Source organism: Apteryx mantelli, chromosome 1 (genome assembly GCF_036417845.1).
Source record: "Apteryx mantelli isolate bAptMan1 chromosome 1, bAptMan1.hap1, whole genome shotgun sequence".
Classification (NCBI taxonomy): Eukaryota; Metazoa; Chordata; class Aves; order Apterygiformes; family Apterygidae; genus Apteryx; species Apteryx mantelli.
Window position 1 is genome coordinate 195,327,345 of NC_089978.1, and position 121,331 is coordinate 195,448,675.

Here is a 121,331-nt window from a genome sequence, read left to right on the forward strand (position 1 = left end):
AAAAGGAGGCATCTCACGGCAGTATCCAGCATGCCATGTTACCTATCACCAGGATCTAGGCCATGGAAGCAGGGAGCATGTTCGAGTTTCTGAGTCTGGGTACATACTCTGGTCATACCCAAATCCTCCTAGGGCAAGATCTGAGTCCCAGCTCAGTGCACACTGGTTTCCGTTGAAACCCAGCTGAGCATCCTAGAGGCAATCATAATATGTTTTGATAAATAACCAGTATGAGTAAAGGGATCAGCAGTTATATGTAGACACAAGCTAAGTTAACGCAGAAGATACGGCAAGGAACAAGCTCATGTCATAAGACCTGCCTATTTCAGCAAGACTGTGGGACGCTTGGGTTAAAATTCCTGTTGCTGCCTGAGGGAATCTGGCCTGAGATTTCCCATCTCTAGTTGAATATGCTCATCACTAATGGTCAGCTATTTTGGGGCACGAAGGTGTGAGGTTTCCCATTATTTCTGTTCAAACTTTTCCACTTTGCATGGAATGAATATTCATTGGGCTCATGAGAGAATCAAAGTGTAAAAATATGCCTATAAGTGGGTTGTTAGGATGCTCAGCAGGGAAACTGGGTGCGAGGAAAGAAGGGATAGATAGGGTGAGTCTAGTCCTTGCTTCAATGAATTCTTACAATAAAAGCAAGAAAACATTCCTTAGAGCAGGAATACTCCCCCAGGTGAGTGCAGAAACCACTTGTTTTCACCTGCTTTTTGATGTGATCACTTCTTGTGTCACCAGAAGAACAACTTCAGCAGGAGAGCTTGAGCAGTGGATGGCTTCACACCTCCTCAGGCAAAGGGAGGGAGGACTGGGGGCCTCTGCTTCCTAAATCAGCGCTTTGCTCACTGGACTATCAGGTAGTGAATGTGCATAGGAAGAAAGGCTCTTTTCTTCCCACTGTGCAGGTTAAGGAAGTGATAAGGTTTAGGTGTGTCTAGAATTTCCCAGCTAAGCCATAGCAGAGCAGAGGTTTTGCTGATCTGTGTTTTGGACTGAGTTTTGCATGCTGGCACTGGCAGTGAGACAGAAGTTAAATGCTTGAGTCTGTTTGTGGCAGTAGCTCTCAGATGCAGTACTGAAAATGCTACATGGAAATTAGTAGTTGTGCATTTGATGCTGGATAATGTGAGGTAAATGTGGTCTGAAGCCACTTACAGAATGATGAGAACAACTCTCCTATAGCTGTGATAATCAAATTTCTCCTTCCGAAATACCCTTATATATGGGTCTAGGAGTAAAAATGATCCTGGCAGAAAAGTAATTAAATAGAACGACTGTAAAGTTCTGATAATAGTTTGTCCTAAATTCAGCAAAAAGCCCTTCATCTAGATGCACTAAAAATTAGATTAAATAACTGTTCACAAGAACTCTTCCATGAAAGTGTTTTTCCCTTTAGACTGTTGCTTTAATGACTGTGTAATTATTGGAATGAATGGAGCTTGATGGAACACTAGCATTTTTAACACAGATTTTATCAGGAAGTGACAGTGTCTTTTGTCTTATCATAACTTTTTATTTTGACCCTCTGATGCCTGACTATTGTATTAAATTTTCCATTTGTGGAGCGGGTGATAAATTCACCGCTGGTGAAAATGTATTGATTTAAGTCTGTTTATATTGACTTCCGCTGGCTTTCCTCAGGAATGCATTTGTCCCACAAAGCCTATTGCAAAATTATTTAGACAGAGGTTGACAGAGTTACACTGTACAGGTAAAGACATAAATTTCTATATGTTGCCCTGAAATGACCCTGCTATGAGGAAGGGTATTTGGACATGGCCTCTTCTATGGAAAAATTCTATAGAATTTAACAAGAGGGAACAACATTGTTTTAAGACTTAGCAACAAAAATATTTTATGGAATCACAGAATCACAGAATGGTTGAGGTTGGAAGGGACCTCTGGAGATCATCTAGTCCAACCCCCCTGCTCAAGCAGGGTCACCTAGAACACGTTGCACAGGATCACGTCCAGGCGCGTTTTGAATATCTCCAGAGAAGGAGACTCCACAACCTCTCTGGGCAACCTGTTCCAGTGCTCTGTCACCCTCACAGTGAAGGAAGTTTTTCCTCATGTTCAGATGGAACTGTCTGTGTTTCAGTTTGTGCCTGTTGCCTCGCGTCCTGTCGCTGGGCACCACTGAAAAGAGTCTGGTCCCATCCTCTCGACACCCTCCCTTCAGATACTTGTACACATTGATAAGATCTCCTCTCAGCCTTCTCTTCTCCAGGCTAAACAGGCCCAGCTCTCTCAGCCTTTCCTCATAAGAGAGATGTTCCAGTCCCCTAATCATCTTTGTAGCCCTACTCTGGACTTGCTGCAGTAGTGCCACATCCCTCTTGTACTGGGGAGCCCAGAACTGGACGCAGTACTCCAGAGGTGGCCTCACCAGGGCTGAGTAGAGGGGGAGGATCACCTCCCTCAACCTGCTGGCAACACTCTTCCTGATGCAGCCCAGGATACCATTGGCCTTCTCGGCCACAAGGGCACATTGCTGCCTCATGCTTAACTTGGTGTCCACCAGCACTCCCAGGTCCTTCTCTGCAGGAATCTGTATGCATTATCTATTACATCATCTGGAATGATTTAAAAATAATAAAGAAAACATTATATTCCTAAATGATTTTAGTTCTACTTGGGAACCACATAGTATCCACAAAAATGACTGGACAATTCATACACACTGAAAGCAGTGACAGCCCCACTAAAGAGAAGGACCTGTTTCCTCTGAATCTGGCCCATTAGATTTGGAAATAGAGCAAGGTTTCAACTAAGGAACATCATGGGTGTATGTGCCATTTCAGTTCAGTAACAGTTCATTTCAGATCTTCTGGCTGCCACAGAACAGCAGGTTTATGTTTGTAGCTGGTTGTATTACATGTAGCTGGTTTTGGACTGCAGCTTCATTTGCAAGCATTTTATATGTATTTTTTAAAGAATGCCCAGATTTCCAAGGAATTGAATGCAACCAGCAAGCAGAGGAAAAGCAGCAGCAGCCACTGACTTCATCATAATGAGTTTTGCTGTCTGATTAAGCTTTATTAATAGAGATTGGATGTGCCAGCTTAATAACCTCTTCTTTACATTGCAGATCGATAAATTAGAGGCAGCCTGGCTCTTTAAGAAATGTTGCTAGATTCAGACCATTGTTTTGATACCTTTAATTTATCTACAGAACTTTTATGCCATTCATCTTCCATGACATGCACCTTGTAGCCAATGGTGACATGCTGATTTACCCTAGCTGTGGATCTGGAGCTGTGTAGGAAGAATTTAAGGTTATATTTTTCCAGGGCACTTAAGAAAAATATCTGGTGCTTGGTATGCTCTCATATTCCAAAAGACATTTTTCTGAGTGCCCAGGGAGAAAACATCTCTATCAAGAATTATTTAAGAACAGCCAGGGAGAGGGGTTTCCATCAGGAGAGGGAGAGCACCCCAACCTTCCAGTTTGCTGGCAAAACCTCAGGAGCCCTCTAGGATAGCCTCCAGCACAGCATTAGTATAGTCTGTAAACTGCAACTGCAGTATTAAGAAATATTTCTTCTGTTCCTGCTTACAGATCCTGATCCCCTCTACTGACTGCTAAACATGAACTTTCCCTCTTTATGGATGCCCATGTGTTCCAGATAGGAATGAGAATTCATATTTGTCTACACTGTAAAAAGGATGTACTTAATTCACAGTGGGAAGTTATTGTCCTAAAAACACAAAATCACAGATCTGGAAAGGCCTACAAGTAGGCCCCTGTCTAGCCCCTGCACTGGGGCAGATTCACATATACCTAGATCTAACAGGTGTTAACACCTGTTAACACCAGGTCCTTAAACATATTGAATAAAGCAGATTCAACGATATCCTTGAGAGCTAAATCCAGTACTTCAGCACCCAAAATATTCCATCTTAAAAAGTTTGTACTAATATTGCAACTAAATAGTCTTTGCTGTAAATTGCACTAATTTCTTCTTGTCCTTCCTCACTGATCTTAGAGAACAACTGATCACTCTTTTTAGAATGATCTTTTTTGCATATTAGAAGGCTTATCCTGTGTTCTTTTAATTTTCTCTTCTCTAGCCTAAAGGATCGAGTTTTCTAAACCCTTTAGCATTCTTTTCACTCTCCTCTGGATTTTCTCCAAGTCATCTTTTTTACAGTGTGGTGTCTAAAAGTGGACACAGGAGTTTGAGAACCAGTTTGCACCCAAGTAGAGCAGAATAACTGCCTCCCAGGGCTTGCGTACCATATTCCTGTGAATGTATCTTCAACTAAGACACCCTTTTCTGTAACAATATCATGTTGTTGACTCATAGTCAGTTTGTGATTCACTACAACCCCCAGATCCTTTTCTGTGTAGTCGCACATGTTATATTAGTCTTTTTGCACTTGTCTTTGTTGAATTTCATCTGTTCTTAATTTTAGACGATGTCTGACTTTTCAAACTCATTTTGATTTCCAATACCTGATCCAGTCACCAAAGTAAGTGCCACTTCTCCTTTCATTTTGTCTGCAGATTTTCTAGGTGTAGTAATTGAATTTCATCCTTCAAATCATTAATAGAAATACTGAGTAGAAATGAGACTCCCTTTGAGCTGCCCTTCTGGTTTAACAGTGAATCACTGATAATTCTTCTTGGCACTCACTCAATAATAACTACACATAGAGCAGGGGCTTCAGCATTTATCCTTTACCCAAGTGTCATCAATGGTTGTGGTAGCTCCTAGCTCTTATCCAGAGCAATGAGATTTATCTAAACATTAAAATCTACCATCCATTTTCCCAACATCCACTTTTCCAGAAAAGTTATACAATGGGATGGAGTACAGAAGAGGGAGCCAGACTCTTCTCTGTGGTGCCTAGTAGCAGGATGAGAGGCAATAGGCACAAATTGAAATACAGTAAATTTCACTTAAACATAAGAAAAAACTTTCTTACTGTGAGGGTGGTCAAACATTGGAACATCTTGCCCAGAGAGGTTGTCAAGACTCTATCCTTAGAGATACACAAAAGCCACAAGATACAATTCTGAGCAACCTGCTCTAGTTAAACCTGCTCTGAGCAGGGTGGTTGGACTAGAGACCTCCTGAGATCTCTTCCAACCTTGACTCTGTAGTTCTGTGATTTTATGAATTTATGAGTCAATTTTATTTATCTCACACCTTTTTGCTTTTTGAGTTCTTTGAATTCAGAGAGTGTGTTCTGCAAGCATTTTTGACTTTTTAGAATACTAATTTTAAATAGCCTGGAGTGATAGTCTGATCCACAGTCACTCTATTGAAAAAATCTGAAGGTCAGTCTGGGAGTTAGATTATACATTTTGCCAGTCTCTGCAATACTGTGAATGACATATAATATTTCAAACAGCATTTGAAACTCTGTAATTGACTCCTCTAGAGACTGAGTACACATCCTTTTAACCCTAACTCAAAGTCCTTCTCCCAAAGTTTGGGCACTGGTATCCGACAGTTTCCTTGTTCGAGCTTCCCTCTTACCACCATTCCACCTTTATAAAGCAGCATGTTATTTCTAAGGAAGCTGGAGCCCAGTGCCAACAGTATTAATGAAGATCTACATTCATCCTCATGACTCATATGACCCAGGGTAGGCCTTTACAGTCAAATGGGAGTACTGGCAAGTACTACTTGTGACCTGGACTCTGTCCCCTGTGTTCCCAGAACCTCATAGTCACTTTATTATTGCCCACATGGATGAGTAACATGAATAGCATGAGTCACAGTCAGGGACTGGATATGCCTCAACAGTATTTCCACTGTGCCTGAAGTTTTGGATTAGTCAAGAAGCCCATGTCCTGGAAGAAAGGGTCAGACTGGCAGATGGGTGTCTCTGGCCTGATTAGAAGAGATTTCTCTAATCATGATCATCCACTGAGAAGTTTGTCATTGGTGGAGCACAACAAATTACAGGATTGTACCTTACTGAAGAACTGGGCCAAAATGTATTTGTCTTGAAATAGAAACTTTTCAACATTTATCCCTCCTCAAAGATGTTTACTTTCCTTCCCTACTGAAGTCAATGGGGAACTTCCAGCTTCTAACTTCAATAGGCACAGGACTTGCCTTTTAAATGAACCCAAAGCATTTAGAGGCTATTGACTGGGAAACTGATGGACTAGACAAAATATTTTCAACTAGTTTTGTAAATTGATTTTGATACTTGGCAGAAATTTTAAAAGTATTCTTTCTTCTTTTTAGTCTCCCACTTATCAGATTGTTTTTCAGCATTCTTCCACTTTTAGATCAGAGTTTCTTGTTGCACAGCCTGTAAAACCTACCTAATTATAATGGAGATTTTTAAATTATCTGTTCAGACAGGTAACTAAAATAGGATATAAGTGCATGTTCCTGAACATCAGTGCAATAGCAGAGTAGGAAAAAACCAGCATTTAATACAACTCCCTATGTACATTTCTCTTACTTCTATAGCTGAAATTCACATGATGTCCACTATGATGTAACCCTGTAATAGTGCCTCTTCTTTTTATCATACACACGTCTTATGAATACCATTGTTTTCTCACTTATTGGTAAGCATGCCTAACCATTTCCTTAACTAGTTTAATGGGGCTTCTCTGTTAAATCTTTCCTTGGGATTTAGATATTCTCGGGTGCATTTCTTCTATTGACAGAACTTCACATTTCTTCATCCCAAATGAATGCTCTTCTTCAGAAGGTCATTTTATATAAAGACATCAGCGCTTCTGTCCTACAGGTCATATAGAGGGGAAGACCTCATTTTCAAGTCTTGCCAAAGCATAGGTATGAGACAGAAACCAAACAGCTGAATATGAATTGTTTCTGCAGAAAAGTAAGAAGTGAGAGCTGACATTAGATCAGCTCCAACTGATCCTGCCTGAGCAGGGAGTTGCACTAGACAATCTCCAGAGGCGCCTTCCAACCCAACTACTTTGTGATTACCACTGAGGTGCCAAGGGACTGTAGACACCTAACACAATTCAGGAGGGTTTTGGGAAACACCAATGATACATGATTTAGGCACCTTGCAGGGTAGTTGGATAACTAAGTCCTCCTGTGAATCTGGCCTTTTGTTCGTGGAATTTTATCATATTAATCGACACTAAGCTAAATGGGAAAATTGTGAGGTAGTAACCATACAGTATTTCAACCTACTGCTGTTTGTTTCTTCTAAGAATTCATCTTGATTTTATGATCTAATCCCTCTAAAACCTCTATGTCTCCTTATCAAAGGTTATTGAAATGTTGGTTTTAGCAAACATTGACCGCCTAGAGCTTTTTAAAATAGCAGCATGACCCTCTAGCCTCTAGCAAGGCTAATTCACATGATTTCTGTCTGACTTGAGGGCATATATATACACATTTCTAATTAGTCTCATCCACAGGGCTAGTTTACTAGAAGCTAGAAAATCCAAACCTGCAAGGCAAACACAAAAGTATATACACTTTTCCTCCTTCCTCTGACACAGCTTACTGTGAACTGTGGAGATAGATGAGTACAATCCACAGTTGTGTGTAGACTAGTAAGAGGAAAATGGAATAAAACTGTAAAAAGTAATTCCTGGAATTATTTTTCTGCTATGATGCTTCTATCTTATTGCAATAAACTTTATGGATAGCTCCCTACCATTTCCAAGAAGACCAAGCAATATTGCACATTTATTACAGCAAGTCATGATTTCCATTAACCATGTCAGTTTGAATGCTCATACACTAATGGTTTCTTAGTTGGAAGTTATATTGGGCCAAAGTGTTTGCACATTTCAAAGCCAAATCTACTGTTACAGAATTGAAGACACATCCCCATTACAACATAGCACTTAGCTATTTAAGGAATGAAGAGTTTTAAAAGCTCCCCAAGGTTAAATACAGCATCCTGTGTGCAAGCCGAGTTGCTATGGTGACATCGCTTCATACTTGCATCACTCACTTGTTTAATATAGGCCTATGGCCTTCTATTTTCTAATTGCTGATGAACGATCAAACTGTCTTAGATTAATTGTACAAAGGTGACGTGAATCATATTTCAAAACACAAAACCAAATGGAATACAATTAAACCTGAGGAAAACATATCACCATAAACAAAAATCCAAAAATGGATTTTAGGTTAAAGCAGCACCTTCTAATTTGAAGCAACATTGCTATAACCTTGGTAGCTACAAAATATATTTTAGAAGGTAAAGCTGGAATTAGAAGTTACAATTACAAAAGCAAGCCATTAAATGTCAGGAAATTATACTGTTGTCATTAAAATATATTGCCATTAAAGAACTCTACCATCAGAAACTCTGGACATATCTAAGGTTGTGATCTCATTCCTTTGTACTGTCTTAGCCTCCCACTCACGGTGAGATTAGCCTCACTACCTACTGCTTGGAAACTAATAAAATCTGTCCCATCTGATATGTAAATATCAGATTAAATTACTAAAAAATTACTAATATTTTAGTAATTTTTTTTATTTACTTGCACATTATTTGTTTATATCTTTATTTACAATTCAAAAAGTATGATGCTGTTTCAGAAAACTTTCCAAGCAAGTGTCATATAATACCTAGTCTATAGCTCTGATAATGATCTTGTCAGGTGACAATTGATTTCAGGCACTAAATAAATACACAGCTTCTCGATAGGGATCTTGACAGGGATCACAGCTCTTTTCACAGATGTGGCTTTGGTTTTGTTTCACTTCTAGCTAGAAATAATCAAAACATATGCGAAAAGTTAAAATTTTGTAAAACTGTCAGGACTTCTGTTTTAGGGAAACCACTGTGATATTTCTGTGGCGCTGAGGAGACAGAATGCTTTCAGGCAGCTAGCACGATTAAATAGTCCTAGTGCATCATAAGAGACAAAATATAGCTAGAGCAGACACTTCTCAAAGGTTTTTTATCCATAGGAAAAAAAGGCTCTGATTATACCTTTTTTTACAAGCTCCAAAACATGTTGGAAGTGAAAGCTTCTCTGCTTCCTCTTCTCAGTATTTGGGCTTTTCCCTTAAGACTCTGTGTTGCTCAGCATCTTTTGCTACCCAGGGATTTCTGGTCAGATGCAGGCTGAAACAGAACCTCTGAGACACATATTTCTCTTTCTGTCATTTGATGAAAATTCCTTCTGGAGCAACTCATTTTTTTGTCTTTTGTCTGATATTTAATCTATGTTACAGCTCCCTCACTGTAAGCATGTGGAGCCATTTTGGGTATGACTTCAGATTTCACCTGCTCAGGTGTATCCAGGTGTATGTATACTGTTTATTTGTAGCAACAAGCTTAACATGTTAAATACTTTCCAAACACTTAATAATTACCTTTCTTCTGAGGAACTCAGAATTTAAGCCCAAAACAGTAAATGAAGGTCCTTGGAAGAAGAATAAAGATAGATAATTTATACAAATATTGTGACGGCTCTACTAAGCTATCTGTAGTGAAAAGGGGCCTTAAATGTGGATGGGGTCAACATATTATTGTCCCAAAGATCCTGTTCATTATCTTTGCTGGGATTAGTAAACTGAGGATCACTTTGTTCTTTATTTTAAAGTTTCTGTAGCTAATGCCTATGAAAGAATATCTTAATACTATCTACTGTTGTGCTATTAAAAAAAGTCTCTAACACATTTGAAATGTGACATTCCTATGCAGTAAGTGGGGAATAGATAGACTGAGATATCTGATTCACAATAGATTGAGAGAGAGACATATTTTGGGGAAAGGAAATCTTTAAAATATTGCAGACCTCAGCTTTCACAAGGGCATCTAGTTTCATCCTTTAATGCATGTCCCTCTGCAGACCTGAGGATTTTGCAGTTTAGGGACTAACATGAAATATTTTCTTTGAAATATATAAGTATATAGCTCCTAAACAAAAATTTAATAGGGAATTATGATTTGAGATAGGAAGAAACTATGACTGTTAAATTTTTAAGCTGTTGTCTTCAGTGTCTGATACTTACATGTCATATGCTGCAATCTAATTGCCAGACTTTCAAAAGCTTGATTTGTAACCTTGGTTGCAAATATCCTGTAGCAGTAAATTGCAAGGGGGCTGTAAGACAGGTGAGGCTAAATACCAAAGAACTGTGGCAGGCAGTGAATGGGCTATTTGCTGGGCAGGGTAATGAGCATGTGTATATAAAGGTGGTAGTATCACTGTGCCCTTTAAAGACAAAGTTTGGGGATTAGGCATCCCAAACCAATTGATTATCAACTCTTCTGGTCCCAAGAAAGAGCTAGTAATGAGATGCAGCTCCAATACCGTGTCTGTATACATGTTTACAGTAACTATAAGGTGCCCTGTACAGAAAGGCTTCACACTGAATTCTACAAATTGCCAGGAGGAAAGAGCATTTTACTTCTCACTACAGTAATGATTTGCTAATACTTTAGTCAAGCCATGGTAAACAAGCCATGTTTACCCCTGAGAAAGGAGATGACTGTAAAGGGGATATTAACATTTCCATACAAGGGAAGGCAGTCAATGAGTATCAACCTTTGCCTTGAATACATTTAGGATCAATAGTCAGGAAGGAGGTAGAAATCTCAACGGAAATCCCTGTTCCCTCTCCATACACACACCCCGGGTGACCTCAAGGAAGGGATTAAATAGAAATGCATTCATACTTCCCCAACTGATCAGTCCTCTCCCATCTCCCATGAATACAACCTGCCGGCAGACAGACCATGTGTGCACAGGCTGAGCCCCTGACCATCTGGAGCAGGTAATTGTTAGTGCCTCCGGCTTGCTAGCTGGATAACTTCCAAATTTGAGCCTGAGATCAGTTGATGGTTTTCTTTAATTTTTGTCAGCATGTCAGCATTAAACCTTTATTATTGTGTCATTGGGGGATTTACAAATGAGTACTTTTGTCTGCTTTAAATTAACCAGCTTGGATTACAGATTTAGGATAGCTGGGTAAAATTAAAATATACCAACTGTATAACGATGTAGTACTCATTAAAATTAGTGTCCTGGACAATACTCAGAGAAATCCAAAAATTTTGCTCCAAAATGTTCAAAAAGTACCAAGGGTTCCTCTGCCAACATGTTTTGAAAGTTGGAAATTGAAAAGTGTATTCCCATGACCAGCATTACCCATATAAGTTTCCTGTTGTACAGCAGCTTCCTGGGGAGACAACTGGAGCCCTGAGGGTCCAGCAGCATGTCAGAAAGTAACACGCTTACGGGGTTCGTAGGGAGACTGGTGGGATGCGCTAAAGGTCTGTTGTAGAGATACTCAACCTCTGACACTTTGATGGAGATTAAAGTTAGAGATATGAAGCACCTGAATTCAGTTAATATTAGGCTCCTGCTCTGAATTTTCACCTGATGGAACTGACCTCTATCTGTTGACTATATAAAGAGTAGCAAGAAAATATCCTATTTTAGTAGACTTAGTTACCAGCTCAACTCTAGTACAAGTCAAGACTGAGACTAAAATGAATGTGGTGATTTGAGTGCCATTCCAGCAGAGGGTCTTTGCATTAAGAAGCACTGCAGAATTGTTATTGTTTTTGAGAATAAATTCGTGACGGCTGGCTCTGTCCTTTTTAAGGGTGGTCCTTCTACACCTGCCTGGAGTAGATGGCAAAGGAACAATACAGGGCAGCTTGAGTAGTTGCTGCCAGTGCTGTACCTGTCTGATAGAAAATACAGGATGACAGTCTCTGGGGTTGTCAGCTTGGTAACTTTCAGAAGCACTTCAGTCACTGACAAAAATTCTAATAAAATATAATTCTTGAGGTTAATGTCAAAAATCCTGTGTCATGGTGAACAGAGCCAGTGCTAAAATCAGACTCCCTACTGCCTTCCAATGTAAAAATAGTTTAGACTGAGTATACTACAGAAGACAAAGCACCCTAACAGATTTTTAGAGTTAATGAGGCAATTACTAGATGCTAAAGATGGATTTCCAAAACTGTATTTAAAGGATAAGTTATGGGATGGATGCGCACCTGTTCTGTATTTTCTGTATCACAGCAACTATTTTAAAAAATCTCTGGCACCTTGCTCATGTTCACTTAAGTTCCTTCTCACTCTAATGAATTAGACACATACACCTTAAAACAAAAAATTAACATGCCATTTGATGCAACTTAAATGTTTAGAAATTAAGTGATCACAAATATATTGCATTATTATTTTATAGTGGGCACTGTATTATCATGGACTCTCAAAGGTCAAGAATTTCCCATGCTTTATAACTTCTTATTAGCAAAAGCTTAAATAAACGTGGACCCTTCCACCCTAGTTATGTTGGGGAAACCCTGACATCCTTCACTGACTCAAATGCAACTAGAAGCATATTTGAAGAATACAATGAGGACAGCAGCACTTTGAAGACATCCTCCTCTACTGGGAGATAGTCCTTGCTCCAAATACTTCCTCTTCAGATAAACCAGGCAGTGGAAAAAGAGAATAACTGTTTACACAGAGATTTGCTAAGGTCACTGAGAAATGCTGGTGAAGACCTGGTGACAAGACTTCATTAATTGTTGCACTGTCCTACCTCTTTGATTATAAGTTTTTGCTGAGAAATGCCTACTCTAAATTGAATTATGAGTTAATTAGCTTTCAGAAGGCTGACTCAGAAGGTTCAGAAGCTGTAGCCCACCAATTTGAAATAGAGCTCTTAGACTTGATATTAATTGTAATACAAAGAGAAAAAACAGACTCTTTTAACTCTCTTTTTTGAAAGAACAGTCAGTTACAAATTGAGACGTGTGCAAATATCAAGGAACTAGTTTCCAAAGCAACAGTAACTAAGAGAAACCAGTTGTGATTTTGTTAGCTGTTTGACAATAGGGGTAATAAATGCAGGCATAAAATACCCTATCCAAATGCATAGGAGGATTGCCACGATTGATAATTAACTATTTTGTATTATGGAGGGTAGTGCAGGAATATCATTAGTGTAAGAAAATGTAAAGAACATCATGCAAAATACTTGTCAGTTGAAGCAAGTGTTACAAAAAGATAATGTACGCTTTACCACATAGCAGATGTAAATGGTGAATGTGGGGACTGATTATATTTTAGTATTGACAGTACTATCTTAGTAATGAAGTGTAAAGAACTTATTACCTGATTGAGACAAGAGTAGCCAAAAAGAAAATTAAAAGCTGGAAGCAGATGTCCCAAGCATTACTTGTGAAGAAGAGCTCTCACTGGAACTCAGAGGACTGACACCTTGGATACAGACAAACTTCTGCTGGAACCTGAACTTGTATCTTCAGCATATAGGCAAATGTTTAAGAATCCATGGACCTTTTTTTAGAATTCAGAGCAGAGCAATATATTCAATCAGAATGGGCTTTTTATGCTTTTAACACCTTGATAAAAATAATGTTATTAAAATAGCCTTTTTGCAGAAAATTTGAGCTTAATTCTTTAAGGTCTGCTTTGCACAGTCATCTTGATTTTCTTATGAAAGATAAAAATTTGAAAGATAAAACATTTTCTCTGAACCCCCAAACTTCTCTGTCTGGAAATGCAAGCAGGTGTTCTGCAAGAGTTGTGGTTTCATTATATCCCTGTCTCCATCATCTTCTTGGGTTGTCCCTTGGTGCATGTCCCTTGCTGCACTATAGTCAGGGACTCCAGTGACACACCTAGGAATTTGGTAAGAGGTGGATCATCAGATATGGGGTAAATGGGCAAATTGGACCAAAAGAGAATGAACTATGACTTCTCAAATATAAGCTGTGGTAGTAATTCCAAATACTTTTTTTGCCATATAATTTTTTACAAAAATTTTCAATGAAAGCTTTTACAGAATGTATGTGTGTGTGTGTATGCATAGGTCCTGTTTTTCAGCTTTTCTAGAAAGATACATGTTTTTACTGAATTAGCTATAATGATCATCATTAGTTACTACTATCCTATGAAGGCCACCTAATCTACTGGGCACACATCTATTTAAGTATGTATACTTAACAGTGGTTGTGGAAACTGCTATACAGAATACTTCAAAATCACAGAAACTAAAAAAACACCTTGTCGTGGTCCGCAGGAGTGACGGGAAAGAATCGTACGCATTCACAGAATGCAGGTTCAATTCCAACTTTATTCGGCAATTTGCCCATCTTATATATGTTTGTGCAGTCGTACACTTTGCTAGGCCAATCACCATGCAGATTATGTCACAGGTAGCCAATCATGGCACCGATCACGCACGCAGCGGTCATGCCTTGTACCTTGCTACTTATTTAGCAAAGCTACCTTACCCTTAACCTTGGTTCCCACTGGCTTCTGCTAGTTTATCTGTACTTTCTCAGGATGTATCATTCCCAGCTGCACCAGTGTCCTTGGTAAAACTACTTCAAAGCACATAGCAGCAGCTACAGCCTGAGGCCTAAGGCTTCAGCAAATTTAGCTACTTATGCTAAGCAAGTTGTGCTAAGCAATTAATCCTAAACAGTGTTAGTTCCATGCTCTATATCTCATATAGATTATTGTTCTGAAGCACCGCAAGGGCCCCAACACCACCTTTCCAAAATCACTCTGGAAATTCCAGCAGCTACAGAACCTGGCCTTATAACTGTGGTTGTACCCTGCCTACCACAGATCTAACTCCTTCTTAGGAAAATATTAGCTGTGCCATTATCCATCAAATAAATGACTGTGGCCAGCAGAAGTCTACCAAAACAATGGGCTTATCTGTGTTTTTTGTTAGCTTGTAAGAGCTGTCCGATCTCAAAAATCACTATGATCTGACCGGGCACCTCAGTTACCACCTGCAGGATGTCATTACTAAGTAACTAAGGGTCTTGCAGAGTTTCACAAACAGGCGCAGGAGTCTCTCGTTTGGGATCCCTCTTCCCCCACTGTGGAAGATAAAGATACTGTTCCTCTCTGCAGTCCTGGTGCCTCTGCTAGCTCCACTGTTCCTGGATTAGCTCTGTGACCGAGAGCAAGAGAAGAGCTGATTGGGAAAAATGTCTCCATGGCCTGCTTGTTAGTAAAGAAAGTGTTTGACTTTTCGCCTCAGCCTGAACAGCCCATCAGGATGGTTTCCCAAATGTCAGGGGGTATCACTTAGATAGGAACAGGAGCTCATGCAACCTCCCTGTGAGCCTTTGTAGCTATTTCCGTGCTATGCCAGAGCTGGCTGGCCCTCAAAGGCTCAGTCCCAGTGCTCTTCGGAGATCTGGGTCATGCAGAGGAGGAACAGTCCTCACAGGCAGATTTATGGCCAAAAACATGTGGCCTTTTGTAGGAAGGATGTCGTCCTGGTGTCAGTCACCTGATTGCACCTTGGAGCAGAGAGCTTGCATGAGGCCACCAGGCCCAGCTCAGTTTACAGGGCAGGCAGGAGCTGAGCCCAGAGACCCGTCAGGCACCAGAAGACTCTGAGAGCTTTTGGGCCTCACACCACAGGCAGGAGATTTAAAGGGTGCTGGTGCAGGGGACAGGCGTGACTTGCAGGCCTGCCCTGCCATGCAAGAAGAGCTCAAAGTTTTGGGACATTTCATCAGAGTGAAGCCTCCAAAACTTGCATGGAAACTCAAATGTTCCTCTCCATGGAAATCCTAAGTAAAATATGTAAGAGCCCTCTGCTCTGGAACAGTTACCAGGACCTGCCCACCCCTGGGAAGTGCACACTTGAACTTGCTGGGAAGTGCCAGGGGGATGGATGTTTTCCTCCAAGCATAAGAGTTGGCTCCTCCTAATCCTGGTTCTTAAAGCAATCCTGAGGCTCAACCATATGGAAACATGGCAAATTTTGACCCCTGACAGGCTGGATAAGCTTAGATTCAACAGCCAATATACTGGGGCCTTTACCCTTCATTCAATAGGATCAATAGACTTTTATTTTTCCAAGGCTTAATGCTCAATGCTTGCAGCAGGAAACCCCTTTAACATATCTAATGAAGAGTGTTTAGGAAACTGTAAAGCAAAGAATAAACTATTGTATTATATGTAACAAAAAGTGCTATCACAGCTATGTGCACTTGTGGGACAGAATTAAAGGCAAGTGTTTCAGAGTTGAGGCCACAGTGATTTTGTAACTGAAATTTTATCCACAGCATTCTGTAAACAATAAGCCAAATATAAAAACCTTATTTCAAACACAGCTTATTATTTCCTTTGAAGTTTTGTGTGAGTAATGTTTAGAATAAAAAATGATCTGTCAATTTAGGATTTTTCCGACCATTTGTATACAATTTTCTTTTCAAAATAAACACAGAAAAGGAAACAAAGGTTTCATGATGAGAACAAACTGAAATACAAGAACTTCTGTGGGAGCCTGAAATAGCAGCAGGATTCAGATCACATGCGTCCCAGGACTCCTTTTTCCTGTGGAGTCCTTGCATTCAAGGCCTGACCAGGACCAGTGTAGCTTCATTTATGGTATCTGACAAGCTCAAAGTCTCTGGCTATAGAACAGCATTAGGCCTTTTATAAAGCATTCTTTGAAGCTCTAGGGACCAATAAAGCAGTATCAGGAATCAAATTCAACTCTTCTACATTTGCTCAGTACTCCATATATATTATCAAAGTGGAGCTAAAATTTATGTGTGTGTATATATGTAGGCAGGGACATGTATAAATATGTAGAGAGAGAGAGAATTGGTAAGACCAGCTGTTTACACTGGGGAAGCTCAGACAATTTCAGAAGTCCATGTGATGTAATACTTGTTTCTTCTTGCTTTACAAAACTGATTGACAACATATATCATTTTTATTAATTACACTCACATTTAGGAGTTATTTTAGCATGTTTGCTTAAATTAAATAGCTTTTTTCTTTTTTTCTTTTTATTTTTTTGTATTTGTGGAAGAGAATGGATTTTTTAGGCTTGTTTCAGCACCACTAGAGTCAATAAATTCTCATCAACGTCTCCAGCACTGAAGCCCTAAAATTCAAATAGCTCACAGCTGTCATGTTGCCCTCTAGCGGTATTCTTTAGAGCCACCACTGAATAAAAACCACATGGACTGGAATATTTTAAATTCAAGAAAAAAACATAAATTGCCTTATCTTACACCTGGTGAAGGAAATAGAGATACAAAATGCCCAACTATTCCAACATCTTCCCCTAGCAGAACACGCAAGATACAGCTATTATGAAACCTCTGAAAATTCCACAGGAAGGTTTTCAGTTGAAGGTCAAGCAATTCATTTTTTTTGGTAATCAATACCCTGATTTTTTTTCTGCTCCTTCTCCAGCATTTCAATGTCCCTGATCACTGGTAAGAATATGGTAGTAATACATTGATATTTTATTTCCCTTACAGGAGCTATGATGTCAGACTTGTCAATCAGTTTTCCTCATACAGGGGCTGTGATGTCAGACTTGTTTGCTCATGGAGTATCACTCAGTTTTGCAGAGACTGGGTGCAAAGGTTAAAAACCATCATGACTGCGGGAATTTATGCCTGTGATTTTCTGCAGATGTCTCTTTGGCTTGTTCACGGGATGCAGAGAAAGGATGTGGAGTTTCAAAACTTCCAGTGGAGCCAAGATGACACATGTCAGTCTCATGCTCCTACAGGGAAGAAGGCCAGATATCTGCCAAAGCACTGCCAGGCAGGTTGTGCTGGAACTGCTTGCAGCATAAAGAGCCGCTGCATTGGTCTCATCTGTTTTGTATAGAGCTTCCATAGTACACCAAGTGCTTCTTATCTTGCAAAATATTTTGCTATCTACTGGCACTGTGCTGTAAGTCAAAACAAAAGGGTGAGGCTGGGGAGCAAGTCAAAGAAAAGTTGTTCTTCATAGGTACTGGCAGAAAAGTCACTGAAAATTAAGGGTACAATCCCATAGCAATTTAAGGCTTAAATCTCTTTTCCTAGCCTTACCCATGTTTCTGCCCGATTTCACACTGGACTAGCACCATCATGGGAGGTTTGGAGAGCTTAGCTAGCTGAAAAGCAACCCAACACAAGAGAAAGTGATTTGTTTCCAGCCCCATCAACTCCCCTTTGCAGTTCACCAGGATGTAGTGCAAGTCATACCTGTATCATGAGGGAAGAGAGCTTCCCAGCGAGCCAGGACTTCGATCAGCTTCCTTTGCAAAGGAGCCAACTGAGAAATCTGCCCAAGATTTGGGGCAGAAAGAAGAGAGCACTATAGCATTGTTGTACAGGACCTCTGGGTGGGTCATCCAAGCCTTTTATGTATCCTAGAGATTCTTGGAGAATTGCCTAATCTCTCAAAGTCAAACCCCACTTTCCTTGTACAATAGTTTATGGACAATTCTGTTCAGGAGGCAATTTGGGATGTAACCTCCCCTGCTTTTCCACATTGACATCATTGACTCTCATCTTAGTGATTTTTCAAGAAGGCTTTCCTTTGTAATGTTGCAAAAGAGGTTCTACTTCACTCTGGAGAAGTTACCAAATAATGATAAATATTGCTTTCCAAATTTTCCACTGGGCCTAAGCCTAAAGTCCTTAGCTGATGTTTAATCATTCTTGACTCTGGCAAGCATCCTTTTGTTTTGAGGGCACAAGTGTTAAGTTTTCTACCAGTAAGGACATTTATCATTTCACTGAGGATTTTGCTGAGCTACGTCTTCTTTGATCATGCAAAACAAAGCAAAAAACATTACTAGAGATGATCCTAAGCCACAAAATCTTGATCTAGAAGTAAGATGAATTTTGAATACATATTTTGGCTCATTCTGCTGTGGAGATGGTCTGGCTAAGAAATCATAACTTGCAAAATGCATAAATGCAAAGCAGCTTTGAAATATACTGATGCCTACATCAAGGCTTGGATTCAGGCTCATTTCCAGCTCTTCACTGTCTGATCATAATTTACCTGAGTTGAGCTGACTGTTCACTTCCTCCTTAGTGACCCCAACACTGATGTCAGCATTGACTTGCATACTAAAATTCACATTCTCTTTCTCTAAATGCAGAATGGTATTTTTTTAATATATAAAAAAATTCTAAATGCAGGCTTTCAGAGAAATGTTCAAACTGTTCAAACTTTAGATAAAGCACCTAGTCTTCCTCATTTCCCTTTATAGTCTGTTGACATAGGTTATTTTGAAGGTTACTCAGATCAAATACCTTTGACTCTTGGACTCAACCTTTGGAAGAGGCTAAGGTTCTGTTGACTATATGTGGAGCTGGGTGAGATAAGCCTTCTCATAAAGCACCTTAATCAGATGCTCTTTTTACCAAGAAGTAGCTCTAAAGATACTAAACAAAACAAAACAAAAACCCTCAATGCATTGGTCAGTACTTTAATTTCCCCAATTGTCTATAAAGGCCTGCTGAAATAAATAAGTCCCTCAGTCATTGGATTTTCAGCCTGAATCTTTATTGTGATTATTATCATAAAGATACTGTATGAACCTAGAGATGAGTAAGTATAATTCTGGTACTGGGACACCTATTCTGTCCTGACCATATTCAGAAAATTCCCACTGATGCTGGAGATTTACACGCAGCGTAGACTGGAGAGCAAAACCTTCATTTAATGGAGAAATAAGCAAACAGTTATTTGGTTAGTTTAACTGTACAAAGATTAATAAAAGCATTTTACTTCAGAAGATGGGAAATAACTCAGATTTTATCAAAGCATCTGCCAAGCTACTAAATCAATAGATGATTTATTGAATGGGAAACTTAACCACTGTGCTTCTGTCCTTGGCTCAGGAAATAAAACCTTTGATATAATATTTGATCAAAGAGAAAATATTCTAATAAATTCCAGCGAACTTTCTATTTTCTACCTAACTCAACAGGTGTTCACCTTGGAATACAAGATTAAAGCCTATGCTTTCAGAATTAAAATCTGTAAGACTACACTTTTCAAAACAGTCTAGTGAACTAGGATATTTCCATTTTTACACTGAACTCAAGATAGTTAAATGATTTTTAGAGTGTACTAAGCATGCAGGCATAATGTTTCAAGGCCAGCATCTTAAATCTAGAGTCACTTAAAATCTTTTTAAAATTTTGCCTGTACTGCATTTGAAGTAGATTTCTGTTAGAGGCAATGCCAGTTTATGCAGTTTGTGTGTGTGTGTGCGTGTGTGTGCATGTGTGTGCGTGTGTGTGTGCGTGTGTGTGTGTGTTCACATATGTATATACATATATATATATAAACAATTCCTTTGGTTGCAAGACAGATGAATTGTGAATGGGTTCAGGTCCACCTTTCATTTCTAAGTTGTGGTAGGTAGGATAGTCAGAACATTTTCAAAGTCCTGTCCAAATATCATTCCAGCAGTGAAGGAGGAACTAGTTAGATAAATGGAGAAAAACAGCCCCCACCATAAGCATTTTACTCCTAGCACTATGGCCACTGACTTGTTCACAAGTCAAGAGTTCCTTGTCCATACTTTGATATAACCTATGAGGCACTAACACAAATTATGCTAAGAGATAGGAAGCTATTCTGCAGTTTATGGGATAAGAAATATTCTTGGAGAAACAAATGTGGACATAATTTTATAATTGCAAAGAAAGAGAGGGAAAAATGTATAAAGTGTAGAAATACTGGGCTTAACATGGGAGACGCAAAAAGGAGATCTACAAAAGGTTATGGTTATGCAGAATTGACTTCAGGAGGTACCTTAGTGATGGATGTGTCTTGTAAAAGCTCTGCAATGAGCTGAATTTCACTGAAAGTTGTTCACTCATTTGCTTTTACCTGTACTGATTCTGTATTTCCAGTACGACCCTGGTGAAGTCAGTGGGTCACATGGGACTCAAAGCACGATCTAACAGATAAAACTTAGGAGATATCCCTGGTTAGAAGAGAAGCAGCTAGTTATTCAGTTTATGGGAGACCAGACTTCTCACTGGACTTTGAATTAAAGGTGAAAGCCTACACAAGAAGGAACTAATTGACATGCTTGATTTGAGCTGTAGGACAGAAAGGGCAGCAGACCATTTTATTTACCATCTAGCCTTTGGCTTTGTTTAAAGCTGAGAAGACACCACTAGTCAGGCTTTTAAGTCCCAGCCTGGGAGGAGGAGAGATATTTAGCCTTTGGCAAATTAAAGTCTTTTGGAACCTCTGTTTCAATTTTGTGGACTGTATTTCTGTAAGCAGAGCAAGCTACTATATAGCACAGAAATATAGGACAAGTGATTTCAATGCACCAGATACGTGGAGAGTGGGTATCATATCATCTGCATATGTTATAACAGTTCATTAAATGCAGTAAACTGCCTGCTAAATTTGCATAGTGGAAAGAGGGCATTTCATTTTTTCCTCTCTGTTTGAGAGAGACAAAGAATGCTGAATATATCTCAGCAGTCAGCATCTTAAAAGGTTTCCGTTCACTAAGGGGGAAGTACCTGGTAACACTCCAGTGGGGCCAGGCTCTCACCCTGTGCTCATCAGCTGCCTTAGGGCTCCTAATAGCTGAGATTGAAACACGGATTCCTAGACTAGAAGAAAATTTCCTCCAAGATTTTATGCAGTAAATCTTCACTGCTACATTGACTCTACATATGCTAAACATTTGTAGGGTCACGTAAGTGTAAAAGAAAGTATCAGGACAGACACCATTGTGGCTATGAAAGGAATGTTTTAATTCAATTGTCAAGTGGCAGGATTTCATTGTCAAGCAGCATCATACAAGAAAGCTTTGCCATCTACCTTGGGTGATCCTCAGGTGTCCGTCATTTAATATTTAAACTATGTTATGCAACTGACAGACATTTATATTTCCACTAAAAGTTACTTGTTCCACAAGAATCCTTAAGAGATGTGTTTTCTCTTCAACCTATTTACAGTATATAATTATTTTAAAACAAAAAGAATGTTAGTGCCTTTGCACATCCCCTTTTGACAGTAGTCACCTTGGATTATAGTAGAAATTACTCAGTTTGAAAGGGATGTGTTATTTTTATTGACTCATATTTATATGCCCCAAAATACCATTTGGTGTGGGTGGCGGGGGAGCCTCCACCAACAGGCTGATTTGTTCTGTTACTACATGTTCTTTGAGATTATCAACAGACCGAAAAAACTGAATCTGCCATATGTCTATACTCAGCCATCCTCCATTTCGTTGAATGTTTAATTCCTATTTTGCAGAGCTCTGGCTTTTACCCTCCTGAATCATGCTGAATAGAAACTTAGTACTCAGGTAAATTCAATGAACTAAAGCTAAGCAAGACCATTCAGATCATTCATCTGAACTTCTGCACCTCATGTAATTCTTCCTAGTCAAACCCAATCAATTTGTGGTAGAAGCAGACTATATATTTTAGGACAATATCCATCTTTTTGGTCAGCTGCAGAGAGCCTGAGAGTGTGGGGCAGAGTATCAAGCATTTTTCTGAAGAAAGAAAATGGAAATTGGTAGCAGATGTAGCTATACAATCTTACCAATTGAAAATGGCACTTTTTGGAATGATGAGATAAATTAGAGTTTTTGCAGCAGTGTATAGGTTTTGGAATATATCCTTAGACACTGGATAACTTCATGTCCTCTATGTCTCTTGTTTCCTCTCTCTTGCAGTCTCATGAAGACATAACTATTTCTAAAGAGTAAAGGAGATAACGAGTCCAAGGATAGTGTTGCATACAGCTGAGGGCAACTGACACCCAACAGTCAGGTCAGCAGCTACTTGCAAGAATGTTTTAGTCCCTATAGTAAGGGCAAGTAGCTTTTCTGGCTTACCATATTACCTCAAAGTACAAATACAGGTGTGACTTTATTATCAACAACTGCAGGATACATCATATTAATGCTGCTTACTACCAAATAAGCAAAGCTACAGCCAAGTAAGATTTGACCAGCTCTTAAACATTGCCATGGTGGGAAGTCTGAGATCTGGCATTATTTCTCAGGCTCTGGTGCCGTTCTTTGTTGAATCACACAGAATCACAGAATCACTGAGGTTGGAAGGGACCTCTGGAGATCATCTAGTCCAACCCCCCTGCTCAAGCAGGGTCACCTAGAGCACATTGCACAGGATTGCATCCAGGCGCGTTTTGAATATCTCCAGAGAAGGAGACTCCACCACCTCTCGGGGCAACCTGATCCAGTGCTCTGTCACCCTCACAGTGAAAAAGTTTTTCCTCATGTTCAGATGGAAGTGTCTGTGTTTCAGTTTGTGCCCATTGCCTCGCGTCCTGTCGCTCGGCACCACTGAAAAGAGTCTGGCCCCATCCTCTCGACACCCTCCCTTCAGATACTTGTACACATTGATAAGATCCCCTCTCAGCCTTCTCTTCTCCAGGCTAAACAGGCCCAGCTCTCTCAGCCTTTCCTCATAAGAGAGATGCTCCAGTCCCCTCATCATCTTTGTGGCCCTTCGCTGGACTTGCTGCAGTAGTGCCACATCCCTCTTGTACTGGGGAGCCCAGAACTGGACGCAGTACTCCAGATGTGGCCTCACCAGGGCTGAGTAGAGGGGGAGAATCACCTCCCTCGACCTGCTGGCAACACTCTTTCTGATGCAGCCCAGGATACCATTGGCCTTCTCGGCCACAAGGGCACATTGCTGCCTCATACTTAACTTGGTGTCCACCAGCACTCCCAGGTAAGGGAGTTAGGTCAAAAGAGTTAGGTCAAAACTGTTTTCTCCATTGTTTTTTTTTCTCTCTTTCCTTGTACCCCATCAGTGACTACATGCTATGCAGGACTATTTCTTCTACCAAATCAGGGACTTTATCATAATCTGCCATAGACAAGTGATGTCCTTTGCATTCCCTGCTACTTGCTGTAGTCTTCAGAACAGCCTCAATCTAGTTTATATTATCACTAGACTATTTTCAAGGCAAGTAATATACTCTTTTTTACAAGAGCAGCTTTTCACTGGTTCCACACTTGCTAACTTCCTTGGCCTTCAGAACTCTCTGGGTAACATTCCTAGGCCTGAGCCTATAAAGTGCTGGTGTAATTCACAATGTGCTGCAAAGGCTTTTACGAATCTCTACCTGCAATAACAGACATGTGGGCTGCATCTTGGTTTGGGGCATGGTTTATGTGTGCAGTGGCTACTATTTAACTGTATGAGGCTTGCCTTTAATTTTCTCCTCGCTCACCGTACAAAAGCGAGCCAAATGGAAGATAAAAAGTGACTTCATACCAGCCCCCTGGACATTGCTTCCTCCCTGCTATATCTGGCAAAGCAGCTGCCCAGCAAGGAGCTGGGGGAATCAGGGAGTAGGGGAAGAGAGAGGGAGGCATGTCAGTGTACACATAAAGCACAGGAACTAGGGGCCAGTAGGAAGGCCCAACAACACCTGAAGTACAGGGAACTTGTGCGAGGAGGGCTACAGTTGAAAAGAGCTGGTCAGGCAATGATAGGTATAAGGAGGTGAAAGTTGGATACAGGATTTTGGTGTGAAAAAGATCTTCCACATTCCTAGAGTGACTGGAGCAAAGGAATTTTTGAGGGAAAGGGGGGATAGGAGTCATTTTGGCAGAGAGGTGGAAGATACAGAATGAAGTTTTGGTGCAGGCCAAGGCATATGTCAGTGCAAACCATTATAGCAAAGAAGTATGGGTGAGCACAATCTAAGGAAATCTGGGAACTGCTAGTTTAGTGAACTGACCGCAGAATAAGACTGGAAAATATCTGAGCTCTAATCCCGTCTTAAATACTGATTCAATGTATTGCCTTTGGCAAGGAATTGGATAAACTGGATTAATTACGTCTGTGTACCTATTTCAAAGAGCTGCTGTAAGGATTAATTAGTTATTATTTGTAGATGACTTTGAAGATGTAAATGTAGAACTGTATAATTAAGTGAAATTATTAGACATAAGGTTATGTGACTTTGATGTTTTCCTATAAAGCATAAATTAATATCATGCCATCTATTTCCCTTTTATTCTCAGGCATATATGTAATGATGGATAAGGAATTAAGGTGCCTGTAAAACATTCCTACACAATGGTTGCATGAATGAAATCAATCTTATAAATAAGGCAATACTGAAACTATAAAGATTAAAACCATAAAAATTAGGCTTACATATTGAGCTTCTTATTGATATTCAAAGATTTAGGGAATCTGAGGTAGGCCATTGTTGTTTTAAAAGATTGTTTTATCTATAGAAATTGAGTCTTAGGTTGCCTTTCAACCCTTAGGAATTGTGGCTATATCCTGATCTTCACTGCAGAAGTATAACTCCACTACAAAGAATGGATTTACTGATTTACCCATTATAAAGATTAGAATCTAATACTTGAGCTGTGTCTGCTAGGGTGACATGCTAGCCAACATACACATATGTCAGTGACTTCTCTGGGGCAAGCTCAGGAGAGAGTACATGTGAAGGTTTGGTAAGATGGATTTTATCCAGCTCATACTAAAAGAAAGGGGGTGATATTCTTGCTGGCTCACAGCTTCAGAAAGCATAAACTGCCAGAGACACACTAAATCAAGTGGCACTACACAAATTTATGTCATCATCTCAGGCCAAGCTGGTTAATGTCAATGCTAGAGTCATCTTTGAAGGTAAGTTTTTTTGGTTCTGTGCACTTACCCACATGAGTGAAACTGAGATGCTGATGTTCTGCTATGGATTTTCACCATGGTACAGTACAGAGTAACTTTGTACCTGTGGTAGCAACAGTTTTTGGTGATAATAAAGAAAGCAGTATTTGTCATCATAAATGCCCCTGAAAAGCCTGATGGAAATCTGCTGTGGAAAGTTGCTATGTACTACCCTTGTTATCAAAGATTTGAATACTCATTTTTAATGGAATTCTATTGAATGTGTCTGAAAGGACACAACAGCCCCACCAGCACACAGTTTGCTTCTTGGTAAGTGCTGCTTAGCATTCAAACAATTACAACAGCATAAATGAAATTTTAGTTTTAATCAGTTGTTTTCCAAACAGCTTCTGCGCACTGAATTATTGCACAGGGTGTCTGTGTATGTTGCAGAGGGGATCTTAGACTCCTTCAGGGTCCAATCATTTCACTAATTTCTCATAACTCCTAAGATCTGTACCACCCTCCGCTAGGACCCATCTGCTGGCAAGAAATGGCACCTAGGGCACTATATTTCTCACTTAAAGTTTCTGAACAGAAACAAAGGTTAGCAAAATGACTGAACAGAAAAAAAGATGACTATGCTTGTATTTACCTATCTTTAGATCACATTCAGAAAGCTTCCTATATTCTATTAAGCTGTCAAACCAATTGCTAAACCACAGAGCTTCAACCCTTACGCAAGTCCGTCACCTCCTGTAGAAGGAAACCTGCAGCTGACCTCAGCTGGTGAAAGCAGGCATCCTTTAGCACTCAGCTTGGATTCATCCTCCCCTCTCTGGGCTCTTTCGCCTCGTCTTCCTCCTACCGCCCTCACCCCCAGAAGAATTATTGCTTATTAATTTATTCAGGACACAACGTCAATATTCACTCCCCAAAACTCTTCCCTGCTTTCACCACCCAGGGACAGCCTGTACCCCTGCCAAGGGCAGCTCCAGGCATTCCTCTCTTGACTGGAAGCAGCACCTGGCAATGAGGGCCCCAGGCTCAACTACATGTTCAGAAATCATTAGTCCACTGTGAAGCAAAATGTTCTCTCTTAATTAGTAAGGGGCTGTTCAAACCTCATCCTGAAGCCTTCCCATATATGGAAACTTGTATTATATATAAGCATATACATATGTTTATACACTTTGCCACCCCTTACACAAACATATCCTTGCGTTAGCGGCTCTTGTTTGATATTGGATGTGGCAGTAATTAATCATGTGGAAGTGATGAGGTTTGGTGTGACAGATCCCTAAAGCAATCTTTGAGGGATACTCTGACAGGCTGCTATTATTTGCTAGATATGTCAATAGTTAGTGAAGATTTCATACAATTCTTTATGAAGGGAATTTTCTTCAGTAGCATGTTGTAGAAATCAGTCAGCATTTCCTTTTCTCAGCCAGACTGCTTAGTTACAATTCATATGCCTGTTTTCCAAACCCCATGGATTACAGACATTCTGAGTCTAGAGGTTTACTGAATAAAAAACTACAGCAAGTGAACTAGATGCAGGAAGGAGGTCTGTTTTATAGAAAAGATGTGGTGCGCAAATGCCTGCTTAACAAAATGCAATGCTCAAGGGTTAAAGTACTGTGCAGTGATGGATGACAGCGTGATTACATGTACAATAACATAGCAACTCAGAAGAACTTTGAATTGTCAGAGTCTGTTTGGGTGAGATGGAAAATGTTTGCCAGAAGGTTTTTGTAACTACCTGTTCTTTCTTGAAATACTGTGGTATCTTTAATTTCTATCTGAATTACACAAATAGAAAGAAGAAAGCTTGCAGTTTAATCACATACAAAGGACTGTAGCTCTCATAGTTCAGCATAGACACATTATTACACTGCTCTAAATTATCTTTGCATGAAAACTTGACCAACTAAAACGTATCTGAATAGTCTGAAAAATCTTAGAAAAGTAACAGAACTTTTTTTTCTTCTCTCTGGAAACCTTCCTGCAGTTATCAAGAAATGCTGATGGGGCGCTGAGTATTCCAGACACAAAGGATCTGGTTTTCCATTACCTTGTGTTTGCTTAAAGTGAGTACAAATGGCTGTAAAAAGTGGGCAAACTGAAATTCTCTATTTACTTGCACACCATGTGCAATCTCTGCATCCCACTCTCTACACCATCATTATAAATACATATAGATATATATATAATAATGTATATATATAAATGTAGAGTGCAGAAAGATGGCTCTATGGAGGCTGAGAAAAGAGGAGAGCTGAACTGAAGCACTCTGATTTTGTAGAATCAGCATCAGACCTACCCATAGATGTGAATTGCCAAGATAAATGCAAAGAATCAGCTGGCCTGGACCCCCATCCCTCTGGTAGCCAACTCCTCCAGTTGTTTCACTCCCAGACTCCAGCTGCTGGCACTTAGCCCTCCAGACACAGCCCTGCACACACAAGGGAGAGCTCCGCACCCAGGAAAAGAGTTAAAAATCAAGTTTAATGAGAAAATGGGACAGATGGCACTGATCAGGTGCAGGGCACAGCCAGGCAAGCATACTGACCAGCAGCCTGCTTATATGCAACCAGCCCCTGCTATCCCCTTATCCCTCTATTTTCCCATGCTTGTTCCTCTCCAAACCACCCTGATCCCCTCTGTGTCCCTGCCTTTGGTTCCTCTCTTCAACTCCCCATAATAAGCTTTGTGCAGTCCCAAAACGCTCTTCCCCAGCATCCAATCATGTGTCCCAATCCCCACACAGTAACCCCTATGTCTGTAAGGGGACCCGGAGCACCTCACCTGCTCGTTCCTGGCCACGGGTGTCCCCTGGCCCGTGGGGTTGGGGGCTCTCCTGGGATGGCTTGGGGAGCTGCCAGGTGGGGGTTTGGGTCTCTGACTGGGTTATTGGGGTTTCCCCACCCGCTGTCATTGTGCCTCTGGTCTCCTGCATGTGGAGATAAGCCTTTTACAGGCTGATCACTGTGGGCCAGGGTATTATTCGGGTTCCCCCACCAGCCATCGTTTCTCTGTGCTCCTTTGTGTGTAGGGGGGAGCTTTTTTTCACAAAATCTAAAAAAAATGTAGCCACTTCTCTCCTCCCTCTGCACTTGCAGTCTGCTCATGCTTTGCTGGCTGGAGTTGCAAAGGTGAAATTCAGACAGCTATGTCTTTATGGGGTGCCTCCCCTGCCTTGGTGATGGTGCTGGGTTGAAAGGATCTCATTGGGGCCCTCTTCTGCTTTCTGACATGTCAGTTCTGATCACAACAGCTCTACCCGGCTGCCTCCACCTGTCTCCCAGCTCTGCCCATCACCTTTATACTATTGTCTGTACTCAGAGAGCAATCTACACAATATAAGCTTAGGAGAGTTTTTACCGCCAGCTTGCAGTTTTCACCACTGCTTACAGGTACCTCTTTCTTCCATCTGTCTCTCTCTCTCTTAGCTTTGTCCAGGTTCTCTCTTATTTTTCCAGTCCAGTCTTGAATTCTAGGAAAACAATTCAGGGGTGGTACCATTTTTTTATTTCAGAATTCAAGACCCCAAACTACCACAAAATCAAGGTGCAAATGATGCCCACTGAATCCAGTCAATTGCTCTTCATTCAGAATCCAATGCTGACAGAGAAAACTCTCCTCTACAGTGAGGGACTGTCTACCCGGAAGTCACAGGGAGCGCTGTGTTGCTCTTATTCACTAATGGTGCCAAAAGATGTGTCTCTATTCTGTAAGGCAAGGGCCTGTAAACTTTTAGAGCTGAGGACCCAAACTGTTTCCCGTATTAGAGGTTAATATATGAGTCAGCAAGAAAAGAAATTTTACTTCTCAAACAGGCAAGCTGCTGCTCATCCCTGATGTGCAGTATTCTGTATCTGTGTAAGGCAGCAGCTCTTACTCCTCTCAAGTTCTGAATTCAGGGGACATTGCAACTCCAAGAACAGAAATGTCAGTGATCACCTAGCAGAAAACATCTTGTCTCTGTATAGCATAGAAGTCCCTAGATTCTGACAAAATTCAGCGGGAAACAGAAGCCCCTGTCTCTTACAGATTCCTCCTTCAGTACAGCATCATTTCTGCTATCCAAACGTTGCAACCATGTTCTCGGCTGCTGATCCCCTACTCCAGGGCCCTTATATCACAGGGCTTGCGTCTGACACATTGTGATAGACTGCTTTACATTCCTCAGTAACAATGTGCAAAAAAAAAGGTAAAGACCTGTATGAGGAAAAAATACACAACATGAAACAATACACCTGGGTTGCTACCCACCCACTCCCTAAATCTAATGCACTAGCATTGTTCAAAATCTGTTTATAAGAGTATTAGCTGGCATAACCTTGTTGCCAGCTTCCTTCATGCTCTTTTTCCTTCTGTGTTCAAACATCTGCCTTGGAATCGCTGCACTGTACAGAGGCCCCTTGCTGGACATCTAAACCCGGCGTAGCAATTGTACCCTTCAAAACGGAGGCTTTGTTCAGCTGGAACATTACTGATTAATCAGCAATTCAGCACAACAATGCTTTAAAGTAAAAAATTGACCTGCTTCAGAAAACCTGGCATTATACTTGGTATTGTGTGTTTCAATATATACACACAAGGTGCCATAATGAACAATTCTAAAGCTGAGCATTTTTTGGGAAAGATTTTAGCCTTGAGGTTGATGCATGTTTCAGGAATTCTTCCTACCTTGAAACAACTTGCAGCTAGATATATACATCCTCATCACAACGTCTCCTGTAAAAATAATATCTCTCCGTATAAAAGCAGTCCAGCAAAAAAAAAAAAAAATAGCCTACATTCAAGTGAGTGTCTAAATAAGTTTGCCAGCAGAGACTAGATATAAGTTACCATCTCCACTTCATCCAGTAACTGGAGATAATTTTGTGGCCCTCACCAAACATGTTTTCATAATACAATCATGTCATGGCTTAGCTTGTATTTCAAGATTTTCAGGGAGTCTTGAAATGCATTTCAGAAATCACTACAAGGCAAACTCTTTGAAAGGAATTTTCTTAATCAACAGCAACGTGCTGCTTTATCATACCAAATGCATTTAGATATTAACAACATGATAAAGTTTTATAAACAGGTCTCCATTATTCACAGTAGCTGCTATTCAAGTGATATTGTTCATTTTGTCTAAATAATCACCACTTTTAGACTCAAATTGGGGAGCAATATTATACAGCAGCTACAAAAGAAAGAGAAGAGACTATAGATATATATAGGCTTTCTAATTTAATTTTAATATCATACTTGCATTTCTAACACAATGGTAATGTTCCCTAGGCACAGATTAGAAATCAGATTCAAATTAACCTGGGTTTGTACATGGATATAATGAACATGGGGTATATTCTTTGCAAAATAATCATAACACCCTCTTGCCAAAAAATAGCAACACTTTTTTCTGCTATTTCCTCTATTCCACAGCCCCTTTTCCATGTGCAGAACAGATCACCTCCTGTTTAAATACCACAATCGTGACTACAAAATACCAGAGTCAGCCAATACTAAAAACACTTATGTGCTGTATATGTTCATAATAAAGAAAGAAAATATGAAGGCACTTGCAAAAACAGATTGTGCATATTACCTTGAGGGCAACAGAGACTTGCACAGTGACAGTCTTATCTTGATATTGTGCTTCAAATTGTAGTGGCCTGTTTTGCCTAGGAGACAGCTAACTTTGGCACCTGCCTCATCACTTATCTGGCAAAACAGAAGACAGACCACTTTTTGAAAGCTATACAAACACCCTAATATGTCATGTCAGTGCTGTCAGGAATGGCAACAAATATTATTTACATGATCTTCTTTCAGATGCATTTAACTTTTTTTTTTCTTTTTTTGTTTTGTTTTTAATTAAAAGACATGTGAGCAGGTCAGGTAGATGATAATGGTGCTTCACCTCACATCTGGTGCACTGAGGTTTGTACCCCTCTGTCTCCTTCCAAGGCTGACAGAGAATGAATGCGACTAGCAAAGTACTCGGCATCTCTGGAAAGGGGAAGGGAAGGGGCAACATGGAAAATGCCAATGCATTCCCTATATCAAATTACATGTCAAGGGGGAACCAAGGGAACTTTCCCCAAAGACCAAAAGTACGCTGCAAAATAAACTGTTAGAAATTGCCTAAAATATAGTTCAGAAATCTGAATTCAGTTTCTACTGGTGGTGCACAGCAGCCTTAGGCAAATCACTTTTCCTTGCTTCCTGTTTGTAAAATGGAGATATTAATACCCCCTTCCTTCTGCAGATTGTCTTGTCTATTCGCTGTGTAAATTCCTTGCAGCCAAGACTTTTTGTCTTTCTTACTGTGTGTAGGTACAGAGTTCAGCAAAATCAAGCGCTAATCTTGACTGATGCCTTTTGCTGTCATTGTTATACTAATATTTAAAATTAGTTAACTTCTATTTATAGTTCCACCATTGACTTTAAAAGGAATTCTGCTATTCCAGTGAATGTCTATGTGATTCAACTTACAGAGTCAGTAAATAATTACAATAATATTTACTAATCATTCTGGGTATTGTAATGCTTAATTAAGATGTACAGAACACTTCCCTACAATGAGGGAAGCATGAAAGTCCAGAACAATATTAATAGCAGTAGCAGCGTTACATTTGGAAATTTCATGCCTTCAAGACAGTTTCAATATTCAATGACATACATACTTTTGCCAATGACTATAAAGAGAGGGAGTACTTATGAATGACATTTCACTCACTCCTCTTGCTATTCAATTAGATGTGGTTGATATGCTAAGTGGTTTTCGGTAAGAATGTAAGGGACCAGCAGGAATAGCTTTCAACAGCATTAATCAATAATGCAATAGCGCAGTGGTTGATAATGAAAAGGCCGCAGTTACTAACAGTTAGCACTGTGCTCTATGAAACACTGCTTTTCTCTCATGTGAGATACTATGGAGTAATGGTAACCCTTCTACGCCAGAGCTAGCTAAGTGTGCAGTCCAATATAAGGACATTTTTCAAAACCTTTCACAATTTTCCTCACAACTAGCAGAGCACTACAGAACCACCAAATTGACTCATAGTTTCAGACACTAGATGTACCCATCCAAATACCCCTGAAATTTCAGGGCACGGGTTTATCTGTGCCATTCATCACTCCGCAGTGACAATTAGGCTTTGGACATACAATCATGTTAATCCAAGAACAGTTCTGTCTCAGTTTAAAAGGAAAAAAAAATGTGAACAGGGTGATTCTTGCTGTGAAGTACATCTGCCTCAAACAAAAAGCTATTCCACTGGGCACACCACTTCAGACAAGGAATGTATCTTGTCACAACTCAAAGCCCAGCTTTTCTGGTTTGCAGAGATGTTCCCCAATTTAGGCAATCATTGCAAACAGGTCAACTGAAAGGCTTTCTTCCTCTGCCAGTCATCCTTACCCCTACTGTTCCCTGTTGTCATGACCCCTCCTTCCTCTCCAGACACCCTTGTGCTGGCCACAGCCCAGAATCCAGAGTGTGGGATATACTGTTGTCTTGTTCATACCTAAGGCCTCTCTATCCCCCTTCCTTGCATGACAGCAAAGTTGCCAGCTCGGAAGCACTGAGCCCAGGACTGATGCCACATGTCTGCCTGTTTGAATCATAGGTTACTGCAACTGGGACATGCAAGTTCACTGAAGTCATTTCTTCTCCCGTTAAGCTGACTGACCAAAACTAACAGCTAAAAAGACTCATCACTGTAAGGAATCTCAAGTGCCAGCAGAACACTAACCAGAGGATGTGAAGATGGTACCTGAAAGGACCAAGGGAAGAGCTGGCACATACCCTGGTGGTGAATGAAGAAGCCAATCGCAATTACCAAGGAGATTCTGGGGTTTGAAAGGGAAAATATTCAGCTGGAGCAGTAGCTTGCAAAAGCCTAGGCTAGACATAATGACAAAACAGGCAGCACTCTTCAAGACTGTGAAGAAAGTAGAGCCCCTGCCTTCCTTGAGTGCCGCATCTCTCCACTGCTGTTGGTGCAACTCCCAGGAAGCTTTATCCTGAGTGTGGGCGCTCCTTTGTGGAGCTTGGCACTTTCTTTGCTTGGGCTTCAAGGTTTGCCTCTCACAGCATAGCCCACTGACAAACTAATGGCCATCCCCCCTGCCCTTTGGTTTTATGCCTATGATAAAACATAGTTCAGTGCCTGTTAATAGAAAGGCAGGTTCTCCTTTTCTTCCTCTTCTGTTGATCATTTTTCATTTACACGTAGGATTTCCCGTAACAGAAACAAGGATTTCAGCACCTGTTCTGTGCAGAATCAAAGCTGCAGTATATTCCTTCTCCGCTTCAAAAATTACTTTAATGCTCCTGGTGCCAAAAGACTCCCCTGTGGTACAATGAATAACCTAGTTCACAGAATAATGGTGCCATGTGAGTTACAAAGCAGATTCACATTGATTTTTTAGTGCAATCTACATTAAATCTGGCAGTAGGCAGCATGTAAGTCACCTCTGAACACAGCCCTTTGACCATGCACTATTCCTTTTACATAGTGATCATGTGGCACAGAGCAAATGAGACAAGAAATGGAAAGGGGTCAAATGGGCATCACTACAGAGAGTATTAAGATAAAGAACCTTAAATTGAAAACTGGAAGATCTAGTCATCTTAACAGAGGCTAACGATTAGGATCAGTGCTTTTACAAGATGAATTATACTTTGAAAAGTAGGGACTCTACCAGAACAAAAAGCCTGTTTCATGTGAGCAATTTAGCAAATGCAATTTCAACTATGACTGTAAAAAATGATGAACTTGACAAGCTAGTAAATGTCAGTTACTTGAAGTTTATTATTCATTTTAGGCAAAATACTGTTGTCTTACTACTCTGCTTACAGCAGATGAAAACGAAAACCTATTTGGTCTGTAATTCTGTATCTATAGGTACATGACCATTAGGATTGGCATTTTTCCCTCAAATATTTCATAACATCCCCCAACATTGTTATCTAAAACAATAATGGTACTGAACTTCTGCAGCTGTTTCCAGCTTCTTCCATTAAAAAAGAGGAAAACAGAAAACTTTGTTTTCCTGAAAACAGAAACATGCAATATTATTTTTTATGCTAACACATTAGGTAGGCATGCAAAATCATTAAGACTGCTACTGTATTGTGCATATGTTAGCAAAAATTGTTGGGAAAAATGTACACTTGCTCATATAAGGGAGCTCTGAGTAAAATTATTTTTTGCAATGTTTCCCATGAAAGCACCATTTGTTATCATAACAAACAAAATCTAGATCAGGTGTTTGCTAACTGAGTTTCTAAAGATAAAAAGCACTTTGGGACTACTCATGAGATAGGTTTGTTCCCAATGTATTGTAACTTATATTCAGTGTCTACTTGGAATTTTCAGATTGTTAACCTTCTATAAAATTTTCTAGTTGTTTCATCGCAACAGCCTGTCATTTGGTATAATAATATACTACCTGAAATACATCTCAGGCTAGATTGTGGCTAGTCATGCATCAGATAAACAAGATCTTTCTACTTTCCTCCAGTTATCAGACAAAATCTGTGTCCTTGCACTGCTGATATCGTATGCCTAGAAGTTTCTACAGACACACAGGAACAAATCAGAGGTAAACTGATATCTCTGTTTTTTCTGCAGATATAAGCAGGAATCAATGACATTTAGCCAGCCTGGGTATGTATAAACTAAAGAAGAGCTACAGGGCTAGGCTGTTTTTATGGAGTGACAATTTGGGAATGTACATAAAAAATCAGAGAGATTTAAAACTTTGAGTCCTAGAAAGTATAAGAAATGCTGTCAGAAGGATCAAGGAAATGAGATTTAAGGGATCTGGGGGTGTTTAGTTCTTTTCTGGAGTATTTATTGTCTGATTTCTCTTCTTCAAGATCTACCACTTCATTATTCCTGACCTTAGGTGCTATTTTTTTCTTGAGCAGCAACTGGGCGATGCAATTCTTCTGGAACAGATTGAAATAGATGTTGCCCAATTTTGTGAATTTTTTTTAAAGAAATTTCTTAAAGCTCCTGTTCCCGCAGTCAGGTGATTATACTAGAGCTTCGGCTTTCAAGGAAGCCTGAAGAGCAGTAGGTTTTGAACCTCTCTCCATCAGATTTGACAGGGAAACTATTAAAGCTTGACATAGCATGGCACTGGGTAGTGGACAGACCTTTCCTCTTGCAAGAACTCTGCAAAGCTGTTTCACCCTTTAGCATGGCTGGTTCTATAAAACCTGTCTACTTCTTAATAGCTAAGAAAAGCAAAGTCACCAGAGGCCAGCAGGTTTGGGGATAAACAATACACCATGACAGCAGCAACAGATCACTCACTCATTCATCCCAGCAGCTTTAGGCCAGATAACAAGTTTACACACAGGAACTGCTTACAAATACACTCTACAGCTACCCTTGCAGTTTTCCTTCCTGCCCTGGCAGACCATAAAGAAGCAGAAAAGTGTGCAGAGACACTCGAGGGCATGATTAGATGGTTATGTAGCCTGCAGAAAGCATAACATAGAGCAACCACCCACCACAATTTTAATGTATGGAGAATCAATTACAGAAATAAAAAACTGATTTTAATTATGGGAGTAAGTGTAATTATCAAATAGGCTGTATGCTAGAAAATGTAAGAGATAAGGAAAGGCTCTTTACAAAGCTGCTTTGTTTCTCCAGTTATTTGAGAGCTCTTTGGCCATTATACTCATATTCAGTTACTGATGGGCAGTGCTGCAGCAACTGAAGGGCAGAAATGAGCAAAAGGGTACCTAGCTGCAGGTTTCTGATTCTAAACCCAATGTTACATTGGCAATTATGGTCACCAGGAATATAATTTATCTGGCCTAAGATAAGTGTTAAACAGTGAAATGTCTGTGTCTGAGCTAGTCACCCTAGGCTCACTTTATAGTCAGTGGAGAGACACAGACATCTTCAGTGGAAAATGCATCTCATCCTATGGTAGAAAACTATTTTTCTCTGTAAAGAGGACTAGAGCAACATGCTCAGACTTAGATACTTTATTTCTAAAGTTAGACTCAAGGGATATTGACCAGCTAGAGAGAAATGATGTTCAAGCCTGCTTATTCACTTCACCTTAAATGTCACTGGATTTCTCTGCTGAAAGAAATCTTGTAATAGCAACAAGAAGCTAAGATTTCCCTCTGCTGGACAAGTAGTTTAACCACAGTTTCAGATTCTTTCTTGGTGGTGTAATAAACAGCCTAATAGATAGTTGATGCTTTCTCTGCATGTGGCTTATATTTTGGTTCCTGAAGTTAGGTACCCAGGCTTGGCCACGTTAGGTGCTTCACAACAGCTAGCACGCTCAACATAAAGGAACTGCTGAGAGCATAATTCCCACTTCCTCTGCTCAGGATCTCTCCACCTTGCCCTGAAGGCAGGCAGCTATGCCCTTCTTCTAAGTCTTATTTTTCAAGTCTTAGTCCTTCTTTTATAAAATAAGAAAAACAGGCCTTCTTTGTTTTTCAGGGACACTGCTAAAATAAAAAGATAAATTAGATTCGTAGGGGATCAGATATTGAGGTAATGTGGCCGTGAAAGTATTTAAGATTTTATCCTACATCCTTGTATCCTAATGATCTCACATTTTTGGTCTTTGAAAATTTTCATAGGGAAGAAAGAAAAGTATGAAAAGGAGAAACAAAATGTAACGCCACAAAAATTATCTTCAGCCTCTTAAATGTAATACATAATAATTACTTCCAATCCTGGTATAAGGTTCAGTGGCAGTTAAGTTTTTTATAATAAGAGCTTAAGAGGATGGGATTATGTAATGCTCAGCTGCAAAAGTATTTCATGTTCTCTAATATCTCTTGTCATGTTTTTGATAAGGCCTGAGACACCAGACAAATTCCTGAAAAACTGGCTTGGTGCAGTTACCTTCAGAGGTTCCAGGAGGTGTCCATCATTTTTCTCTGGCCAATTTGCCTTAAAAACCTTCATTTTGCTTCCTTTGAAGTAGCTGTGAAGGCTAATAAATGAAACAATCAGCATTTTTAAATATTGTCTGAAAATGATATACCCTAGGCTAATTTAAACAGGAGTTAGACACAGAGTTAAAATCTGCATCTCTTGCCAATCTGTCAGTAGAGTCTTCATTGAAACAAAAGGGAGTAGGACCAGTACTGGCTGGGAAGATCTGAACTCTAGGTAGCATTTGTTGTAGTAAGTTGAAAAACAGAATCACAGCGTACTTTTACAGTTGAAAGGCAAATACACAGAAATTATGGAATGCAGAACTGAGATGTTTTAGGCAGCCTTAATATGGCCTAGTTTGTATCTGCATCTTTTGCTACATTATCTGAGACTTTTTCTTTAGAGGACTCAATCAGTCAATAAGAACAAAGGATGAAACCTGATCTGTGTCTAGTTATTCAGTGTTTCTTTTGCAGAATTGGGAATGAAATGGATAATTTTGAATTTCAGTTTGTGTTTTAAACACCTGATCATTTTTTCTAGGTATCAAAAGATACAGTCTTTTAATATATGAAGACTTATGAAATTTACATGTGAAACCCCTGGACATCAAGATAACCACTTTCTTCAGAAAGTTAATTTCCTCATGTTTTTTCAAAATATTATTTGGGAGAGTTTTCTCCTACCAATGTCAATGCAGTGCTTCCAGGGAGTCTAATCTCCTGATGATATGCAGTTCTAATGTTACTTTAAATAACTTTATGAAGGCCATCACAATCACTATTCTTACTGGTAGACTGGAAAATAGTGACAGAGATGAAATTACTTTCTCAGTGTCATCCAAAAACTCATTGACAGAAGAGGGAAAGGAATTCCATATTCTGAGTCCCAAGTTACTATTCTGTCTACTGAATGTCATGAATTTACAACTAATATTTTTCTAGTCCAGAATTTATGCAACTTCATTTCACAATATGCTAGACTGAAAATAGTCCACTATTGTTTTTTCTGCTTTGAAATAACTTTTCTCATACAGCATTACACCTGAAAAGCTAGGCAGTCAGTACAATAAATAGCCAGTGAATACTGTCTACAGTCAAAAGCAGGCCGAAGAAAATACATTTTAAAGTGATATAATGAAGACTACTTGGGAGATGGTGCTGAAACAGGGGCATTTACCTTGTATTTCAAAAAGTTTGCTAAGTATACTATTTATACTCTGGGAACTGTAAGAGGTTATACCTGTGTAACATTTTGGATACCAAAACCCACCAACAGACTGCTGTATTATTAAATAGCATTAGAGGGATTCATTCATGACAACTTTTAATACATGAAAATGAAGAGGATGCCTGTATGTACAACATACCGCAAAATATTTCTGAAAGTCTGTTACACGCTAACAATGATTGTATTATCTACCACAGGGAAGAATGGCTAAAGCAAATGACAGGGAATCAGTTTTACAGCTTAAATTAGTTCTGTTACTGAACGTCTTAACTTAATTTTGCTGAGATATTTCCTCTAGGCAGGCTCCCAACATTCTTGCAAATTTTCTTCCAGTGTCATCAAGTCCAGCAGACTTCATATACTCCTCTACTTCACAGGACTTTTGAATAGGCTGAGGAAACAGCGTACAATTACTACGACTGACGAGGAAGCATGGAAGGCAGTTATAATCAGGGGGAAATCAGAAAAAATAATGTGCCAGCAGAAGAGAAAGGGAGGAATGCTAGTGAAAGATAAAGCTACACAAGAGTCAAATGGTATGAGTCCCTGAATATACTCGCTTACAGATTAAGGTGAAAAGAGATTACTAAAACTATAAAATCCAAAACCCTGCATAAAAATCACAGTTTACTTGATCTTTGCACACCTTTTTTAAAACATGTAAAATTTTGCTTGGATTGAGAAATCTGAACTACTGCATCTCTTCAAAGAAGTAGCACAATCTCCACTTAGGAGAGAGGTGGCCGAACAGGTCTGGGCTCGTACAGACAGCTTGGTGCCATGCCCATTCCACCATGGCATCTGGGTACAGCAACCCCCCCCTCCGCCAAGTCTCCCACCTCCGCCGCACCCAGGGATCCACCAGTTCCTCTGAAAGCACCTCTGGAGAGGGCTTCGCAGAGAGCCCTGCCACGGTAGCCCCGGACACCCACCCCCCGCCGCGCTGCGAGCCCCCCGCGGCAGGCAGCCAGCGCCGAGGGGAACAGGCCGCCTTCCCGCCCACGCCACAGCGGCAGCCTCAGGGAGCACGGGGGGGCGACGCTCCGTCACCCCCCTCCGTTTCGGGAGGGAAATCTGGCTCCCGCGTTAGCAAGAGAAATGCTGCTCCCGGGCAGTCAGCCCTCGAGCCGGGCACGGAAACGCCTCCCCCAGCCCAAGCCCCTCCACAGCCATGGCGGCGAGTGACAAGGCGGGAAGAGGCAGGGAAAGGAGCCACTGCACCTCCTACTCCCCTGCCCCCCCGCAGGCGCCCCTACGGATGGTGCCATGTGCCGTGAAGGGGGCGACGTAACCCCCCACGGCCCCCCGTCGCCGATACTTGGTACAGCTCACCCGCCCCCTCCCCGCCTCTCGGCACATGCGCAGCTACAGGGGCTCCGCGCGCCGAAGCGGAGCGAGCGCGGGAAGCAGTTGCGCCGTTTGAAATGTGGCCCGCCGCCGCGCCGCGCATGCGCAGCGACTCTGGCGGCCCCTCGGCACCTCCTCCTGTTCCTCTGCGGGCGTTGCGCGCCTGCGCGCGGGGCCGCGCGTCAGCGGCGCGCGCCGGAGGTGGGCGCCGCCAATCTCGCCGGCGCTGTCTCGCGGGAGGTGGCTGCGGGGGCCGGCGCGAGGGGAAGCGCGGGAGCCGCCGCCATGACCTCGGCGTTGGAGAATTACATCAACCGTATCCTTGTGCCGCGCGGAAACGTCGCGGGGCGGCCGGGCGGGAGGACGGGCCCTCCCTCGCCTTGCCGCCGGCGCGGGGCTGGGTGCTGGAGGCGCTGCGGGCGGCGGGCGCCTGCGGCGCGGCAGGGTGCGACCTGCGCGGCGTTGCCCGGCCCTGGGCAGGCACCTGGGGAAAGGCCGCGGCCCCTGGCCTCCGGGGGGCCGCTCCCTGGGCGGCTGCGTTGCTTCGGGCCTTCCCCGCCGGCTCGGTTTCTCTTTCCGTGGGGCCGGCTCGGAGGTTGGCAGGGACCGAGAGAACAGCGCTGCCTCTGGTGCTGCGGGCAGGGTCACCGCAACGCTGCGCGCTCGCACCTTGCCCATACTGCCGTGATGAGGCAGACGGACGCAACGGACCTGGGCTCTTAACATCTATTTAGCCGTCAGCTTTACACCATTCACTCAAAAGCTGTGAGCTGGTGGTCTTGGAACCCTTTTCTTGCTCGGTTTCGGTACTCGTAGCAACCTGTTGTTGTTTTCAGTTAATTTGCAGATACAGAGGTACTAACTTGTAATCGCTCAGTTCGATGAAGATGTAATCATTAAATTGGGGTAGTCGGAGCTTCAGAGTAAGGGGGGGTAGAAGGCCCGACTCGAGGTCCCCACTGCTAAGCTGTTTTTAAGGACACGGCTTGAAGTGGCAGTCCATCTTGTTTATAAAACAGTTTGTTATACACTCAACATCTGATAGTTTGCTGCTCTGCTTCGGGGCAGTACACTGAGTAACAGGAAGACAGGTGGAATTCTGATCTGTAGTGTGCTTTTAATGATGATCATGTTTGCTTATGACTCCATGTTCAGGCTAAAGTGAAACTTTGATGCTAATGGTGTAATAAAGAGAGCTTGTCTGTTGTCAAATGTTGCTATCAACAGTGATGCCTATCTTTTGTTCTTATAGGCTCTTCTAGTTCCTAATAAAGCTTACATTATGGCTGTTTCAGAAAGTTGTAGTGGTTCTGTTTCAGATGTCTCAGAACATTTCCTTAATGAACTGTCAGGTACTGTTGCAGTAATTACTTCCGATGGAAGAATGATTGTGGTGAGACTTGTACTTTTTCACATCTTGTTTTGCCCCCATAAAGACTCTTCCGTGGGAATAAAGAAATGCTAGGGCATAAACACTTAAATGTTCACACCCTTACAGACTTTCTTTTTTAAGCTTTATTTTGTGTAACATGATTTAAACAGGTACTGGTTGTTGCCTGTGAGCTGTGCCCTTTGATAAACTCATCCATGCAAACGCTTTCTTTTGACTCTTTGTGTAAACGGCCTCTTTTATAGGAATGCGTAAGCGAATGCATTTCTTGTTCACTTCAGCATTTTGGTTTCCATCTAAAGAACTGTCTTTATTCAGTAAGCTCTCTACCTTAACTTTCATGTTAAAAACATTTCTTCTATATGCTTACAGAAAAAACATAAGTTGATAACTGAGGACTTGTGGAATTCTGTTTAAATCTGAAAAGCTGAGGACTGAAAAACTGTGTATTAGACTGTGTAATATTTTATTTTTATTGCTTCTCTGTTCTTTATTTTTACATACTCTTTTTTCCCCCCTCTCTCTCTCTGATACCTTTTGTGTTTTGAATTTAACTTAATGATATGATCATTGCATGAGGATTATATATTTCTGTTCATCTGTACACAGTTTAGTGTGGCTTCTGAAAGGAGAAAACAGTAAGAAGTAAAGCTAGGATATTTGTATTTTTAGCAGAAATATGTTAGCTTTGGACAATTCTCTGTCTGGTTGGAGCCAGTCTGGGAAACTTCGGTTGTGATGCAGGATGCCTTTCTACCAAAAAGATTTAATTGAATTGGTATATATGAATTGTTGTTACACAGTAAGATGGTATAAATGGTTATTATTACTGTTTAAGTGATAGTATCTTGTGCAAATCTAAATTTCTTAATCTTTGTGGAATTTACCATTAGCAAATGATGATGTTATCATTTTTTCTAAACTCACATTGAAGTGGCACAGAAATTCTTTCTTTTGAGCTTTTCTGTGGAAAAAAGCTAATTCCTTTACAGAATCACCAATTAAAATTGTTCCTTAAAAATTATTTCAGTACTGCTGAATATAAAAATCTAATTTTTTTGTTCTTTGATTTTTTTTTTTTCATTTGCTTTCCTGAAATTTCCATACAAGAAAGGCTAAAATACCGTAGAAATAATAAAATTAACTCTCTGGAGAGCCATCATGGGCACAGAGGAAACTGTTTTTCTTCTAATACTAAAGATTACAGTAGCTGTTAGTATGAACACTCAGTAGTAAATATTAGACAGTCTTCTTAAATTGATTACTACTTTTAAAGTTTTGTTCTCCAGCTGTACATATTTAAGCCTAAAAACAAAACTGAAATAAAGCATCTGTTCTGTAGTACCTTAGTAGTGCCACTTTACTTTTTAAGATATCCTTGGGAGCAAAGATGATAAATTTAAAAGGTAATTGAAGCACTTAATTTTTGTGTGCTTTTTCAGGGAACTCTCAAAGGTTTTGATCAGACCATTAATTTGATTTTGGATGAAAGCCATGAACGAGTGTTCAGTTCTTCACAAGGAGTTGAACAGGTTGTACTGGGATTATACATTGTAAGAGGTGATAACGTGTAAGTATAGTATATTCATATTTAAACCAATTTAATTAGGAGTACAGTTTATATATACAATCATGTATCTGTATGCATCTTGATAACCCAAGACATCCTACTTCTTTGTACCTGCAGGTAGCACAGATAAAGCTATCAAAGCTCAAGCAAATGGATGAATCTGTGTTGCTGTTACAGAAGTGATAGCATTGTAATGTTAAGATATTGTTGATCTGGATTAACTGAGCTGTAAATTAACAAACTCATATACTGATAGCAATCTAGGAAGGGTCAGTATAAAGCTCAGAGCATTTTCCTTGCTTCAGTCATTGTACAGATGTTTTTTATCCCAATCTGTGAATAGGGGAATGTACAGATGGAACAGAAGATGGAAGAATGAAGAAATGATGAGATAGTATTTACATGCAACAAGTCAGCAATCTGGGTATACCAGGTTAACTTCTAATGTTTGGGGGGTTTTTTAGGCATAATAAGGGAGAGTTAAGATATTTGTGGAGATTACTTGGTAATCTGGAGAATGCTTGAAGGTGCTGGCTTGACAGTGTAGCAACTGGACAGTGGAAGCTGATGTAGTGGCTGATCAAGGGTGGGAGTTGATACTTGATATCAAATGCCATTACAGAATGAGGGTAAATGTTCATTGAAAGCAGAGAGAAGAGTAGCTGATGTGTCAAACAGAGATGGGAGGATTACAGGAGAAGTGGAAGGAGGGCCTGCTGAAATGGCCTGCTAGGAAGATGATTTTTGCAGCAGCATTCTGAAACGGATGGCAACAAAGTAAGATTATTTTTTATCAAAACCAGAAAAAAAGGATGTTGGAGCAATCAACATGTGAGCCTGGATAAGAATTTTGGTCTTCTAATTCTGATGGATATTTCTCAACAAAGATATGTCAAGACTTCCATTTTTATCAAAATATGTTTATCTAATGTGTTTGAGAAAAGGGGTAGATTGGAGCGCTTTTCTGGAGGAAACAGTAACTTCAAAAAAGGGGACTGAGAAAATAAAGAAGCTATTGAAAAATAAATTAAAAGGAACAGTTTAAGGAGTAAAATGTTTTCAGGGATTCCATTGTGTGTCAAAGACACATACTAAAAGCTTGTAGTGAAATATCATCAATCAAAAAATTCAAATGTGGCAAGTGTCAAGACTGTTAGCAGAAAACTACAGAATAGAAGGGTATGGTAGAAGAAAGGTTGGTCTTTCTACTTGTGTTCCCTCTGAGCTAGTTCCTAACATCCTGAACTAGCACGACTTCTATTACCTTAATTGTCTTTTTTTCTCTAAGGCAGCTCAAGTCCACTACTGTTTTATTCCAGATAGTCTTAGCATAGCATAGGTGAAATACTATGTGTTCTCCCTTGAAGGATAAATTAATAAAATTTTACTAGGCTGTGCTGAAGGAAATTAATTTTGTCTTGCCTCTCTTATTTCATAGGCAGTTACAAATTGCTACAGTTACACATTACTCTTGAAAAACTATGCTCTTGCTAAAAGATTTCCAGCTTTTGTTTCAAAGACTAGCCTAAAACAGTTTAGTAGTATTTGATTCTTATAACCTATATCAAAGAAAACACTATTACAACCATTAGACTGTACTTATAACCATCAGAATCTGAAGTTCAAATGACAGAGGTTTAAAATAAAATTTTGTTTTTTAAAAAAAGTCTCAACTAGCAAGTTAATTTTGGCTTCCCAGATTTGTACCAGGGGATTTCAACAATTGGTAATCTGTTCTTTTTTTTTATTATTATTATTATTTATTTATTTATTTATTACAGTGCTGTCATTGGTGAAATTGATGAAGAGACAGATTCAGCTCTTGACTTGGGGAATATTCGCGCAGAACCTTTGAACTCAGTTGTGCATTAAAGCAAAAATGCACAAGGACTCTGTAAATCTTTGGTTGTACAGACCTATTTAAACAGCGCGGACAGTTTTTACAAATTGTGTGTAACTTGTTTAGTCACCAGTTTTTTATTATGAATATATTATAATTTGACATGTAAATTAAAATTTCTACGTTTTACAAAGACTTTTTTCATTGGATTTACTTTGGGGTTTCATGCTATATAATTTCACTGTAAAATTAAAATATGTATTGGGAAATGCAGGCAATTTCAGTGATAGTCCTGATATTGTGTATATATACTTCATTCTTAAAGTAGAAATCTCATTCCTAAAGGTAAACCAATGTTTTGTATTAACACCAGTTATTTTGGGGCAGATTGAATAACAGTCAATTTAACAATCACTAACACTTTTTTTTTATGTAGGGTATTACTAGTAGTAGAGCTATTGAACAAACATAGTTCTGACTGTAAGTAGAAATTTGATTTTTGTGATTTCTAGGTAATGCAGAAAGTAAGAATGTTGCAAGCTTTCACAGTCAAATTAATGACATCCTCATGTAATTGGTTGTTTTTGTTGTTTATGAAACACTATTCTTTAGTCTCACAAACTGTATCAGAGTTGCAGAAATTCATAGTTTCTTGATGTCTGCAGAAAAAGTCTTTTGAGCAGGAAACAGATCATAAACCAAATATATGTGTTAAATCGAAGCCCGTTAAAGTCTAGAGTAACTCATTCTATATCTTCTCCCCTCAGCAATTGTGGTATTGCTCAAAATTTGGGCAAGATATGTAGAAAGTGAACAAATTGCTTATCTGCTAACGTGTAACCCTTTTCTTGCTAGAGTGTAGTTTAGAAGACGCAGAAGTATTTTAAATAGATAAAATATTTCTTTTGAATGAAATTTGCCTTAGTATTGAAAATAAGGATTACACATAACTGTAACAGACCTTCTCTATACATAGGCAACAGTCAAGTTAAGTGGAACAAACTCTGCACAGCATATTACATTTTAGACTACATCGTATTCACTGTCCACCAGAAATACTGATCTGGCAGTGAGAGGAAGTTGATCCTATTGTACAAAATTGTTTTTCATGCCCTTTCATGTGGCAGCAGGTTTTATCTTTTCTCTTCATATATAAATATGCTTTCCAAAAGATAAGATAGTTTAAAATGCCTGTTTATGGGTTTTTTAATTGATTTTAATATTAAATAGGTTTCAGAGCTTTTCCTTGCAAATTCACTGGCTGGAATCCAAATACATTGAGCTGAAGATGTTTGTTCTCCAGAAATCTGGCGCTCTCAAGTTCTTTTAACTTCCAGCTTGTTTTCAGAGATTGTTGGTGTGTATGTGAGGCCAAGCAAAACCTTTTTTTGTTGGTCTTGTGACCTAGTAAAGGAATGTCTTGTAGTTTTCTACCCCCGTTTCTCCAGGGAATGGCTGAACAGACATCAGATAAGACAAATGAGGATTCATCTGTAATTACTGAAAATCATTAAAGTCTAATGATTGTATAATTCCTTATATCAAAATAATTGATCAGATTAATGAAACTGATGGTCAACAAAATATGCTTTTGCTACTGAAACAATATCAGCACAAAAGAAAAGAAAATACAGAAAGTGAATTGTATCAATATAGGGCAAATGAAGCAAAATGCTCCCCCTCACACACACACCTCCACCCTCTTCCAGCATGCTATGTTCCTTTTCAGAGGACTTTTTACAGTAACTATAGAAATGTGGATGTGTCTTCCAGTAGCTGCATCTTCCCTGAAGAAAATAAAAGCTCCAACGATGAAGGTAGAAATCAAAGCTGGAAACAAAGTAGTATGCAGATTTTTGCCAAGAAAATTTCTTCCTAGCACTGAAAGCCTGACCTTATTGCCAGTAATGTCTTCCTTCCTCAAGCCTTACAGCATGTTCCAGGAACTCGCATTGAGTAAATGGGTTGAGACCATGCAGCCTTACATCAGTAACTGCCACCTAATGGCAGGAAGTTTCACTCCACTCCGATCTTGCCTGTGGGTTGTATTCTTGGATGGCAGAAGCAATGGACCAAATGTTTTTCATTTCTTGAGGGGACACAACTGTGTATAGAGGCCCAGGGCAGGCACCAGTGGTTTTGTCCACCAAAATGCCATTCATGATAATGGGTTTGGTTTGGGTTTTTTTCCCCTGTAGTCATCTTTTGTTTTATACTTCAGATTTTTCTTATCTTGAATTTGGTGAATATTTTTCCACATCAACAGCAGTGATGACTGATAGTGCACTGCATGGAAATGGGCGTGGAAATTATACAGGTGGAGAAAGTTAAGAACCAGGATTTAAAGTAGTGAAATCCATCAAAAAATAGAAGGAATCAGGATGGAAACCTGTTAAATATTGGCAAAGCTGGGTTTTACAGGAGTGCTGATCATAGGTTAAGTTCTATTTAACATAGATGCAGTTACTGTGCATGTCATATCAGGTATACTGAGAAATTATGAAAAACATTCTCTACTCAAAATGTTTTAAGGCACGTGAATGTCACATAGAAGGTTCCTATGCCCCCCAAAATACTTATTAATTACAGTTATTATTTTGGATTTTTGTGCTCAGATGGTTAGGAATTCTCACGTGTATGATTTCCAGCTTTAGCTCTGCTCATGATGCAGATGGCAATCTGTATGCAGATGAATGCTGTGATGCTGCTCCTGCAAGCTGCTGATGTTGTCTGGTAAGCATCTGCAGTATATTGCACTGATGGAACGTGCAGATGAGATAGTGTCTTCAGCTACAGAGAAGAGATCCTCAAGTCAGTCGCTCTGCTAACTAACTTGTTCAAAATTGTATTCCTATTAACAAGGATCAACAAAAATCATGCAGCTATAAAAACCCTAGGTATTTACAATTTATAGCATTTCCAATAAATAAAAAAATAGTTCTTACCACCTATGTAGCGTTTCATCTACAGGACTTCAGTTTGCAGTGAATTGCAGTGCTGAGCAGAAGCAAAGGCAGGAAGCAATTATGGCTAAGGAGCTGATGTTGATTGAAAACATGCGGTGCTGCAGTGGAAACTGCACAATAGGACTTCAGCTAGTTTGGAACTGGATTTCAAAAGCAGAGGACATTAAGATGTCAATAGGATTGGGGCCCACCTTTCTCCTAACAATCAGATCATTAGCAGTAAAAGCACGCAATGATTTCAATGATTAAACTACAAGTGCAAAATATGAGAAAGTGTTCACTTCATTAAGTGAATGGAAACAGCCATCTCACTTTCTGCCGTGTTTCTTATACTGCATGTCTTAAACTCATCCTGGATACAAGCATCAGGCATAATTGCAGCTAAAACTGAGGAAGTGCAAATGATCAAGGCCTCTGAAAAGGCAGACTTAAGATTCTTTTGTGTAATTATAATGGGATAAGATTGCACTCTGAAATTGCGCTCTTGATTTTCAAGACTGTTTCACAGTACAGTTCACAGCTCACATTCAATTAAAATTTTCAGGATCAGAGTGGAAACAGTCTCTGAGAAGAAACAGAACAATTAAAATATTTCATATAGTTAGCTATTATTATAATTTAAGTGATTGTTATTTGGGGGGGGTAGGTTCTAATTTAGCATCTTGCATAGTTTATAACATTGGTCCTGTCCTTATGACTTTTATGTTCTAACTTCTCATTCCACCACTTTTCAGCAGTCCAGCCAGTGCAGAAAGCAGTAGGAAAGACAGGCATCAATTTGGAGGGGGCACCATTTTATGAGTGGGTAAGAAAGACAGGTATGTTGCTATATAACCACATCACATATGTCAGTAGTTTGGGGTTTACTTCTGTTTGTTTTTTTCTGAGTATCAACAGCAAAGAGCAGCCAGAATATGACTTCCTAGCAGACACTTGCAGAATCACCCTTGGGTGAAAGGGAATTGCCAGACTATCCTACTGTTAATACTACTTTCTCAGCACACAGAGGTGTCCAGAGCAATGATGACCCCCAATCTTCACCTCCTGTTGAGCCTGGCTAGTTGAGTCTTACTAGTTTGCAGGACTGTCAATCCCTTCTCCTAGGAGTCTTTTCTAAATTAAAGATTAAGGGGTATAGAATCTATACCTTTCAATTCTACAGCCATTAGAAGAGAGGCAAGTGGGAAGAATAAGAAAATTTAGATTTTTGTGTTTACAATGTGAGGGATTGTGACATTGAAATATGTGCACAGTTGTATGACTGACAGATTAAAGGTGGCTGCAGGGACCAGTGGTTTGTCCTGTTGTAGTGATACCTCCCAGCACCTGCATTTTCTGCTGGCCTGCTTCTGACTGTCCTTTAAAAGAGATCTATGGTAATGATGATTTTCGTGGTCTTCTCTTAACTCGCTGTACTAAGAAAAAGGACATATTTGAAAGGCTCAGAAGAAATTGGGACTAGAGGATAACGTAGGGCTAGAGATTCAAAGCAAGAGGAAGTTAACCAAAAGCCTGGTCTGTCAGCCTCTGTTCAAGGCAGATGGTTCCTTCCAGGTTGAAAAATATGTCAAACTAATCATAGGCGAGGGTGGCTGTTTGGAGTACATGTGTGCTAGAAAGTCAGTTCATAAGCTCCAGAAGGATGCCACAGTAATCACTCTTGCTGCTGAGGAAGGTAATTTTTTCATATAAATGCATAATCTAAAATCATCAACCTCATTGTACTAGTAAGAGGGAAGTACATTTCACCATGGCAAATTTGGAGGAGTAAGATTCGACGGGCTGCTGCCTTAAATTCCAGTGTGGAGGAGGCTGAAGAGTTTTAGGAGACACCATAATTACAAGCGGATTAAGAGTCCTTTACACAGCTGTTTCTTTAAGCACTTTGCTTAATCTGTTTCAGAAGTTAAAAGATGTTAGTAAGCGAATGGCAACATTAAGTTAACAGACGCTAGACAGCCACAAGGAGTATACAATTACACCAGCCAAAGGTCATTGTGTCAGCTCTGTGAGGTTTTACAGGTGAAAGGTTTTACAGTGTTTTTCAGTTGTTTCACTCCCAGACACACAATCCCCTGGTTCCTCAGCCACTTCACCTACTTGCTGGCTGGCCCAGCCTGATGGTTGCTAGTGATCACACATCCCCTTGCTTGCCCCAGTTGCTGCCAACACACACACACACACACACACACACACACACACACACACACACACACACACACACACGGGCTGACTCCAGCTGCTGGCACTTAGCCCTCCAGACACAGCCCTGCACACACAAGGGAGAGCTCTGCACCCAGGAAAAGAGTTAAAAATCAAGTTTAATAAGAAAATGGGACAGATGGCACTGATCAGGTGCAGGGCACAGCCAGGCAAGCATACTGACCAGCAGCCTGCTTATATGCAACCAGCCCCTGCTATCCCCTTATCCCTCTATTTTCCCATGCTTGTTCCTCTCCAAACCACCCTGATCCCCTCTGTGTCCCTGCCTTTGGTTCCTCTCTTCAACTCCCCATAATAAGCTTTGTGCAGTCCCAAAACGCTCTTCCCCAGCATCCAATCATGTGTCCCAACCCCCACACAGTAACCCCTATGTCTGTAAGGGGACCCGGAGCACCTCCTCCACTGGCTCCTGGCTTCCTCCAAATAAAAGGAAGAACAAGGGCCTTAATGTGGCTGAAGAGGTGCTCTTTCCTCTTATAGAAGAGACTGCACCTAAACAGGAGACTTCTTGGCAATAAGAAATTGGATTTATGACAGGAATGCTTGGCTACTTGATGAGTTGGTGAAGCTGAGAACTGAAAGCCAATTCACTGTTGGGCCAGCATTATAATAAAACTATGCCTCACATCACCAGTGAGAAGAAGAGAGCCTTTTTTTTTTTTTCCTCCTCCTCCTCAATTCATCACTGGGCGACAGCAGTTTGCTTGTTTTTTCAGCTTCCTCGGAAGAGTGAGAGATTGGCCATGGCTAGGGACAGCACATGTGAGCTGCTGTGCCTACTGGCAGTGCAGGCACTGAAGTGCCTGCCCCATGTCCCTGCCCTCACACCAAGTTAAGCCAATTGCTGACTTTGAGCACTGAGGGCATTTCTTGCCCCAAATCAGAGGGCAGGGATCATCTGAGAAGCTTCTTACACTTCTCTGTAGTGTCAGATAAGCTCAGTTTCCCAGGACCTGTATTTCATAAACCCTTGCTACTTCTGTAACCTGGGCCACTGATGACGTTCCCGCTCTCTCCTGCTCGCTGTTGCAGCACGTGGTAGTTGTGATTCTCCCTTGTGATCACAGTTCTGTGGTTGGTTATTTGCTGTGGAGGAGCCTTTTGTGACTGTTTGCAGGCAGCGCAGCTACACTGCTGCGAGCCTTTATGAACCAGACCTGTCTTGTATGAACACCTCCACTTGTGAGTGGTTGGACTCTTGACAAAGTGGTCCTTTCCTATTCAGCATAGTAAAGCAAATGCTTTAAAGAAAACTACTGCTACAGGGAATATTTAATCAACACAAACCCATCATGTAGCCCACCTGCCCTACTTTGGGGGGAAATAGGACTGGACAAGCCATGCCAAAGCATTTCCAAGGACAAAATGACAAATGACAATGACAAATACAGTAGCTTTAAAAAGCTCCTTAAACACCTATTACCAAGTTATCTGTCTCATCTGTCAAAGCAATTGAGAGGCAAATGACTCAGGGCATAGAGCAGAGAGAGGCTGTAAAGAAGAAACCAACTCCTGCCTCAGGGAAGCCAGCACTTCAGCAGGAAATCAGACTGCAAAGAAGTGTGGTGACAGTAGTCTTCCTAGTAACACAAGTTGGGCAGAAGGGAAAGACTAATTTTATCAATCACCTCTGTTGCCTTTTCAGTGCTTCTCTGCTTGTGAAAAATATTTTTTTATAAAAGCAATTTCCCATTAAGAGACTGTCTGCTGGATATCAGCAGCATTTTACTACCAACAGCACAACTCCAGTAACAGAGGCAGAAGGTGGGCATCAAGCACTACTGTGGGGAGCCATCACCCTGGCTCTTCCTGCCCTGTGCTCACAGGCACAGAGCTGTCCCTTTCCTGCGTGAGGGCACTGCTGCTGAGAAGAGGGAAAGTGAGGGGATTTCTTGTTTCTCATATGCACTCTTTTCCCCAAGGAAAGCAGTGCTGGCACTAATAGGCCTTACTGGCCCTGAGCAGCCTCACCCAAGGCCTCCCCCAACCCTCTGCCCCTGGGCTCAGGAGCTCCACTGCAGCTCAGCCCTGGGTCTTCAGCCCCTGCCTGAGCTCTGGCATGGTGTACCCGCCTGCAGCTCTGTCTCAGCCATACCCATACCTGGCCACACATGGCCTTGATCCAGACCCTCTGATCCGTGAGGATCAGGGGGACTGGATTCTGGCTTGACCTCAGACCTGCCTCATCACAACAGACCTGCCTGGTGATCACTGGTCCTGATCCTGACCTAGATCTGTGGATCTGCCTTATCACTGCGAACTTGCCTGGTGATCTTGACTCTTCGTTAGATCTGGCCATGACAGCTGGAAAGAACTGATGAGTAGAATATCTTTCTTTGTTTCATTACAAAGGAGAATGCTGACAGTAAAAGACACTGCCAGTGCATAGGTAGACTGGCATACCATAAACAAGTAGATGTATGGTCTTAAAGACAAGAATATTTCCCAAAGTATGGAAAATGAAGCAGTTTCTTTTGTGGAAGAGAATTGTATGACGCAGTGAAAGCAGTATTATTCCACCCTGGTTTAACCTCTCAGGTCCGTGCTAAGCTACCTTAGAACTTCAGAAACGTTTGAAAAGTTCATCAAGTTCTTGGTTCCCTGTTCTGGAGGTGAAGTTGTGATGGATATGGAAGCAACGGGAACATACATTAGAGAAAGATGTCCCTGAACAAGCAGAGTTGAAGAGATGTGGTTCTGTGGTGGGACATAACTCACTTGTGTTTCTTTCACATGCTGCATTTGCTTGCGCAAGTCTCATGTCTTTCAGCATTGCACAAGAAAGGCATTCTTCATCTGACAGAGCCAAACCCCTTGTTCTGGAGTGCAAAGAACAAAGGCATTGGTGTACAGTAACAAACCAAAATTCCCTTCTTCACATGCAATCTGTCTGCATTGCTTGCATTGTATGAACAGAATTAAAAAAAATCTGTGTGTACCTACTACGTCCCAGTAATACGCAGTCAAGCACTAAGACACCAGGTAACTGATCCAGAGGCTTAGACAGAAATTATGAGACACACACACCTACATAGAGGATGGATTTCTGCTTTGTGGCACAGGATATGGCTCTTTTTCAGGAGTAAAGAGTGACCCCTTGTATTGCTGCATAACATGTTAACGGATAAACTTTCAGGGTAGCTGGGGCTGTTTCCAACAAGCAGCATGAAACAGCCACCCATTTTGACAGTGCACAAGGAACCCCTCCCTGCCCTCCAATCAACTTTGAAGTTAGTGAACTGACTAGATTTTCTTTCACCTGTTACCCTCATGGTAACAGTAATGAACTCCTGTTATGTCAGTTGCTAACACTGATTTTCAGTTCTGCTTGTCTAGCAGCCAATAACCTTCACCTGTCACTTACAACCAGCAGTGAAGAAGCATTTACCATTGCCTTTTTAAGCAAATTGAACTTCTTGTTTGTTTGGTTTTAGTAAAAGGTAGTTTATCTGTGGAGGAATGGTTAGGCCAAAAGGGCCATGATCTGTTAAAAGTGAGCAATCCTGCCTACGATTACATGGAATAAGGCTCAGCGTGTGGGCAAGCTGCTGTCCTTGAAGTCTCCTCTAAACGATGAAAACAGGAACATCGCCGGTGCCGACACCAATCCTGTCGCGGCACATCGCGCGTATACAGGGGGCCTTAACCAATAGTAGCATTGTCACTAACACAAGCAGTCGCCTGACACCAATCCTGTCGCGGCACATCGCGCGTATACAGGGGGCCTTAACCAATAGTAGCATTGTCACTAACACAAGCAGTCGCCCGACACCAATCCTGTCGCGGCACATCGCGCGTATACAGGGGGCCTTAACCAATAGTAGCATTGTTACTAACACAAGCTTCTGCTCATTGTCTATATATACTCTGTAAAAGCTTGAATAAAGGGAGAACGACCATACTCACATTGAGACTCATCGTTACTCCGGGCCCGTCCCCCCACTCCGACATTTATCTCCAAGTTCAGAGTAAGTGTGGCAATAGGTGCCACACAGAAAGCAAAGGTGAAAACAGACAAAGATGGTCAGTAGGCATATACGTAGACCAAATTTAAATTCTCTCCGCATAGCAACAGCAAAGCAGTTAGAGCTGCAGAGGTCTGCAATGAATCACAAGAGGCTGCCTGGACATCTCAGAAGTCGAGACTTACTTGGTGTACACACTAGTGCTATGGCAGCCCTGCTCAAATGACCCTTAATCACTCTTTCATGCAACTACTCTGCCAATGAATAACAGTAAGAAACTAGTCGTGTTTTGTGCCTAAAATACAATGCAACATTCCGAACAAAGCAAACCCTGGACAACTTTTTATACCATTTGCTCTTGAATGAAAAGGGACTGGCATAAGGAGATTCTTTTTATGAAACAGAATCCTATGTTCTCTACAACTGAATTTAAAAAGCTAGTAATCATCTTAAGGCTACTAACCCAAAAGTCTTTCTAACATACCTTAGTAAAGAAATTAAGAAATGAATTGCTTTCTCTTTGGAAATGAGAACGTGCCAAAAGTTGAATTTGTCTTTGCCATTTATGGTGCCAGGCAGAAAAATTTCTTCACCCCTTTCCCCTTAGCAGACCGCACATGGACCCCATACCCTTCCAGACCGGTGGGCTTTGCAACCATTCATGGCTACCAGAAGCTCTCCCCCTCCCTTCTGCCCAGACCCCAGGAAGCCTTGTTCTAAAAGGCAGCAGGAGTCAAGTGCCTCAGTGTTAGCAAGACCTGAACTCGAGGCGCCCGTCTCAACACACTCCTGCTTGCAGGCTCCACTGAGGAAAAGGACACAGTCTGCATTCTGGCCCTTGGCCTGCCTGCCAGGACAGGCTGAAGGAGCAGCTGTGAAGCCAGCTGAAGGCAGCAGAGGAGAGCTCTCACTTGGACGAGAGGCCTCTCTTCCCTCAGCCCTGGAGGTGTCTGCATAAGTGGGTTTTGGTCAGACCAAGGCGAGGGAGAGCAAGGGAGGCAGGGAGAAGGGCTAACTGCCTGCCCAGGAAGAAAGCCCGACTAAGCCTTCAAAGCCATGACTTTCACCACCCGTGCTGGTTAGGGCTGAACAGCTCCAATCCTGGGACAAAACGCAGCCGCTTCCCAAAAATGCAGCAACAGGCCAGACTCCTACCAGCGTTCCCCCTTTGGCAGCAGTCCGACAGGTACTACTCTGGGAGAGAGACAAGCAGAGGGAGTAAGAGGGTACAGTCATAAGTAGGGGAGGGGAGAAAGCAAAGAACAGGAACAGGATAAAACAAAAAACACAACAGAATTGCTAGAATACAAAATTTATTAACTACAAAGTTGGAACAGAATATTTTGAATTAAGTACAACAGTTTTGTGTAGATAATACTCTGTCCTCCTATAAAAAAGCAGCAGAGAGTGATGGCAGCGTTTGGTGCTTTTCCTCACTGCCTAGGAACTTAAGTCCTTGAATTGGTAGGTAAAACCAAATATCTTCAGTCTGCATTCAATTCAGTATAACCATTCTTAACTTTCTGAAATTAGTGCTTCCTCCGTTTTAGCATCTTCTTATCACTAACAACTTTTAGAGACATGAAATGGCAAATGCTGATCTTCAGTGCATAACTCCCTGAGTAAGTCAAACTGCCTATGTGTTTCTGATGCAAATGCCCCACAGCACTGCCCTTCACCAGGGTTACAGCCATCGCATCATCAGCCACTACAGCAGCAACAAAAAGCTTGGCTATCCTGTCACATAAATTTTGGAAAATATTGAGGAAACTGAGGGTTGATATATTAACCTTCCTTTTTCCTTTACAAAGTGTTTCCGGAGCAGCATAGATGTTGATCTAGCGACTGCAAATGTCTAAAGCCGCAGCATTATAGAATACAAAAATCAACATGGGATACTGAAACAAACATACCAAAAAGACCACACATCAATTTTCTTGGCACTGCTAAAAGCTAACAGTACTTTTTAACCTGCCAACAGTACTTTTTAACCTGAAGCCCAAAAAAGCGACAGCAATGTAAAATGCCCTATTCTCCAGCTTGAGCACTGGTGAAACTTGCAGTTAATCAACCTAAATATTCACTGCATCAGAATGGAAGTAGCAGGCATAAAGCAGATTAGATAATGTGCTAAGTATCAAAATAACACTAGAAACCTTAAATTCACATAAAATGAAAAGGATGAAGAAGGACAAAGGGAATGCTTTGGTTAAAGCACAGAACATGAATGGGGCAAGACAATGCATCTGCTCTAATAAGAGACGTTTCAGCAGTTCTGTCAAGCTCAGGAATCAAGATTAGTCAATCTGCTAGTCACGAAAACTAGATATGCTTCTTATTGTGAGTGCAAAATAAACAAACACTATATCCCTGCAATATTCTTTACAGACAAGTGCAGTGTGCTTGACATCCATTTACTACAGTTAGAGTTTCTATTCAAACTGCAATAAAGATTTTTCACATCTAAACTATCTAATGGAAAACCATTAACATGCTAAGTAAACCATATAATTTACACAGCCTTTCCCTAGTATTTGATCAAATCAAATAATTTTTGGTTAAAACATCACGGTACTCCTGTATTGCCCTGGAAAGTGGATCCTGGTCTGCATTTACATTTTTTGAAGATCCATCGGTAGATACCATGGGGAAAGCTCCAGCAGATCCAGTTTCAAGTTCAGCAGTGGCTGGGGAGAAAAAAAGAAGATACGATTCCATGCATTAGTTTTACAGTAGACTGTGCCAAATAAGTCACTGGAAAAAAGTGGGTAACTGCAAAGGGTGAAGAGCTGGAGAGAGATTTAAAAACATCCAAGGGAAACAAACAGTCAATAGGACAGGCACAAAGAAATAAATATGATTTTTCATGTTTGATTATTAGTCAACAATATTGCTAAAGCTAGTGAAAGAAATTCCAGAGGCTACACACAAAAAGCCTTCAGGAAACTCAAAAATGACTTCTGCTTACACCAGTGGTAGATTTAGTATCCCGCAGACCTCTTTACACTCAAGTTTCCATTTTCCTTAAAAGTTCACAGCAGTTCTTTTTTGGAATGCTACACTTTAAAACAGCTTCTGCATTTTCTGGGATAAAATCCAAAATAATCAGCCTTTGAAAAGGCAAATACTTTTGTACTGCAGTCAGGCCAAGACAAGCCTCCCAGCATACTATTAATATATCCTTCTCTGATGGGCGTCTATATAGCTTGCTCTATCAAAATGCTTCCTTCCATGAAAGCACACATTGAATGAAAGCAAAAACAACAACAACAACAACAACAACAACAACAAGCCATTTGCTGTCTTTCTCCAGCCACCATATTCAAAAAGCCATTTGCTGTCTTTTTCCAGCCACCATATTCACCCATATTCACACAAAGTCTCAAAACCAAATAAATAATATTATTCTTCCTGGGCATGTAATTACGTTCAAAATGCAAACAGATTCAATGCAACAGATTTGTGTCCGTCCAAACAAGTGGAAAGAGCAGCTATAAAGAAATGGCTGGCCACTTGCTGGCGGATTGACGACTACTGGAATAGAAGTAAACGCTCTCCGGGGCTACCTGCTTTGAAACAGACCCAGTCACTGCAAAGCCGTGACTCTGGAGGAACAATCATTATGAAAAGGTGGAATTATTCTATGGAAACCTGGCTTCATATTATAGAACCTGTATGTTTTGCTTATGCTGTATATTATAAGCAATCAAATCATTGTATGTTTTCTTAAAAGCTGCTAAATGATCTTTTTCTAAAAAGAGATATCTTTTGTTACTGATTTGTATTTTTCTGGCTGACCCCCAAAAGACTGCAATGTATAAACAACAAATGCAAGCAATAAATGAGACAGCATACATCAAGAACTAACACCAGAGAACGTATATGGCATGCTTTAGCGCTGAATGCAATCAACGTGTATAGGAGGAGAAGCGATTGAAGTATATAAAAATCTTAATGCAGGGCTTCTTTTGTGTTCAACATTTGTGCTTAACGATTAACTGTAGCGAAAAGCGACTTCAGCTTAAACCAAGTTTATCTCTGTGGGGAAGAGGGGCTGGTTTTCTTCCTGTTTGTTTGGTTTGGGGGGATTTTTTGTTTTGTTTTTAGGCAACTGCAAAATATTCTGGACAAATATTTTGGTAGCCAGGAAATTTCCACACAAAACTCTAAATTGAAAAACCTTTGAAATAAAATTGGAGCTAAAACTAAACTGGAAATAAAATTAAATTGGGACATATTCTAACAAATTACCTTGTTCAAGTTCTTTAGTGATTTTTTCATCCAGTTCCCGCCGTACCTAGAATTATATATAAAATATAGTTAATATTTCAATAGTTACATTTTTCTAATATTAGCTTCTAAAGCATTTTAAAACCCAGCCATAATATGTAATACAAATGGAAAACATCTAGGTTTGAGGTTTGAATTTTTTGATGAGAAACTCTTGGTCAGCTGGAGTGTAGCATTCTCATTGCTGAGCAACAATAAACCGTATCGCAAAATGATCTGTAACTCACCAGCTGGTTCATAACTGGACTTCTAAAACAATACAGAAAAACGTCACAGGGAATTTATAACAACGTACGGTTACGCTCTAGCCTTAAATACATGAGTAGAACGTCCATTTAGCTGAAACATGCATAAATGCCGTACACTGGGCCAACCTCAGCTGAGGCTACTTCTGCAGCTTTGTAAGAGAACAGTTGCAACAGCAGCTGCTGCAAGACCGACATATTCCACAGCACAGGAAAAAAAAAAAAAGCGACACATAGAAGTGACTGTCAAAACAGAGGGTATGCAACTTCCAGGCTTATGTAATTAGCAAACATTAGGGCCACGAAGATGATTAGGGGCTTGGAGCACCTGACCCGGGTGAGCTGAGATTGTTTAGCATGGAGAAGAAAAGGCTCTGGGGGGATCTTATAGTGTGCAAAGATGCCTGATGGGGCAGGTGGTAAAGACAACAGAGCCAGACCCTTCTCAGCAGTAACTGGTGAAAGAACAAAAGGAATGGGCACAAACTGAAACAGAGGAAATTCCATTTCAATATAACGGGGGCCCCAGGTGAGGCTGCTCAGGGCCCGTCAGTGCCCGGAGAGGTGCTGGCGTCTCCATCCTCGGAGATGCTCAAACGCCGGCTGGACACGGCCCTGAGCAACCTGCTCTGCGCGAGCCTGCTTTGACAGGGCCCTGGCCCAGAGCATCTCCCGAGGCCCCTTCCGACCTCGGCCCTTCTGCGACTCTGTCGTTTCAGTGCTGAATCCCGGCGGGAATCCTCATTCCTTTCAGCGACAGGTCAGCAGGCTCCTCTAGCAACACGCCGGCAACGAGAAGAACCAAAATACCCTTTACTGTACTCAACAGCAAACGCCCCAGGCCGGAGAGCGCCAGAGCCTCAGGAAGGGAAGCGCTCTGCAAACCCTCGCAGCAGCAGCGGTCACAGGCCGCTCCAGGCCCAAACAAGCGGGGCCTCAGTCCGGGAGAGTGGAGGCAAGGGCCCTCTCGCCAGGCAGCGCTGCAGCCAAATTCGCCCGCTCCTCAAGGCGAAGAACCGCTCGGGGATGCTCTGTCGCAATAGCCTCTGCCTTCACGGCTGCAGGAGGGGAGCCGGGAGCCGAAGGAACCAAGAGAAAACCGGGAGCCCCAGCCCCCCAAGCCTCCATTTACAAACAGGGGGGAGCAGCAACAAAAGCCTGGAAAGAAGCCTAACAGATAAAGGGAGAAATCGTTGACAGAAAGAAGCAGGAAAACATAATGCCCAGACCAAAAGATGACTCAAAAACAGGACCAATCCTAAGAGAAGCAGTAGCAGTTGAGGTGTTGGAAGAAACCACTTTCCCTGGTTTCTGGAACCTTCACAATGACCATATGGTCCACAGGGACCTCCCCAACCAGTGCAAATCAGTCAACAGAAGAAAAAGATTGTGTTTTCTTCTCACTCATGCTATTAACACCTTTGTGCTTTTCATCCAGGTCTGAGGAAAGAGGAGCGAGTGGGGAAAATAAAAGGTGAGTCACTAGTTGCTGGAAGATGAATCAAGAGTCAGGCAAGATACACGCTCTTGAGTACTGTAACTTGCCTCCATTGGTCCCCTTCCCCCTCACCCCTATGCAAAGGGCATCACAGCAGCTGACCATCCCGAACCTCCTGAGCAGTAAGGATGAGAACTGCAGATTCCAGAAATGCTTCTGCCAGATTCGTCACAGAGCTGGAAAACAGAACAGCGACCTCTGATATTTTCTGTACTGAGTTCTGCGCTGCCATACTGCTCATCTCACTGCTCCTCTCTGCAGGCAGCAACGCACTGGCTTTCGCCCTTGAAAGCGGTCACCTTTCAGCTAGTTCTTTTTCAGACAGTCGTGCCAACTTACTATTTACTCATGGGGGCTGCCCGAGGACAAAGTAATCTGGATCATCGTGTGAGACTCCATGAGATGATGCTCAGAGTCTAGTAACTCAATTCAGAACATTACTGGCATTTCAGGTATAACCGTTGTTACTGTCAAGAACTTTCTGAATGTCAGAACTGGTCAAGAGGGTAAAACAACCCATTTCTGTAGTTTAAAGACGTTCCGTTATAACAGGTGTGATCCATTTGTCAGGTGGATTAGCTACCCCAGAAGCCATAACATTGCAAACACATAATATGAGATGACTACAAGAGGCATGTTGCAACTACAGGTTGAACGATAGTCTATCAGGAAAACTGCTTCAGCCAGTGCTGTATTGAAGGATTCTTTTGGGCCATGGCAGAAAGTTTGCTACCACACAACATACACGGCTGACGATGTTTTACTTTGAACCATTTTCTGCCCAGTCAACTTGTGAAGCAAAAGTCAGACTACAGCAGTTTATTTGCCTGGAATACTGCAAGCCAATGCCAGTTAACTAAGCCATACTGAAGAACCAATGAGGTATGTGATGATTTGGAATCACCTTCTCCTTGTAACAGCAACTCACCTGTGAGAGAGCAAGCAAACACACTGCCCCAGCTCAGAGAGCACTGGCATTCATCATGATGCAGGGTGCAGAAACTCACACCAAAGAAAGGGAACCCTTGGAAACTGTTTCTGATATAGAAGTGATGCCTGCTGAAGCTAGCAGCGCATTCTCACACACCTTGGTACTGACAGTTGCTCAAACACAGGGCTAGACCAGGGACTTTAATCCCTGAAGTGCAACTGCCATGGGATTTAGGCGTCTAAGTCTGCAAAAATCACATCGAGCTCTGTGGAACCGATCGTGTACTTGCAAGTCCAGGGACACCAATGGTTTCACAAAGAAGCAGAGGCATCTCAGATTCTACTACAATGTGCGCTCAGGCTCTTGCCATCAGTCTCTTTACCCAGCTGAAAGGCTGTGCAGCCCCGGACTACAGGAAAGGACTCACAAATGCTGCTCCGGGGCCCAGTGTGGTCAGCATGCTCAACATATACATGGGCGTTACTGAGCTCAGCACAAACAACTGCAGTTGCAGACACTTTCACTTAAGGCCACTGCAAAGAGCTGGTGCTGCCCAGAGTCTGGGGAGAACGACCCGATCAGGACATTTGCCCAGAAGTCAAAGAAATGGTGTCAAGGCCCCTCCTTCAGCAGCCTTTGAGGGGTCTCAAAGCCATTCAGGCTTTTTCAGAAAAGTACCCTATACCCAAGAAGAACAGCAGCCACTTTCTAAAGGAAAGTAAGCAGCAAGACAGGTGCCAATACACAGCGCCTGAATCACAGATGCTCTGGTACATACTGAACAACAATCCCACCTTTGTACATAAGGACTGAACCGATGTACTCAAGTCCAGCAAATTTCACAACAGCTCTCTGGTCCTTTTACTGGCTGACAGGCACAGAGCCTCCCTTAGCATGCTGGCTGTTGTGAATCCCAAACCAAGGTGCCATGCCACCTCCTTGTCCTTTGCATATGTGTATTAGACACCTAACTATGACTTCTGCATTCAGCTCCTGCAAAGCGAGTGACAACACTTAGCACCATCAAGTAGGATTCCCTGGCTGGATTTGGACCCCAAACACATCGGCATGGCTTCATTTCGGTAAGCTATCAGTCTAGACATTGTTACAATGAGAACAAATGAGAACTTTCCAAAAGGAAGTTCTGAATCAATCAAGTTCATGAATGTTGTCATGATGTTAACAGCAGTTCTTGTGGTAAGAAGTAAAATATTGCTGATTCTAAAAACATGGAGCTTCCATTATCGAAGAGCTCTGTCTCACACAGGGCTCTCACAATGCAATGTCTTGTGACTATTCTCCAAATGGGAGGAAGAGAAGCCCTTAAGAGGCCACACATACAAAAATAAGAAAGAACATAGGCATATCAAAAAAAGGCAAAACTTTCAGTCCTTTTCTCTTAAGCTAGGACAGTGTTTTCCTAGAAGGAGGATGATTTTCCTTCTTTAACATCCCGCTCCATTTTCTGTGTCCTTCGCTTTCCTCCCTTGTCCTACCGCTCCTGTTCCCTCGTCCCGGCCTTCACCTTATTTCACTCTTGTAAAAGGTCCTTGCATTTTGCCTGCTTTCCACTGCTTGCATACAGAACAGCCCCTGCTGATGGGACAGTACTGGCTGCCTCCCAAATTCTTTCTGTAACGTGCATCCTCCTCTCTCATCTGAAACAAGCATTCACAGGGATCCAAAAAAATTCATCTCTGCAACTGCCACTGCTGCTCGTTACTTGCACTGCTTTGCCTGTTACCCGTTTGTTTGTTTGCTTGTTTGTTTGCTTGAAATCCAGCGCAGTACACAGACACCTTGTTTAAACAGAATCCTCGGTATGTGGGCAGTGCCACAGCACCGAGTCAGAATTAGAGCTACCCAAGTACTTCTCCTGTTCTGTCAACAACAGGATAAAGGGGGGATAAAACAGACGGCAGAGGAGAGCTTGTCCATGCCTCCATTCTATGCAAAGAAGGGAAGAGATCGTGGCATTTTGTGAAGAATTACGTACTTCCTTGTCCAACTATTGACACGTGGCTCCCAAATCTTATGATATGATGCTACCATTCTGTGAGGAACATACTATCGCATACACTGCTAGCTATGGAGCACACTTTGGCCAGAGGCATTGCCAAGGTTGCAGCATTGCTGCCAAATTAGAGCTGAAAGGAGTTTCCAAGGGGCAGTCAGTTTTACCTGTGCAACTACACAGTATTCATCCGTGAAAAGGAAGACCAAATGAATTAATAATATATAGCAGGAACTCCTAAAAAGAAACGTGTCCTAGGCATAGCACAAATCCTTCACGACAGTATAGAGTGAGAAGTTAAACAATTGCACTTATATCATTCTTCTTTTTTGAAGCATCCATTTGTTGATATTAACGTACTAGAACACCTTCCAGTGACGAAGGCACTAGAATGAGGATCAGTGAGGAAGGAAAATGTGCCTTAAAGACATCTGTTGGGCTTTTACACTCATCATAAAGTTATCAATTTAAAATAGGTTACCTACTTTTAATCTAGAGAATTTCTAATGACCTGTAATAAATATGTCGACTGGGAGCTTCCCATGCAACAGCATTCGTTATCACTTTTTCTCTTTTAAAAGAATACAGTTATAAAATCACTATGTAGATGCAAATAATTTTTGGTCTGTGAGCACTCTTGAATTTTGTACAACCCAGGTGACTAAAATACTTTGCCCCTACCCCACATACTTGTGTATTATCTGGATGACAAGCAGCTGTTTTAGCAGATTAGACTGCATGTCTTGGAACTAGAAATGGATGCTGATCTTCAGTTCAGAAGCGTAACCTTGCTTACTGATATTCTTTAGAAGTAGTTTAGAATCACATTTAAAGAAAAAAAAGAAAAAAGAAAAAAGCCTTACCTTAGCCACATAGGCTTCAACTCTATTTCTTGACGATAAAGCATTCCCAGTTGGGCTCACGAAGCTTCCTCCAAGACTAAGACTTCTATTCAGTGCCAAATTGCTGCCGAGATGTCCCAGCCGAGTTGAATACAGAACTGGGCTTGCAGTCAGACCTCCTCCACTGACAATGCTGCTTGCAATTAAAGATCTGCTTCTATGGCGCTCGTTAAGGAGTTTAGCATTGGCTTCTGCTAGTCTCTCATTAGCTCTGCGAAAAATTCAGAAGCGTGCATGAAATATTTTTGGTAATGCTTTCAGAAAGTTATTTTCCAGGTCTTAGACTATTATTAGACTTCTGAAAATGGAAGGGCTTACGAGGGTCCAAAAAGAGAACCTCATCTGATCTGGAGTTTTTGAAGAGCCTACTTCCAAGAAGTCAGACTACCTGTAGGGAGCAGCAAGAGTCACCAATACTTAGGGCTTTTCAGATCAGAGCTTCAAAACAATCAATGCCATCTATTTACATGACTTTTTCCTGAACAGTAGTCACTCTGGGCTATCCTCCACTTCCCAATGTAAACTCAAACCAAAGATGCGCTGCTAAAATGGAAGACAAAAAGATTCTTTTGCTCCACAGAATCAACTTCTGTTCTCCGAAGGGCCTCTTCTTATTCAAGCATTTATAGTTGGAGGACAACAGGACAGAACATGAATTTTTTCTTTTTCGCTGTATATAGAAGAAGAATAGGCTATTACAGATTGGCCGGAAGGCTGACTAGTAGAACACAGATAACTTCAGAAATCCTCTACAAAGGCATGATCAGTTGTGTTACTGCTGGAACACCAAAGAGAAAGGAAGACAGTCCTAAATACAGGGAAAGGTCTTAGCTTACTTTCTTCATAAATATGCCATCTTAGACTTACAACCAGCATACTGACCAGATGTAGAAGAGAGATTTTAGGAGGAAAATTCATGACAAAAAAGTAGTATCCTATTACTTGTTCAAAAAAAAAAAAAAAAAAAAAAGCGTAGACTTACTTACCTTTCTAGTTTATTTGCTAGGCACCTTCTAATTTTTACTTCTTCCAAATAGAGTTCTTTGTACTTTCCCACTTCTGCCTGTGTGGATTCTTTTTGAAAAATATTGTCTTGTTGTGTATTTTTTATTCTATCCAATTCTGATTCCAGATCTCTAATTCTGTGCTTTAGCTGGTTTCTCAATGAGGCATGATGACTGGCTCTTATTTGTTCTAATCTGTCCTGCGAGGCTGCCTGCGTCTGAAGCGGACAATACAATTTCAACAACCAGAAAGAAAAAGGGATCAATTTCACACAACCTATCTAAAGAGCACAGCCTTACTCAGAAGGCACAACCGTGCCTCCTCACTACCATCAACAATGAAGGAAGAGAGCAAACCATCACATTATTTCATTTGCAAAGTCTGAAAGAAACCTGCTCTTACCACTGTTATTAATCAAAGCTATTATTGAAAGAACACTATCCCTGTAGGACAGGGCATACACAAAATAATTCCTCACTGAAATTACAAGAGCCTCCCAAAAAAGGAAAGCAACTTCAGCGACTTCTTTTCTGAGCACTTTCCCCCGCAGAATGACAAAGTAGCACCCGTATGCCTGGCCACACAAATGCTGAGTTGAAATGGCCATTCAACAGCTTTCTGAAGACAAAAAGAGCCCAGGTCCCCATGCTCTCCTGTGCTACCTGTGATCTCCCTGGACTCAATTCTGCAGCCAAGGGGATAACACAAAATAATGCCAATTCCTCACAACAGACAGCCAAAACGAGAAGACAAGATGGTGATTCCCCCGGAGAACTGCAAAAAACGGAAATCTGCCTTTGGCAGGCCTTTGACTCAAGGACCTGCAGACGCCACTGGAAGGCAATCAAAGAGCATGCCCAGTCTTTCATACACACATATTGCACATGCACGCGCATGAAAGCATTTTTGTGCAACTGCTTTCCCTTCTCCCATTTTTCTTCAGGAAAGGCAGAAGTATAGCACTAACAGAGAGAACCAGATACCGAAGGTAAAATACTAAAAGGTGACAACAACAACAAAGTCACATAATGTAGACTACATTATGTGACTACATACTAAATGATAAATACATTTACCTGCAGAAACAGGTTAACTTCTTGTAGTTTTTGTCTTAACTCTTGCCCAGCTCTTTCTTCAATCTCTTTTTTATATCGTTCTATTTGGTTGTGATCCACTACATTAGTCTCTAAACGATGTTTGAGGTTAGACACCTCTTCTTTCAGCTGGCATTTGCTCTTCTCCAGCTTTTCCTGATTCCCGCGCACAGAAGACAACTCTTCTCCTAGATCCTGATTTCTTGCTTCTAGCTGCACGGATTTTTTAGACTCTATCTCCAGCTGTTGGGAAAGTTCACCAACCTGTGGTCAGAAAAAAACAAAACAAAACAAAAACCACAGACATCTCAAGTTACTCACTTCTGTGAAAATCCATGAAACGTCTCCATCGAGACTGGAGTTGTCATCTGCTGACTTGGTATTTAAACCAAAGGAAAGCACATCTTTTAAATGATTTCTGATAGCACTGCTCAGGTTCCCATCCTTTCTCAGTTCTGCAGCAACAGCTCACAAACCAACAAATACCTCGCCTAGACAGCACAGGCTAGCAGCATTTCACCCATGTGGACAGGCTGAAAAGTACCAGGGCTTTTCCTTAACGAGCTCCTCGTATGCTCACAGAAAATCAAATACACATATACCTAGCCACCTTCTCCTTTCATCGGGAACACCACATCATGTTTCAGGGGCTTCTTCATATGCTTGTCAGAGTCAGAGCTTCAATACAGAACTCGCAACAAACAGATACTCTTCTTTCCACTACGCTGAAAGCTTCATAATAGTGCTTCAGAAAGTACCTTTTCAAGTTGAGGAGGAAGGCATATTCCCTCTGGATCAAAGCGGTAGTTCGTTTTCAAGAATTTTTAGGAAGTACCAGATTTTCAATAGGCCCCAAAGATCAAGTAAAACTCTGTCTTCCTCTCCGCGGAAATGTACTTTTTCTATATATATTGAACATATACCCATCATGTCCTTGCCTTTTGTAAATAACAAACCAAACCAAACCAAACCTAAGCTAACCTAACCTAACCTGGAAATACAGCATAGCAAACACTTCAAAGAGCCACCAACAGCAGAAATTTTAGATTCATTCCTAAATTGCCTAAACATAATCCCCATCATTCAGAAGCAACTGTTCTAACAGCAAAGAAGCCACATAAATACTACTAGCCCTATTACTACAAATGCACCTCCGCAAAGGCACTTGACTCATTCTACAACAGTATCTTATAAAACTAACATCTCTAAAACACAGGGCTTTAACAACAAATCTGAACTTAAACAATTAGGGGGAAGGCAGATAAAGGTTACATGCTACTGAGCAAAAATGCATATATATTTATGAGAACAGGATAGCCAGAGCAACTTCAAAAGCACTTCTCGGAATTCCTCTTCCAGGTGCCTAGGACTCTGAAAGATGGGCTGAAACACGTACTAGTGAACAATAAGGTATGAAACTCCTGTGTCACATTGGTACCTCCTACCCTCAGAAGCAATGACAATTTAGAAGAGCAAAACGTGAACTGTCTCCTATCCAACTGATACAGGAGACAGGGCACAAGAAATGACCTTGAACAAAGCCAACTTCACACAGTTGTTAGATTTATGATGCTTTTATTTACCTTTCTTCCAGAGAAAGAATTCATCCCTCAGGCCTAGAAGGTGCTGCCAGGGCTCCAAACACAGGAGCTTGGCTGACTCCGTACAGGGCTGACTTACATAGTGCAGCTGTACTGGAAGAGCTGCGAGAGACCACAGCAGAGGCTCGGCCCCTCAGAGCTCAGGAGCTGCTCTGAAGTTAGGCTCTTGTCCTCGGTCTCTGCCTGAGCTACGCTGGGGCCAGGTCTGTGCCTGGCCATGTTGCTCTCGACCCTGACCCTGACATGGGGACTTGACTTCCTGGCCTGACTGCGGACCTGCACATCCCTACGCACCACCCTGGGACTCTTGGCTAACCCTGCTTACTGTCACCAGACCTGCTCTACTCTTCTTGCTCGGGTTCACAGGTTGCCCAGAAAGGTGGTGTAGTCTCCATCCTCGAAGATATTCAAAAGCTGTCTGCATGGGGTCGTGGGCAGTATGCTCTAGGTGGCCCTGCCTGAGCAGGGGAGCTGAACTAGATGATCTCCAGAGGTCCCTTCCAACCTCTACCGCTCTGTGATTCTGTCCTCTGGGACCGTGCCCCGGGCAAGGAGGCTGCGGCCCCCACCTGCCTTGCTGCAGCCCTTGGCTCCAGGTTCACCCTCCCTTTGCGCACCAGTCTGCCCTTTTTCTACCTTCACAGAGACTGCCCTGCACATGAAGGTGTCATTTTTACCCACAGTGATAACTACACAGGCATCCATCGTTATTTTCTACTACGGAAGATGAAATGTGAAGAAGAGAAGTCCGTTTTGAAATACAGCCAACAGATAATTAACAACACGGAAAGAAGCAAGGAAAAGAATAAAACAGTATAAAAAAAGAAAAAATAAGCTTACCTTTGTTCTTAATCTAGTGACTTCATTGACCATTTCAGAATACCTGTTCTTCATTTCTCCCTGGGAACCAAATTGGGACTCACTCTCTCGCATCTCCTGCACCTTCAGTTTCTTCATAGCTGTTTTCAGAAGCTTCTTGAACCTGCACAGCAAATTAGTAAGGAAAATAAGAAGCAAAAAGACAACTGGCCTCTTTCACATATGCTTATGTAAATAGCATGGACAGGGCTTACTTCATCTTTAATGTGCTTTATAGATCAGGAATTGCTAACAAAGAAAAAAGAGGGGGGAGAGGGGAGAGAGGGGGAAAATTTGGTCCCACAATGTCTTGGAAGGTTAAAATTTTACCTCAAAACAGAAATAAGGGACTTCTTCCTTCTCTCCTTCCCAGGCTGACGGCAGGCAGCCTGCATTTGCAATGACTTTTGCATCTATTTAAAACCATACACTCATATACAGAAGCCACTTGCAAAAATCCAACGCAAGGCTTGAATTTGTGAACAGTTAGGTACTCATAGTTTTAGGGTCAAGTTAAATAAAGCTCAACACCCAGCTTATCCAATATCTCTTGCAAGTGCTAAAAAGCTGTACCTGTTGCATTCTTTCTGCAGTTCAACGTTTCGTTTCATTGCTTGGTCCAGACGGACTTCTACTAGTCGTTTCAATTCTATCAGTGCTTTCACTTCCTTTCTTTCAGTCTCACACTTCCAAAAAATAGGAAAAAAAAATTGACACACACAACTCAGTAATGGTATCTATATGCAATATGTGCAGATAGCATCCTTCACAAAGAAGCTGTAGGGTTTCTCTATGCACTAGCCAAGGTCTGCAGAACTCCAGGGGACAGAATTACTACGTAAAATTCAGCACTTCAGTCTTCACATCAAACAGGCCAATACCCAGGGACAGAAATAGATGTCCTCCTCCCAAAATGAAGACCACCCTCTACTAGGAGCTCATGGGGGAAAGGTGGAAAAGACCCTGGAGAACTTTCCTGAGGGCCAGAAGAGGACAAGAGAGAATCCAAGGAAAGAACTAGGGGACTTCAGCCTTGCTCCGTATGCTAAACCGATAGCAGACAACACTGGGAGCTCTCCCCACAAGAGAACCACCCAGAGATTTCACAAAAATACCCAACTGCTTTTATTACTTTCCAGTATGACCTCCCAAATCACAAGTTAACAAGAGCCTGAACTGCGGGGTTAAAATGAAAACCTGAAACTGTAAGAACTCGACAAAAAAGTAACACTGTTCTCCTAGGTATTCGTTAGGTGCCTGGAGAATTTTCTAGGCTCACCTGTTCCAAGAGCTCAGCCTTTTCCCTTTCAAGCTGAGCAAGGCGATCTTCAAGTTGGGATCGTGATTTCAGTTCCTCTTCCCACGTACTGCGTGGATCTTTTGCTGTCACAGACAGCACATTCTGCTTTTGCATCTGTGAAAGCAACAGCACCAAAAGAGAAACCAAAGTAGCCGGAAACACAAGTTACTTCCTTTTCAGCCACACGTGACAATTCAAAGCATCAGTACTGACCTACTGTCAGACAAACTTCACTTAAGAAAAGAGAAATGCAGTATTTGGGCCTGAGAGACCTACCTTATTTGTCACTCCCAAATGCAATATAAAGCAGTAACTTAAACAGAAACATGGCTAAGGCTCTCCTCTACCACTTAATGGTTAAGGTTAACGTAGAGTGCAAAACACACCCAGGAAACATAACCAAGAACAACACTGGCAGCTGATGGAAAGAATGAACGCTCTGCATATGACAGGGTGAGTTTACAAATCAGGGGGATAAGATGACACACAGAGAAAATCTCCCTACGACATCTGATGGCCTGAAGAGGTTGGTGTAAGGGACGAGACCCAAACAACTGCACTGTGAGCCCGAACCTCGCCCCAAAAGAAGGTTCCTGAAATGGGAGAAAGCCCCAGAAAGTCATGGGGAGGGGCCTGGTGTCACTTCTCTTGACTGACTGGTGTCTCAATCACTCCTGGAACCGGGGCAAGGGAAGGTTCTGGAAGCCCAGCAACTGGGGCAATAAATAGCGGCATGCAGGAGCCTGGGGCGAGTGCTTTTCACCAAACACCCCTGTCGGCAGGTCCGATGCTGGATCCAGGACTGGTGATCTCCCTATCTCTTTATTTCTTTCTCTCTTTTTTCCTTCTCTTAAAGTTGTTAAGCAACGCAAAGCCTGCCTTGGTTTAGATATAATTGTGAGAGGGCCAATGCTTGTAGGATATTTGTTCCTTTAAGGTTGAGGTTCACACATGTCTCATAAAGCCCCATAGCTCGGGTAGAGATAATTGTGAGAGGGCCAACGTTTGCAGGATATTTGTTCCATTAAAGTTGATGCTTATGTAAGGACCTCGAGTGTTATCTCGCCTTAGTCCACACCAAAGGGGATTTGCGAATCTGAGTCACCCCCCCCCCCCTTTTTCGGAGGTGGGATGAGACAGTTGGTCTAGTCCTCCACCCGACCTTCTAAGTTTCTGCTAACACTTACATTCAAAGCTCCATCTTGTAAAGCCACAGGTTGGGCAGAACTGAGTATCTTGTCCATCTGAACATTTCCTCCAAAGATCCTCCAGCATTCATAATGATACATACTTGACTAAATGTGTATAAATTCTTCTAGTTCCCAGAAGGAATATCCTCCCCTTATCAGGGGGAGGAGAAAATATCCTCCCCTCATTCAGATCAGCAATCTTGTTCGTACTTGTACCCAAAGGGACAAAAGATTTCCATCATGGATGCATTTTAGTGAAACAAAGCTTGCTTATTCTATTCAAGTGTAAAGTATTGTCAGTTCATGAGATGCTTTGAGTAGCACTCTATAGTAAAAAGAATATGTCTAGATGTTCAGAAGGTTGTGAAAGCCTTAACAGACGCTTAGATTACAAATCCGTGGGACGAACGTTTTTCTCAATTACCCTTACAGAGTAGGTAAAATGCTGAGTCCAAGTTCATGAGAACAACTATGGTAAGGTTAGTAAATTAAAAACAAACAAAAGAAAAAAAAAAAACACTCTATGATGGAAATCTCCCAGTGGTACCTTCCCCTTGATGGAACACACAGGGGTATGCCACTGAAAGGGAAGGAAAAAAAAAGGAACTTAGAAAACAGCTCAGACTTCTCTTGGGCAGAAACAGTTTCTCCTCTCATGCAGATCCTTCTTCCTACTGTCCGCAAAACACCTTCGTTTTCCAACCATGGATTCTTGTGATGATACTTCAGGGTTCCAAAAAAAATGCTAGGTCATACACATACATGAAATGAGCTGTTTCCCAGCTGCCTGCCACCACACAGCATCACATCAAGTAATTATTCTTTACCTCAACACCCTGTGTGGCAGGACAGCACCATCACCTATTTACAGACGGAGAAAATAAGGTAATGTGGTCACACTGGCAAACTGTGACAAATCTGTGAAAACATGGATCTCCCAAGGCCGTTCTCCTCTCTTGGCTTTAAACAACAAATATCTCTCCTGTGCAAAACATGAATCATATACATGAAAGTAACCATGCTGATGAATGGAAGTATCTTCATATCACCAAACAGATGCAAAACTCAGTAGCAGGGGAATTAGGAAGTTTGTAGCCCTTTCCCTAAAACCAGGTTGCCTTGTCCTAAAACCGGGAGGCTATTCTTCAGTCTGTGTCCCACAGCCAACCTAAACTTTTCATAAATTACCTTCACACAAAAACTTCAAGGACTAAAAGAAGCAATTCACAGAAACCATTGACGTACCTGCTGATTTTGGTCTTCCTCCAAAGGCATGGGTGCTGTCCGCAAGCCAGTGATCAAGTCCTCCAGGCGATTATGAACCTACAGAAGCATTAAAAGAAGCAAAAAAGCCACAGTGACGCTTTCCAGACTGAACTTCACACCTCATTTAAGAAGTATGGCCAAAAAGAAATGTCACAAACATTTCTCCCTCTCCCTACTCCTATACTACCTACCCCCTCCCTGTTCCAGGGATCAGAACAGCCTTGGCTTGAGGCTACCCTAAAATTGTTAGCAATCATCGCCTCAGCCGTTCGCTTCAGGGAGAGAGAGAGAGAACCATGAGGAATACAAAGAGTTGTCAATGAACACAGACAGGAGTAGCTTCCCCATCCACGGGACATCTGAAAAGCACGCCATCTTCACCAAAGGGGAAGGATAAGCACTGTGGCTGCCTGCCTTCTTCTTTGGCCAGCTGCAGTATAGCCCAGAGTTACACTTGCACATCTCGTCATTTTCAACACCCCTTCAGCCCTAATTAACAAAAACTCTGGGGGGCTGTAAGACCAAGGACTCTTGTTCACTAGACGGAGCACAAAAATCACTTGCTTTATATAGGCTACAGGCAAAGCACCTCATTTAATCAAATTCTAACCACTGAATTAGAGATACCTGGAAATTCCAAGTCTTGCACAGAGTTCTGCAAAAGATACCACAGGGATTCCTCTTCACTATTTCATGAAAAATAACACCAAGATGCTAAAGGTAAAAGCAATTCTGCACAGCAAAAGCTGTGGGGAATATAATTCTTGTCACAGTTTGATGATGCCAGCTAGGACTCAGGGATGAAGCACCTGGTACCAACATACCCCCAGAATATTTCACAAGGTATCCTGAAGAAGGCCTTTAATGATACATGTTGCAACATGTGTCTGAAGCACTGCCTGATGTCTTAATCATGATGATTGGTATAGAACAGCAAATATTCAATCCAGTATACGAGTGTCAAACCCTTACCCTCAAACAGTGTTAAGTAAGAATCAGCATAGTACCTTGTGAAAACTGTCAGAATCAGAAAGCCTGGGAATGGACCAGCAGGATTTCAAGAGCAGCCAACCTTCTGCAGACTGCAGGAAATGAATTCCCCTAGGCTCCCCAGGAAGATCTCTTCTGAAAATTTCCCCACATACATACATAACTCAGCCCAGTAGCTCATGAAAAAGGATGGTTATGACTAGCTTACTGAGGCAGTGGCTTGCAGATCTTTCTGAAGAACTTCGATTCTATTGGTCTGTTGTTTAGCTGTGGCTTCTAATCTGGCATTTTCAATTTCAAGTCTTAAAAAGAAATACAGGTTTTGTTATGGAAATCCACAAGAGCACAAATACTGACATAAAAATATGCTTCATAATCTAAAACAAAAACACATTTTAACTTGCTGTGATGCAACAAGGTAATCCTGTTGTTCTTACATAATTCTAGAAAGCGAAACCTTGTCTCACTGTTATTTTCTTACCGTTGCACATGTTCTTCCAGTTGTTTTACAGTAGTATTAGTTCCCAAAGAGGCTTCCAGAAGGTCTTGCAGTTTCTGTGAAGAAGCTATTACTTCCCTCTCCTTATTTTCTAAGGCAGTCTTCAAATCATGAACACAACACTCAGACTGAATATGCTGTTTTTCCAATTCCTGCAACTGTAAAACCACACTAAAATTTCAGGGTAGTCATCTTAGTTTTTCTATAAATGGGTGAAATGTTGCTGAAAAAAAATCAAATACTGCACATACCTGTGCATACTCTCTAGCCAGAGAATTGTAATGATTTCCAAACGCATTCAAATCTATGCCTCTACTAGCAACTGAACAAAATCTGTGTTACTGCATCATCTTTTATACTGGTTTCTGCCATCCCTATTTTGTTTTCCTAAAACTTGTCCTAAGCACTGACAATGCCAATCCTACCCTTTCAATGAGTCATAACAATTAGTATCCAATTGTTCCTGACTCCAAGGAAAGTACTGGTTTAAAAGTTCATTCTTCTAATGTGACTTCACTACTCGGTAACAACAATAAAATTATGATGATTTATATTTCAGAACTCCCAGGCCTTCATGCAAACACTTATACAAACACTGCAAAAGCTGGTCCCTATCTCAGAAAGCTGCTTACAATTGACTGGCAACAAGGCAACTAAAGAAAGACAAATTTCAGCAGGCTCAATGAGGGAGAAAAGAGAGATATGCAGATTAAGTTACAAAAGAATTCAGAATTGACAGCAAATTACATGGCTGCAGAAGAAAAGTACAGAGAGCAAAAAACCCACAAACGCACCAGTCCAGCATTTCTGTTGTTTTTCAGAAATCAGATACCCTACTTCTCCAAACCAAGAAGAATAAAATAAACTGGTGTGTCTATATGTTAAAAAGCTGCCTTGCAAATACAGACCTTTGTCCAAGCAAAGAGACATTGTGATCTCATGTCAAAGACCTTTCCAACCACGGACACAAGTTTATAAATAACGCGAGTCATTTACATGTCATTACATTGATCCTGTCAAAATTATTTCTGGGTACTGGGAAAACATTACCTTGTCCTTTGAAATTTCCCATCTAGTTCTTTACACAAACACCTGTGCTTATGCAAGACAAGGGACAGTGTAAGAGGACAGAGGAGGTAAGGACACTGTAAGAGACAGAAACCAGAGGAAAAAGAAAAAAGGTTACTTCAGTTTCTCAGAAGAGAAACTGATAGGGAAATATATAATTGCCCACTGATAGGGGATATATAACTGGTACAGGAACAGAGAAAAGAAGTAATTTGTAAACAAAGCAACCAAGTCCAGAGAACTTTAAGAGCACAGGGTTTGTGGTATTTCATAGCAGAAACTTCCTCAAAAAAGAAACAAATTCTAATTTCATTTACATGTTACAATTAGCTGTTAGTACAGTTACCTTACCTGTATCCTTTGTTTTGATGACAGTGGTATGTGTAAACAAGAAACGGAAAGGAGAGGGGGGGAAAGGAGGATCATTTTCAAAAAAAACTTTGAAGCAAAATAGAATTTTGGTAGCTAACAATAAAATTCCTACATACTAAGTACTTAGCAATTACAGTTACAGGCTTTTCCTACCTTGCCTTTAACCCTGTCCAACTCCTTTTGCAACCGCAGTTTGTCTTCCTCCAGGTCACTGCGATAACGTGTGGTAACTTCCAGCGAAGCTTCTGACATTGACCGCTTTTTAAGAGCATCGGCAAGCTCCTGCTGCAGCTGTCTGACCATGCCCTAACAAAATAGTTACATGTGTATGAAGAAAAGGGTAGGGACATGGACTATGCTCTTCTTTTCACTCACTACATCAGTCTTCAGAGTGAACTCAAAGAGAAGCAATTCTGCCCACCACCAGTGCGCATCTGCACAGCTGATGACTGCCATCCATCTTTGCCCACTGAGGAGATCTAAACTACTGCCATCTCTTAACGAGGGTTGTGGTTTCCTAATACTTAAAAACGGCTAAGTATTATTCTTCTTGGAACAGCACATAAACACCTATTGCAAGCATGTATCTGTATCTACCTATCTAGCTGTTTTTAAGAAAATGCCAGAAATCTGCTCAGATGCAAGTGCTGTCATTTGACTGCAGACATTACTCTGATCATCAAAGCCAGGGCTTCACATGGGATCCTTCTCTATGCTATTCTTCCACTACACAAATACAAACCAATTAATACACGTATAGCTGAAAGGTCTTTCAAAATACACTAAGTCTTTATTGAGCCAGATCCTCTTACAGTCTTCTTAACTGAGCTCGTTCTGAAGTCAAATCATCTTTACGCTGACAATTAGGTTTACTAAAATTTGGGTAGCTCATCTGTTCCTGCCAGCTACAAAAGGAACCTATTATTTTAGTAGTAAGAATATAAAGCAATTCACAGGGTAAAATGACCAACAGCACTGCTAGAGTTCTCCCCCCCGCCACTTAAAAGTAACTGACAAATGAGAAATAAGGTGGTTCAAGTGCTGTCTTGCTCAGAGATCTGGATTTGTTATTAAGAGGCAAGTGTGATTTCAGATCACTAATAAAGTCACCAAGGGACACAACCTTACACCACAGTGTCCAAATACGAACGCAATTAGTTCCTGTTTTCCAGCAAGGAAAGGAAGATTAAACAAAGGGAACCCTTTGATTCCAGGAAGAGTAATGATTTAAGAGGATTATATATGTCCCTAGGAGTAGCATCCAAAATAACTAATATTTTTCTTCCCCTTCTCCCATCACCTGCAGCTTTTTCAGTTATCTACCTACTCCTCACTGCTACCCCCACCTTTATGCTCTTCCACCCATTCTCAAACTCTGGACAAAAATCTTTCTACCCGAGTGCAACCCTTGAATCATGCCTGTTTCAGACACACAAAATTAGGCTAGCACTCTGCAGAGGAGCACACTGCATACTTGTGCACTGTGTCAATTTGTAGAAAGATACTGCTACTGATTTCCTAAGCAGTCATTCTCTCTGGTTGCGTAGTCTTTCGGAGAGCCTCAGAGGAAGAAATATGACTGCATCATAAGAGGGAGAAGAAAAAGCTTAGGACAGTGTCCAAAACCAGCTTCCCGAGGAACTGTCAGCCCCCTTAGAGCCCTCAAAACACATACATAGATTAACACCTGGACAATACTAATGCTCTTCAGTTTCAATACCAACTTGCGGAGAAGTGATCCTTTCTCATTAGAAGACAAAATAACCCCCCTTTTTTCTTTGCTTGGGACTCTGCCATCAGTCTCTTGTGAGCTCTTCTCCTTCCCTTCCTTCGCTGGTCTCCACTCATCTACAGTCAACTTGCTCCATCTCCTCCTCTCAACCTTACTTTGCAACATTTCTCCTCAGCATTCTCCTCCCTCCTTCCCCCATCACTTCACTTGTCTGCATCTCCATTTCTCAACTCTTGCATATTGGATGGTTCTAATTTTTATGCCGCTCGTTTGTGTCACCAGTGCAACAGATGTCGAGAAAATATGACGACTCCCTACGGCACCAAAACGATTAAGTAGAAGAGATGAAAAAAATCCTAAAGAAGGATCACCATTTCTTGATCAAAGTTTAGACTTGGATACCTTTTTCTGTTCTCTGCTCAGATCTGCACATTGACATCCTGTTTGCCAAAATCTTCCACAATTCCAAGAGAAACACAACAAACCAGAACAAGCCCCCATGGTGTATGCCCACGCATGTAAACTTATACCTGCTGAACTTTAGAAATGTAAAATAATTTCAAGAGCTGACAAATGTTAAATCATTCTTTATAAGTGTGTCCTTTACCTCTCTTTCTACTTTGTCAGTCTCATATTTAAAGACTTGTTCTCTTAAATCAGTACATTTGGCATTTAATTCCTTGTTTCTCTCCTCCATCAGGTAAGCTTGTTTTTCAGTATCAGCTCTGAGTTTATTGAAAATATCATTAAATCTGTCCTGGACATCGCTCACTACTTTTTCTTTGATGATCCCCTTGTTCTGCATATCTTCTAGCTGCTGACGGAGTAAAAGGTTTTCACTTTGGAGCTGAGCCAGTCGTTCCTGCATAGATTCTTGCCTTGCAATATATTTGCTTACTTGATCTTTCTCAAGCTGTCGAGCATGATCACATTCCTTTGCCTGACATTGGGCTTGACTTAATTCTTTTTGTGTCATTTCTAAAAGCAATGTTTTTTCTCTAAGCGTCTCTTTCAATTGGTGAAGTTCATTTTCTAGACTACTAGCTTTGCTCTCAGCTTTACTCAGCTGCTGAGACAAGCTCTTGCTGGTTTCTCGCACATCAGAGAGGTCGTGATGGAGCTTGTCCTGCAAATGAAGCCACTCATCACGTTCTCTCTGAAATGTTCGCTCAACATCGCTTTTCAATGCCTGATGACGTTCAAGTTCCTGAACAGCAGAATTCAGGCGGGAGCGAAATGATTCAATCTCTGTCTCTAGTCTATCTTTGCTTTCTTTTGTCTGCTCCAGTTTGGAAGTCAGTACTGCTGATTCTGTCTTTAATAAGTTCAGCTGTCCGTTGTACTGAAGAACGGTTTGTGTTAAAGCTTCCTCGTTTAGTTTAAGCTCCTTTTTAAGATCTTCATTTTTTTCTTTCAAGGTCTCATTTTCCTCTAAATATTTTGTTTCTTCCTCCTGGCTCCTAAGTCTTACTTGATCAGCTTCTAGTCTTAGTACAGAAATTTCATCCTGTAGTAATTGATTTTTGTACAACAGATCCTTTTCTCTCTCATTGCTGTTGGATACCTAAGTGATAAAGAATATGAATAAATAGCCAGTTGGGAGATGAATCTACAAAAACACTTGAGCATCAAACTGCTTTTTAACATTTGCAATACTGAAGCATGACTTCATACAGTAGCTTAAGTATTACCAGAAATATCACTCTGATCTCTGAGCCCATGCATGTGTACAATGATTGCACACACTGGAAGTATAATACACCCTCAAAACCCAAATGAATGTCCCAAGTCTAAAATGTCTTTTTTTCCCCCCCTAAATCCAGCAACCAAATAATAAAGTTATTTTAAATATCTTAACCATAAAATTTTTAAAATGACAGTGCTAGGTTGTATATGCATGGTATATTGTCTATTACAGGCCTTTAAAATATTCCCTTATAGGTAAATTTAGTTGTGCTATGAAATCTGGTAAAACAGGACCAGAAAAGGTATTTTTTTTCTCTGACATTTAGCCGAATTGCACTAAATATTAATGCTACTTCTCTTCAAATACCTCCTTAACACTTTAGCCTTCTGTATTGCTAAAGGTTAGCTATACAACTCAATCAATCATCCCCGGAATGTAGTACTCTTATAAATTTCCTGTTTATTATATATGCAACTTTTTTTCTACATTAGCATAGTCATCCTGTTTTTATTGGTTAGTGTAGCATAGAACAAATAATTCTCTGAAGCACTGGATCTGCACAATAAATTCAGTTAACTCTTTGCAGGATTTGTTTAAAGAGAGTTTATGATCACTTTTTCTCCTCCAATTATTTTAATTCCTAGAGAGAACTTCATTCATTGGTGATACTCCTTCTAATTTTAATTTGTGGAGGTGGAAGAGATATATATATATATTTAAGTAATTTTGATGAGGATATAACTAATTCAAAAAGCAAGCAATGGGATCAGACGCTGCACTGTAACTAAAACATTAAGAGATACTGCCCAACAACTTCTTTCCTGGTCAATCTCAGGGTACCGATGTACCTGAGTGCTGCTAGAAACCTTGAAATTGATGATAACATGTCTATAAAATGAAAAAATAGCAGATGGCTTAATAAATTGGGTAAACAGTGTCTTCTTTTGTGTTGTTTTCCTACTTGCACATGCACTTCAGGTATATACCAGACTGATGCTGCACTCCAGAATTTTTAATAACATAAGGAAAAACAAACAAACAAAATGGTATTTACACAGTTAAATTACTTTGATAAACCATAAATGATCTGGCAAAAAGGACAAAAATTATTACCAGAAAGATTTATCAAGCTTTTAGAATGAATATGGTGAAATTAAATGAATTAGAAATTAAATTGCCTACCTCTGAACCTTTTACTATAGTTCTTGTTTCTTCTTCTATTTCCTTCTGTCTCCAAAGATGACTGTTCAAAATTCCTTCTTGTAGGGCTCTGGCACTCTTTTCTTGAGAAAGCTGTCTCTGTGTTTCATCACGCTCTTCTTCAACCTACCATAATATATTTGAAGTACTTAAATCTTGAGAAAAATCAGAGCTAGCAACATTTCCCCCATTTTATTCTTCTTTGTCTATGAAAGAACTCTTTCACATCTCTTTGCTTCTCCAAAGTTATAACAATCCATCTTGCAAATCTAGATTTAATATCCTTTTGAAAAAAACTATTTTGAATGGCAATTTGGAAGTTTTTTTTTTTTTTTTTTTTTTTAACTTGTGTCAATTTGGTGCAGGCCAAATCTTAGTTCTGAGATACTCACTGGGGGTTGTGTAGATCCAGGTGTTTGCCTGTTTAATTTCCTGGCTATTTATCGATACAAGACAAAGTAGGTTGCATATTTTGCACTCATGTGAACCCAAAAGCAGCAATATAGTTATCTAATGCCTCTTCCACAAACAAGGTCTCTCTTTCATTAAGCATATTGGAATACAATGTCAATTAAAAAGCAGAAAAACAGGAGACAAGAGTCTAACTCAATATTTAATATACCTGTTTCAAGAGCGTTCTCAGTGTTATTAACTCCATTTCTAAATTCCTTGAGTGTAACTCAAGTTGTTGTTTCTCCTCCACTTCTTTACAATAGTGATCCTCTTCCTTTCTTAGCTGTTCTCTGGTTTTCTCATATAGCATTTCTACTCTGAGCCTCTTCTCCTCTTCTTGTTTCAAAGTAAATCTGGAATTTAACAAAAATTAATTGAGGAACAAATTCAGACAAAGAAACCTCAATGCTATTTGTGTATCCGAGTAAAGCACTGATCCAAAAAAAGTGAATATTCCATGCTGAACTTGCAGAGACAACTTAAACAATAAAAATGTTATATCCTTTCAGTTTATTTTTACTGTAATTTTTTAAAAAGAATTTTAACTTCATTCAATTAGCGGTATCAGTTACACAAGACACAGATATAATCCATTAAGTTATGTACAAAATAAATCATGTACTCATAAATTTACATCGATAAATGTACAGAAGTAAACATAGTTCTATAAATGCACACTTCATTCAAAAGGAGATCATCTGTAGTTTGAATACAGGCACTACAGTATAGAACAAATCCTGTATTTGTGTTCAAAACAAAAGACCACAGCTTGAGATGGTGGATCATAAGGGGTAAAAGAAAGAATACTGCCTTCTTCTCCCACCCCCCACTAGAACTTCTCTGCAAGTATAAATACATAGAGACATGGCAATTTACTATAATTAAATGTGTGAGTTACTAGACTAAAGCATTGTAAACTTTTACTATGAAAAATCTACATTTTCTTAATATGTTGAGCATCTCCTGCATATTATGGATTCACAGTGATCTCAAGTAATACTAATAAAACAGCATACCACTTATCAAAGTATTTTTAAGAGAGCCTTCTGTAAAACTAAAATAAACTGCTACCATAGAAAAAGGAAGCAATCTGTATTTACTCAAGAATTAGGTCAGTGATCGAAAATAGGCTTAGAAACACATGGTGTTTAAGCTTAATAACATTAAAAACTGTAATTTTTTAAAACTCAGTGGATCTATACCTGGAAGAAACAATAGCAATTTAATGTTGAAGCAAATCTATAATGAAAACCTTAGGAAGATAACTTTTTTACTAACTGAAACAATCAGAAATAAGCAGTTATAATTTTTGTAAGTGTAGAGTTAATTCTGTTTTGACAAGTTGTTTAGAAAAAAATATATTACATTTTTTATTATTGATAGTTAGTTGGCAACTTTGAAATAACAGGGTGAGTCAAATCCAGGCCAAGCAAGTTAGAACCAAATCTAATTATTCCTTTAAACACAAATTGGGATCATAGGATAATTCAGGTAGGAAGGGACCTCAGGAGGCTCTAGACCCACCTTTTTCCCAAAGCAGGCTCAGCTCTGAGGTCAGACAAGGTTGCTCAGGGCTTTATCCTGTACAGTCTGGAAAGTCTCCAAGGACAGAAAAATGCACAATCTCCCTGGACAACCTGTTCCACTGCTTGACTGTCCTCATCATGAAAAAGTTTTTCCCTCATATTCAGTTGGAATTCCTGATGCTCAAGAAAGGACCTGGCTTAGTCTTCCTCATAACCTCCTTGTACTTACTGGCAGGCTGCTGCTGTTAGGTCCCATCAAAGCCACCTCTTCTCCAGGCTGACCAAGCCCAGCTCCCTCAGCCCCTCCTCACATGGCAGGCACTCCTGCCCCCAGCTAGCTTCAGGGCTCTCTGTTGAGCTCGCTCGCTGTTGAAAGATCAATCTCTCTCTAGCACTGGGGACCTAAAATTGGACTCCATCCTCTAGACACAGTCCAATGAGTGCCGAATAGGAGGAGGATAATCACTTCCCTCAGTCTACTGCCTGTGCTTCTCTTCATACAGCCCAGGTTCCTGCTGACCTTCTTAGCTGCCTGGGCACCCTGATGCCACTTTATGCTCAGCTTGTTCTCTGCCCAGACCCCTGGAGACCCCCAGACTCCCAGCAGAGCTGCTCCCCAGCCAGGCAGTCCCCAGCATGCATCATTGCAAGGGTCTCCTCCTTCCCAGGTACAGGACTTTACATTTGCCCTTGCTACATTTCATAAGGTGCCTGTTGGCCATTCTAGTCTAAAATGATGTAAATAGTGTTTAAAAACCTCATGCCATCTACATCAAGTTCAGGAGCAAGGGGAAATGGGCAATCCCAAATTTGACTTTCCTTCACAATCATTTCCAATTAAAAAAAAAAAAAGGAAAAAGAAAAAAGATCACTTTATTCTGAGTTTCATTCTGCAGAGAAGCCAGAATTCCTAATATTATACACTAACAAACTTTGCAAAGACAAGGAGACATTAAACATAAAATTCTTATACATCCTTATAAACCTCATTTTCCCATAGTCTGTTCTCTTCTCTTGCGTAAAAAAAACCCCCAAAAACAAAAAAACCCCCAAACCTAGATGATTTTACATGGTGCTAATGTCCAGGCAAATTGTTTTTCTGACCATTATGTCCTTTAAAGCATGACTGATTGAAAAAGAACAAACCTACAAGACTAGAAAGTTTTCATCCTCTCAACTATACCATCAGCATCCTCTGGAAATGAATAGCGAAAGGATAACATATGTTACGAGAATGCAAGATTACACACTTAAGGCTTTGGATATCATTTTTCCATTCCACTTCTTGATAAGCCAATATGGATTTCAAATCTTGAGTCTCTTCCACTATTAATTGTGACTCCTTCTTTTCACTTTCCAATTTTCTTACTTCTCTCCAGAGCGCTGTGTATCGATTTTTTTCACGTTCTATTATCTGCTCATATTCAAGAAGTATGTTTTGAATTTTCAACAGACTAGCAGAACCTATTTGGAGATTAAAAAAATAGAGAGAAAATTGCACATATGCACAAATACTTTCTAATGTGCAAGTTATTAATTTCATAATTTGCCAAAGTTTTAACATAGTTTATTAGAAATAATAAATGATGTTTATATGTATATAATGCTATGTGTATGCATGCAAGTATATTATGACAGTAGATTTTATATATATATTTTTAGTGAAGCCAATACTTTGCTAGTTGAGGGTTTGCCCCCTATTGAGGGGCATAAAGGGAAAAAGGAAGATATATCTTTCTAACTTTTGATGACTACATCAGAATGAGTTGAACTTGAGCAAGCTGAATGAGTTGAGCTGCAACTTACAAGCACGTACTACTCCAATTCTGACTAGAGAGAACCAATGGTAAATAATTAAGGTACGTCTGCTAACAGTACAAACACCTAAAGTTAGGTGAGATGAATTCCACATCAAGTGCAGGAGTCTGCATTTTCTGGGCACCTCTGATCATGAAAAAACATTACATCAAAATAGAAAACTAAAATACCTGGGATTGTATACAAAGAAATCATATGTTTAAAAACAAAAACAAAACTTGTAACAGGTGAAGACAAAGTGATTTGAAAACTTACCTGTATGATCTACACTCAGCTGTTCTATCAGCAACATCGCCTCTTTGTAGGCTGACGTTGGCAATTCAACATCCTCTGTAGTTGTGTCAGATGACTGAGTTAAATCAAGGTCAGTGACATCCATTTGTATGCTGATCTACAAACAATACAGTATTTTCTGGATACAACAGTATATAGATTATTACAAATGCAAGAATTATTTGTTCTTTCATTCACTGCCCATAGATCTGGCTCAAATATGATTAAGTTGCACACAAGCAGCAATTTGTGCATCTGGTGAACTGCTATACAAATGCTATTCCCATTTAAGTGTCTAAAAGCTGATATAAAATATTTAATAGAGAAAGTTATTTTACAGTACCTTGTTCCTTTCATTCCCTCTTTTTGCTGCAGGTCTAGAAAACAGAAATAGATTTTGGTATTAGAATGCTTATATTGCATTATGAATAATATTTAAAATTGCTCTAAAAACTTAATTTCATAAGTGAATTAAACTAAAATTTAGTAGAAGAATTTTGTTAGATATAGCTGAAGATTGAAAAAACCTTATCTGTACTATGTCTAGTGGAAGGATATTTTAATCACAAAATATTAAGCAAAAAGTTGAAATAAACATCACACTCTTTGGAAACTGCACTTTGCTCAAAATGATAGGAATCATGCAGCCACATAAACACCTACATCAATGAATTATCTGTATCGCTTGTTTTATACCAGAGCTTTAGCTCCGTTTTCAGCATTGAGAATCCTTGTCATACAAGTCAAAGCAGCATAATTTGGGGTTCTCTAGTCATGACAGTGTCACTGTCAGCTTGATGAATGACCAATGTAGCTTATTTAAGCAACCATTCCAATTATCTCTGTATGGAAGACCTACTGAGTTCACTGCTCCATTTGAGGTAGTTTCAGGCAAGCAAAACAGAGCGAGTTTAAAAAAACCTGACTCTTCAGGGAAACCTACTCTTCAGCAATAAATAACCGCCTTTAACCTGTGTTCACAAGCTCTAGCCTGTTTTTCCTTCTTGCCACTTCATGCATCTTACATGCTACATACAACACAGTGCTAAGTCAGAGATCCCTGAGCTAGTTCCAAGAAAACTGCTCTTTATATTGTACACACAGTGGATTATAGTGATACAAATGCAAGTTTCAACGAGTATGCAGCTATCTTAGAGCTGCATTATGAAGGGGCTAGTTAACCTTCTCTCTCTGTGTTGGCACAGGCATATGAGATGTAAAGAAAAGGAGAAAAAAAATTCAGAAGCCTATAATGAAAAACATTTGCATTTTCATGCATCTAGTGCATTTCCCCCCTTTTTAAATAGGGAATATATATATTTACACATGCACAAACATATATAAATGTATGTACATATATATACACATTCAGGTAATTTAGCAGTTGTGCACATCCAACCTTATCATTAACTTGACTAGCATGTTCAAAGCATCCTAAGCAAAAAGGAAGCATTCTGAAACACAAAGGGCATTGGATAATATTGCCACATGAAAGAACAAGTATCATTGTACACATTAGGTTTACAAAACTTTACCTTTAGTTTTCAGGTCAATTTTTATTATTAAGTAAGTTTTATTTCTAATATTCCTTCTATTCAGTACCTTTCTTCATCTTGGGATGTTTCGCTGAAAGTGCTATCATCCAATACTTGAAAATGAATCCCACTGGAAGAACTCATCTGCTGATTAGCCTTTTGCTTTGAAGTCTGTTTTTTACTCCCATTTTTTTTTGCACCTTTTGCATTCAGGGCAGATTTACTACATTAAACAGGAAGAAAAAAAACATCACCAGTTGAGTAATTTTAAATAACACATTTCTGTGCAACAGACATACTTCAGATGATGCTCAGAAACTACTTAGAAAAATGTCTGTGATAAAACACAGGCTTGACTCCAAGGATGCTGAAAGATATCCAGGTATTTAAACTCCTTCTTCTAGAAATAGGGGGGAAAGGTGGAATCTGATGTAGACTCAGGTAAGCTGGAACACATATCTACCCTCATTAGAGGAAGTGTATGGAGCAGAGATTCAACCTGAAGGAAAGGCAGGAAAATACAACTGTTCGGGGTTATGTAAAAGTATCTTCAAATATCTCTCACGGAGATTCACTGAAACAGATCTCCCCTGTGATTTGTAGCCTGCCTTCTGCCTGACAGACATCCATTTTGCAAGTGGCCTGGAGTCATCCAGAACAATCAACAGAAGAGACAGAAAGCGGGCTTGCATCAGTGAGACTTTGCTCAGCTGGTAGTCTTCCTGCACATCAGGATTATCATCCCATGTTTCAGAACTGAGTAAAATTAGTCCTTTCTAGTCAGTGTGCCATTTGGAAATATTGTATAAACACTGTCTGACAATAAACAAACAAACAAACAAACAAACCAGCACTTCACTCCTCTTCTCTATAGACAATTAGATTTGTAGAGGTTGTGGAGGTACTTCTCTACTTCAAGGTTTCATGGTTTCTTCACAGAGACTCTTGTCTGTCTCCCTCAGGAGCACACCCAGCTTGAACTACTAGGGCTGATTGTCAGGGCCTAAGCCATGAAAAAGCAGCAGCCCCAGTGAATATTCTCACTTAAGTCCCATACCTGGTGCATCAAATACAGGCCTAAACGTTTGGCTGAATTAAAGCCGGCATGCTCAGGGTTATGGACCTGAGTTCCACAAAAGTTCAATTTATGGCAAAGGCAATTCATTCCATTAATATATTATTTCAGGACCTTGCTAATGAGTTTTCTTGAGGAGAATTTTGATATTGGCAGTGAATACAGAAATGTCATAACTACAGGAAGTGAATTAGCATGAATGACTACCCCTGTTGTCTTGAATCACCTATCTGTTTATGAGGGCAGAAAATACAACTACACTAAGGCAGATCTTTCAAATTTCTATACAAAGTGGATGAGAGAGCAAAGACTACTCTAATACATCAATTAGAAGTGTTACACTAACAGTTTAGACAAACTATTCTGCTCTGAGGACACAATTGGCAAAGCAAAAGGAAGATCCTGTACATAAAAAAAACAAAACAAAAAAACCCAAAAAACCCTTGTGGTGTCTTCTGCTCACACACATGAAATATAACTGTCTGGTCACGTACATGAAATCAGGCAGGCATTGTCCATGTGTGCCTTCTTCAAACCTTTGGGATCAATATGGTAATACTATCTTTCCCTTTTTCCTGACAAAGAGGACTTAATGAAAAAGAAAATACCAATTGCATGACGATCACTAAAGTCACCTAGAAAAGGGAGAAAGCAAAGTAAACTGCAATTCCCTACTTTTTTTTTCAGGGTAGCCATTTCTCATGAAAACAGCTGTTTTTTCTTGTCTCCAGCTTTGAAGATATGTTTAGCCTCAGTATTGACAATGAAGGCAATAAATTTGAGTGTCAATTATGAACTTAGTTCTTCCTAAAAACAATATTTTTCTTAAATGTTCTAGAAATAGTGGATTACTCAGTGGGGCCTTCTGTATTTAGGAAACTACTTCAGAGTACAAAGTTTTTTAAAAAAAAGCTAAACTAAAGGCAATTAGTTTTACAAATAAGAATTAGAGATTGTTTTATTAGTTTACCTTTTCAATGGCATTTCAATTAATTTTGACCTCTTCTTGGACGAAAAAAACTTTTTGTGTTTTTCTTCTTCCATTTCTTCATTCTCTGTTCTAAGACAGTCACTCTTCAGAGGAAGCCTTTGTTTCATTTGCTGATTAGTAACATCGCCTGGCAGTATGTTTAATTTCCCAAGATCTTCTTGTTTCGCCACTGTCTGCTTTTTGAAACATCTTTTCTTTCTTTTTTCCTCCTCAACCTACAGAAAGAAAAGTTAAGCTTTATATATTTCTCCTCATTTCTTACTATCATTAAGAGGGAAATACCATACCCAAAATTGAATAATTCAGTTTTTACTTCTAAAGCCATGTAATGTGAATTGAAACATTTCCATTTTAGAGAGGTATTTTCATAAAATTATACTACAAAATATATCAAGTCACTGAAAGTACTTGGAATTTACTCATGATTAAAAATATATGATGAAAAACATAGCCCTTAGGAAAGGAAACAATAGTATATCTTGAACATGAACAATGGAAAAGTAAAGGCATTACTGATGGACAGAAAATTAGAAGGAATGCATAATGTTAGCTGTAAAAATACAGGAGATAAGAGTCAAAGTGTTCTGGACTGTTACTTCCTTAATAGAGAATAAAACAAAACAATAAAAGCAATAAAACACCAAAAAATCCACAAGCAGGAATGGTTACACAGCAAACATGAATTTCAATGAAGGGCAATGAAGGCACACCATGCACAAATCACAGCAAATGCAGATTAGTCAAGACCCTGTTCAGAAGCTATTTTCATTCTTTGATTCAGAATCAGAACTAGTGTTATTTTGTGCATTTCTTTTTATAGCAATGAACTGATAACTACTTACACTGGAACTGAGTGCCACCTGTTGTTAAACTAGAACAATAATACATTCTAGATTTTCTCAGAACCTTCTAATTACATAATGGGAAAGAGGACAACTCTCCACAGCTCTCTCTATTCACACATAATGTACTTCCATTGAACCAAAAACCAATTTGCACAAAGCACCTTTCCTTAATGATGAATAGCTAAAGTGAACAGGACCATTGGTATGGAGAAAGACTAAAGAATGAGGAGTAGCAGGTGAACTTCTACCTCTTTTTGCAGCTGTACCTTCTCTTTCTCCAAAGTCAGGAATACTATTTGCAGCATTCCTACCTTACTCTTAAATCTTTCCATATCTTGCTCTAGTTCTTCATCCAGATTCCTTTTCAGAATGCCACAAGATTGCTGAGCATTTTCAAAAAGACATTCAATTTCTGTTTCTGCTATTTTATGATTGTTAATAAGGTAGTCTCTGGAAACATCGTCATTAAAACAGGAGTCTCTTCCAAATTCCCTTTCTGTTACAAAACAAAGTGCATTTTCATCATTTGTAGAAACAGGTTTTGTCTTAGGAAAAATATTAGGCACATCATCCAAAATGCTTGTTTTTAAGTAACGTCTTGGAGAGTATTCAGGACTTCCTTCTACACTTCTACTACTTCCATTCTCATTCTCTTCCATCTCCACAGTAGGTATTTGCTTTCCCTCTTCTTTTGCTATAGGTACTTTCATATTATCTGTATCATTACTGCAATTTTCTTCAACTCTACTGCAGGTATTTTTCAAAACAAACGTATTTAAGTTATTTTGATCAGGAAGGACACCAGGACTTGGAATTATGATTTCCATTTTGGGTTGTTTTAGGTCTAGCACAAGTTTCATATCTCCAAATTCATGTTCACTTTCTATCTTATTACTTGATTCTGTCACACGAGATGAAACTACATGAAAACTCTTCAATTCTTCACTGAAGTCGTCTTCTGACATTTCTCCCACAAGGGAAGCAGTTTTATCAGTTTCATTAACTTCACCAAATATCTGCTTCAGCTCTGCTGCAATGTTTTTAAAATTTGTTTTCAACTCCCTTTTCTCATTTTCAACCCACATTCTTTCATATCTTTCTTCCCAAGGTTTTGGACTTAACTTCTTGTCAGTACTGTGCAATTTCTCATTTTGTGCTAGGGCTTCCCGATGTGAAATTTCTGCTTTGTCAGTCTGATTTTCATGTGTTGTTTTCTCTATCAAGTTGGTAGTTTCTAAAACATATTTATCCTTAAGTAAGCAGGTGCAGACAAAAAGATTACCAAGAGAAAGGAAGTTACAGTTAATCTAAGTAAACTCATCATATTCAACTTTACAAAAGAAATTTTGAAAGCAATTGTTTATAATCAAAACAAGGGAAAGTAAATTAAAGCTTCACTGAACCATCATTTTCTTAAAAATAAAAAAAAATTAGAGATAACAGTCTTCCTTGAATTAGATTTGTCTGGACATTAGGGTTACTTTTACCTTTTAGCCTGCCTCCTCTCTGTAACTCGTGGCATTTGTCACTGTAAGGACTTGATTTATTCCTGTTTCACTGCTATAATACAATTATTTTTTACAATTGCCTAAGTTTTCCCACCCTCCTCTCTTCATTGCTCTCTACCATCTGGCATTATACTGATCCTGGACAGCTGAGCTAATACAGCATGAATAACCTTAACAAGCTTTTTACAGTCCACCAAAAGGAGAACTGGCTGTTAGGATTAGTTTTTCACCTGACACTTAGAAAACTTAAACTCCATTCCAAGCACCAAAGAAAAGCATTTATTAGGCAAACCTGTCCCTTCCTTCCCCATCACAAAATCAGAAGCCCAAGCTTCTCAAAACCATACCAGGCTTCACCCCCACCCACCAGCTCTTCTCCCCAGTCTCCTTACTCCTCTAACCCCATGCTCCATTGCTCAACAGTTCTGGCTGCTCACGTCCTCTGTCACCAAAGCGCTCCCTCCCCATGTGCCTCCCCAGCTCAAACACCCTTTCGAAACAGGGCGTGCAGTTCTGGTGTCCCAAAGGGACAAGATCTCCTAACTCCTTGCTCTCCTTTCTAGTTAGCCAGGCCCTTTTCTCCCTCCACATTTTAGCTTCAAAACAATTCCTCCTTTCGCAATGGGGAAGCAGCATCTCAGCCAGTCACAGTCTCTCTCAGCCTCTTCTTCTCCAATCTCTTTGCCCAACTGTCACCACTTTCCAATAGGCCTAAGTGCTGTGCTGTGTCCATTAAAATCAAGTGCATCCCTCCTCCATGATGCCTGGGTACAGGGCAGAAATAGCTTGCTCCACTGTCCATTCAGGTGTTACAGAAGACTCCAAACACTCACTGGAGACCTCCCCTCTATCCAGACCTGACCTGTATGCCTAGTACAAACAGAAGCTCTGCCTCAGACCCCAGGGGATACAACACCTTGAAAATAATCTCTTTCTCAACATTTAATTTGGCCAAAGGAGGGGATATTTTGGAGGCAGAGAAAGCATCCAGTTGGTCACCAAATTTCAAGTTTTTGTTTGACCTCTCGTCATACAAACAGAAAGGCCTAGAGCATTTTATCTGAAAGATCGGCAGATGATAAAACATGGACAAATCTTACAAACACTCAAATGCATTTTGCATGGAAAATAAAATATACTCAACTGCACTGTTTCTCAGCACTGCACACTTAAAGAAAAACATTGGTCAAAAATCAGGCAAATCAGCTGGAAACAGAATAATATAATGGCAAGTATCCATCATAATAGCAGGCATTTTATACAACCATAGGAAGACTGCAGTCAATTTGACTTCAGATTATAATACAACTTTCACCTATAAGACTCTTCTTTTGGCATTGTTCATTGACTGGTAAGTTTTCTTTTGCCTTAATGTTTAATAAAATTGTCCAATTCAAACTCTAATTTAAAATATTTGGTTTTACATACCTGCCTCCCATAGTTTTCAACAGGATCCTTGATGGCTTCCTGTTTTTCAGCTGAGGATGACACATGAAAGGTAGGTTCCAAGTACTCACCTATAGTGAAAACCACATTTTTTTAAATAACAAATGTAAGTTAATACAATTTATTTATGCCTAGAGTGCATCCTGAATCATCATATTTATGAGAAAGCCTTAACACAGACTAATATATCCCCCCAAACTCATTAAATCCTAAAGAGAAAACTCTCTCTATTATAGTGTTATATAATAATATACATATGTATAAAATATATAATGTTAGCATAGTCACACTGCATGCCATACAGTAACTAGCTACATTGCTCCAGCAATTTTCATTTCCCTCTCTCGTGCACAGAAAATCATGAACAACAAGATCACATGCTTGAAATCTTCAAGGCCCCAGATCTGTTCAGTGCATAAAAACAAAGTTGTCTCTAGACAAGAATCCAGACTGAGTATTTCATGAAACAGCCATCAGTAAAACTGCTGCCTCATCTGTTGTAGAAGATGGGGAATGTACACTGGATGAAAGAAGGGTTCGTGAAATGTAAGAAACGGCCCACAGTCAAGACATTTCATTTGTACCTTGGAAAAATGGATTTCACGCTTTTCTCTCAAATTCCTATATAATATCAAAGCTTTTCTCTCAAATTCCTATATAATATCAGACAGATCACAAACTCCTCAGAAGTAGTCATTCAGTCTGGGCTCCCCATTTTGGGGAAATACTTTGAAACTCTGAAGGCCCGCTTTCAGACATGATGAGCAGTCCCAGCTACAACTTAGACACAGCAACTCATTGTTATTCTCTGTGTGGAAGATGCACTTTGAACACAGAACTATAAAGTACCCAAAAAGAAACAAAGTCCCAGCAGCTCAAGTGCGGCACCTAAAACAATCACTCTGTACCCCACTTCCTACTCAAAAATTGTGCAGTTTCCACACAATAGCCTTCCTATATGTACATACAGCTTCAATGCTAAGCAGGGACACAATCCTCCATCCTTCCTACAGGGAAAGTAAGACAGGGAGAAAATAGGTATCATGATATGCATACACAAAAGGACCCAGTATTAACAAGTCACATGGCCAACCTCACTTCTGTCATTTCCTACTTTAGGTGCTTCATTTCACAAGCTTTCACTTCAAAGGGATTACATTAGATACATGCCTAGAGTTATATAACTTGGGCATCTAAACCAGGAACCTAAGCTTCTCAAACAGTCATACAACATCCAGAGAGCAATTCTAACCTCAAGTTACACAGCATGAAATCACATCCCTCTACTCCATGTCATTCCCAGCTATTGGTGTGTACAATTTTCCAGATTTTTGTAAATTAAGTTTTCTGGGTATTTTATCATAAGGCATTTGCCAACACACTTTAGTCATTAGCAGGTTGACTGCACTTATTTCTACAAGCTAGTTATAAAGATCTATTGATGACTATGAAGCAGCTCAGATAATCTAATGATGAGCTCCTCATGCAGTTGAAAATGCATGAGGAATCTCTGTCTTCAAGTAAATTTGAACAGCAGGCAGTAAAGCAAGCTTGGGGACATTAAGTAATGAGAAGAAAAAGACAAAAACAAAACCCTTTCCCAACCAAGCACCCACTTCTTACATACATAGTGAGGATAAGGTTCTGTAAATGAAACAAGTATTTTCCCCTTTTCTTTCCTCCCCCCCTTCAAGCCACCCATCCGTAAGAGAACACGCTAACAATAGGAACAACATCAACTACAGGATACCAATCCCTTCAAAAGGATCTGTGCTTTCTCCTGTATGACTCAGATTATGCTTCCTTCCCAAGCAGATTCCTAAGTGGGCACAGAAAGCCACTCCAGAAGCACAGCAGATGCTGCTTGGGAGTTTCAGCTGGAAGGGTGTGCAGAAGATTGGAGCCCAAGAGAAATATCTGCCTAGACATCCCACTGGCTCATAACATCCTTTCAGAAAACGAAGATAACTCAGAGAACAGAACTGGACACAAACAAGCACCCAGTGTGTCGGTAATCCGTATATAAGCCTCTTATTAGGTGATAATCATTATAAAAACGTAAGAGTTTATACATTCAGTATGCTCAGAGTTTCATATCTACTAATCCCAGAAACCTCTCCACTCTAACTACAGTAGGGGTGATCAATTGCTCAGACAGAAGGGACCGCTTCTATACTGTCACCATGAAGGTGTGCTCGCCAGATTTCCTCCTCAATACGTGTCTCCTATTACTTCATCAATGTTCATTCAGGTCACAAGCTGCAACGTGTACGCAGCATCCAATCACACAACTTGGTATGTGTGGTCACTCCCATCAGGTACATGGGGACCCCTCAATTTTGATAAAAAAGACAGAGTAAATATTTTGTGAATGCAGAAGAGCTGCAGCGCCTTTCCTGAAGAAGATGGCACAACATGGACTGAATGAGCTATTCTGGTAGCCTGTATCTGCCTGAAAGCTAGATAAAAATGGTCCTACCAGCACCCAAAGTCTTGTACTGGCCCTCTAAACATGCATTTCTCATGCTCTATTCAAATGTTTGGGTTCTGTTTCAGAGACCAGACACTTCAGAATTAGGTGCTACAATGTCATGATTGGAAGCAACCCAATTTCCTATTCAGTCTTGCCCTTTATGACTGATGGTAAAGTTTTCAGCAGCAGCTGTTGGAGTCTGGAATCTCAGTCTTCAGATAGATTGTATGAACTGTGAAGCCTATATGGTTGGGGTTTTTTTCCCCATGGGGTTTAAGCAATGTTGAAAAGTCTGTACTATAGGCACAGAACAAGGAGAAAGGCATGGAAAGATGAAAGGCTACAATGTTCTTCTGTTTGCAAAATTCCAGTTTTCACAGTATCGGTAACTCTAAACCTCTGGAAAAAGTAATTCATAAGCATAACCTAAAAAAAGCATCTCTTCCTTCAGGTGTTGCAGGCAAAAATTCTCCTCAAGGAGCACTGATTCCAGAGTCTGTGATTTCTGTATCATTGTCTGCTATCAACATTAGGAGAGAGGTATGACTGCCCACTGACAAGACTTCTCCACTTCTAGTGCAGTGTAAACTTAAATTAAATTCCATCAGTATTTCCAGCCATGTATTACTAGCACATATTTTTATTACTGGATACCTGCAGTGGTGTTAGATGAATCCTACTCATGCCAAATGCACAAAAATGCCCATAGCAATCCCAGTGCATCCAGAAGCTGTGAATCCCCCACCTTTTACTCTGCCTGCTCTGCAGCAAGTACCAAAAAATGACCTTTTGTGTTTTGTCCAAATATCCTTCACCTTTCCTTTCTCTTGTAAGATTGCCCTCTTCCCAAATTGCCTTACATAATGATTTTTTGCAGATTACAAACCAAAGCAGCTACTCTTCCGTACAGGGAACATGTGAACACAAGCACTTGATCTTGATCCAAAAACATGTTCTGAAAAAAGTATTATTATGAGTCAGTAACAAGGGGAGCCAAACAGAAAGTTTTATCTTTCTCATTTTACATTTAAACTTGCAAGATACTGTACATGTTTATGGAATAAACTTATGAAGAGTGGCACTCTTAACCCTTTTAGCACTAGAAATATTTGAGCCAGGAAAATCACGATGCTTTGCTGAAGCAATATAAATCACTTAAGTCCAAATAGAGAAGTTTGAGAGAAATTTTCATGTGTATTCTTAATGCCTGATCTTCAAAATAACACATGAGGGAGAAACAATAAAACTTACGAATAAAAACATGCATGAAAAATAAACAGCTGATATGAAATGAGCTATAACAATACCATCTTTCCTTTCTGTGTTTGCAATATTGTAAAGTACTGGTCCACTACTGGAGCTCCATTTCATACTACTCTGGTAATACAGATAAAACAAATCTTGTGTTCTCATTAAGCAACTTTCACAACCCTTTATGCTTCTGACAGAACACACCATCACTGCAAAATAAAGGGCAAGAGAAGGGTTCCTGTTGCTTACACATTGTGAATACACACACACACTTCCTGGAGAGAAGCTTAACCTCTGTTAGCTCAAGAGAAACAGTACATTTTTCCTAAATGAGAAGGATGAAGAACAACTTGAAACTATTTGTATATCATACTTGCAAGTTACAATCATTTTCTAGATTCTTTCCAATTACCTAACTCATTTACTTTCTTATATCTGAACTCACCTCCCTCTGGTTTATATTTTCAATATCCGATTGTCACAGTGGAAACTCTAAAGCCTGAATGGGGAACTGTTTCTCATCTGATTAACAAATACACAAACATATGTTAAAACAAAGACACTACTGAGTTTTGAGAAACTACAAAGAACCATTAAGGTCACATATCTCCTCTCTAATGTATAGAGGGTCAGCTAACTGCTTTACTTTTAAGCCTGGTTTCCAAAGTATAGAGAATTCCTGAAAACACACTGGCATCCTGTTATTTTCTTCCACCCTGCCTTTCTTCCCTGCTTCCTTCCCCTAACTCTGAACCAGCCAGCCAGATTCAAACTAACACAACAGGGGAAGGCTTCAGAGGAATGTATTTGCTGCTACATGTTGTAAAACAACTGGCAGATCAGTAGAGAAAAGTGAGTCAAGTAAGCACTCCTGCTAAGAGCAGCTACAGCATGAGCTCAACAATTTACCCCTTCTGTCTCACCAGCTGCTCCTGGACAGCTTAGCTAGTACACCCACAGCACACACTCCTTGTTGCTCCTCTGGAAACCGGTAAACTCAGAAGAGAGCTAGGAATACCAGAAAAGGTGTTCTGAGAAACTGGAAGGAAAGCAAACTTGAGAACTGTCTGAAGAGGGAAGGTGACAGCAGGTGTGGTGGAGGAAACCTACATCATGGAAAGTATTTACAATGGTGAATGGCAGGCCAGAGGACAGAGCACACACAGGATAGAGGTGTATTTCAGTAGTCCTTCTGCTCACGGAACACCTTGCTAGAGTCACTGATTTAATGTTAGGAAAGAATTAGCAAGTACAATGCATCTGTTCATAAAAGAACACAATACCAGAAAATTAGGTGTGTGTGTTCATATTTTTTCAATATATTATTCTACAAAATACAATAAAACATTAACCAAAATATGACAAAAAGAATGTTACAAATATCTTCAATATCCTCTGCATCACCCAAACCAAATTCCTCCAATAGATCTGCAAAACAAACAAGCCAGATGCTTAATTCAGTGCTGCTATCTGAGAAAATTATGAAGCTCATCCTGGTAACATGCAAGGTGAACGTTACCTGATTTTTGTCTTCCTCTTTTAGGAGAGATTTCATTTGTTTCTAAAATTGATTCAGAGATCTTCTGCTGTGAAAGACACAATCCAATGAACACAAAAACAAATTCGAAGTAACTACATACTATTTAACAAGCAGGACAAATAGTCTGACATGAACAAATATTTACCTGGGATTGGCTGGGTTTCTCTGAAAAGCCTGGAAACAAAAATTGTTTAAGGAAATATTATTTTATTTAATGCAATTTATCTTCTACTCCATGCAACATCAGTAGTTTCTACAACCAAGTGTTAATTGCAAGTATTTATTTCATTGAAAGATACTAACATTCAATTACTTTATTATACAGCATTTGTATTAGTAGTATTCAGAAAATGCACAATGCATATTCCCATCATGCACTTTGGATTAAAAACAAAAGAAAAAACAAAAAATGACCAAAAAACCCTCAGAAACTAGAACAATTCATGTGAAGCAGTAAGGTCATGTTCATTAACAGAGTAAGAACAAAACCTTTTGTCCTTTTAGAAAGCAGGATTCTGCTCCCCAAATGGACTACTTCAAAAGTCAAAGCTGGTCTGCTGTAATGAATGATCACAAAGCAGTACAACACTACTATGACTGATTATCATGCAAGTGTTTGAACATTGATGAGTATTTTCCTTTCCATTGATTGGACAGCAAAAGACAACTTATATGGAAGAGCAATGGTACGGATATAGGGGTTAGTGGTTTCATCATTCAAAGAGATAATATCAAGCTGGTTCTGAACAGATAATTCTGGTTTAGCTTTCAAGGAAACAACAGAAGCAAACACTGTTTGGCTGTAATATCCACTAACAGCTTAATTCCAAATAATATATATTTTTTTATTTTTGTCCAACTTTAAATCATTCCCACATCCACATAACCTACTGGCCTGCCTATATTTCTTGAATCCTCTGCTTTAGTCATCTTGCAGTTTCTGGGTCCTCTTATGAAAGAGGTATGAAAAACGTTACTAAGAAGAACTCCACACAAATATTTGTATTATCAAAAAAAAAAAAAAGGGTATTTGATTTCAGCAACTTGGTGATCCAATAGTATGGAAATACCTGAGGAAGATTACCATCATCATCTTTTACTACCTTTTCACTCTGCTTTTACACTTATCTTAGCAGAAGCATACAAAGCAACAGACATCCATGACAACTCAACGAGCTGATTTTAAGCTCCCAGGAACATGGAAAATTTTGCTTCTAGCCTAATGGGACAAGACTGAGTGGGCTTCTTTAGCTATATAGTAGTATCCATATTCCAAGCAGGAATGACAAATCACTCTTTAAAGGAGAAATCCCTCAGAAGAGAGTACTACTCTAACAGCAAAACTTTCTTGCCTTCCTGTTAAACAGATGCTTACAAAGCAGCAGGCAGAAACCCTATCTTAGCAGCAAAAACTGAAGTGCAATTTCATCACATAATTTTAGCCTCCAGGCAAAGTACAGCAGAAACCTATCCAAACTTCAGCTGGGGGGGGGGGGGGGGGAGAAAAAAAGAAAAAAAGGGGAAAAGGGGCAGAAAAAGGGGGGGCAAAAGGGGGGGCAAAAGGGGGGGCAAAAGGGGGGGCAAAAGGGGGGGCAAACCATAGCTTTCCTCTCCTGCCACAGTGGTCCAAAGTGCCTCATCATCAATGTTCAGAACAGCTTAATTCTAAACCATGCACACTTTTACCATTCTAAGCAACATGTAAAATGCATGCAGGACAATTTCCTTAGCTAATCAAACAGGGAAGCAAATGCTGTCCTAACTGAAGTTAATTAACAATTACCAAGCGCTTGTCCACCGCTATTGAGTGCATCCACAGGCTAATGGCACTTCTAATTAATACACTGATAAATGTTCAGTTGATTCTATGAAAGCTTACAAAGGTAAACATTTGGTCAGGCAGGAAATTACCATTGTCTTGCTCCCTTGAAATACTCTGCAAACATGTTCCACGTCTGTCTGCAGGTAGAAGCAGCACACTGGCCGACAGATTTCTCAGACTTTCAGAATCAGGCTGTTCAATTTAAAAACATGCAATATAAAAACTGATGCAAACTCATCTTCCACTCTTTTCCAAGAAAAAAAAAGCTCTGGCTAAGCCAACATGCATCACATGCAAAAAAGTGTAAACAAGACTTTTGTAGCTCTAATAAAAGCTGTGGAAAGGATATTTCAATACATAGCATACTGGAAAAGTCATAGCAGGTGTGGATATTTTCAGGTCTTCATTAAAAAAATCTTAACTCAGATGTTAGTCATCTAAACTATCTTAACTTGTCATCTTGGTAAACCTAGACAAACTGGACATCCACAGAAAAAAAATTAAGATGGGAAATCAAGAAAAGAAAAACGTGGGTTTCAAACTAAATTAGAGCTCTACCATGATTCAACATTTGCACTTAAGCTGCACTTGATGTTCAAGTTTTAGCTTACGATCACTGGGCATGTATCCTGCAGGGGTGAGTGAACCCACAACTACACTGGAAATGCAAAGCAAGGTCAATTTTGGATGAACAGAGACTAAGTCAAAGCTTACAAGGACTAATGCTATCTTAAAAAGCTTAATCTTGTATTTTTAAAGAAGAGGGAAAAAAAACAGTTCATTTTTCTCACAAGGAAAGACAGAGGATTAGCTAAAGACCCTGCTCATTTTCTTCTTAGCCAACTGCAACAGAGAGAAAGAACTAAAAGAGCAAACACACCCAGTGTGTTAAGTATCTCTGTGGAACATGGCTTTCAAAAAATGCCTAAGTACATCCACAAAATATAGAGAGGATCTATGCAGAAAAAAGTAAACACTGACACTGGAGACCCTATTTGCAATCATTTACAACTGACTGGATCAATATAATAGAGTGGTATGTGGGAAAGAAGTAAAAATCCTCACTCAACCAACCTTTTAAAGTTTCAGGATATTTTAGCCAACTGGAATCTTTACTCTTTCAATATTACACTAGAAATCCCACTCAAAGGCCCGTTGCTATGAGGCCTAGGACATTAGCAGACCCTAGTCAGTCACAGTGCTGACTGAACAGCTTGCACAGGGCGGAAGCTGCTCAAGTTCACAGGAACAAACGTATGGCGGAAGCAGCCAACGAGGGAACCGAGCCTCATCACTGATGGGGCCCGTGTCCAAAGCAAGCTCCCGAGCGCTTCCCCCCACGGGGACCCCACTGCGCCCCTCACTGAAAGCACCTCGGAGTCCCAGGGAGAGTCGCTGTCTTCCTCCCGCTCCACTCCTGCTGCCGACGTAACACCTACAAAGGAAGTAAGAAACGACACGCCATGAGTCCTTCTTTCACTCTGCTGCTCTCCTCCATCAGGCAAGCCCTGCAGCCAAGAGACGGAGAACAGTTCAACTACAGAGGAAAAACAAAGCCGTGTCATTCAGCCCCAGCCGCACCGCCCTGTTCTCGCCACTTCTTTTTGAGCATAAGTCTCAGTCTCACCAGGCTACTTGGCCAGAGTAGAATATCTTCACTGCTCTGTTTTAAGCTATCCCATTCTGTAAAACAGATTCAAGAATCACTCAGACGGAGACAGGCACACAAAAAAGCAAGAAAGAGCCCCAGGGTATGGGAGCACCTGCACCCAAAGAGGGCAATTGTTAGTTCCAGCCTGGGCTCTGCCTGCTTATGCTTTGCCAAATGCATGCTGAGGGTAAAATGTATAAAGACAGAAAAGCATGTACATACACACCACCTTGAATGCAGCAGCTTTGGGTATACATTCTGTGTGGCATTTCATCAGCTACACGTGCTCTGGTAACACACACTGGATCAAGCTACTTTCAGGAGACAGGCAATGGAAACAGTGGTTTCTGTTCCTGCTGTTGGATCTGAGGTGAGCACTAAACTGCTCAACTCTGGCAAGGCTCAAGCAGTCATGAGTGTTAGAGACATTCTGTATTTTAAATCTGAACAAGTTGAGGGACCGGATTGGGATCGTTTCCTCTCAGGTTTACTCAAAAGTTTTTCCAAGCCTTCAGCCAAGAGCAATCACAATTTTTGAATCTGACAAAACAGTCAAGAAGGCAGTTACTATTATCGCACCCAAGACACTACAGTCCCTCTCTCCTTCATCCACTAGTCTTGTTCAGACATCTTCCAGGAAAATGTGGCAACAAAAGCAAGGATGACACTTGCTTCATATATCATAATTTGGAATCCAACATCATAGTTTCAGATCTCCAAGAATGAAAGGAAAAGAACAAAAGCTACTTTCTTTCTCCTTATTAGGATTTGCAGGCCAGTGGAAAATTAGATAATATCTCAGAAGCTGATCAACATTTTAATTCATTTACTGTGTGCAAATATCACAGAGAAACGACTGTGATCAATACTTATTAACTTACTTCTCACATCAGCATGGTCTTCTGAAGCATTCTGGACTTGAGGGCTGTCATTACAAACCAAATTTTTCACACCCTCAACACCTGCACCTTGCAGGTCCTCTTCACCATTGTCCTCCTTTTCTTCTCCTTCAGATGATTCTTCCTAAAAGAGACCGACCAAAACAGACAGGCAATCAACACTTTGCAAAATACATTTTTTGTGTAACAACCCAAGGGAAATGGGACTTTGGTGTCCGGCTCACAGGTGGCAAAGGCACTCTCAAGGGGGGCAGTCGGGTGCCCCCCACCCAGGGCCTAGAGCTGCACCTGGTAGTGCCTGGCCAGCTTCAGCCCCCCCCCAGCTCGTGGGTTACCACCTTGGGGGGTAGCGAGGTGCCCAGGGAGGGTGTTAGCGGGGACCCCAGGAAGGGTATTGCAGTTCTGCCTGAAGTTCTTCCATAGGAATGTATTTGAGTAGATGGCAATACCTAATGTTACAAATATACTTCTCCACTGCTGAAACATCCCTCCACCCAGAAGCACCTTCTAGAGACAGTCTAGCTTCACCTAGATTACAATATTCAGGAGCACAGTCCCCTTGTATCCCCACTTTGCTACAGGGAAAACCACCAGCTCCCTCACTCTCAATCTTAGCCAAAACTCCTTTTGCTTCCTCGCTTTCACCCTTCATACCACAGATCTTACTGGACTGCAGTAACTCTTCACCGATAATATTTGTACATCCTCCTGTCTGAGAGAAACTTCACTGATTCCAGAAAAAAAGTCTACTCTTTATTCTTTTTCCCCCAACACCACTGTAACCACATATAAAAAAATTAAAAACATTACCTGATATTATCTTAAACCTAAGAAATTGCTTTGGCTATGAGTATGTTTTTAGTGAGACATTTTCTAATATCAGAAAAAGATGACCCAAAGATGGATATACATGAAGAATAAGTATTAACAAAAGTCAAGTTTACCATCTGCTTCTTACCTATATTAGGCCTTTAGAAAATACCCTTGTGATTGAATTATCCCTGTATACTTACTTTGGTGCTTGAGGGAAATGCTGATTTTAGTTTTTCTTCACAGCTATTTAAGCAAAAGTTTTCACTTTCTTGTTCCAGTGCTTCACAGACTTTATTATCTACTTCTTCGCATTGCTCCTCTTCAGCATCTTCAGCATCCATGCATTCAAGAACCACAGAGTTCAGCCTCTGACTTTCAAGCCTTGGGTTTTCTACTTCTGAACAAGAATTATTACCACTTTCAAAGACATCACCAAAGCTTGATTTTTTCTCTTTAAGACCACAGCTGTCTGAGAGAGGCAAAGCTGTCTCTTTTTTCCAGTCTGCCATTTCAGAGTCTGCAAAACAGGAGTCAGTATTTCTGTGAAAATCTTCCCGAATCACACATTTCATTTTCCAGCTTTCCTCTCTATCTTGCAAATTATTTAGATTTTGAAAAACAGCTTTTTTTGGTATTGACTTGTAAGATATTTCATTATTCATTATCAGTGGAGACAGAGCCATTACATTTTCTTGTAACTTTTCATAACACCCAGCTATAAAAGACACAGGAGTATCAGATTCTGCCATTTTCTCATCAAGTTCTTTACATATTTTATGATGATCATCACAGACATTTCCCATTCCACACTGAGCTTCCCCTTCATACTTAGCATTACTAAAATGCCCCAATTTCTGATTTATTTCCCCGTTAGCTTCCGTTTTTTCTCCCTGCTCCTCCTCCACTATGTCATTAGATTGAGTTTCTTCTTCATCTTCCAGATCTTCCTCTTCCTTTTCATCTTTAGTAAGATCTTCCTCCTCATCCTCTTCATGGTCTTCAACATCACCACCATCATCATTTTCATCTTCTTTCTCTTCTTCTTCTTCTTCTTCCTCCTCTTCCTCCGATTCTTCTTCCTCCAGGTTGCTTGCATCTGAAACATCTTGATTCAATTCTTCACATTCTCCTTTGCTAAAGTTTGTGTATGACAGTGTTACTTGCTTGAGGTTTTCCTCTGGTGACTTAGGACTTTCAATTCTAGAATCATCACCATCTTCTTAAAGCATGAGGAAAGGAAAAATATACATGAACAAACAAAAGGAGTTACACAAATGATAATAGGCATGTTACCTGCTTAAAGCACAGGAGAGGAGTCATCTGGGAATGTCTGGAAAAGGAGCCAGGTGAGGGATGGACAGGATGGGGGAAGGACTCGACCAGGGACAAAGGCTTAGGAGGGGATTCATTATCTTCATCTTCACAATCTGACTTATTTTCCTCTGAAATGACTACATGCTCTTTTCTCATAATGCTACTTTTCTCATTTACTATAGCCAAAAAAACAAAACAAAAACACAACACTTAGCAAGTCTACATTTGTGCAATATATCATATAATCTTTTCCAAATAGCTTACTGTTTTTCCTCAGCTGTTGGGAAGCATTCATTAGCAGTGTCAAATTTGGCTTCTGTGGCTTCTGTAAATAAAAATAACTTTAAGCAGAATTATCTATTTATTTTAAAAGGGAAAATAACAAATCATTTGTTTGCATCAAATCTTGAACTGTAAATATGAGAAGGCTGTCCTTTTGTTTCCAAATTGTTTATAAAACTATGTCTATATGCATCACAATTCTATAAAATCCGTTTTTGAATTAGTATTTGTAATAGTTAATTTACAAATAAACACAGTTGAATTTTATAGTTAATTAAAATTCAACTGTGTTTAGGATTGCATTTGCAGGATGCTTACTTTTAAATATGTACAAGCAACCCAAGTAACTGTTAAATTGTTAAACTGTGAAATTCCCTAGACGTTTCAACATTATGCTAGAAAGATGGATCATTTCCTTTTTAACCACTAAAAAAATGAAACCATGTTAAAATTACAGCATTGCAGTGTGGGTTCCACCACCACACTCAAATTCATCGTGGCATAATCCCAATGCAACAGACCTCCCCTATGGGAGAAGTGGATAAACCTTTAGAACATCAGTAAAAACAGTGGATGAGAGAGCAAAGGCATGCTAAAAAGAATACCATCACACGTGCAGCATAAGATCACATGCAAGCACAGAATGCCAACATAAAGAAAAGAGACCTGCTTGAGCAACTTGCCCCCTCCTGCCCCCCGAGCACTCTAGAGAATCCTGACAAGGAGGAAAGGAGAGCCAGGGGATGAAGCATTTCAGCAGATTTTGAACAATAAACGCCCTTCTTCCATATCAGTCAGAATTCTATTGCCAAAGTCACTGGAAACAAAGAGCAAGGTCTGGAGGACAAAAGAATAGGTAATCTAGGAGCTGATCAACTTTTATGGTCTAGAAATCCAACTCAGGTGAGGAAAAACATGTGGTTGTTTTTCTTGTCACCTAATGCTCTTTTGCCCCCAACCACAAGGCTGCTGCATGCTCTGCCATTGATTACAAGTCTTTGAGGAAACAGCTCACAGCAGCAGAAAAGGTGGCAGGCAGGAGACTGCTTTGCAGGAAAAAACAACCCTGCCTGGAAATGTGATTTCTCTCAATCCCAGAGAAAGCCTGCCTTCTATGGGAAATTTTTCCTGTAAAGGCACTATACCTTGGGAGTAAAATCAAGTTCTTCTTCTTCAGAAGTATGCCAAGTGTCATCACTATCTTCTTTCTCAGAACTTCTTAAAAAGAAAGCCAAGTAAGTATTGTCTCTCTCAAAGCTTTCTTCAGGTAAGTGTTAGGTATTGTTCCAAGCTCACCTTATCGAGTCTCCATGGGAAAAGTCATCTATCACTGTTCAAATATTAATTGACATGATTAATTTTTAGCATGCCAAATCTTCTAATTTCAACAATACATTCAAACATTTAACATGGACAATTCTACAAGTCATACTAGAGTGCAACTTGGGATAGTTAAACCAACCCAAGACATCATGAATGAAAGTATTTCCCAAACAACTGATTTTTCAAATCATATTAAATAATAAAAAAAAAAACAACTAACAATTACATTTCCTTTGGGTTCTTATACCTACAAGTTTAGGAAACATTTCTAAAATAAAAAAATAGCATAGCATGAATATGCTATGTTAGTAGGCAGTTATCAAATGGTGGTGGTTTAACACTACAATAAGTAAATGAACCACTGAAGCATTCATACTACACATACGTGAGTACACATCACATGCAGAGATTTTATTTTAAACACTATGTGCTTTAATTCCCATATACTATATTGTATTCACTTTTCTACCCAATTATAGATTATTTTGAAAACATCAAGAAAAGCTGAAAGGCATAATCAAGAACTGAAGGCTATCCTTATGTAGGGGAATCACCAGCAATTCTCTGCACTGTACCAAAGAGGGGTACTGAGCATACAAGAGAGACATAACCATACCATGCTCTAATATGCCCCAAGCTTTCAGCAGTGGGATGAAGGTAACTTGCACATAGGGTCATAGGATAATTCATGTCAGAAGGGTCCTCACGAGGTCTCTAGGCCCACCTCCTTTGCAAATCAGACTCAGCTATGAGGTCAGACAAGGTTGCTCAGGGCTTTATCCTGTACAGTCTGGAAAGCCTCCAAGGATGGAGGCTGCACAACATTTCTGCTGGACTGTCCTTATTGTGACAAAGCTTTTTCTTACATTCATTAGAACCTCTCTTGTTTCAATTTATGCCTGTGCCTCTCAGCCTCCTGCCATGCACCACCAGGAAGTGCCTGGCTTAATCTTCCTCATAACCTCCTCGTACTTACTGGCAGGCTGCTGCTGTTAGGTCCCATCAAAGCCACCTCTTCTCCAGGCTGACCAAGCCCAGCTCCCTCAGCCCCTCCTCACATGGCAGGCACTCCTGCCCCCAGCTAGCTTCAGGGCTCTCTGTTGAGCTCGCTCGCTGTTGAAAGATCAATCTCTCTCTAGCACTGGGGACCTAAAATTGGACTCCATCCTCTAGACACAGTCCAATGAGTGCCGAATAGGAGGAGGATAATCACTTCCCTCAGTCTACTGCCTGTGCTTCTCTTCATACAGCCCAGGTTCCTGCTGACCTTCTTAGCTGCCTGGGCACCCTGATGCCACTTTATGCTCAGCTTGTTCTCTGCCCAGACCCCTGGAGACCCCCAGACTCCCAGCAGAGCTGCTCCCCAGCCAGGCAGTCCCCAGCATGCATCATTGCAAGGGTATCCTCCTCCCCTTTTGCCCTTGCTGCATTTCATAAGGTGCCTGTCAGCCTTCATCTTGTCGAGGTCCCTCCGAATGGCAGCACTGCCCTAATTCCCCCAATTCGGTTTCATCTGCAAACTTGATGAAAATGCACTTCATCACTTCCTCCAGGTCACAGATGTGCTACTGATATCTGATACTCTAGGAATACAGTCTGAGAAGTACTAAAATCTCTCAACTATCGACAACTAAGATGGAATAAAAGGGTTCTTTGATTCCCAAGACTGAAGGATGAAAAAAACAAAAAACAAATATAACCTACATACAGAAGCTATTTCACTGTTCCTGAAATTCTTGATGTGTAAATGCTAACTAGTATGACAAAATGAAGTTGCTGCAAACAGGAGACTGGAGACTTTCAAGGCCAAAAAATCTTGGATAAAAACATTTAAGGGGAAAAAAAAATCCAAAGACATTTCATCACCTGTAGACACACATCTCCTCTACTACCAGCAACACCTAAATGAGCGTGGAAGTATGTCTTTCCTAAAGACAGGACTTATGTGAGAACTTTGATGATTATGTCTCCTGATCTGAACAGTACTTTTAGACAATGAAATATATTGTACATGTTCTACGGAATCTCATACAGACAAAACTTAAAGCCTGGAACTTCCCATGGGAGGACAACCTAAAAAATTAAAATGCAGGTACACTCTCTTAATGTTTCCCAATTATAAACACATTGCATTATTCTGTTACTACACAAAAATACTGTGTAAAACTAAATACTCCGTGTCAGCAGTCTAATTTACCTGCTAACCTCCCAGACAGAGTAGAAACCTGTCTCTTAGAAATGGGCAGTTAGGTTAGAGCCGTTATAAACTCTTGACAGGGGATTTCAGCTATATCTTCAATTAGTACTCTTAGAATTAATTGAAACAGCTGAGTAAGTTATCCATAAATATATTAAATTATAGTCGATGATCTAAATCAGGTCACATTTCCATTTTAGAAGGCAGGAAAAGAAGTTCATGACATAGACCCTAGCCTTGATGCCCCATGATAAAAGATGGAATCTAGAAGAGTCGTCTCTGGGGATTGCTTGTTTCCACTTTACTTCAAGCCCATTTATATTCTGGAGCAATAGCACATCAGCAGATTTTTAAAAAGGCACTTTTGCTAGTGACAACACAAAGTAAAAACTGAATTCAGTATTACAGGACTCAGGCAAAACATGCAAACGAATACCTCCCTCCCCCCACAAAAAAACCTTAAATTTAATTTATAAACCCCAAATCATCAAAATAGGGACCTCTAAGATAATAAGCAACATAGATGTATTAATAGTTGTATATTGTATTATATGGTTCATATTTGAAAGACTATTGTACAGAATACCTTTCCCTGATTCTCTTGTTCTCGATGTCTGGTTGGGAGACTGTTGCATTCCTATATCCATTTAGGAAAAGGCATGAAAAGGACAGATGAAACAATGACATCAGAATAAATTTGACATCACAGATTTGGAAAAATATAAAAAGCATAGACAAAGCTATAGCAGTGGAAGAATGTATAATGACTATTAGTCTACAGTTAGAAAGGTGCTAGATACAAAAAGAATTATAATCTACAGAATTCTGCTTTCAAGGGACAATGTCAGACAGCTTAATTTTTAATTTACTTGTTCAATCTAAATTACCTATATTCCAATATTTTGAAATACTTAAACAGATTATCAGATATTTACCACCAACTCTAATCTCTACTTCCTGCTTCTCTCGACTTGACTAGTCCTCATCCATCAAAACAGATGCAATTCCTTCATATTTAGAGTTCTTTATGGATACAGAACACTTAAAATCCCTCCCTCTAAGCATCCCAGAAGTGCTTTAGGTGCCAAAAAGTAAACCCTTAAGATACCCTGTCCAGAAATTTTGCAGGAAACCTTGGCTCTCAAAACTCACGTCACCACCTAACTTCCATCTACTATGCTATTTATATTCACTGATTTCAAGTGATAGTTTTAGTATGTTTCTCATCCTCACCAATAAAGCTGTTGCCTTAAATCAGCACAGCTTAAATTGTTGTCTCAGCTGGTGCATGACGCAAATATAGGCCCTACCTATCTCAATTTGCCATAGAGGAGTCCTGCTTGTATTTTACCATGTTGAACTGTTCAAACAGAGAACTATGCCGCCAGCCAGAACTCAGGCACAGTGATGAGAGGGACAGAATGCCCTGTTTGCATAAGGCTATGGTGCGGGTCACAACTGGACTGGAAAGGAAGGAGCGCACGCGCGCGCGCGTGTGTCGTAGAACGGACGTCTTAATAGACTACAATAGAAATAGTCTAGAATAGAAATCACTATCCATCTGCTATACCCATTTAGTTAATAAATTTTATGGTATGGTTTGGTTCTGTTATTGCAGCTACCCCACACCAAATTCCTCCATGACAGGGCCTTAACTTTTGTCTCAGTTAGAACAGAAGGCAGTCCTGCTTACACTGATTTTACCACAAATACATGGAATTGATTCAGTGAAAGGACTCCTGCTATCAACAACATACACTTAAGAAATAGTTAAGAAAGGACCACAGATGTTTTCTCATCCCTTCTCCTCCATTTCTCAGTTTTCTTAGAAGGGAAAACAGGACCCTTCTCCTGATCCCAGGAGATATAAGTTAGATTGGAGCGCTCATCTGTATTCCAACAGCTCTGTGCTGCAAAAACAACTTCTCTAGGGACTCAGGGAAACACTGATGGAACAGTACACCTAATATGTACTGCAGTAGTTAGGAAAGCTTTCACTTCAGACATATTAGAAATCTGGACCATTTCTGTTGGAAGCATTGCAGAGTTATTTTCACTGAAGGGATTCTGACTTCAAAGCCAAAAAGTCTGTCATCAGACACACAAGGGCTGGAAGCCATTCAAGTGGAGGTTTTTGCAAATCTGTCTCTGATTAATAAAAAGTTTCATGTTTTGACAAAACACAAACATTCGAATAAGGATTTAACTTCTTAAAACTGATTTGTTCAACATTCTTCAAAATATTCTCTTCTAACAAGCAAGTGCAGAAGAAGCAAAAGGAACAAGATACTGAAAAACCCAGAAAAGTAACACTGAAGAGCAAAAGAAAAGAACTCCAAGGTTAGTATTTCTCTCAAGATCATCCCAGCTTCTACTCTAATGAAGGCTTCAAATCCTGCTACTGCAGTACATCAAAGGGAATTTCATGATGCAGGAGCTATGCTTTGTGGGTGCAAATTAGAGACTGCAGAACTAATTCCAATAATCTTCCCAGTAGGCCACCAATCTCTCCCTCTCTCAACACAGTAGTGCCATCTTTTAAGAGATTCAGCATAAGGAGAAAAGGATTCAGACACTAGACAGAAAATAAAAACAAACCCTACTAGAGACAGGCTGAGAGCAGAACATACTCTTTCTCCAAGTCCTTAACCCATGTATCATTCTCTTCATACTCATTATGCTTCTTCAAACAAACATAACAAATGAAGATTTTCCATAATATTGGTGAACCTATAATAGAGTTCTTATAGTTTCCCAGGAATGGGAAAAATGATTCAGTCCAAGACCCATATTTCTCTGAGGGTCAGTATCAGTTCTGGACTCACACAACAATACTATTCTTCAAGACAGATTTTAGGATAAGCAACGCCTGTCAAACAACACTAAAATGCGATACCACAGTGATTATATCAACCTGCACAGAATGCAGTAACAGAGAGTGGTTTTCAGGCAGAAGCAACGTTTTGCTGATTAAACTACCTGTACCAAGCCCTGTACAAAATCTTCTACCAGGAAACTTCAAAAATCTCTGACTGGATCAAAGCTCCTGTTATTAAGTCAAAGATAAAGTTCAGCTTTAAATTAAATTCTTGTACCTGGGAAAAGCCAAGGGGGAAAAATATCAGGTGTTTTCTTTTGCTCGTAGTTCTTGATACATTTTTTTAAAAAGAGTAATAAATTGCATTTAAAACCTGTCTGATGTCCATATGCCACATAATGACAATATAACAGCCTTAATAATACAAACAGAATAAAACCTCCTGTAAAGGGAAAAAAAAACAAACAAATTTTGTGTATTCTAAAATAGTAATTTTTATTGTACTTTCAGGGCTACTGGAGCTCATAAGCACAGACTCATTTTTTTTCTTCTTACAGACTCACTGCTGGAGTTCATTCTTTAATCACAAGGCAATTTAATTGTTCTTCCAGATCAAAAGATCATATGGATTTTTGAAGTTTACTTTTTAAAATTAATCAAAAAGGAAGAAAAGTATTACTTTTAATGTTAAACCAACCACTTCCAAAGAGATACTGTATACACAACTGTAACTTCATGAACAACAGCAATACTTTTCAAAGACAATTCTTCCAAACCATGTATCCAAAGCACCTAAATTCTCAAAAAAAGTGATTGTAACTGAAGATGAGAAATAAGGTGACTCACTAAATTGTGCTTACTAGAGTTGACACTATTAGAAGAAAGACACACATAAATTCACCGCAAGTCAAAAAAAAAAAAAAAAAGCATATCTGTGCAAATTTGCCTGTTGACTCCCTACAGCAGAAAGATGAAACCTAACTACCAAGGACAAACATACAGCTTTTGTAATTGGATTTTCACAATTCGAACAGGTAAAGGTAAAAGTACACACCTGAAAACAAAAATACTCTAGCCTCGGGTTCCTTCCCTGTCCCGTTCGTTCCTCTCCCCTAGTGGGGAGGCAGAAAAGAAAAACCTATAAACATGGGGAATCCAATGGGCAGAAGGCAACAACCCTCCGAACGGATGGCTAACACACTAATTAGAAGCGCCCTCACGGCCTCACAAAACACGTGCCCCATCGGCAACACAGAAGCGCATTTACAAAACTGTGTGCGCTACTCCATCTGAGGCCTCCACTAGAGTCAATGGTGAACACGGTAAGTGTCAACAATACAAGCCACCAAAAGAAAAGGCCATAGGAATTTTCCTCCTCAGCTCCTCCACGGTTAAGGATCCTACCTCCTCTGTCCAGAGCAGGTGCACCCAACGCAAAGCCTGCAGCTCCTGCCTCGTGAGGAGTGCTAAACACTGGCACGCCCTTTGCGCCGCCTGCAGAAGCTTCTCCTGTATTTTTCTTGTCTGCGCAGTCTGCCAGGTGTTGACTAACGCTATATACAGAAAGAAAAGAAATACTGTCACTAAAAACAACAACATCCTTGCATACACCGCTTACTACAATACCAACAGCCATTTATTCTCCATCCTACACCTATTCAGAGCCATTCATACTGTGCCAGAACCCTGGGGGGCAAGGAGTGAATATCTTTGTCCCCATAGTAATCTTCAAACATTGCCAAAGATAAACTTTTCAGACTTTGTAGTAGTCAGATATGAGCTTAGCAACACATATTTGAAACCTAACAGAAGATCTGGAGTGGAAATTTTCCTTAACTTCCAAATTCACATTTGACACAAGAACCATATGTGTCAGAAGATTCCATTTAGCCCAGGACAAATTAGCAACTCTGACAACAGACAACTTAGCAACTCTAACAATAAAGTTAAAAATTTACCAAGAATATCCATGAATAACAGCATAATCCTCAGCTGTCCATCCATTAATGTCTTTATGGGAAACATCAGCACCATATCGAAGAAGAACTTTTATTAAATTCAATTCCCCACCAGAAGCAGCTGTCATAAGTGGGGTCCTAAAGAATCCAAAAGATGACAGGAAATGGAGATAGGAAATTTGATACAGATACATTTGATACAGATATTTCACTGCCATTATTTCCACCTCTATTTGCTCTCAAAACAATTATTTCCCCCTTTATTTTAAAATGAACGAAAGAAAAGTAAACTTCATCAAGTATTAAGAACATGAACAATAAAATGGAAGAGGGAGTCAAAACAATTAAATATTCAGTTTTCAGATGAAGTTACTTACATTGAAACTATGCCTGGGTTCTAAAAACCCGCTCCTGCCCAGCAGCAACGCTGGAGAACTAACGGCAACTCCCCTGCCTTGCGGCGACCAGACACAATGCTTTCTGGCAGTCCTGAAGGCAGAAGCCAGCCAGTGAGGCGCAACAGCAGCCAAGCGCAGATCACTTTTCCAAAGTCACGCAGAAGCAACTGCTTCCGTGTGGCTACTTACTTAGGCCTTTTAGAGGCTCACGCCCACGCCTCTCATCAGTCAAACTTTAAGAATACTCAGGAGACCCACGCCCTGTTTGGACAAGCCCTTCACCTTTCAGACTGATCTCGAGCGTGCACGTCAGCTCCTTTTTTAAGCAGGAACTCCACCATCTCTTCGTGATGTTCGGACACGGCAAGAGCAAGGGGAGTGTATCCCATCTGAAAGCATAAATCCCCTCAGTTAGAAAAACACAGAGAAGTGAAGCAACCTTTTCTTTCCAAGAGCGGCCTTACCCAAACTCTGCGCTTACCTTATTCCGTGCATCAATACGGGCATTGTGCTCCAGTAACTGCCCTGCTAGAGAGGTGTTAGGAGCAATGGCAGCGAGGTGAAGGGCAGTGCTGCCGTTAACATCGGCAAGATTAGGGTCGGCACCGCGCGCTAGCAGAATGGCAACGCATTCTTCTTGCTGGCACTGTACTGCCTGGAAACAACACAAGAAAAAGGGAAATGTTTTTTTCAACAATTAAATTTCATCTCTATCGGAATTTCCACATCTTGCCAACATTGGAAAAATAATAATGTGTTCAAAGATTAGGTAACATATGCCTATTCAATGGCTGATCACAACACAATCACTACGCATATCTAGGTAAAGAATCATGCAAGAGGTATCGTTCAGTCAATGATTCATAAGCATTGCGTATAACAGGATAACTTATCTCGTACCTTCATCAATGGTGATCTGTCATCACTGTCACAAAGATTTAGCTTGCACTTGTTTTCTACTAAATACATAACAACCTCCAAATGTCCATTAGCGCAAGCAAGATGCAGAGGGGTCCTAAAAATTAAATATATTACATTAACATGATAGACAACTGAAGAGATCATTTCTGTCTAGGTTATATGGAAGGGCCACAAGTTTTGCTTTGAAAAAACAAACCTAAAGAAGGTTTCTTATTACATTACCAATGACAGCCGTTTCATACCTGAAGCCTGATACTGGCTTCTAAAAAACCCTTAACAGCATACCTATGTTAAGAATACACTTTCTTAGCTGTGGAAGTGAATCTGAACAGATTCTTACACCCAGGCAACTGGCCACTGCCTCCAACAGCACGACACACACAGCCCAGCAAGGACGACCAAGCCTTGGGCACCTTAAGCCTACGGCAAGGGACCCTCTAGCTTTCGCCAGCACCGCTCACGTGACAACAGCGTGCCAGAGGCTAAGGAGGTGGCTTTTAGAACACCATCGCATCAGCTTTGTGCTGTGCTTTTCGGGAATTCGTGCCTTCTGTCCTTTTCCCGAGCTCACTACTGCAGCAAACACGAGGACACGCTCACTCCAGAGCGCCCTCGGTAACACCTAGCAAACCAGCCAGCAGAAACCTTCCCCCACAACACTGCCATGCCCACAGCAACAAAGCAGCACTCTGTCTTGCCGGCAGTTGTAGCTACCCTTCTCCTACAAGCTCGACCACGGAGGAAGCCCTCTCCAAGGCAGCAGAGCTGCCTTTCCACCAGCCCTCGCCAGCTGAAGGAAATGGCACTAAATTTTTTTCTTCAAGTCAAAGCCTTGCCTGGAAGAAAGGTGGTCCTTCAAAGTGCAAAACATCTTAGTTCTGGTGGCAAATATTGTTAAAAAATTTAATAGTAGTGTTAAGGCCTAGCTGATTAGAAAATGGTTAAGCATGTTTGTACTGGAAAGTTCTGGAAACCATTGGGCTATCGCCACATGCCTTGTTTATCTGTAACTGCAAGGCAAGAAGAAAGCTGACCCCACCCAGAGACAGTGGAGATACCCAACGGAGAGTGAGAAGACCCCAGAGCTGATATTTCTATTGGATCGGACGATCGCATGAGGGATGGGTAACTGAGACTGTAGAGGTATAAATACCCACGGAACTTCCCATTCGGGGTCCCTCTTCCGAGGCACCCAGCTTGAGCTGTTCACATTACTTAAATAAAGAGTTAAACAGAGAATTCTCAGCTCAGCCTGTTAAGACTCTTGGAAACCCAGTGAGTATACAATATTTTCGTAACAATTATCCAGCCCGCTTGCACTGAAAGAAACAGTCACCCTGCAAGTCCTGTCACCCTGCACGTTTTACCCTCTACCACAGACTGAAAGCAGCACAAGCTGGGCTCTGTGCACAAGGCACAACACCCACTGCTCTGTGGCACCCGTCTCCCAGCAGAGCAGAAGATACACTAGACAACAGGCAGGATCTTCCACCCTTGAGGGTCATGCAATAATAAGCCCATAGTTCTTCAGGGGCCGAGAGTACCATTTGGGAACTGCACTGCTGCAGGTCAGTACCTTCTCTGAGTTTAGGAGAACTCAACTAATCTTGCAATTGTTTCTGTGCCCTGCCTAGAGGCAAGGCTACAAGGGCTCACTGATGAGGTGGGAATGGAAAGGGACAGGTACACAAAAGCAGTGACATGTAATGCAAAAATTCAGACATTTGTAATGTGGATACTTTCTGTTACAGGGCAGCTGATGCGCCTCCTCCAAGAAAAGGCTTCCTACAAGGGAACAAAGATGGGGACAAGAAAAACACACCAAACTAGAAAGGACTTGTGATATCTTGCTAGAGACAGGGAACCAACAGCAGCAAGGACAGGGTCACTCAAGAGTGACTTATCTAGAAATCCCCCTGTGAATATGGAGCATCCCTCATCTCCGAGTAAATACCTGGCTGTGATTATCTGAAAGCTAACCAACATGGCATGCTAGCAGTTCACTGCAAACAGTTCACACAGGCAAATGACAACCAATGCAGCTGATGCAACTGGGCAGCCAATGCAACAATGAAGGAATACATGATCTTCTAAAAACTGCTTCTACCAAGCAGTAGGAAATGCCATACATCTGAAGAAACCACTGTCAGCTTTGCAAACAGAAAACTCTCCAGAAAACCAATCTCATTTCTGCCCTCCTCAACCAAGCCTCTCAGTCTGCCAACAGGAAAGACCTCTCTGTTTGGAGCAAGGGCCTGCTAGAGCTTCACTGAAGATTCACTACAAGGAACAAGCTGGCAGGGAGCGCCAGAGCTTTCAATTCCCTGTCCGAGGAAAGCCAGACCTCCAGCAACACCAAATCTCTTCTGTCACCCACTCCTGGTGACCCTAGCTGGATGCCACTACTGTTGCCACCACCACAGCTGCAATCCAATGCTGATCACCCACATGATAGACGAGAAGGGTTTATTACGCCTAAGCAGCTTCACAATAACCCTGCAATAAGACCACGGGAAGTGACAGATAGGTGACACTCACTTCAAACAATACTTGAGCAGACCCAGCAATTACAAGCTAAGTAATTAAAAGCGCTAGAGGTGACTCTCTCACTTGACAACGCAAACCTCTGTTAGCGATAAAATGGCTTCGTCAGGAGTAAATTATCTAGCACACCTCCCAGAAGCCTTCTGCTCCTAACTGATACTCTCTCAAGTGGGTTGTTTGGGAGCCCCTGGTAGCTACAGAGCCCACTTTGAGGAAAGTGCTTATAGATTTGACCTGGTATAGGATTTTGCTTCTGGAAGTCCCGAGCAGCAGAATGATTTTTTTACATGAAGAATGCATGTATTTCAGCCATTACCACCCATGTTTCCTATTCTTCACACCAGTTTCCAGTGCCATGAACCTTTCCAGTCCCTGCATCCCCAGGATGCAATTCTGAAACACATGATTGCATTGGGTGGTCACTCAGAATGCATATCGCACCAACAAGTGCTAACAGGGAATAAGTGGGCCTGCAACCCTCTCAGAATCTTTCTGTTTCACAGCTTTTTAGCACTAGCATTTTTATGCTAAAAGCATTACACTGCTCCATTCTACTTATATTGTCTGTTTTCTTGGCCTTCACACTGTGTTACTTTATTTGCCCATTTAGAAAACTGACACTGGCATGATACACAAGAGGAATTTTTTCCAGAAGCAAAGCTTTCTACAAAAGATCAACTGAAAACACAAAAACTAACCAAGTATAAACTTCAGACCAAGATCTGCTAAGACCTGATGACTGAGTCAGCCACGGTGAAAGAAAAGGTAGCTAGAAGGAAAAAAAAAGAAAACAAACAAAAAAAAATTCAGCAGCTATTTTCTGTGAACGCCATTTGGCACATGACAGGATGAATGGCACAGTCAGGTAAAGCAGGCAAGAGCTATACACTCAAGCCACCTTACACAACATCACCCATCTCAAGCTACATAAACAAATACTGGCTGGCAGCACTCAGTTACAAACCCACTGCAAAGACCTGTGTGTTTCAGCGCTCTTCCTTGCATCTGCTACAAATCTAGCTGTTTCAGGGCAAGAGGTTAACTAGCTGGCAAAAGTCTAGTCTTCAGGACAGACAATCTAGGGGCCGGCCAAACTCCTGAATCAGGTACAAATCCTGGGTGCTAAAACTTCTTCTCATGTGCGCTCTCTGACCTCTTTTTTGTTCTTTCAGGCACCTGACACAAAACCAGGCTCAGTGCTAGCCTCCAGGAAGCACTTTGTCACAGAAGACCCACTGAGCTGACAGAAACATCCTTATTGTCACATCACCAGCAGAAAATACTTTCATTCCTGTGCCTTTCGCCACTGCCACACAATGACACATATGCCAGATCCATTACCGGGTGCCTTTTCGCACGCCCTGACTGGAAGGGGCTTTGCTCAGCTTCCGCTAGACTAGGCAGTCCCAATTTGGCATGTTACTAACTACAGAGGAGAACGCGTTTTTCAGGAAAAGGGCACTGGGCAGCTGCTGCAGTGCTGGCCCTGCAGTACTGACTGCCTGAATGGAAGAGAGACTCCCAGCCACACATGGACTTTTAAACAGGGATGTCACGTCACGCACCCGTGATCCCAAAGAAGCCCCAGCTGCACACCTCTACATGACAGCCAGGCTGGGAGCAAGCCACAAAGCAGTAGGCAGACACAACTGGCGCACACAAGAGCACAAAGGCAAAACCTTTTTCTCAAGTTCCTCGGCACAAAACTGATCCCACACAGTAGAAGATATCCTACACTTTCAAGGGAAGGCGCTATGTCATGTTTTCAAAATCAAGACAACAGGGTTTACTTTGTGAGATTGTTTATGGACTCAAGAGTTAACTTGACAGATAAGTAGTCATGGGACCGATTTGTCTTCTTACACCAAATTACTGCAATAAGAACAGCATGTTTTCAGAATGTCATGAACATTTTGACTCACTGATTCCAGAGAAAGCATTAACGTTTTGCATTAACACACAAGATCCAAAAGCCTCAATGTGGGGTTGACTGCATTATGCTTAGATGGATCAGCTGGACCTATACTGCAATGCAAGCCTTCTATTTGAGATATAATTACCAAACATTTTCTCTGCTTGTTTCAAACACCAACATCATAGCACCTGTCAGAAACAACAGGGTCTCCTGTGAGTTACTGCCCAAATCTTCAAATCCAAGGTATAGATCAGCTGTACCAAAGCCTCAGTGCAAAAAACTGAGTAACTGCCACCCCAAACCAGGCTGTTAGTCTTGTCATCACATCACAATCACAAAAACCATCAGGCAACTTTGCATGAAGCATCAATATGCAACACATTTATTCTGTGCTATAACTCTTGCCCAGCTGCACTGCTTACCTCTCCTTAAGCTATTCTCTGTTGAGGCCCTGCAGCTATCTTGGCTCAACTACCAAACCAGCACACCGAGCCCTCAGAGATGCACAGAGAGGCACATCACCGCCCTTTGACTTCAAAGTGTGACTGGAGAAGACTGGCTGTGAGGCTCCATCCCCTGCCCACCTTTGTCAGGCTGCTGCTCCTGCAGGTAGGAGTGCTGCTGGGGAGGAGCTGGTCATCTCACAAGGGACTTCTCAGTTTCTTTCCACTCCTGCTCCCCCAGGCAAGGAGAAACTACTCCGGGAAGGAGGAGGAGGGCATTAAGAAGGCCAGGGGCAAAGGACTAGGACAACACTCACACTCAAGGCAGAATTGGAGGGCTTCTACTAGCACAAGCCCGCCAGCTTCCAAAGGATTTCCAGACACTGTCGAGCACAGGGCTCTGGTGCGGAGCCAGCCTTCTCGCGGCTCACGAAAGCGGCCGCTTGTCGCCAGCTGGCGAAAGCCGCTGGGGGCTGCAGCGGCGCCTGGGGCCTCCCGCAGGCGCCCGCGCCCGCGCCCGCCGCGCTCCGCCTCCCCCCACGCTGGCAGCGCGCGGCGCCGCCCCCTCACCGCTTCGCCTTGTCCCGCCCGTCGATGCTGTATTTCTTCAGCGCCTGCCGCGCTTGGGCCAGGTCGCCGCTGGCGGCCGCGCGGTGCAGCTTGCCCAGCTCCTTCTCGCGGAGCTCGTAGGCACCAGGGTTGCAGGGCGGGGAAGCGCCGCCGGACGGCGGCGGCCCCTTCCTCTTCCTCCCGAACCCGAAGAACCTCTTCATGCTGCGGCGGGGCCGCGGCCCGGGACAGCTGCTGCGGGGCCGCGGGCTCGGAGCCCCCGGGCCGGGGGCAGAGGCGCGGGCCGGGGGCAGGGACGCAGCAAGGCTCCCAGCGAGGCACGCGCCGTCGCTCCGGCAGCGGCGGCCACAGCACTGAGGTCCGGCGCCTGAGCTCTGCGCATGCGCAACTAGCCCGAGCCGCGAGCGGGGGCTGTGCGGGCGCTCAAGCATAAGCGCCGCCGCCGCCTCCGCCGCCGCCGCCGCCTCCGCCGCCGCCGCCTCCGCCTCCCACTGGCCGCCTGGAGAGCGCGGGCGGGGCCAGCCCAGTGCGCCTCAGGTTAGTCCGCGCTTGCGCAGCTCCGCAACGGCCGGGCCGGGCCGGCGGTGCCTCATCGCCATGGGGCTGCAGGTGGCGTCCGGCGCTCGCCGTGGCGCGAGCCCCTGCAGTGCTGCCGGCGGACCGGGGCCGGGGCCGCGGCCGCCGCCTGGCGCGGGAGCGGGAGGGTACGTTGCCCCCTGCCGCTGGGGCGCTCCTGCGGCGGCCGGGGGCGGTCGCCAGGCCAGGCCAGGCGAGCCTGGAGACGCCTTGGGCCTGGGAGCTCTTCGCCACGGCCCTGCTGTGCCCCGGGGCCGGCGCCCCCTGGCCCCGCTGTCCTCTGCGCTGCCCCCGGCCGGCCTGCGCGCCGCGGTGAACGGGGAGCGGGGGAGGGTTTACAAATCCTCCTTCTCGGGTTTTTCCTTTCTTGCATCTTTAGATAGCGCAGTTAGGTCTAGATACTCTCCTGATGCCTGCCATCTCAACACCGGCCTGAAATCATAGCCTGGCGTTGCTTAAATATCCAACAGTATGTCAGCATGCATGTCTTCAAGGTCAGTTCTTGGTCTGCCCGTGTGAGTTATTTAGTAGGTGGGTCAAAACACGAGGGACGTCGTTTATTTCTCCTCAGAAATAAGGCTGTGAGCTTGGGTCAGGCAAAGCTGACACCTCAGTTGTTTCTCTAGCCAAATGCTAAGTGCACCACTGTGTAAATTACGAAGTTGTGACTTCCGAGGTTAACCTGTCAGCAGATAATTTGGGAGCCTGGGGGATTATGTACTCCACAAAATACTCTGGTGTAGCTCTTCTAAAGGTAATGGAGGCGTTAATGTAAATGGCAACTGCAATTCCAAGCTAACCCTAGCTAGGCTTTGTGCTCAGAGCACACCATGTAGATTGGGGTAGTAGCCTTTTAAAAGCAAATTAAGCAACCTGAAAAAGTGCAAGTAATGCTGAATGAGAAAAATCTCCTCACAGTTATTGGCAAAATAATTATTAGATATTAAGCTCATGTCCCCGTTTATTTAGCAGTACTGTTGATCTGAGTATTGTTTCCAGGCAATTGGTTTGGCTAAATAGATGCCTAAGGAACAAACAGTGAGGGTTAATATCATAGGAAATATGGTGGAGGAAGACTTTCTAGACATCATTTAGTGCTCCCCCCCCAACTGTATCAGAATATTACTTTCCAATAAATGTGGCTGATTTGGCACCTGCCGCAAAAAAATACACACACACATGCACACCCACATGAAGATCACACCTACAGTATAGATAATTTGGGGATCATTCTCAGTATTGTGCTGCTAGATAGTTCAGAGTTGTGAAGCCTTACTATATGGCACTGTGGTAGTTGTGAGAAATGTTATAATACAGTATTTCCTAGGCTATCTGGCTAATGGAACACCTTACTAAGTTTATGACTGGTGAAGTCTGTAAACAATTTTTCCTATGTTTAGAAACTGCTTGTTGCATCTGAATTTTTATGTGAAAAACTAGGAGATGGTAAACAAAAGCTAATTATAACAGAGAGAGACATTTCTCTGTGATAGAAACATGATTAGCAGTGAAAGTATTTGTTGCCATAGGGCAGGATTACAGTGCCAGCTTAGAGAGGGGATTCAGCCCTTTGAAATACTTCCTGTTCCTTTATCACTGATAACAATACAGCTATTAAAGCCTTCATGTTCCTTTTCGGAATTAGTCTTCACAGCTTGATTAAGCCTGTTTATTGCAGTGTTGTTCTCCTGAACCAAAGTGACTGATCTACAGTTAATTAGTTGGTTCTCTGTGCATTAGCACTCTGCCGTTGTTTCAGACCTGGTCTCTAGAAGGAAGAGCTAAAATAAGAAAAGCATCAGAAGGTAGAGCTAAATTTAAAATAGCCAAACCCATAAGACAGAAAAAGCCTTTTGCTTAAACTGCAACCAAGTAAATCCAGTTTGCAAAACCTAAATTTCGAGAGCGTTGTTTTAATCAGTCCAGCTGATTAAGGGAGAAATTGAGAGCAAAATGCATTTTTTCTTCTCATAGGAAAACTAAAGCATTATGCTGTGGCAAGTACTTTTGGAGAGTCAGACCTGTGTAATGTACAATTACAGAAAATCTTGTCTCAGTTCTGGGCTCGGTTTTTCTGAGTTCCACTGTTGGATATACTTGTTTTCTTCCAGACATCTTAAAAGAACAGCAGGTTTTTAATTTATGACATGGCAACACAGAGTAAACATTATCTATCCCTGTGTTCCTTCCAGGAAGAAATAGTTCCTTTCAAATCCTTTTTTTCCAAGTGGACACCTTCTCAGCCCCCAAAGCTTCTGTTTCTTGCAGGAGAGCCCCAACCGAGGTGGGGACATGTACTCCCTGACAAGTGTCGAACATTTCAGAATGGGATCAATCAAAAGTGGTGTGTTGATTAGAGAGCCAGCTGTATTAGTTGATAGGGAAATTGTCTGGATGGACTCTGTAATAATGTGTCCTTGAACATCTTGGAATAAGGGCATAGTCAGACCTGTTTTCTTACTTGCCCAGGGTACTTGCACATAGAAAGTAAGTACTACATTTTGCATGGTTAATTTTTTTGGTCTTTTCAGTTCTCTGTTGGAATTTGCACCAATATGTTTGGAATGCTTAATATTTTC

At 41.0% G+C, this 121,331-nt stretch overlaps 2 protein-coding genes across 7 annotated transcripts; one reads left to right on the forward strand and one right to left on the reverse strand.

Annotated features, from left to right (window-relative positions):
* Window positions 1-40,058: 40,058 nt before the first annotated feature.
* LSM8 (LSM8 homolog, U6 small nuclear RNA associated) lies at window positions 40,059-44,873 on the forward strand. Of its 2 annotated transcripts, XM_067315179.1 has the most exons (5): window positions 40,059-40,194; window positions 41,231-41,271; window positions 42,711-42,838; window positions 43,182-43,262; window positions 44,620-44,785. In XM_067315179.1, the coding sequence occupies exons 1-4, from the start codon at window positions 40,164-40,166 to the stop codon at window positions 43,231-43,233; spliced, it is 252 nt and encodes an 83-aa protein (XP_067171280.1). In that variant the 5' UTR covers window positions 40,059-40,163; the 3' UTR covers window positions 43,234-43,262; window positions 44,620-44,785. The 2 variants fall into 2 exon arrangements, with proteins under 2 accessions (XP_067171280.1, XP_067171271.1); XM_067315170.1 differs by lacking the exon at window positions 43,182-43,262 and having other exon boundaries at window positions 40,075-40,194; window positions 44,620-44,873.
* A 10,255-nt stretch (window positions 44,874-55,128) lies between these two features.
* Window positions 55,129-118,583, reverse strand: ANKRD26 (ankyrin repeat domain containing 26). 5 transcript variants are annotated; one of them, XM_067315225.1, is made up of 39 exons: window positions 118,177-118,583; window positions 112,684-112,798; window positions 112,265-112,438; window positions 112,066-112,172; window positions 111,386-111,523; window positions 110,832-110,980; window positions 107,196-107,246; window positions 104,386-104,419; window positions 104,235-104,307; window positions 103,072-103,132; window positions 101,694-102,712; window positions 100,663-100,804; window positions 99,504-99,565; window positions 98,220-98,322; window positions 96,454-96,482; window positions 96,288-96,354; window positions 96,146-96,196; window positions 91,027-91,115; window positions 88,402-89,340; window positions 87,225-87,460; window positions 85,247-85,402; window positions 83,988-84,021; window positions 83,627-83,762; window positions 82,804-83,017; window positions 80,197-80,380; window positions 79,557-79,700; window positions 77,295-78,251; window positions 75,109-75,261; window positions 73,498-73,673; window positions 73,225-73,318; window positions 72,006-72,083; window positions 69,550-69,684; window positions 68,844-68,956; window positions 68,253-68,394; window positions 65,794-66,075; window positions 64,699-64,934; window positions 63,674-63,923; window positions 58,084-58,129; window positions 55,129-56,519 (listed from the first exon to the last, which is right to left on the reverse strand). In XM_067315225.1, exons 1-39 carry the CDS (start codon window positions 118,377-118,379, stop codon window positions 56,371-56,373), a joined length of 7,521 nt encoding a protein of 2,506 aa, XP_067171326.1. In that variant the 5' UTR covers window positions 118,380-118,583; the 3' UTR covers window positions 55,129-56,370. The 5 variants fall into 5 exon arrangements, with proteins under 5 accessions (XP_067171326.1, XP_067171304.1, XP_067171310.1 ...); XM_067315203.1 differs by lacking the exons at window positions 88,402-89,340; window positions 96,146-96,196; window positions 101,694-102,712 and adding an exon at window positions 102,787-102,983 and having other exon boundaries at window positions 104,235-104,304; XM_067315209.1 differs by lacking the exons at window positions 88,402-89,340; window positions 96,146-96,196; window positions 101,694-102,712 and adding an exon at window positions 102,787-102,983 and having other exon boundaries at window positions 96,288-96,351.
* Window positions 118,584-121,331: the final 2,748 nt, after the last annotated feature.

Excerpts from the sequence above, each read along its gene's own strand:
- ANKRD26 (XM_067315225.1), bottom strand. The coding sequence starts at position 118,379 with ATGAAGAGGTTCTTCGGGTTCGGGAGGAAGAGGAAGGGGCCGCCGCCG. Across the intron at positions 73,674-75,108 it reads TGGACAGGGTTAAAGGCAAG|TTGCAGGAATTGGAAAAACA; the intron begins GTAGGAAAAGCC and ends GTGGTTTTACAG. Across the intron at positions 56,520-58,083 it reads CACTAAAGAACTTGAACAAG|CCACTGCTGAACTTGAAACT; the intron begins GTAATTTGTTAG and ends TTTTCTCCCCAG.
- LSM8 (XM_067315170.1), top strand. The coding sequence starts at position 40,164 with ATGACCTCGGCGTTGGAGAATTACATCAACC. Across the intron at positions 40,195-41,230 it reads GTTGGAGAATTACATCAACC|GTACTGTTGCAGTAATTACT; the intron begins GTATCCTTGTGC and ends ATGAACTGTCAG. Across the intron at positions 42,839-44,619 it reads ATTGTAAGAGGTGATAACGT|TGCTGTCATTGGTGAAATTG; the intron begins GTAAGTATAGTA and ends TATTTATTACAG.